Source organism: Salvia hispanica, chromosome 3 (genome assembly GCF_029641045.1).
Source record: "Salvia hispanica isolate PSC_SH4W2 chromosome 3, Shi_PSC_v1, whole genome shotgun sequence".
Taxonomy (NCBI): domain Eukaryota; kingdom Viridiplantae; phylum Streptophyta; class Magnoliopsida; order Lamiales; family Lamiaceae; genus Salvia; species Salvia hispanica.
In genome coordinates, this window is record NC_142694.1 from 40,213,399 (window position 1) to 40,329,769 (window position 116,371).

At 35.7% G+C, this 116,371-nt stretch overlaps 12 protein-coding genes, 1 long non-coding RNA gene, 1 other non-coding gene and 2 pseudogenes across 21 annotated transcripts; 9 read left to right on the top strand and 7 right to left on the bottom strand.

Moving 5' to 3' along the window:
• Window positions 1-2,967: 2,967 nt before the first annotated feature.
• Window positions 2,968-4,780, bottom strand: LOC125199955 (uncharacterized). Its single transcript, XM_089067758.1, has 7 exons — window positions 4,564-4,780; window positions 4,392-4,502; window positions 4,216-4,326; window positions 4,029-4,139; window positions 3,866-3,949; window positions 3,693-3,788; window positions 2,968-3,626 (listed from the first exon to the last, which is right to left on the bottom strand). Exons 1-7 carry the CDS (start codon window positions 4,573-4,575, stop codon window positions 3,072-3,074), a joined length of 1,080 nt encoding a protein of 359 aa, XP_088923884.1. The 5' UTR covers window positions 4,576-4,780; the 3' UTR covers window positions 2,968-3,071.
• A 3,626-nt stretch (window positions 4,781-8,406) lies between these two features.
• On the top strand, window positions 8,407-19,111 carry LOC125199957 (formin-like protein 20; annotated as a pseudogene). Its single transcript, XR_016136728.1, has 17 exons — window positions 8,407-9,017; window positions 9,916-10,622; window positions 10,733-10,954; window positions 11,032-15,230; window positions 15,643-15,763; window positions 15,951-16,022; window positions 16,213-16,311; window positions 16,404-16,445; window positions 16,602-16,682; window positions 16,777-16,827; window positions 16,909-16,990; window positions 17,053-17,147; window positions 17,263-17,334; window positions 17,420-17,536; window positions 17,621-17,689; window positions 17,778-17,844; window positions 18,156-19,111. The product of XR_016136728.1 is annotated as a formin-like protein 20 (transcript).
• Window positions 19,112-26,300: 7,189 nt separating this feature from the next.
• Window positions 26,301-27,756, top strand: LOC148930771 (uncharacterized). Its single transcript, XR_016136729.1, has 4 exons — window positions 26,301-26,402; window positions 26,492-26,560; window positions 26,640-26,705; window positions 27,151-27,756. It is a non-coding gene; the product is annotated as an uncharacterized LOC148930771 (long non-coding RNA).
• A 1,790-nt stretch (window positions 27,757-29,546) lies between these two features.
• Window positions 29,547-36,593, top strand: LOC148930772 (uncharacterized). The gene is made up of 14 exons (XM_089066612.1): window positions 29,547-30,976; window positions 31,549-31,651; window positions 32,446-32,517; window positions 32,769-32,867; window positions 32,960-33,001; window positions 33,275-33,355; window positions 33,664-33,714; window positions 33,789-33,870; window positions 33,988-34,082; window positions 34,537-34,608; window positions 35,027-35,143; window positions 35,221-35,289; window positions 35,371-35,437; window positions 36,067-36,593. The coding sequence occupies exons 1-14, from the start codon at window positions 29,547-29,549 to the stop codon at window positions 36,168-36,170; spliced, it is 2,484 nt and encodes an 827-aa protein (XP_088922738.1). The 3' UTR covers window positions 36,171-36,593.
• An 83-nt stretch (window positions 36,594-36,676) lies between these two features.
• Window positions 36,677-38,287, bottom strand: LOC125216705 (putative xyloglucan 6-xylosyltransferase 5 pseudogene; annotated as a pseudogene).
• A 2,666-nt stretch (window positions 38,288-40,953) lies between these two features.
• LOC125216117 (vesicle transport v-SNARE 13-like) lies at window positions 40,954-43,721 on the top strand. The gene is made up of 6 exons (XM_048117742.2): window positions 40,954-41,077; window positions 41,353-41,467; window positions 42,675-42,733; window positions 42,826-43,005; window positions 43,144-43,314; window positions 43,396-43,721. The coding sequence occupies exons 2-6, from the start codon at window positions 41,374-41,376 to the stop codon at window positions 43,558-43,560; spliced, it is 669 nt and encodes a 222-aa protein (XP_047973699.1). The 5' UTR covers window positions 40,954-41,077; window positions 41,353-41,373; the 3' UTR covers window positions 43,561-43,721.
• Window positions 43,722-43,829: 108 nt separating this feature from the next.
• LOC125217087 (two-component response regulator-like APRR1) lies at window positions 43,830-48,497 on the bottom strand. 2 transcript variants are annotated; one of them, XM_048118913.2, is made up of 7 exons: window positions 47,824-47,952; window positions 47,079-47,138; window positions 46,562-46,723; window positions 46,356-46,489; window positions 45,746-45,916; window positions 45,551-45,659; window positions 43,830-45,163 (listed from the first exon to the last, which is right to left on the bottom strand). In XM_048118913.2, coding segments are annotated over exons 2-7 (1,452 nt in total). In that variant the 5' UTR covers window positions 47,080-47,138; window positions 47,824-47,952; the 3' UTR covers window positions 43,830-44,288. The 2 variants fall into 2 exon arrangements, with proteins under 2 accessions (XP_047974870.1, XP_047974868.1); XM_048118911.2 differs by lacking the exon at window positions 47,079-47,138 and having other exon boundaries at window positions 47,824-48,497.
• A 1,180-nt stretch (window positions 48,498-49,677) lies between these two features.
• Window positions 49,678-49,751, top strand: TRNAI-AAU (transfer RNA isoleucine (anticodon AAU)). Its single transcript has one exon. It is a non-coding gene; the product is annotated as a tRNA-Ile (tRNA).
• Window positions 49,752-52,463: 2,712 nt separating this feature from the next.
• On the top strand, window positions 52,464-54,131 carry LOC125211146 (thioredoxin-like 1-2, chloroplastic). 2 transcript variants are annotated; one of them, XM_048110851.2, is made up of 4 exons: window positions 52,464-53,001; window positions 53,105-53,281; window positions 53,377-53,541; window positions 53,641-54,131. In XM_048110851.2, exons 1-4 carry the CDS (start codon window positions 52,798-52,800, stop codon window positions 53,851-53,853), a joined length of 759 nt encoding a protein of 252 aa, XP_047966808.1. In that variant the 5' UTR covers window positions 52,464-52,797; the 3' UTR covers window positions 53,854-54,131. The 2 variants fall into 2 exon arrangements, with proteins under 2 accessions (XP_047966808.1, XP_047966807.1); XM_048110850.2 differs by having other exon boundaries at window positions 52,466-53,001; window positions 53,099-53,281.
• A 6,519-nt stretch (window positions 54,132-60,650) lies between these two features.
• On the bottom strand, window positions 60,651-63,806 carry REME1 (Pentatricopeptide repeat (PPR) superfamily protein). 3 transcript variants are annotated; one of them, XM_048113103.2, is made up of 2 exons: window positions 63,448-63,806; window positions 60,651-63,204 (listed from the first exon to the last, which is right to left on the bottom strand). In XM_048113103.2, the coding sequence occupies exon 2, from the start codon at window positions 63,171-63,173 to the stop codon at window positions 61,242-61,244; it is 1,932 nt and encodes a 643-aa protein (XP_047969060.1). In that variant the 5' UTR covers window positions 63,174-63,204; window positions 63,448-63,806; the 3' UTR covers window positions 60,651-61,241. The 3 variants fall into 3 exon arrangements, with proteins under 3 accessions (XP_047969060.1, XP_047969059.1, XP_047969058.1); XM_048113102.2 differs by having other exon boundaries at window positions 60,651-63,220; XM_048113101.2 differs by having other exon boundaries at window positions 60,651-63,271.
• Window positions 63,807-64,347: 541 nt separating this feature from the next.
• On the bottom strand, window positions 64,348-65,099 carry LOC125212838 (putative calcium-binding protein CML46). Its single transcript, XM_048113109.2, has one exon. The coding sequence runs from the start codon at window positions 65,050-65,052 to the stop codon at window positions 64,573-64,575; it is 480 nt and encodes a 159-aa protein (XP_047969066.1). The 5' UTR covers window positions 65,053-65,099; the 3' UTR covers window positions 64,348-64,572.
• A 3,070-nt stretch (window positions 65,100-68,169) lies between these two features.
• On the top strand, window positions 68,170-71,438 carry LOC125212836 (uncharacterized). Its single transcript, XM_048113108.2, has 4 exons — window positions 68,170-68,673; window positions 70,801-70,839; window positions 71,010-71,094; window positions 71,271-71,438. Exons 1-4 carry the CDS (start codon window positions 68,293-68,295, stop codon window positions 71,351-71,353), a joined length of 588 nt encoding a protein of 195 aa, XP_047969065.1. The 5' UTR covers window positions 68,170-68,292; the 3' UTR covers window positions 71,354-71,438.
• A 3,533-nt stretch (window positions 71,439-74,971) lies between these two features.
• On the top strand, window positions 74,972-75,732 carry LOC148930773 (uncharacterized). Its single transcript, XM_089067041.1, has 3 exons — window positions 74,972-75,116; window positions 75,198-75,262; window positions 75,366-75,732. The coding sequence occupies exons 1-3, from the start codon at window positions 75,032-75,034 to the stop codon at window positions 75,471-75,473; spliced, it is 258 nt and encodes an 85-aa protein (XP_088923167.1). The 5' UTR covers window positions 74,972-75,031; the 3' UTR covers window positions 75,474-75,732.
• A 2,234-nt stretch (window positions 75,733-77,966) lies between these two features.
• Window positions 77,967-81,091, top strand: LOC125212835 (malate dehydrogenase, chloroplastic-like). 2 transcript variants are annotated; one of them, XM_048113106.1, is made up of 2 exons: window positions 77,967-78,123; window positions 79,581-81,091. In XM_048113106.1, exon 2 carries the CDS (start codon window positions 79,595-79,597, stop codon window positions 80,828-80,830), a length of 1,236 nt encoding a protein of 411 aa, XP_047969063.1. In that variant the 5' UTR covers window positions 77,967-78,123; window positions 79,581-79,594; the 3' UTR covers window positions 80,831-81,091. The 2 variants fall into 2 exon arrangements, with proteins under 2 accessions (XP_047969063.1, XP_047969064.1); XM_048113107.2 differs by having other exon boundaries at window positions 77,986-78,213.
• A 394-nt stretch (window positions 81,092-81,485) lies between these two features.
• On the bottom strand, window positions 81,486-86,283 carry LOC125209980 (Pentatricopeptide repeat (PPR) superfamily protein). Its single transcript, XM_048109556.2, has 2 exons — window positions 86,166-86,283; window positions 81,486-83,571 (listed from the first exon to the last, which is right to left on the bottom strand). Exon 2 carries the CDS (start codon window positions 83,520-83,522, stop codon window positions 81,801-81,803), a length of 1,722 nt encoding a protein of 573 aa, XP_047965513.1. The 5' UTR covers window positions 83,523-83,571; window positions 86,166-86,283; the 3' UTR covers window positions 81,486-81,800.
• LOC125212834 (Exostosin family protein) lies at window positions 86,284-89,296 on the bottom strand. Of its 2 annotated transcripts, XM_048113104.2 has the most exons (4): window positions 89,004-89,296; window positions 87,659-88,794; window positions 86,725-87,221; window positions 86,284-86,413 (listed from the first exon to the last, which is right to left on the bottom strand). In XM_048113104.2, exons 2-4 carry the CDS (start codon window positions 88,577-88,579, stop codon window positions 86,392-86,394), a joined length of 1,440 nt encoding a protein of 479 aa, XP_047969061.1. In that variant the 5' UTR covers window positions 88,580-88,794; window positions 89,004-89,296; the 3' UTR covers window positions 86,284-86,391. The 2 variants fall into 2 exon arrangements, with proteins under 2 accessions (XP_047969061.1, XP_088923166.1); XM_089067040.1 differs by lacking the exon at window positions 86,284-86,413 and having other exon boundaries at window positions 86,584-87,221.
• Between the last annotated feature and the right edge of the window lie 27,075 nt (window positions 89,297-116,371).

A 116,371-nucleotide genomic window follows, 5' to 3' on the forward strand; every position in this document is an offset into this window, starting at 1 on the left:
ATTGAATTACTATAAATTACGGACATTGGAATTTTTGCAATTATCTATCCAAAGAAATATGCGATAATGTGACAATTGATTTTAAAATTGTACTAGTAATTTTTTGGGATATTGGTCTCTAAGACCATCTTCAATAGTACTGCAAAATTTAAAATACAAATGCAGTAGAATAATCCCTCCAACAGTATTGTAAAACCAATCTTATTATAGATTTTTGAAGAAAAAATATCTAAAAGTACTTTTCATGATTTGAGTTTTCATAATTTGAGTTATTGCATAAAGTTCAAATCAATTCATATTTATCAAAATAGAAGAAGAGAAGGAAAAGAGATTAAAAGCTATGGACAAGAAAACTTACAGAAGAAAGCAGCGGCAGGCGCGTAGAAGATGTTGTCAAATACTATTAACCTAATTTGGTTTTATTTGGTTGTTTACTAATTAGTGGGCTAGCCCATAATTAGTATATACTGTACTATAAGTTAATAGTATTCAGCATAATTAGAAAAAGTTAATCTATTGTTTAAATAAAAAATACGATAACTTGTTTTATTTTGTTCCCAAATAGAGAATCCAGTTTTCCTTTGAATATAAATCTGTGGACGACAATTTACGTACATAATTCAACATTAAGAATTGTTTATTTTAAATTTTTTAAATCATGTAATTTTTTATTTATTAAAGTAATTGATTTCATATATAGTTATATTAATTAATAAATTTAACTATTATATTAGTATTTAATTTAAGAGTGAATTACATAAATGGTACCTGGTCTTTCACTTTCGCACATAAATGGTACCTAATCTTTATTTTATATCGTTTTTGGTACCCAGTGACAAAAATAACCCCATGTACCATATATGTGATTTTTTTTCTTGGAGGATATTTTTGGAAATTTCCATAAATAGTACCAAATATGTGATTATTTTTTCTTCCTTTCTTATTTCTCTTTTTCTTCATTTTCTTCTTTCTTTTTAGTATTTTTTATCTTCCTTTCTTTTATTTTTTTTCTCCTTAGTAAAATGTTTCTTCTTCCTTCTTTTTTCTTCTTTCTTTTTAGTGGTTTATAAATACATCTAATTGCATTCATAATATAAATAAAAAATAAAATACCTAATTAAATTAATTACTTAAAGTAATTAAATCAATTGAATATTTTTTATTAAATTATTTAATACTCATTTTAAGGTTGAAACACCTAACTAAAAATACAATTCACAATGTTATATTTTTATCAAGGCTATATTGATTAGTTACTAATTTAATGTAAAATAATAATAATTATTGTTACATAATATTATGTGATTCATAATTTATATAATTATACTATAATTATTTATTAATCACTATCAGTTTTTAGTATTATAACAATAATAATCTATATTGATTAGTTACTAATTTACTGTAAAATAATAATAATAATTATTATAATATTATGTGATTCATAATTTATATATATATACTACAATTATTTATTAATTACTATTATTTTTTAGTATTATAACCATAATAGTCTATATTGATTAGTTACTAATTTAATGTAAAATAATAATAATAATAATTATTACATAATATTATGTGATTCATAATTTATATAATTATACTACAATTATTTATTAATTACTATCAATTTTTAGTATTATAACAATAATAATTAAATATAATTATAACTATAGTTATATTTAAGTATATTTGAATGATATTAAAAATGAAAATTAATATTAATATTGATTAGTTATAATAGTATAAAGAATTAGGAGAATGAGAGAAGATATTATAATATCAATTTTGGTACTAATTTTATGTTTGTCCAAAATACCCTCTATGACATAAATGAGAAAATATATTTGTTTAAAGGGCATTTTGGGAAGAAAATTGCATCAGGTACAAAAAATGTGATTTATAAGTACCAAAAACGATATAAAATAAATATCAGGTACCATTTACGTGCGAAAGTGAAAGATCGGGTACCATTTATGTAATTCACTCTTAATTTAATTTAAGTTGTTGAAAATGTGTATGGGGTTAATGTATAATTTATATAAAATATATAGGTATGATTGTAAAGTATGAAAAGCAAGTGGGTGGGGAATATCCTTTTGGGTTTGAGTTTAGTGCAAATGGTCGGAGTAAAATCAATATTTAGTGTGACATTTACACTAAAATGGGTTTGAGTTTTGTGTAATGGCTGAAGATGCTCTAAAACCATGAACTTTGCCTAATAAACTTTAAAATTGGTCTATAATATCACAAGCTTTGCATTTTGTTTGGTATTTTCCAAACTCACTCAAATAAGGTATTTTCATCAAAATTTTATTTTACGTAGGCAACCGTAATACGTTTTATGATATTTTAAACCACTTTTAAGTTCATAACATGTAGGATAAAAAGTCACGTTGAAAACCACGTTAATTTAATTGTGTCAAGTTATGATAAAAAAAACCCTCGTAAGTTAGTTTAATATATATGCCATGGAAAACACCAACTAAAGTGCAAAATTTGTGATATTACTATATGCCAATTTTAAAATTCATGAAAAATACCAAATTTTAAGCAAAGTTTATGATTTTAAGGACCAATATCTCTAATTTTGTTGCATACCTAACTGAATAAATATCTAGCACGGTCCGTTTAGACCAAGCGTTACAAAACTAACCCATTACTCACATCAATTAAATAGGAATCATTATATTTAATTATTCTACAGTAATTTATTTAGATGTTTTTTTTTGCACAAGATTAGATTAATGGTGTTCACTGAATTAAGTAGGGAATTTTTTTGACTCTATTGGTTCCATTTTTTGCAATGGATTTTTTTTAGCAACAATTAGTCTTGCTTATCATTTTCCAAACCAACATTTTCTATGGCAATTATCATTCTCCTGTCTTTCCAAATAAAATAAGAGAGCTTCATTATTTAAAATAGTGATTTAAAAGCTATATAGATGATACTTAATCACAGAAAAACTAGGAAATTTAGTTGTTTAAAGTAGAAAAAACACAGTTGCTTTAGTCTGAAAATTTAACAAAGTCAAGATAGATAGATAGATGCATATATAGAGGTTGGATGTTCAAAGGAGTCTGCGGCGCTTGAGGTCTTGCTTAACGCCGTGTTGCCTGCCCTTGAGGTGCTGCTCGAACGCGTCTTGGTTCATGCAAGGAACTCTGCACACCTCACAGACTATAGGCGCTTTCGAGGATTTGTGCCCGCCCCTCTCCTTGCACAGCTGCAGCTCTTGCACCTTGGCCGTGTGCTTCTGCCCCTTGAAGTGCATCTGCAATGCACCAGCGTCGCTGCACCAGATTTCGCAGAGGTCACATCTAGTTTTCGAGACAGTGGTGGTGTTGGATTCCCTCTTCCTTTTCATGAAGCTAATCTTGGCCTTGTGCTTCCGCCCTCTCAAATGCTGCTGCATTACTAAGGCGCTCGAGCAGCTGGCCTTGCAGAGATCGCAGACCAAATTCTCCGCGGGCTTGCTCATCTTGCTGGGAGGAGGTGGTGGTGTGGCAGGCTTCTTGGGCGTTGTAGCTTTCCTCTTCAAGAATGAATGAGGCCCTGTTGAGACGATGGTCTTTGGGAGAAACGGATTGGGCCTCGAAGATGGATTTCCTCTTGAAAATGGCAGCTGAGAGATGGGGAAACAATAGGTCAAAAAATGAAACATGTATGGCTAAAAACAGATGTTTGTTACCTCGTTTGGTGGATTCAGATGCTCGTTGCGTGGTATTCCGGGTGGACCTTGCCACGCCTCCTGTGGCAACGAACGAGGCCTTTTTGGGATGATGGTCTTTGGGAGACAGGGGAAAGTTAGGTTAAAAAGAACCATATATGGGAAAAAAGAGGTTAAAAATAAATGCGTTATACCTCATTTGGTGGTTGATTCAGATGCTCGTCGCGTGAAATTCCCGGTGGACCTTGCAACGGAAGAGGCCTTTTTGGGACGATGTTCTTTGGGAGATGACGAAAAGTTGGGCTAAACTGAACCATATATGGGAAAAAATAGGTTACAAATCAAAATTTTTGTTACCTCATTTGGTGGAGGATGAGCTTGAGCTTTGTTGCACGGTGGATTCAGATGGTCGTAGCGTGATATTCCAGGTGGACCTTGCAACGGAAGAGGCCTTTTTGGGACGATGGTCTTTGAGATGAGGAAAAGTTAGGTTAAAAAGAATCATATATGGGAAAAAATAGGTTAAAAACAAATGTTTTGTTACCTCATTTGATGGAGGATGAGCTTGAGCTTTGTTGCACGGTAGATTCAGATGCTCATCGCGTGATAGTCCCGGTGGACCTTGCAACGGAAGAGGCCTTTTTGGGACGATGGCCTTTGAGATGAGGAAAAGTTAGGCTAAAATGAATCATGTATGGTTAAAAACAAATGTTTTGTTACCTCTTTTGATGGAGGAAGAGTTTGAAGTTTGTTCCTTGGTTCAGTCGAATCTCGGGCTGCTGGATTCAGATAGTCAGCGGGTGAGAATCCGGGCGGACCCTGCCAAGGCTCCTGTTGCATGAACCAGTGTAAGAAGAGGATTCGGGAAGAAAGTGATGAGAAAAATACTCACATCTTTGATCATAAGTGGTCCAGGTGGTGGTGTCTGAGTTTTAGACGATTGTCGAGGAACGCCCTCTTTAGAGGCTGCGCGTTCGACCAACCAAGCCTTGAAGCTTATTTTCCGGTTACACTCCAAAGATGCATCAGAAAGTATAGAAGGATACTAATGTAAAAAGATGCATCAGAAAAGTATAGGATTTGATTTTGAACTATTATTTTTAGCTACATTTTGTACTATGACTCTGTTGTATTCATACAGATTACTTGAATAAGTTAAGCACATTTTGAAGGTACGGAAAATGATGTTTGTAGCCACAAATAAAGCATGTAAAATGGAGTATTAATTAAATCTAAGCCGTTGAAAAAAATAAAGCCAAAAATAAGGTTAGAACCTGAAGTTTAAGAAGTGAGGGGTCTGGTTTTTGCTCATCTGTAGCCATATTTATCTATCATGAAAAAAATAAAAATTAACACTAAAAATGGATGAAAATTAGTACTATCTCACAACAGAGTGAATAAATGTTTTACTACTCATTACATAAATACTAATTAAAACTAATATTTGGTGTTAATCTGCATGAGTTCCAGTTAGTATCATTCTACTGGTAAATAATCATTCAATCATGAAATATTAATTTGAAAGAGAAAGTAAATGTGAGACAGAACAACATAAAAATCAAAACAGAACACATTAATAATATTTTTTCATGCAAGGAAAATAATACTTGCCTTAATGGAAGAAAGAAGGATTTGGAGGAATGAGCATTGCAAAAGTTTGAGTCTTTTTTATGCTCATCTATTTTTATATAGACTGAAATTTGTCAGAAATTAAAAAAATAAACAAAATAATAAAGTTCTGGGAAAGTTGTTTAGGATAGTGCAATATAGTACTCCAATAGGAAATGCATGCTTACTTTTCTGATTTAGCCTAAAAACTGATAGAAAGAAAAACCAGAAAAAGTCTAGAAATCAATTAGAAAATGTAACAGGAAATTAATTTGTTCTATTTCATTTGTATTGTGAAAAGCATTTTTTAAGTGGGCGTATTAATATATGGATTTTGGAAGACACGTCTATGCATCTATAAAAGACGAGTTTTGGCTTTGGTTTAGAGTATTTATAAGGTGTGAAATTATATATTGATAAGGTTTGGACTAATCTGAGTATTTTTCTTAATATGGCAGTTACCTAATCAATTGAACATACACTAATCAATAATTAATATGGCAGTTACCTAATAAATTGAGCACTACCTACACCATTTGTTTAGGTGAATTTGATATATAGACAATCAGGATTACGTTAATTTGTAGATAATAGTGTGGATATTTGATAGATTGATGCAGTAATAAATATATTCAGTTACGAATTGGATGTGTCATTGGATTAAATTTTGAGCACAATTACTTCAAACTGGACGTGCCATTAGAGAAAGATGATAATTTAGTAACTGCCATGGATTAATCTTTGAACCCATTAATTATTTCAAATATTAATTTTCCGCATTAATTTTTAAATTATAGAGTAATTGAATTTAGGCGTTTAGCAAACGTTGAACTCTTTCCAATTATTTTTATTTCAATATTATAAATATTTTAAAAAATAAAATAAAATAAATTTGAAAACAATTGAAGAAATAAGAAGGATCAATTGAATTGGGGGGTCTCTTTACTTTATTCTACATAATTACATATTAGTCTTTTCTTTATTTTATAATTAATCCTAATTAATATAGGAATAAGAAGAGACTTCTTAATTACAATATTAAACAGAACAAATCTCTATAAATACTCATTCACGATTCAATCACAATTCCAATAATAAAAAGTAAGAAAAAGGAAGGTTGGGAGCGTGTACTCAAATTTAACAAGGAATGCGAATCGCGGAATTTTGTTTTGAAATTAATGAGTATTTTTTTGGAATTTTATAGTCATGAACTTTGTGTATTGTGATTTTTCAATATTGACCTTCTTGCACAATTTTATATCATAAACTCTTGTGGTCCCCAAACAAATTACAATATAGGATATGTGATTGATTTTTGTTTGAAATTCCATAACTGGCTTGATGAGGAAGATGATTCTAATGCGAGATGAAAAAAGTGATGAGATGATTACCAGAAAATATGAAAGTTGCTGGAAATAGATGGAAGCGAATGTAAATGATTGAGGGAGAAGGTAAGATGGAAACATATTAGAGCAAAAGAGAAGTGGTGGTGGAAAACATATTTTAACTTTATTGAATTTATTGAATTTTTCATTTGCTTTCTAATCTACTATTTCTTGATTAATAGAGTTGAATTAATACTTTATTGTTAACTAATTTTCAATTAATGAAATTTATTAAATGGTGATTAGTTTAGCTTAGAAAGTCTAATCTACAATCACATATAATATCTATTAATTACCACTTTCAATAATATTGATGTCAATGGGGTAAATTTACGTCCCAATTGAAAGATTTAGATCATTCCGTTGTCAAGGTTATTGAAATATTGGATGTATAATAAAAATATATATTATGCGAAATTATTTTTTTCAGAATGTATTAAAGTGGGATTATCAACTTAAATAAATTGCATGATACAATATGAAATTTAACAAAATATTAATTATTATTGTTGTTGTTGTTATTTTTATAATAATATTAATAATAAAAAATGCATAATACATAAATTCTAAAATCACAAGCCAAATAATATGTTTAATGTATATTAATTTGCAACCGTGCAATTTATTGAATAAATTATATATTTAATAAGTACTATAATAATAAGAATTTTGTTCTGGTATTTACATTATATGAAATAATGATAAGCGATGTGGCCATGTGGGGTTAATGTGATTGAAAAAGTATAATTCAAAGAGGATGCCGAATATTCTTTTGTTTATCATTTCATAAATTTTATTTTACATAATGAAACAAGTATGAAAAAATTAAAATGAGTCGTGCATCGCACGGGCGTGACACTAGTAGTAATAATAATCAGATCACTACAACATATCACTAAAATCGCATTGCGAATAATTGTACTACCAACTTTCCAATAATTTCTAAAAAAATATTTTATAGCTTATGATATTGTATTGAATCATTAAATCATGGCACGAGATCATCCTGCCTGTATCAATGCAATATACAAAAAATATCAATGAGGTGTATTAATGTCAATTAACAAATTATAATTAATTTATAAAAAATATCTCAAAACTTTAAATAATTATAATCTCAATTTAAATTTTACACAACATATATCAAATTAAATGTAATTTTATAAGGATTCTAACAAGATCTCAATTGCATAGGTTCCAATGTTAAAATATTAAAAAAATTCTTGAATTTTCTTATTTTTTAAGAAGAAGTTTAATTTCAAAGTAGCTATCAAAATATGTAAATATAATACATATACAATGTCAATGCTAAACTATGTTGATATATTCAAGGAATCGCATTGATATTTTTTATACACTATATTAACAGTTTGTCCAAATTCCCAAATTTGATACTCCTTCTTCTTATCTTTTTAAATTAAATAATAAAACGAAATTACAACACGTGACAATTTATAGACTACTAGATCTCTGGAAATTATATATGCACGGACAAAATTCAATTTTTTTAAAAAAATTTGTATGTTAGTCACCAATGCCTGGAAAATATTGAACAATTATAAAATTAAGCTAAAGTATTTTGGTTTCAAATTATACATAATTAAGCTAAATTATTTATGCATAATTATAAATAATTGAGAAAAATATACTAAAAATTATGGAATAATAAAAAAAACGAAAACCATCTTCTTCTCTCTCCTCTGCATGCATCGTTGCATCTATTCCTGCATTAATCCATCTTCTTCCAATTTCATCTCCAATTTTACTTCCCCTTTGCCTCAAACCCTAAACTCAGAATTAATCGATTCTGAGAATTGGTCGCATGGTTTTTCTCTCTCAGCTGCATGATCTCTCTTCCCCTTTACATTATTTGTTTTAGAAAAAGTGAGGTTAACGAAATCCAATTTTAATCGGGGGATAATTGTTTTCCCTCTCAGAATTGATCAATTCTCTACTGTTCCAGTTGACCTGCAGAATTAATCAATTTTCCCTCTGTTAATCGAGCTCAATTTATCCCACATTGCAACAATACACTGGTTGATTGCGGGGGCCAAAACCTTAGCTGAAATTAGCAGGTTCCTGCTTACATATTGGTTGTGTGTGTGAATTGACCGAATTCAGCCCGCAGTATGGCGGTAGTGAAGATGTGATCGCATTTTGGTGCTAGTTAGTGAGTTATGGAGATGTTTTCGTTGATTGCGGTTGGAGAGAACGGAATCGAGGGATTGGATTGGGAGAAGGAGTTTTGGATCCAATCAGGGGTGAGAGAGCGCCGCTAGAATGGCGCTGTTCAGAAGGTTCTTCTACCGGAAGCCGCCGGATCAACTTCTGGAAATCACTGAGAGGGTGTATGGTATGCTTTGATTGCATTTTAATGGCCTTTTAGTTTTTGTTGTGTGGTTAATGTAGCTGGAGATAAATTGGAAGGATAAGTGCATCAGTGAACTATTTCATGGCTTCTGCCCCTAAATCATGTAGATTTTGAAGTCCTTTGATAACTTTGTAGTTCAAGACTGTTTTTGGTAGTGATAATTTTGAGCCTGGTGATTAGAGTTGATCCTTCATTTCCTGTGAGGATATAGGTATAAACTGTGTTGGAAATTTGTTGTTACTATTGAATGCTACCAAAGTTTTCCCCCGCTTGTGGTTTCTTGTTTCTTTTTTGTATTATTACTTGAGAATGAGGGATTGCATTTGAATGACATGGTTAAAGTGGATGATTGTATGAACTGTTCCTGCTTCATGATGTTTTGCAAACAGTAATGGGGTCGCACCTTTCCAATATTTGGTTATAGAGTATGGATTTTGAATGGTATTGTTATATGAAGATTGGAATTGTGATTTTGAAGTCCTTGGATAAATTTGTAGTTCAAAACTTTGTGGTAGTAATAATTTTGAGCCTGATGATTTGAGTTGATTCTTCATTTCCTGTGAGGTGTGATATTGTGCTGAGACGGAGTTATATGGTGCAACAAGTAGTTTAGGGTATTTTGGCATCTTGACAATGTTGTATTTGAGCTGGTTTTGGTATTACTATTTGAAAATGAGGGATTGCATTTGAATGACATGGTTAAAGTGGACGATCATATAAACTTTTCTTGCTTCATGACGTTCTGCAAGCTTTAATGGGGTCTCACCTTTGCAATACTTGGTTATAGAGTACAGAGTTTTGAATGGTACTATTGTATGAAAATTGGAATTGTAAATTACAACAAAATGATGATGCCATTTGTTTTTTGTTCTCAATGCAGTGTTTGATTGCTGCTTCTCCACTCATGTGCCTGACGAGGGTGAGTACAGGACATACATGAATAGGATTGTAGCTCAGCTGCATAATTACTTCCCTAATGGAACTTTCATGGTTTTGAATTTCAAAGACGGGGATGGTAGGAGCCTATTTTCTGATCTGTTAGCTCAAAATGGTATGACGGTCATGGATTACCCTCAGCAGTATGAAAGGTGTCCACTGTTACCTATGGAGATGATCAACCACTTCTTGCGATCGAGTGAGAACTGGTTGACGGTTGAGGGCCAGCATAATATTCTTTTATTGCTTTGTGAAAGGGGAGGATGGCCTCTGCTTGCATTTATGCTAGCTGGCCTTCTTCTTTACAGGAAACAATATACTGGTGAGGAGAAGACACTTGAGATGGTATACAAACAAGCGCCCAAGGACCTTCTTTCCCTTTTGACTCCTTTGAATCCACAACCGTCTCAACTCAGGTATCTTCAATACATCAGTAGAAGAAATTCTATGTTGGATTGGGTAACATCGGATGCACCTCTGGCCGTGGATTGCATAATACTCCAAGCCCTTCCTCGATATGACCAAGGACAAGGATGTCGACCAGTAGTACGAGTATATGGTCATGAATTTTCTTCCAGATTGTCCAGTATAAGCACAAAGCTTTTGTTTTCATCTTCTAAAGTGACTAAAGATATACCTTACTATCAAAAGGTAATGACATGATATTACATTTAAAAGTTAAATTTGAATTCGATACAATGGTTGTTTACTTTAATGATTTCTTGGTTTAACTAGGCTTTGATGATGATCTTTGACTGCAGGAAGAGTGTGATCTAGTAACAATAGATATCCATTGCCGTGTTCAAGGAGATGTTGTCCTTGAATGCATCCATTTGGAGGATGATCTAGTGAGTGAGAAAATTATTTTTAGAACCATGTTCCATACTGAATTTGTACGGGAAAATATTTTGATGCTGACCCACAGCGAAGTAGATGTTCTTTGGGATGTAAAGGACCTTATCTCGAGGGAATTCAAAGCAGAGGTACAATTTTGTATTGCTTGCATCAAGTGTCTCAGTTTCTGTTACCTTACTTGTTGAAACCTACCTCTCTTTATCAGGTTCACTTCTCAGATGAATCTTCTCTCCTGCCCATCATCACCACAGAAGTTGTGAACAAAGATGACGAAGACAGTGAAACAGAAGTTGCCACTCCTGAGGAATTCTTTGAGGCAGAGGAGATCTTTAGTAGTTTCATTGATGCGCAGGATGACATGGTGGCATCTGATGACTATCCAATTGAAGTTAGTGCCCAGGTTGATGTAGCTCAAGTTGATAAAACTCTGGTTGATGAAGGTCGTCACGACATTCCCTTGGAGGATGAACTGGAACAACAAGTGCTTCAAGAATGTACTACAGATGAGACCAGTATTCGTGGCAGCACGGTGGAAGAACAAGTGTTTCAAGAATGTACTATAGATGAGACCAGTAGTATTCGTGACAGCACGGTGGATCCTGTTAGCAACTCATTGCATAATGGGGAAGTCCAACCAGAGGCGTATGTATTTTCTGAGGTAGCCACCGACCCTGAAACCTTATATAAGGATGATGGTGCGAGCAGCAAGTTTGAAGAAGATGGCAACAAACAAAGTGAAAAGGAGGGTTCAAAACAGAAGTTAGGTGGTGATAATGATGAGCACAAGCTGGGTCTTCACGACATTGTTGATGAAACCAAAGTTGATAAAACTCTGGTTGATGAAGGTCGTCACGACATTCCCTTGGAGGATGAACCGGAACAACAAGTGCTTCAAGAATGTACAATAGATGAGACCAGTAGTATTTGTGGCAGCACGGTGGAACAACAAGTGTTTCAAGAATGTACTATAGATGAGACCAGTAGTATTCGTGGCAGCATGGTGGATCCTATTAGCAACTCATTGCATAATGGGGAAGTCCAACCAGAGGCGTATGTATTTTCTGAGGTAGCCACCGACTCTGAAACCTTATGTAAGGATGATGGTACGAGCAGCAAGTTTGAAGAAGATGGCAACAAACAAAGTGAAAAGGAGGGTTCAAAACAGAAGTTAGGTGGTGATAATGATGAGCACAAGGGTCTTCACGACATTGTTGATGAAACCAAAGTTGATAAAACTCTGGTTGATGAAGGTTGTCACAACATTCCCTTGGAGGATGAACCAGAACAACAAGTGCTTCAAGAATGTACTATAGATGAGACCAGTAGTATTCGTGGCAGCACGGTGGAACAACAAGTGTTTCTAGAATGCACTATAGATGAGACCAGTAGTATTTGTGGCAGCACGGTGGATCCTATTAGCAACTCATTGCATAATGGGGAAGTCCAACCAGAGGCGTATGTATTTTCTGAGGTAGCCACCGATGCTGAAACCTTATATAAGGATGATGGTACAAGCAGCAAGTTTGAAGAAGATGGCAACAAACAAAGTGAAAAGGAGGGTTCAAAACAGAAGTTAGGTGGTGATAATGATGAGCACAAGCTGGGTCTTCAAGACATTGTTGATGATGACATTGTTAATGAAACCCAAGTTGATAAAACTCTGGTTGATGAAGGTCGTCACGGCATTCCCATGGAGGATGAACCGGAACAACAGGTGTTTCAAGAATGTACTATACATGAGACCAGTAGTATTCGTTGCAGCACGCTGGATCCTATTAGCAACTCATTGCATAATGGGGAAGTCCAACCAGATGCGTATGTATTTTCTGAGGTAGCCACCGACGCTGAAACCTTATATAAGGCTGATGGTACGAGCAACAAGTTTGAAGAAGATGGCAACAAACAAAGTGAAAAGGAGGGTGCAAAACTGAAGTTAGGTGATGATAATAATGAGCACAAGGGTTTTTCAATAGCCCATATGAAACAGCCTGTGTACAGATCAAGATCCGATCTAGATGCAGTTTTTACAAGTAAGAAAAATAAGGAGCAAGATTCACCAGATGTTGTAGCGAGGTGGATACCTTCTAACAAAGGTTCTTACACGAATTCAATGCACATACATTATCCTTGGTCGAGACATAACAGTGCTCCAGCATTATTGGTTCTCGGCAAGGATTCTGTGTATAGGGTGAAAAGAAAGCCCCAATCTGCTCCTGCATCCCACTGTACTTCTCCATGGTTTCCGGACTCATCAGCAGTCGAAGCAGCTGCTGCCCCAACTTCTCCATCTAAATCGAAAGTCATAAAGCCTTGTGAACTTAGTCTAGTGGAGATACGTACCAAAAACACTTCTCCATCTCCCATCTCTCCTCCTCCATCAGAAGCACCTCCTCCTTCAGAATCATTATCAGAAATACATGCTTTACTTCCCACATCAATTCCTTGTGAAGAAGAACTGAGCTTGTCACTTCCGCCTCCACCACCACCTATTGCTATGCAGCTTCCGCCTCGACCTAGGAAGCTTCCACCTCCGGCTCAGCCCACTCCTACTCCCACTGTAACGCCTCTGCCTCCATCTCAGCCCATGAGCACTCCTACGCCTGTGTTTCCGCCTCTGCCTCTGTATCAGCCCACTACCACTTCTACGCCTGTGCATCCCCCTCCCCCTACATCTCAGCCTACAACCATTCTTACGCCTGTGCATCTGCCTCCGCCTCTACCTCCACCTCCATCTCAGCCCACAACCTCTCCTCCGCCTCCGCCTTCGCCTCCATCTCCATATACACTTGTGCCTCCTCCTCCGCCTCCATCTCCAGCCACACCTGCTCTATCTCAGTTCACAACCACTCCTACAGATGTGTCTCCGCTTTCTACTCCAACTTCATCTGAGCCCACCACTCCTTCGCCAGTGCCTTCACCATCATCTCAGTCCACGACCACTCCTACGGATGTGTCTCCGCTTTCTACTCCAACTTCATCTGCGCCCACCGCTCCTTTGCCTGTGCCTTCACCACCATCTCAGCCCACGACCACTCCTACGGATGTGCCTTCGCCTCCGTCTCCATCTCAGCCGACCCCCACTCCCACAACTCCATCTCACCCGACATCCATTCCCATGCCTCCATCTCTGCCTCCATCTCATCCCATGACTACAACTATGCCTACACCTCCGCCTCCATCTCAGCCAATGCCCATTCCCACGCCTCCGCCTATGCCTCCACCTCACCTTCTGCCTCAGCTGGCCTCCGCTCCCATGTCTCCACCTCAGTCTCCATCTCAGGTCACATCCATTCCCATGCCTCCACCTCCACCTCCATCTCAGCCAATGTCTATTCCCACGCCTCCGCCTCATCCTATGCATATGCCTCCACCTCACCCTCCACCTCCACCTAGGTCTCTATCTCAGGCCAAATCCATTCCCACGCCTTCACCTCCGCCTCCACCTCCAACTCCACCCTTTCCATCTACTCATACTACTACTTATTCACCGGCAGCCCCACCTGCACTGGCATCGTCTCCATCTCTCCAGGATTCGACTCCCCCATCATTGTCTGTAGATTCTAGCTTAGCCATAAATTTGCAAGGAAACCAAAATCATCCTCCAGTACCAATACCTCCTATCTCATCGATCATGGAGAATACTAGTACCATCACCCCACCACCTCCACCTCCACCTCCACCACCAATTTGGTGTAAAATGGTTTTAGTGTTATCAAACTCTTCAACTTCAGGTCCATTCCCATATACTTTTCACGCTGCTTATCCATCACTACCTCCTAATCAGGGAGTTTATTATCTTCCACAGTCTCTACCTCAAATGACTAGTGCTCCACAACCAACACCAATACCTCCTGGTTTTCCAGGATTTTCACAACCCCTTGCGTTGTTTGGAGCACCTACTCAACCTTTTCCATCTCTTGCGACTGGTGTTACACTAACTCAACCTTCACCCCCACCTTCTGCTTCAGGAACATTACCTCCCCCAACATCCTGGGCTTCCACCCCCTCTCAACCTAATAGAGGAGCCCCCCGCCCCCCTCCCCCTCCCCCTCCCCCTTTTGGTGGAGCACCTCCACCACCCCCTCTGCCTAGAAGAGGTGGACCACCTCCACCACACGCTTTGGCTAGAGGAGCCCCACGTCCACTACCCCCTCCTCGAGGTGCACCTGGCCCACCACCGCCACCAGGTCCACCGGGAGGAGGAGGTCCACCACCACCACCACCAGGTCCACAAAGAGGTCCACCACCCCCACCTGGAGTAGGTAGAGGGATTGGTGCTTTAAGGGGGCAGGCACGCCTTGCAGTAAAAAAATCTAAATTAAAGCCGCTTCACTGGAGCAAGGTGAGCCGGGCGCTAAAAGGAAGCTTGTGGGAAGAATTGCAGAAACAAGGAGCCCCTCAAGTGTACTACTCTTCCTCTCTTTGTTAAATTTCTTCAGTTAGACATGCTCCGCTTATTGTGTATCTTCATTATCTTCTATAATTTCTTTGGGCATTTTTCACCCTCCTTCCAAAATAATATCAAGATATTGTTTTGAAAATTAATTAACTAATTTTCAAATGTGCATTCATTTGAATGAATTAAATCTGTTCTTGATTTATTTAAGTTACCAAAATCCCGTCCTCTAATTCTAGTGAATAACATTATGCGTTGATCTATATGAACTATGCCCGTTGCTTTGTTTTTAATGCCTATACTGCATGAATTAAATATCATCCATGTTCATGGACTTAAGTTTTACATGAGTTTGTTGTTTATTTCCTTTTGTAGCTTCTGATTCCTTGAAGTTACTGATTTCTTGCCCTCTAATTCTAGTGCACCAGAATTTGATGCGTCAGAAATTGAGAGTCTTTTCTGTGCAACAGCCCCGGGAAAAGACAAAGGCAAAGATGGAGCCAAGAACGCTGCTGCAGCTAAGCCTACCAAAATCCAGCTGGTAAAGTAGTATTGGCAATCCAATAATTTTTTTTCTTCAATCGTTTCTTTTTGGGAGTAAACTATACAGCGGAGAAATACCAGGCTACCAGCTGATAATACTTTTCACATTGTGATCATTTACTTTGCCTTAGCTTGGATAAACAAGATATAGTATTTTTCTTATTCTATGGTTTGGCATCTTGTAGATTGACCTAAAGAGGGCCTATAACGTTGAAATCATGCTTACAAAAGTGAAAATGTCACTTCCTGACCTAATGGTAAGCTAAACTAGTGCATCTTTTCTGTCATTTGTTTGTGTTTACATTGGTTAATTACATAATGGATTTGTTCAAAACAAATTTGTTTTATGGCCAGGCCAGGAAATTGTGTGAAACTATTTAAAGCTTTATACTAGTTAGAAAATTGTCACAATTTTCTTTTAATATCATGCATGGTTTGCTTTCACAGACCGCGGTACTTTCACTGGATAACACAGTTCTGGATGCTGATCAAGTGGAAAGTCTTATTAAGTTTTGTCCAAAAAAAGAGGAGATGGAGCTTCTCAAGGTGAAATATTGAAAGACAATAACTGTGAATTTGTAACAACTGTGATCTAAGAAGCTGTCACTTTTATTGATTTTTAGCATTATTTCTTTTAGACATACACAGGTGATCCAGAGATGTTGGGAAAGTGTGAACAGGTCTGTGAACTGGACCCTAACTTACACCATTATGCTATTTTATTTTATTTTTTTCTTGGTGCTCTGGTTGATGAAATGAAGTTTTTTGTCCCTAATCAAATCACATAATTTTTCAGCAAAGCTTCATTTTTGTTTGTAACAGTTTTCATGTTTCAGTTTTTCCTAGAACTGATGAAGGCACCACGGATGGAAACTAAATTGAAGACTTTCCTTTTCAAGATTCAATTTAACTCTCAGGTCTGATTGATGCTAACAAACTTCGAGACTTAGTAAATTCTGCAAAATTTCCCATGTTTTTCTTCTAATTTAATTTTATTTATCATGCTCCCAGCTTTCTGATTTCAAAGAAAGCTTGGTTATCGTAAACTCCGCCTGTGAAGAGGTAAACAGATGGATTCTAGTGAGTTCATGGTTTGTAGTTTTAATCACTGGGAATGAATTTGACATCATCCTCATGCTTCAGGTCCGGAACTCCGATAAACTAAAAGAAATTTTACAGAAAATATTAGTTCTTGGAAATACATTGAATGAGGGAACTGCAAGAGGTATATCCGTATTTATGGAATTAGTAAATGCCGAAATTATGAAAACTTTCTCTGCAATGTAGGTGCCGCCGTCGGATACAAACTGGATAGTCTTTTGAAACTGACGGATACACGTTCAACCACTAGCAAAATGACACTTATGCATTTTCTTTGTAAGGTATCTGCATATTTTATTTTTAACTTATTCTTCATGTATGTTTAATATCTATATTGGACCAAAAACACATTATGAACAGAGGATCACATTTTGAAACTGTTTTTTTGTTTTATAGTCCCTTGCTGCTAAGAATCCAGATCTTCTAGACTTTTACAATGATCTTCCTAACCTGGAGGCTTCCACCAAGGTTCTTTCTCAGCTACACCACAAGATGATACTTAAATTTGATTTTGTAGATACCCTAGAATTGAAAACGACTTCCCTTTCCGCAGATTCAACTAAAGTCGTTGGCAGATGAAATGACATCTATCTCCAAGGGTTTAGAGAAGGTGAAGCAGGAATTGGATGCTTCGGAACATGATGGTCCTATCTCCGAAGTTTTTCACAGGGTACACATTAGAGCATCTTATACATGCTAACACAATTTTCCGAATCATGAAGTTGTTGAATTTTCATGTTGATGTGTTTGGCAGACTCTGAAGGAATTTATTGGTTCTGCTGAGAGTGAAGTGACCAATGTAATGAACACATATGCTGTTGCGGTAAAATTTGACCTATATTATCATGTGACAGCCTCAGAATTTATTTGCTTTGGTAATGTGGTTATTCATCATTTGAAGCGTTTGGCAGGGTAAAAATGCTGAAGCAGTGGCTATGTACTTTGGCGAAGATCCTAACCGAATCCCTCTCGAACAAGGTAACTTGGAAATAATCCATTCTTTTTTTCTGAAAAATATAGGAAAATGCAACGTTTTCCCCAAAAATGTGGTTGCGTTTAAACATAAGAATGTTGCGCAACCTTTGAGCAATATATCCATAAATTCACATCTGACTGGTTTTCCAATCTCGAAAAAATTCGACTCGGCATTTTTGTTTGGTGCCAAAATGTTGCAGTTATGACATTTGTGAGAACAGTGTTAAATATTTGTGCCCCCTTTTTCCCTTTTCTTTTTCTTGTGTGACATTCACATTTCAGCCTGCTGAGCCAGTGTGTTTTAATGTATCCAGTCACTGAAACCCTCTCGAACTTCGTGAAGCTGTTCCAGACAGCCTGCGAAGAAAACAGCAAGCAGGCTGAAGCAGACAGGAAGAAGGCTCAGAAGGAGGCTGAAGCCGCAGAGAACGCGTCGAAGGTGTAAATATTGTAAAACTAAAATATGAGAACAATTGTAGCACAGCCCCTGCTGGAACAACCAGATTTGCACTTCCGAAAAGGAACCTGGAGGAGGCTGTCGATCCTTTTGCATAACCAACTGGGGCTGTTACAAGAGTGCCAGCGGCTGCTTTGGATGATGCAGGCAGCCGATATGCTAGTCTCGGGGATGTACTTACCAGAGGAGGGATTCTTCACAAACCAAGTCATCAGAGGCAGAGCACTGAGCTGGAGGGGGCTCGAGCACCCCCAGTAGCTGAAAATATTCGATTCAGCTCCCTCAAAGCTATATTTCTGGCCGGGCCACTGATCAGAGGTATGTTCGGCCCTCTTATCTATCCCCGAGATAAATGTTGAATACGGGCTGGATTGATTGGGGCTGATTGAGCTCTCCCGTCCTAGTGGAAGCAGAGCCAGGCAAAATCCGACCTGTGTTCTGACGTCAGCTATATGAGGATATCATGGGAACTATAATGCAGATTGCTGATGCGAAAATGTTTCATGTATAAAGCAATAACATCCATACTGATTCTTTGTTGTAGCATAGAAAGAAGAGAACCTTCCAATATATTTTGTTGTACAGCAGTAAAGGTAAAGTGAAAGAGTGGATAAGAGAATAGGCTGTTAGTCAAATATAGAAAATATAGTCATTTTTTTTTGAGTAAGTTTTAGGTATTCCCATTGATTTTTTATTAGAATATATCATTCATTCATTCATCAAGGGAAAAAGCATTGGTTGGGTAGTAATTGGTTTTGTTATAAAGAGATGTTGGATTTTGATTGATTTTTTTTTTGGTTATAGTGTTATTGATTATAGCTCTAGCACTTTTGTTAATCCTTTCGAAACCAATTGTGTTTCCGGAAAAATTCTCAATATCATATTCGCCTTGAAGCAAAACATAAATTGCAGTTTTTCATTATGGTATTATAGAAAGACAATTACTTGATACTGTATATGGAATAGTATTACTCCATGTAGTGAAATGATAAATCTTGTACTACAAAAAAAAAATCTTGTAGTTTGTATCATGCACCCGAATTTACATGTTGAAATGATAAATCTTGTACTCCAAAAAAAGGTCACATAATTCATTATATCGGGTGTAGTCGCGAAAACAAGGAGAAAATGACCTACAAACCAAACAAGTGTTTATTCGAAGGGGTAATTTGATAGGATAGATAACTCATTTATTTTAGAGTTATATAATTAAAAATAATCTAAATGTATGCATACGTGTCTATGTTTTGGATTATTTTTCCAAATATTGCATTAATTGTAGATTACTTATGTCGAAATAGTCGTAGAGTAATTGGAGTAACAATGGAGGATTGGGTTGGAAGAATCCTATTTATCAGACACAAGATTCTCTATTATTGAAATAGTTCTTATTATGGAATGTTTACTTTGACCGAAGTCAAGATTTTCTATTTCAAATAAGGACGGTAGATTGACCTAGCATAGATTTGTTATTATTGAAATGGATTTTATCTGCTACTCCAATTAACAAGTAATTAAGAATTAATATGTTGCTAAAATAAACATTATCCTGTGGATTTGGACTTAATCTTCGATGGAGTGTCAAGTTATTTACTCTTTCTACTACATCGCCCTTACTATATCAATTTAAAAACTCTTTTCATTTACTTTAAATCCATTTTATTAAAACTTGTGCCACACTAATTTACAATTAATGAATTCTTACTTCTTAGGATTACTTCGCCCGACGGAATCCAACTTAGGCTTTCAACATAAAGCAGCACATGGTGCCATTTCAAGCATAAACACATCGCCCCTTTGGAAATAAAACACATTTGTACCTACAACAAGTAAAAAAACCATTTTTTCACTAAAATTATTTTTGAAAAACCAAACGACAAACAAACTATAGTGACATGGCAAAGACTTGTTTAAAAATGGAAAGTGAATTACTCTACCTCTTTGACCACATTACAATTAACATTATGTATCCACAATCACCAATAATATTTTAAAAAATTGTAGGAGATTTTATAATTCAAAAGAAGTATAGTAAATTGAATGTTTTGAGATATTTTCGATGATGAGATCGTTTCAATACTTAAACAATCGAACTACATTGTTAATATTATTTTCTAAGATATTCTTTGACATATTTATAAAATTTATTCATAAGAATACAATATCAGGATCACCATCCCACCACCACCACTTCCACCATCACCGGGTGACCATGGCTCTAGTGTTATCAAATTCTTCAACTTCGGGTTCGTTTCTATCTCCTTTTTGCGCTGCTTGTCCTCACTATCTTCTAATCGGGAAGTTTATAATCTCTCCCTTCTCTATGACGAATGACTAGTGATCTGCTACCAACATCAATATCCCTTGAATTATCTCATGATATTTTCACGACTCCTTGCTTTGCGAAACACCTACCAAATCCTTTTCATCTCCTTCAATGGGTACTACACTAACTAAACATTCACATCCACCACTCCCGCCAGTGGATGCACTTGGTCCGCCAAGTCATTCTTCAACCCAACCTTCTTCGGCTTTAGCTGAGGTTGGCCTTCCTCTGCCCCTTCCACCCGGAGGAGCCCCACATCCACCATCCCCTCCTATAGGTGTACTTGGTTCACCATCGACACCAAGGGTCCCTCATCCACCACCCCCTCTTATAGGTGCACTTGGTCCAGCACTGCAACTAGGTCTATCGGGAGGAGGAGGTCCACCACCATGTCCTTTGGGAGGAGGAGGCCCACCAAGTCAACTTTCACCCTCACCTTCTTCGCCTCCTCTGCTAGAGGGTGGCCCTCCTCCTTCCCCTCCATCCGGAGGATCCCCACATCCACCATCCACTCCTATAGGTGAACTTGGTCCACTAAGTCAACTTTCACCCCTCCTCCTTTGCCTCTACTTGAAGGTGACCCTCTTCCTCCCCTTCCATCCGGACGAGCCCCACATCTACCACCCCCTTCTATAGATGCACTTGATCCACTAGGTCCGCCAAATCAACTTTCAACCCCTCTTGTTTTGTTTCTACTTGGGGGTGGACCTTCTCTTCCCCTTCCATCTGGAGGGGCCTCACATCCACCACCCCTTCCTGTAGGTTCTCTTGGTCCACCATTGTCACTGGGAGGAGGAAGTCCACCATGTCAACTCTCACACCCACATACTTTGCCTCTACTTGAGGGTTGCTCTCCTTCTCCCCCTCCATCTGGAAGAGCCCCACATTCACCATCCTCTCCTATAGGTGCACTTGGTCCACCAAGTCAATCTTCACCCCCACCTCTTTTGCTTATACCTGAGGGTGGCCTTCCAACGCCCTCTCCACCCGAAGGAGCCCCACATCTACTACTCACTCCTGTAGGTGCACTTGGTCCACGACTGCTAGTAGGTCCACCACCACTAGGTGGGGGAGGTCCACCGCCACCAGGTCCACGAGGAGTTCCACCACCCCCACCACCACCAGGTCCACTAGGTGGGGGAGGTCCACCACCACCGCCACCAGGTCCACGAGGAGGTCCACTACCACCAAGTCCACGAGGAGGTCCACCACCACCGCCACCAGGTCCACGAGGAGGTCCACTACCACCACCACCAGTAGGTCCACGAGGAGGTCCACCACCCCCACCTAGAGCACTTGGTGAAGGGATCGGTGATGGTAGGTGGCAGTCACACCCTAATGTAAAAAAATCTAATTTAAAGCCGTTTTACTGGATCAAGGTGGGCCGAGCACAACAAGGAAGCGTGTGGGAACTATTGCAGAAACTAGGAAGTCCTCAAGTGTAATACTTTCCTCTCTTTATCAAATTTCTTAAGTTAGACACGCTGCACTTATTGTGCATGTATTTGTTATCTTCTACTTCCTCCGTCCTATTCTAAGTGACACATTTTTTCATTTCGGATATCTCACTTTAATATACTAACACATTTCTTAAAATGAAAACAACACTCTGTCTACTTTTTCTTTCTGTTACTTTATTTTTTCTACACTTAACTCACAAAACAATACAACATAACATTATGTGCCGAATAAAAAATGTTGCACTTAGAGTGGTACGGAGGGAGTATGATCTATTTGAGCATTTTACATCCTCTTGTTATACATTTCTATTTTGGACCCTCCCTCAAAATTAGTCTCTACGATAAGTTTATCTCTTTATTGAGATGAATCCCATTTTCCAATAAAATATTTCAAAATACTACTTCTTAGATTTGTTCTAATTTTTACACACAAGTAATTAAATAATCATCAAATGTGCATTCCTTTTAATAAATTTTTTATGTTCTTGATTTATTGAAGTTACTAATTTATGTCCATTTAATTCTAGTGCACCGGAATTTGATGCTTCAGAACTTGAGACTCTTTCTCGTGTAATAGCGGACAAAAATGGAGCCAAGAAGCTTGCAGCTAAGCCTACTAAAATCCAGCTGGTAAAATAGTAGTGTAAATCCAATATCTATTTTTGGGGTAAACTATATAATGATGAAATACTAGCTGATATATACACGCGTGTAACATTTAGATGTTAGGATACAAACCAAAAAGACCAAGTATACCGGACATATCGTATCGAAAAATATTAAATTTTTTGTATATCATGATTTTCGGTACGATGATAACTTACGGAAAAATTTGGTTATGTTAACATTATGAATTTTCTTATACTATGATATGCCAAAGCATGCCTAAGTTACAAATTTACAATATAATACCTCCATCCTTGATATATACTAGTATGAATTTTTTATGGATACAAGTTTAGTTGCACAATTGAAAAAGTAAGAGATAGAGAGCAGAAAAATTGATTGAAGTATTGTTAGTGTATAAACTTTTGATGGATACAAGTTTAGTTGCACTATTGATAAAGTAAGAGATACATTGAAGAAAAATTGATTGAAGTATTGTCAGTGTAGAAGGAGTTTTTTCTTATTAGAACGAAAATAATTTCTTAAATTAGAAAATTCATATTTTGAAGGGACAGACGAGAAAGAAAAAAAAATCATATATTTAAGGGATGGATGAAGTATTGTAATTCAAGGTATATCGTACTCCCTCCGTCCCAAGGAAGATGACCCCTTCTTTGGGCGGTACGGGTTTTTATGCAATTTTTATTTTATGTGTTAAGTGGAGAGAGTAAAGTAAGAGAGAGGGAATAAAGTAGAGATAAAAGAGTTTCCATTTTTAGTAATAAGTCATCTTGGTTGGGACAAATAAAAAAGGAAAGTGAGTCATCTTTAGTGAGATAGAGAGAGTATATATATCGATATTAATATATATTGTTTTTTCAATATATATTGTAATACTGATAAATTTTATATAACGGTATTGCGATACATCGTAGCGAAATTTGGTATATCGTAAAAACTATATAAAAAATAACGATAAGGTAAATATATGATTTTTACTCATTCTGAAGCTTCGATACAATATAAGATATGACAGTTTTGGTGTCGTATATCGTACTAGGCCACTCTTAATCTATATTGTTATCACTTTACTATGGAAGTATTATTTTTCTTATTCTATGGTTTCATGGCATCTTGTAGATTGATCTTAAGAGGGCCTATAATGTTGAAATCATGCTATCAAAAGTGAAAATGCCAATTCCTGATATGATGGTAAGGTAAACTAGCTAGTAGTCCATATATCTTGTCATTTGTTAATTATATAACTAAAATTGTTGAAAAACTCTATTGTTATTATACATCAACTTGGTAATGATCATGTCTCAGTTTATGATTGATCATTGTTTCACATGTGTAAATCCGATATTTATTCTGGTACACACGTGCGGGAGTGTGTTGAAAAACTCCACACTCTTATACATATCAACTTGGTAACGATTCTGTTTCATTTATATATTCTTGGATAGACCGCGATACTTTCATTGGATGACACAGATTTGAATGCTGATCAAGTAGAAAATCTTATAAAGTTTTGTCCAAATGAAGAGGATACGAATCTTCGCAAGGTAAAATATTGAAAGACAATAACTTGGAATTTGTAATAACTGTGGTGAGTGAAGCTCTTACACTTTCATTGATTTAGCATTATTTCTTTTAGGCATACACAAGTGATCCAGAGATGTTGGGAAAGTGTGAACAGGTTTGTCTTATTTCTTTTGGATTGTCACATTTTTTTTTTTTTGAAAATCCAATATTTAATCGTACTTACTTTTTTCTAACCTACTTAATGTGCCTACTATTTAATTGTACTATTCTAACTTAATTTACTAAATATTTATTCTTTAATAATGCATGTGCCCAAAAGAAATGTTTCAATACTAATAACAAAAAAGGAGTATTTTATTTAATTTTTTTCTTGGTGCATTGTTTGATGAAGTTTAATTTTTCCTAATTAAAACACTTATTTTTCTGTATTTCATGTTTTAGTATTTCCTAGAACTGATGAAGGTACCACGAGTGGAAGCTAAATTTCGCGTTTTCGTTTTCAAGACTCAATTCAACTCTTAGGTCTTCATTACTCCTCAACAAACTTACGAGAAATACTCCTTTCGTTCTCATTCAAAGTGATACATTAATGTTTCATTATTATTACTTTAGTTACATACAAAACTACATTACATAATTCTCGGTCGCATAAAAGAGATGGTTCACTTTGTCTGGGACGGAGGAAGTACTTAATATATGTGCAAAATTTCCCATGTTTTTCTTCTAATTTAATTTTATTTATCGTGCTCCCAGCTTTCTAATTTAAAACAAAACTTGGTTGTTATAAACTCCGCATGTGAAGAGGTAAACATATGGATTCTAGTGAGTTCAGGTGTGCATCGACGAACCCTCACAGCATCTTCTTCGTGCTTCTTCAGGTTCGCAACTCCAGCAAACTAAGAGAAATTTTGCAGAAAATATTAATTCTGGGAAATACGTTGAATGAGGGAACTGCAAGAGGTATATCCATGTTTATGGATTTAGTAAATTTTGCTTAAAATTTTACCTAAGCAGCGATTTAGGACAAGTTTTCTTGAAATTAATTAACGTCTTCATTTCAATTCCGGCGTACGTATAGGTGCCGCTGTTGGATTCAAACTGGACAGTCTTTTGAGACTGGCCGATACGCATTCGACCACTAGCTGGATGACACTTATGCATTATCTTTGTAAGGTATCTGCCTAGACTTTGGGACGACATGTCTTTTAACGTGCAACTTATAAAGTAAAAGAGAAAAAGTAGTGGAGGTTTTAGTGGATAATGTGATTCATATCATTAAATTATAATTAAATGGTTGATCATAATGGTATAAGTTGTAACTATGACTAATTTTAGTGGATGGAGTATCAGTATCGATGTTTTATAGTTAAATCTCCGACCATCCACGACTAATGTTTCTATTTTAATTTGGTCCATCCACTAAAATTACTTCTGTTTTTATTCATGGAAATTTCTCATTGTTGTTTTTTCATTCTCTCCCAGTTTATTCATTTTTCTCTTCCTCTCTCCCTCTTTACTAATTTCGTATTAAAATATGTGTCAACAAATGAGACTATTTCTCACATTTTTGTTTTACAGGCCCTTGCCGCTAAGAATCCAGATCTTCTAGACTTTTACAAGGATCTTCCTAATCTAGAAGCTTCTATCAAGGTTCTTATCTCAACCACACGTACTTAAATTGAGTTATGTTGATATCGTTGCTTGATGATTAAATTACAGGGTAATTATTTGAAGTTAATCGAGAGTTAATTGGTAGTTGCATTTACTAGTTATTGCAATGCTTATCTTTATTTTCTTAGTAGTATGCATTCACTCTTTGTGGTACAATGGAATAAAACGTGATTCTTACTTCTATTATATTCATTTATTTGGTACGATGAAATGAAAAAGGAATTGAAAGAAAATGCAAATGAAAATCTAATGAAATTGTCATTTAATTTCTATCTTCATTCCATTATTACCTTCATTTCGTTCCATCCCCATTCCATTCCATTTCCATCCGTATCATATGTAGATACCCTAGAATCGAAAATGACTTCCCATTCCGCAGATTGAACAAAAGTCGTTGGCGGAAGAAAAGAATTCTATCTCCAACGGTTTAAAGATGTTAGAGAAGGAATTGGATGCTTCGGAAGATGATGGTCCTGTCTCTGAAGTTTTTCACTGGGTACAAATTCTAGAGCATCTTGTTCTACATGCTAAAACAGTTTTCGGTCGTCCAATTTTCATGTTGTTATTGTTGTTGTTGTTTGGCAGACGTTGAAGGAATTTGTTGCTTCTGCTAAGAGTGAATTGGCCGATGTAACGAAGACATTTGATGACGCGGTAAAATTTCTCATACGCATTACGTATATGTTTCAGATTTTTCCCTCTCCGTTTCACTATAGTTGAGGCGCTTGGCAAGGTATTAATATGGATGCAATGATTAAGTACTTGGGTGAAGATCCTAAGCGAATCCCCCCCAAACAAGGTGACTTGAAAATCATCCCCTTTTTTTCTCAAATAAGTATACGAAAAATACCCAAACACGACTTTTTCTCTAAAAATATCCTTATATTTTGTAGAAAAATAAAATAAAGACACATGCAAATAAAATATAGACATATTATAGAAAAGTAATGGTCCATTATTATCACTTTACAAAGCTCCTATATAGTACTCCTACCGTCCCAACTAAGATGACACATTTCTTAGTCAGCACGAAATTTTAAGAGTGGTTGGTTAACGTGGTTAATTGGAAAGAGAAACTCAAAACCTAATCAGAAGTTGTACTAGAAAAAATCGATCAACGTTGGTAAAGTAGTTGTAGTGGAGGCAGGCAAATCGAGCATCGTTCGTGCCCTTTTTTCCTTTTCTTTTTCTTGTGCGACTTTCACATTTCAGGTTACTTAGCCAGTGTGTTTTGATGTATCCAGTCACTACAACCCTCTTGAACTTCGTGAAGCTATTCCAGACAGCCTGCGAAGAAAACATCCAGCAGGCCGAAGCTGAAAGGAAGAAAGCTCAAAAGAAGGTTTAAGTTGTAGAGAACGTGTCGAAGGTGTAAATAAAACGAAGAAAAGAAGAGAACAATTGGAGCACGACCATTGCTAGGTCAACTAGTAATGCGCCTCCATAAAATGGAGTAGGAGGGGCTCGAGCACCCCCTAGAATTTCATATTGTTCGTGGGGGAGGTCGAGCACCCCCTAGCTGGATTTTTTAAAACTTCAGCCTCCTCCAAGCGTATACTTCTGGCCCGGCCACTGATCAGAGGTATGTTCGGCCCTCTATTCGATCCCGGGATAAATGTTTAGGATTTTTGTAAATCCGACCCGTGTTGCTACTACAGCTACATGAGGATGTCATGGGAGTATAAGGTAGATTGCTGATATGAAAATGTTTCATGTACAAATCACTAACATTCACACTGATTCTTCGTTGTAACATAGAAAATGGTAAGGTTCCTCCTTCTAGAAGGAAGAGAACCTTCCAAGAAATTGCCGAAAAAAATTAGTCCCAATCATGGGTAGACCCAAAGTGAAAGGGGAAGGGGCTTAAGCCCTCAATGAAATAATTTTTATTTTTAATTTACTTTTTTCTATTAATTTTTTTAAAAAAGATTAGTCAAGTTTAGTGTAAGTTACTAAAAGCCTCTACAAATTATTTAAATTACTCAAAAATATATGTAAAAATAAAATTTAGAAATCTCAGTCTCTATCGACTGCGTCCGCCGCTGCACCTAGATTTGCATAATTTGCGTCCGCCCCTATCAAAGATGAATACGTCAAACAACATTCTTTTGAAATCGGAAAAAAGCTTCATTTGTTAAATTACTATTTTACCCTTTACAAAAGAAAAAATTTCACTTCTAGAATCCAACTTAAATTGAGATTGGAACATATGCAAGTGAGATCTCGTTAGAATCCTTATGAAATTATCTTTAACTTGATATATGTTGTGCGAAAAAATAATTTAAATCGAGAAAGTTATATGCGTTTTAAAGATATGAGATACTCCCTCCGTCCACGAATAAGAGTCCCGTTTTTCCATTTTTGTCCGTCCACGAATAAGAGTCCCGGTTCATAATTACCATAAATGGTAAAGAGACCCCACATTCCACTAACTCATTCCACTCACATATCATTTAAAATTAATATATACAAGTGAGACCCCTATTCCACTAACTTTCTTCCACCCACTTTTCTTAACATTTCTTAAAACCCGTGCCATTTAGAAATGGGACTTTTAATCGTGGACGGAGGGAGTATTTTTCAAAAGTTAATTACAACTAATTTGTTGTAAATTGACCTTAATACCCTTATTGGCATTTTTTTTATAGTATTGACATTTCGGGGCTAATGATCTAAGCCCTTAATTTAAATATCTAATGTCTATTATTTAGTTATAGTTAGCAATTAAGGATTGATTTAGCATTATAACACTCCCCGTGTACTTATCTATGTTTTGGATTATTTTTCCAAATGTTGCATTGGTTGTAGGTTACATGAGTTGAAAGAGTAGTAAAGTAATTGGAGTAATAATCGAGGATTGGGTTGGAAGACTCCTATTTCTCGGACTGCAAGATTCTCTATTTTTGAAATCTTTCTATTTATGGAATGTTTACTTTGACCAAACTCAGATTTTCTATTTCAAAAGAGTTAGTCATTTCTATATAAGGAAGGTATCGATTGACCTAGCATAGATTTGTTATTGTTGAAAATAAACTTTGGACCCCAACATTATTTTCCTTCCTCCATCACTGCCTTTAACAAGTAAAACACCCTTAAAAAAATTGAAAAACCAACGACAAACAAACTATAATGACATGGCAAAGACTTGTTCAAAAATGGTAAGTGAATTACTCTACCTCTTTGCGCATATTACAATTAATATTATGTATCCACAATCACCAATAATATTTTTAAATAATTGTAGGAGATTTTATAATTCAAATGAAGTATACTAAATTGAATGTTTTGAGATATTCCATGATGAGATTGTTTCAATACTTAAAAAAATCGAACTAGATTGTTAATATTGTTTTCTAAAATATTCTTTGACATATTTACAAAATTTATTCATATGAATACAATATCAGGATCACCATCCCACCACCACCACTTCCACCACCCCTTTGGTGACCATGGCTCTTGTGTTATCAAATTCTTCAACTTCGGATCCGTTCCTAATCGGGAAGTTTATAATCTCTCCCTTCTCTATGTCGAATGACTAGTGATCCGCGACCAACATCAATATCCCTCAAATTATCTCATGATATTTTCAGTACTCCTTGCTTTGGAAACACCTGCCAAATCCTTTTCATCTCCTTTAATGGGTACTACACTAACTAAACATTCACATCCACCACTCCCGCCAGTGGATGCACTTGGTCCGCCAAGTCATTCTTCAACCCAACCTTCTTCGGCTTTAGCTGAGGTTGGCCTTCCTCTGCCCCTTCCACCCGGAGGAGCCCCACATCCACCATCCCCTCCTATAGGTGTACTTGGTTCACCATCGACACCAAGGGTCCCTCATCCACCACCCCCTCTTATAGGTGCACTTGGTCCAACACTGCAACTAGGTCTATCGGGAGGAGGAGGTCCACCACCATGTCCTTTGGGAGGAGTAGGTCCACCAAGTCAACTTTCACCCTCACCTTCTTCGACTCCTCTGCTAGAGGGTGGCCCTCCTCCTTCCCCTCCATCCGGAGGATCCCCACATCCACCATCCACTCCTATAGGTGAACTTGGTCCACTAAGTCAACTTTCACCCCCTCCTCCTTTGCCTCTACTTGAAGGTGACCCTCTTCCTCCCCTTCCATCCGGACGAGCCCCGCATCTACCACCCCCTTCTATAGATGCACTTGGTTCACTAGGTTCGCCAAATCAACTTTCAACCCCTCTTGTTTTGTTTCTACTTGAGGGTGGACCCTCTCTTCCCCTTCCATCCGGAGGAGCCTCACATCCACCACCCCTTTCTATAGGTGCTCTTGGTCCACTATTGTCACTGGGAGGAGGAAGTCCACAATGTCAACTTTCATACCCACATCCTTTGCCTCTACCTGAGGGTTTCTCTCCTTCTCCCCCTCCATCCGAAAGAGCCCCACATTCACCATCCTCTCCTATAGGTGCACTTGGTCCTCCAAGTCAATCTTCACCCCCACCTCTTTTGCTTCTGCCTGAGGGTGGCCTTCCAACACGCCCTCCACCCGAAGGAGCCCCACATCTACCACTCACTCTTGTAGGTGCACTTGGTACACGATTGCCACTAGGTCTACCATCCACACCACCAGGTCCACGAGGAGGTCCACCACCACCACCACCACCAGGTCCACTAGGTGGGGGAGGTCCACCACCACCGCCACCAGGTCCACGAGGAGGTCCACCACCCCCACCACCACCAGGTCCACTAGGTGGAGGAGGTCCACCACCACTGCCACCAGGTCCACAAGGAGGTCCACTACCACCACCAGGCCTACGAGGAGGTCCACCACCCCCACCACCACCAGGTCCACGAGGAGGTCCACCACCCCCACCACCACCAGGTCCACCAGGAGGTCCACTACCACCACCACCACCCGGTCCACGAGGAGGTCCACCACCCCCACCTAGAGTACTAGGTAGAGGGATCGGTGGTGGTAGGTGGCAGGCACACCCTAATGTAAAAAAATCTAATTTAAAGCCGTTTTACTGGATCAAGGTTGGTCGAGCACAACAAGGAAGTGTGTGGGAAGAATTGCAGAACCTAGGAACTCCTCAAGTGTAATACTTTCCTCAATTTGTCAAATTTCTTAAGTTAGACATGCGCACTTATAGTGTATATGTTCATTATCTTCTACTTCTCCCGTCCTATTCTAAGTGTCACATTTTTTTTTGATGTCCGACTTTAATATGTGACACATTTGTTAAAATGGAGCAACACTCTTTCTACTTTTTACTTCAGTTACTCTATTTTCTCTACACTTAACTCACAAAACAATACTGCATAAAATCATGTACCGAATAAAATATATTGCACTTAGAGTGGGACGGAGGGAGTATAATCTATTTGAGCATTTTTCACCCTCCTTCCAAAACAATATTGCTCTTGTCCACAAAAAGTAGTTGTACATTTCTATTTTGGATCCTCCCCAAAATTAGTCTCTATGTTAAGTTTATATCTTTATTGAGATGAATCCCATTTTCCAATAAAATACTTCAAAATACTACTCATTAGGTTTGCTCTAATTTTTACACACAAATAATTAAATAATCATCAAATGTGCATTCCTTTTAATAAATTTATTATGTTCTTGATTTATTGAAGTTACTAATTTATGTCCCTTTAATTCTAGTGCACCAGAATTTGATGCTTCAGAACTTGAGACTCTTTTTCGTGTAATAGCGGAAAACAATGGAGCTAAGAAGTTTGCAGCTAAGCCTACTAAAATCCAGCTGGTAAAATAGTAGTGTAAATCCAATATCTATTTTTGGGGTAAACTATATAATGATGAAATACTAGCTGATATATACACGCATGTAACATTTAGATGTTAGGAAACATACCAAAATACCAGTATACCGGACATATCGTATCGAAAAATATCAATTTTTTTTACATCATGATTTTCGGTACGATAAGATAACAATTTGGTTATGTTAACATTATGAATTTTCTTATACTATGATATACCAAAGCATGCCTAAGTTACAATATAATACCTCCATCCTTGATATACACTAGTATGAACTTTTGATGGATGGATACAAGTTTAGTTGCACAATTGATAAAGTAAGAGATAGAAAGAAGAAAAATTGATTGAAGTATTGTTAGTGTAGAATGAGTCTTTTCTTATTAGAAAGAAATAATTTCTTAAATTAGAAAATTCATAATTTGAAGAGACAGACTAAAAAGAAAAAAAAATCATAGGTTTAAGGGATGGATGAAGATATTGTAATTTAAGGTATATTGTATATATATCAATATTAATATATATTGTTTTTTCAATATATATTGTGATACTGATTTTTTTGCGGTACATCGTATCAAAATTTGGTATATCATAAAAACTATATCAAAAATTACGGTAAGGTAAATGTATGATTTTTACTCATATTGAATCTTCGGTACAGTTTACGATATGACAGTTCTGGTGTGTAATATCGTACTAGCCCACCCTTAATCTATTTTGTTATCACTTTACTATGGAAGTATTATTTTTCTTATTCTATGGTTTCATGGCATCTTGTAGATTGATCTTAAGAGGGCCTATAATGTTGAAATCATGCTATCAAAAGTGAAAATGTCAATTCCTGATATGATGGTAAGGTAAACTAGTAGTCCATATATTTTGTCATTTCTTAATTATATAACTGAAATTGTTGAAAAACTCTATTCTTATTATACATCGACTTGGTAATGATCATGTCTCAGTCGATGATGGATCTCTGTTTCACATGTGTAAATCCGATATTTACTCCGGTCCACATGTGCGGGAGTGTGTTGAAAAACTCCCCATTCTTATATCATATCAACTTGGTGATGATTCTGTTTCGTTTATATATTCTTGGATAGGCCGCTGTACTTTCACTGGATGATACAGATCTGGATGCTGATCAAGTAGAAAATCTTATAAAGTTTTGTCCAAATGAGGAGGATGTGAAGCTTCTCAAGGTAAAATATTGAAAGACAATAACTTTGAATTTGTAATAACTGTGGTGAGTGAAGCCCTTACACTTTCATTGATTTAGCATTATTTCTTTTAGGCATACGCAGGTGATCTAGAGATGTTGGGAAAGTGTGAACAGGTTCGTCTTATTCTTTTTTGGGTTGTCTCACTGATGATTTATTTTTATTTTTTTTTCTAACTTAATTTACTATTTACCTATTTTATTCTAACTTAATTTACTAAATATTTATTCTTTAATTACATTTCCCTAAAAGAAATGCTTCAATGCTAATGAAAAAGGGGAATATTTTATTTAAAAATTTTCATGGTGCTTTGTTTGATGAAGTTTTATTTTTCCTAATTAAAACACATATTTTTCTGCATTTGTCTGTGACAGTTTTTCATGTTTTAGTTTTTCCTAGAACTGATGAAGGTACCACGAGTGGAAGCTAAATTTCGCGTTTTCGTTTTCAAGATTCAATTCAACTCTCAGGTCTTGATTACTACTCAACAAACTTACGAGAAGTACTCCTTTCGTTCTCATTCAAAGTGACACAATTTCTTTTTTAGAATGTTTCATTCAAAATTGACACATTTCTAAATATGAAAATATCAATTTCTCTACTTTATTATCTCTCATAATGTATTATTATTTCACTTAACATACAAGACAACACTACATAAAACTCGGTCGCAGGAAAAGAAATGGTTCACTTTGTCTGGGACGGAGGAAGTACTTAATATATGTGCAAATTTTCCCATGTTTTTCTTCTAATTTAATTTTATTTATCATGATCCCAGCTTTCTAATATCAGAAAAAACTTGGTTGTTGTAAACTCGGCATGTGAAGAGGTAAACATATGGATTCTAGTGAGTTCAGGTGTGCATCGACGAACCCTCACAGCATCTCACTCATGCTTCTTCAGATTCGCAACTCCAGCAAACTAAGAGAAATTTTGCAGAAAATATTAATTCTTGGAAATACATTGAATGAGGGAACTGCAAGAGGTATATCTATATTTATGGATTTAGTAAATTTTGCTTAAAATTTTTCCTAAGCATTATATTTAGAGTAAGTTTTTGCTGAAATTAATTAATGTCTTCAATTTCAATTCCGGCAAATAGGTGCCGCCGTCGGATTCAAACTGGATAGTCTTTTGAAACTGGCCGATACGCGTTCAACCACTAGCTGGATGACACTTATGCATTATCTTTGTAAGGTATCTGCGTAGACTTTGGGATGACACGTGTTTTAATTTGTAACTGATAAAGTAAGAAGAAAAAAAAATAGTGAAAATAGTGTTAGTGGATAATGAGATACATTATGGTTGACCATAATTGTTTAATTAAGTTGTAAATAGACTAATTTTAGTGGACGGATGGAGCATTATAACTATGAGCATCAATATAGATGTTAATTATGAGTATCAATATAGATGTTTTCTGTTAAATATCCTACCCTCCACTACTAATATTTTCATTTTGGTCCGTTTACCAAAATTACTTTTGTTTTATTCATGGAAAATTTCTCATAATTGTTTATTCATTCTCTCAGTTTTATTTATTTTTCTCTTCCTCTTTCCTTTACTAATTTCATATTAAAATCTATGTCTTCGACAAGTGAGACTATTTCTCATTCTCTTCCTTGAGCCCTACCAATATTTTTGTTTACAGGCCCTTGCCGCTAAGAATCCGGACCTTCTAGACTTTTACAAGGATCTTCCTAATCTAGAAGCTTCCACCAAGGTTCTTATCTCAACCACACGTACTTAAATTGAGTTATGTTGATATCATTGCTTGATGATTAAATGACAGGCTAGGGTAGTTATTTGAATAGTTACATTTAGTAGTTATTGCAATTGTTATCTTTATTTTCTTAGTAGTATATATACGCCCTTTGTGGTACGGTAGAATGAAATATGATTCTTACTTCTATTTAATTTCTAATTGTCATTTAATTTCTATCTCCATTCCATATTATCTTCATTTCGTTCCACCCTCATTCTGTTCCATCATAACAAGCATGACAGAGTAGTTTAAGGACCGTAATTTTATCGTCGGGCCTTGTTAACGGATAACATTATTCATTTTAGTTCATATTTCAATATTCTGTCATATGATCCACCCGCCTTTCGAAAATCGAATATGACCTCTCTTTCCGCAGATTGAACAAAAGCCGTCGGCGGAAGAAATGAAATCCATCTCCAAGGGTTTAGAGGAGGTGGAGAAGGAATTGGATGCTTCGGAAGATGATGGTCCTATCTCCGAAGTTTTTCACTGGGTACAAATTCTAGAGCATCTTGTACCACATGCTAAAATAGTTTCCGGTTGTCCAATTTTCATGTTGTTGTTTGGCAGACGTTGAAGGAATTTGTTGCTTCTGCTAAGAGTGAAGTGGCCGATGTAAAGAAGACATTTGATGACGCAGTAAAATTTTCACACAAACATTATATATATCAGTTACAGATTTTACTCTCTCTGTCTCACTGTAGTTGAGGCACTTGGCAGGGTATTAATATGGATGCAATGACTATGTACTTCGGTGAAGATCCTAAGCGAATCTCCCTCGAACAAGGTGACTGAAAATATCCCCCTTTTTTTCTCGAAAAAAGTATACGAAAAATACCCAAACACGACATTTTCCCTAAAAACATCCTTACATTTTGTAGAAAAATAAAATAAAGACACATGCAAAAAAAATATAGACATACTCCCTCCGTCCCACTTTAGGAGTCTCGGTTGGAATATTCCAATAAATGGAAATAGGCCCCACATTCCACTAACTTTTTACCCCTCGCATTTTATTATAAAACTAATATATAAAAGTATGACCTACATTTCACTATCTCTTTTCATTCACTTTTCTTCACATTTGTTAAAACTCGTGTTTAACTCAAATGAGACTTCTAAAGTAGGACGGAGGGAGTATTATAGAAAAGTAGTGGTCCATTATTATCACTCTACAAAGCTCCTATATAGTACTCCCTCCGTCCCGACTAAGGTGACACATTTCTTAGTCGGCACGGGATTTTAAGAGTTATTGATTAATGTGGTTAATTGGAGAGAGAAAGCAGAAACCTAATCAAAAGTTGTACTAGAAAAAATTGAGCGACGTTGGACAGTCGTGCCCTTTTTTCCCTTTTCTTTTTCTTGTGCGACCTCCACATTTCAGGCTACTGAGCCAGTGTGTTTTGATGCATCCAGTCACTACAACCCTCTCGAACTTTGTGAAGCAATTCCAGAAAGCCTGCGAAGAAAACATACAGCAGGCCGAAGTTGAAAGGAAGAAGGCTCAGAAGAAGGTTTAGGCTGTAGAGAACGTGTCGAAGGTGTAAATAAAACGAAGAAAAGAAGAGAACAGTTGGAGCACGGCCATTGCTAGATCAACTAGCAATGCGACTACAGCCTCCTCTAAACGTATACATCTGGCCCGACCACTAATCAGAGGTATGTTCGGCCCTCTAATCCAGCCCGTGTTGCGACTACAGCTACATGAGGATGTCATGAGACTATAATGTTTCAAGATTGTTGATACTAAAATGTTTCACGTACAAAGCACTAACATTCACACTGATTCTTTCATGTAGCATGAAGAGAACCTTCCAAGAAATTGCCAAAAAAATTAGTATGAATTTTGTAGAGTTGGCAGGAAATGTTACGATCGCCACCCAGATTTGCATAATTTATTTTCGAATATGTATACATCAAGCTACGTCTTTTTAAATTTAGAATTTTTTTTTTTTTATGAAATTACTATTTTTAAAAAAATCACTTCTAATCCACCTTAAATTTTCCACAAGTGGTGAAGTTTCCAACATAAACACACCCTCCATTTGGAAATAAAAATATACATTTGCACCACAAACTACAACAACAGATCCAATACTTGTTCGAAAATGGTAGGTAAATTAGTCAACCTCTTTTCCCACTCAAAGAATTTCTAATTCCAAATCTATCTACATTGTCCACTAATTGTGTAACACTCTCATTCCTAATCCTCTTTACATTAGGACTCACCAATCCCCGGTGCCTAAAACCAAGCTCATTCAACACTTGATTATCCGCGAAGTTAAAAGCCCTCTCCATGCTCCTCAAGCACCTCTCCCCCGAGTAATCCCCGTCCCCGCGCACGTCCGGCACCCGACGAAATGCGTCACCAACGGCCACCTCTCGTCCCCGAACCCCGGCCGGTACTTCTCCCCCATCTCCTCGTACCGGTCCACCAACCCCTCCCAAAACCCGCCGAGGAAGTACCAACTCTCGACCGACACCTTCTCCATCCACCGCTCCCTCTGCGAGACGAGCAGGTATATCAGGGCGGACTGGTCGTCCGCCTCGAAGTCCGGCCGCCCCTTGAGGAAACTCGTCAGGATCTTCCCTGCCTCCTCGCGGGGCGGCCCCCTGCCCCCCATCTGGGCCCAGGCGTCGAGCAAGTCCAGCGACCACTGGCAGTTTCTTAATAAGAAACTGCCAGTGTTTAGGGCTATCCACGACTTCTCGTTAAAGAGCATGTCTTGGTAGCCGTGTACCACGAGATTCGCGTTTCGGTACCGGTGGAAAGGGATCTCGAATACCATGTCCGTAAACAGGGCGTCGTTGTCCATCCACCAAATCCACTCGGCCTCGGGGTGCGCCACCATGAGGCGGCGGATGAGCGGCAGCTTCGCCCAGCCGCCGCCGCCGGACATTTCGCCGTCCAACTCCGCCGCGTTGTAGACGAGCTCGATGCCGTGGATCCGGCAGTAGTCGACCTTGTTTTTCAAAAACTTGAGGAGGTAGTGGTCGGCGGCGGCGCTCTCGCACGGGCGCGGCGGCGAGGCGGTGGCGAGGTAGGTTTTGGGGCGGCCGTCGACGGAGTAAGGGAATTTAGGGTTCCGGCGGCGCCAGAGCTTCTTATCCTCATCTCAATTCGTGATTTTAGGGCCTAATACGGGATCCGAGCTGGAATTGGGGGAAATTCGGGAGGCGTAGTCGTCGGAATCGGGTAAATCGTCGTCGGATCGGATGGCGGCGACGATTCGCTCGGTTTCTTCGATTAGGAATCGGCGCTCGGCGTCGGTGTCGGAGGAGGCGAGGTTGCTGAGGCCGATTGTGCCGCGGAGGACGAGGATGGTGACGAGGCCGCAGAGGATTGTGATTTTGAGGTTGTTGAATGCTCGATCGGCGCTCCGCCCCTTCGGAGGGAGGCGGTTCCGGGCGGCGGCGGCGGATTGGGGGAGAACGGTGGCGCTCCGTTTCTGAGCGGAATGCGCGGGATCTGCGCCCATTGTGAGAGGGAATGAATGGCGAATTCAGCTTCAACAATGGTGTGATTCTCTAATCTAGAAATGGCGATGCGGATTGTTGAAGAAGCTCGTGAATGATTGAGATATTGATTGTCGATATTTCTGTTGATTCATCGTCGTCTTCAATTTTAAAAAAAGAATGTTTATCTTCCTGTTTTGTTTCTATTTGTGGAAATATTAACGGTTTTACGAAATTCAAATTTGTATTTGACCTTCCAAATGCAGGTTTATTTATTAGTGCAAAATGAAATTGTAAACTCTTTACCTATCAAATTTTTATAGCAACATAAAATAACAATAAAACATGTTATATATACAAAAAGTGGAATCGTTGAAGTATAGATGAATTAATCAAATTGATATTTTTTTTATAATTTATGTAAATTTCAAATATTTTGTACTATTAATATAAAATAACAATGAAGTATTTTGTATGAATAATATTATTACTTCACTAAATTTATGATCTTTGAAATGTTATAACTAAATTGGTGACATTACATTTTACTTTCTCTGAAAATAAATAGACGAGCATAAAAGATATCATGTCATCAAATGTGAAGCTTTCATTTTTATCATAAAATTTTATATAGTGTTATATTGTGATTTTAGTTAAGAGTTGATAAATTCCGTAGTTGTATTTCTATTTTATAAAACGCGTTAGTATTTTGAATATAACGTCCTAAAAATTAGCTAAATAAGACTTTAGGAAATATTGGATTTTATAAAAAAAATTGAAAAATGAGTATATAATTGATCATTTTCAAATTAATGATAGTAGTTACACAAAACTTGTAGAGAAAAAAATTATTGAAATTAAATTCTTACATTAGATTAAATCATTTAACTTATACTACATCCGACGTGGAGTTAAGAGGGTATTTTCGTCTTTGCGTATTCTGACGTGGCGCCACGGCTTAGATTCAGTTGAGCTTCAATCTCCATTAGAGCATTCCCAATGGAGGTGGCGAATTCTCGGCGATAAATCGCCGGTTATCGCCGAATTATCGCCGGCCATTGTGGCGAAGTCGGCGATAATTCGGCGATAATGTTGCCGTTGCTTCGCCGAGTGGCGTTCTAACGCCGGATTATCGCCGAGCGATCGCCGGCCACTGTGGCGACGCTCGGCGATAATCGGCGATAATTAAAATTTTTTTTTTTTTTTTTTGAACCCAACGGCTATTTTACATTCCACCCCTATAAATATTTCCTCCACTTCCTCCATTCATCACCCACAATCTTCATTCTCTCCATTTTCAATCTCTTCTCCCAATCTTCAATTTTCATCAAAATTATGAGCTTTTGGAAGAAAAGTTCCCGATCGGGTAAGGATAAGGGTAAGGGGAAAGAGTCGAGTTCACAAATTCCCAACACGGATGAAGCAAACGAGCAGTGGATGCAGTCGTTGTTGGCGATGGGTTCTCCTCCCGGCCAACTTCCATACGGGGGTCCGTCTCCTTTGCAGACTCCTCCGGCGCGGAGACTTTCTCCGTACTTCAACTCTGCCGGCAGAATGCCCTTTCCAGCCGACGATGTGTATCGGCCCCAGTTCGACACCCCCGGATCAACCCCAGGCGACCAAGAATCTCAGGCCGCGACACTGAGCGCGGAGGACTTCGAGGTGGAAGAAACGCCCACCGAGCCGCCTTCTAGGAGCGGGAGGGGGAAGGCGCCGGCGTCGTCGGCTGCGACTGATACGGGTTCCGATGAGAGGCCGAAGCGGGTAAGGACTACTTACACTCTGCAAGAGTCCGAGCTGATAGCCGACTGCTGGGCGGACACGTCACAGGACGCGGAGCGCAGCAACTACCAGACTGAGATCATATTCTGGGAGCGGATTGCCGCGAAGTACAGGAGCCACAAGACTGCCTCAATGAAGGACCATGGCAGCGAGGCGATCCGTCGGCATTGGGAGCGCCTCATGAGGGACTGCGGGCACTTCAACGGTATTTATTCTAACTTGATGACTCACATGACGAGTGGCCAGAACGAGCACATGGTCCGAGATGAGGCCATCCGGATGTATAGTAGCCAGTACTTGTCGACGAAGGGCTTCAAGTATTGGAACATCTACGATAAGCTGAAGGATCTCCCCAAATTCCGGACGGGAATGCACGACGCGCTGCACGGGAAATCGGTGCGCTCGCGACTTAGCGTTTCGGAGAGCGAGGGGAGCGCGGCCCACATCGACTTGAGTGGGGATGGTCCGCACGAGCGCCCGGAGGGAGTGAAGAAGGCGAAGGGGAGGCGGAAGGGGAAGGGCGCAACGTCGGAAGTCGCGTCGGAATCCGTCATCGACTTAGAAAAAGCCACTTATTCGAGCAATGTCGCCAATCTGACCCAGATGTACACGCTGTACTTCACCGGCGGCGGGACCCCTGAAGAAAAGGCGGCCCTCTGGAAATGCATCCAACACCTGCAGAGTACGCTGGGGCTCGATCCCGACGCCCCTCCGGCCCCTCCGTCTTAGATTTTTTTTTTTTAAATCTTTGTTTATTTGCGTTTTTTATTTGTAGTTTTTTTTTTCTCGTTGTATTATATTTTCCAATGATTAATACAACGATGAATTGTTCATTATTAGTCTATTTATTAAATACATTTGTAGGGAAAATTAAATAATATAAAAAATAATGATGTAAAAATGAAATGTTGAGTTAGGGAGAAATAAGGGAGAAATAAGGGAGAAACCAATGTAGCACTTGGCTAAAAACTGGGGATAAATTTTGGTGCTGATGTGGCGCTGATGTGGCAGGAGTTAGGGAGAAATAAGGGAGTTTTTAGGGAACTCCATTGGGAGTGCTCTTATCGTTTTAAACAATTTTCCGAAGGCCATTAACCTTAACCGTTTCTAGACAAATTTTCACCGCATTCCGGAGTGCATTCTCCGATCATTGCCTGTTAATTTCCGGCGCCGATCCGAGCAATTGAAGGTAAAAATCGTATCGATTGATCAAAATTCAAGCGCTCCTCATTTCACAATTCACATTCTCGAATTTCATTGAATTCCGGTGATTAATAGCTTCTGTTTATCGAATCAGTGCTGAAATGTCTATTTAAATTGGTAGATGTTGGTGTTGACGGAATGAGTGTGGTGTATGATTTTGAGAAACTAGAATCAGCTGATGATTTAAAATTTGATCGGATATCCGTGGCGATGATTGATTTAATTAATTTTGGAATTGAGCATTGTTGTTGTGGATTGCAGGAATTGTTGAGGGGTTAAAGGATGAGTCAAGTATTTGAGGGTTATGAGCGGCAATACTGTGAGATATCTGCTAATCTTTCGAAAAAGGTTACTTCAGCTACTGTTCTCGATGGAGGTGAGGCGAAAATATTTCGTTCTGCTTTGAGTTTCTTATGAGATTTATACATTCAGTAGTGTCAGTTTGATTGTTATGTGATGATTATGATCTAATGTCTGTGTGTCTCTTTGAGGAAAGGAATTGTTGCTTCTTGGTGAATGTAGGATGACAGTTTGATAGAGTAATGTGCAGCTCATTGGAATCATTTATGAAATGTTAGAAAATGGATCGAAGCATTAAACGTGGTGGTACTCATAATTTGATGAACATATGTTGGCTGTGTATGTTTTGAATTTTTTGTGTGGATAGAAGTCTGTCCGATTTCATGTTTTAAACAGTATGTTATTTGAAATTTTTAGCATGGTGTCTTGTTAAATTTATGCATATTTGGATTTCCATCTAGCTGCACATTTGATGCATCTAACATGGACGATTTAACTATGCATCCCTACTACCTTCATCCTATAATATTCTCTTGGCAGAATGAGACTTAAACTTAAATTGCTGATTGATGCATGGTGTTTAAGATTGATTTTTCTGAGGTGTGTATGGTTATGACTTATGATGATTTGGTGTTTCTTGACTGTGTCTGGGGGGGATGGTATTGGGGAGGAGGATGAAAATTTGAATGCCTGTAAATTGTCTCTTTATAGTGTTCAATAGTAGACCAGAGGAAAGTTGAGAGGAGATCCATTTGCCTATTTTTCGATTTCGCTTAACATGTCAGTTGATGAAAATATGGAAATATCATATTTACAATTTTCTGAAGATTGCTCTTTTTCGAACAAGCTGGTCTATTTCCGCATCATAGCTGCAAAAAGATTCTAATATTTGTTAAAGTTCAAGTACCATTTACGTATTTCTGTATTTGTATCATAGTATTTGGGACAAAAATTGAATCCGCTTGTTGACAATAATCTCAAGCTACAAGGACTGAGTTACTCATGCCATAAATTGCAAGTGCACGTCTATAAAGTCTGGATAAAATCTCCCTCATAGTTTGGCAGATGTAGCGTTTTAAGTTGTTTGTATTTATTTTTCTTGATAGACAAATCTGCTTGCTAGGCCGTCTTTTAAGATCTTATATAACTTAGAAACTGTGACAGAAACAATCAGCCATCAATTTATGGATGATGAGTTCATATAGTTCCTTAATCCCTTAAAGCATGTAATTTATTTTTACTTCCATTTGCTGCTGATATTGGTGGAACTTTCCCATTGGCAGAACAAAAGAAACAGAAGGTATCCGAAGTTGCAGGAGGATTAGAAGATGCCGAGGCACTGGTAACTGGCTTACCGACACACACATGAATTACGGCTGATTCTTATGCCTTTAGACTCTATACTAACATCCAACTTGTACTTAAACATCCAAGATACGTAAAATGGATCTAGAAGCTAGGAGCTTGCCGCCAGGTGTGAAAGCTACACTTCTTGTCAAGTTGAGAGAGTACAAAACAGACTTGAACAATTTGAAATCAGAAGTGAAGAGGATCGCATCGGGTAATGCCAACCAAGCAGCTCGGGATGACTTGATGGAATCAAGTATGGCGACGGTACTGATTCTTCCATATCTCTTTTAGTATTGTGGCTTTATTTGTCCTAAAAATGAATCATGTTTCATACTTGTTTGGTTTCTTCCCCCCATAAATTATCTAATATACTGGTATTGAATTTGATGTTGAATTAAATAGGCATCAGCAGATCAACGAGCAAGGCTGCTGATGTCAACTGAAAAATTAGGTAAGTCGAGCGACAGGATCAGGGAAGGTCGTAAAACAATGCTTGAAACTGAAGAGCTTGGAGTCTCGATTCTTCATGATCTCCACCAGCAACGGCAATCCCTACTGCATGCACATAACAACGTACGCCTTGTGTTCTTGCCTTGCCAACCTCGTTCTGGTGAAACTGTTAGTGCATTACAATTTTACGACCCCTTTTTGCAGCTTCATGCGGTGGATGATAACATCGGCCGGAGCAAAAAAATTCTGACCAACATGTCGAGAAGGATGAGCAGGAACAAATGGATCATCGGCACTATCATCGCACTCTTGGTAATTGTCATAGTCGTTATTCTCTACTTCAAGCTGACCCGCCGCTCGTCTTCATAACTGGAATTTGATTCCGTTGTTTTGGATACAATCTCTATGCCACATGATTTGCATTTGTCATCCTTGAGTTGTTTGAATCTCAAATAAATCGATACGACTCATTTTGCAATTTTGATGTCGCTTATACTATAACGTTTCAATACGACTTCATTTTTTTGATTCGTAGCAGTTTTGAGGGATACTTTTTTTGGGAAAAATTGATGTTTCAAAGCTGGAAAATTGTTGATATCAAAATTGCCACACGTCAAGAGGTGGAGTAGTCGCAGAAATGTTTGAAAGAAGTGTGAAAATTGCAAAATGATTGATAGTTATCAATATTACAACAAGTATAAGTACCTCTCTACTCTAAGAATATCTTATTCCCTAACAACATCAAAACATATACAGCAAACAAATACAGCACAAATTTTGTTCGATTAGACACAAGTCATGTAAAAGAGAAGGCATAAATTGCCGTCGTAGAAATGGATCATGTCATGAGTAGTTGTCACAGATGGAAATCAATCTATATATCTAAATTTACCTTTTCCCTCTTTGGCCTAGTTAGAGAACTTGCTGAATTCCACGAATCGTCTCGTCTGCCTGGCCCCGATGAGAACCCCCATGAATAGCTCTACATACCTACCTTTGTATCCTGAGATATTATCTTTAATGATCACACCTAGCTGATCTCAAAGATGAATGCAGAATCATTTGGTAATGAATCACATGGACGCGCCATCTTCGTGTCAAATTTGCATATTGGCAGTTTGATCTTCCTCATCGTACTCTTCCTCTTCTCCCTCATCATCTTCGGTTAGAGCAGGTTGGCCATTAAGATCCACGTTAATGCCATTTACCTTCCTCACAAACTGGCCCCTTATACGAGGTCTACGTTCAGCTAGCTTTTTCCTGTTCACGTATCTGATCTTCTTGTCAAAGCATCTTTCCTTCCGTTTTTGCCTGAACTTCAACAGTGCTGCCTCTCTATGATCAACTTTACTTAACTTCACTTCACTGAACGTAGAATTCCCAAATGATGTCCATGGATGTGGACCAGGCATTTGACCTGGATGTGGGCATAAGCCAAACGGGTAGTACGGATAAGGTGCCATTCCCGGGATGTGAGGAGGACAGTGTGGAACATGACTGTACTGAGGAATCAAAGCAGAATTGGCATGGTTGCTTGTATCGGGGAGGTTCTTGGGATACATAGATGCTGATGACATCGGCACTTGATTCATCACCCCGGGCATGTAATAAGGATATGGGGTCTGGTTATAAGCAGCCGTCACATCATTAGGAGAATCATTTCCTAAATGCATATGCTCATTAGGAGGAGTGCTTGACCTGTCCATAACAGAAGATTCGGGAGCACTGTTACTGCTTGGTTGGTCATCTTGTGGTGAAGGGTTTTCTGGGGTCTCTCGAGTTTTTTCTCCTTGAATGCTCGAACCCACTTCACGGTTCAGTATGTGATTCTCCACGAAGCTCACATGTTGAGCTGTAATTTCAGGAACAGCGTGGTTGATGCTCTTGGATGTGCTGGATTTGACATAGGTGAAAAAGGCTGAAGATTCGCCTATCTTCAATTCGCTCTTCTTTAAAAAAGGTAAAATTTGTCCTGAAACAATTTAAAAGCACACTTAACAAAAGCTTGCTTAGATCAAGCCTTAATCTTTCAAATTTCAGTAGGAAATTCAAGAACTAACTGAGAAGAATCTAAAATACAGCACCTGGAAGAAATCAATGAATGATGACTCATATGCTAACTTTGCTGTGAAAACTATCAGAGAAACTCAAAATTACAATTCTCTAGCATGTAAATGCACTTCAGCTATTCGATTCATGCTTCGAGCTTTTAGTTAACAGTCACAGAAATCATGCGCAACTAAGCCAATAAAAAAAACAGTTTCAACTTCATTCTTCAAATATACACACATAGACAGACATGCACAAGATTAGCAGCTTTTAGTAGTAAAAAAATGATTAAATCTTGTGATTAATTTACCTATCCTCATTTCATATGTACGCCTGTCACTTATTCCTGGCACATCAGGCTGACACTCCCGACGAGTCTCATCTGCAGTAGCTATAGGAACAACTGTGGTGGTATTTATCTGAAAATATAGATGCAAAGACAAGTCAAATACAGGCACACTTTAGGGGTGCTTTCAGATTCTTCAGTACATTAAATTAACCTCACCTCATTTTCTTGGTGAGTTGAGACACACATCTCTGGGTTAGTACTCTTTCGAGAGTTGTCATCTGTGTCATCCGAAAATAAGGTAGTGCTATTGGTGTTAGCGTCATCACTGTGGTCTGACACCACCAGATCAAAATCATAACTTATGATGTTCTTCTCCACAAGTCCAAGCTGAAGATAGGAAAGTTAGACGGATGCAATTGCAACAATTGTATATATACTAAAACCTTAGGGAATATATGGCTAATGTACTCTGTCAAAGTAAACAAAATATATATACACGCAACACTCTGCATACAAAGTTTGACAATAGGACTACGACCCCTGGCTTAGAGGTAGCCTGGGTGCGAAAAGGAGGTATGGTTTGCATGATGTAATTTATACTCCGTAGTTAATAACCATTTATCTATCAGTTTATTCGGCTAGTCAGTTAAAGGTAACTGGTGTTTGCCAAGGGTGCAACTAAGAAGAAGTGGCTGTAGCCGGTGGAGACCCATCATGGGCCAAGAGGGTAACAACTTAGAATTTACGATTGATTTATTCAATATATGCCTTTTTGAAAATATTAAATTAAATGATAACCACGTCATGCAAAGTAGATAGTACGTACCATTCTCCTTCTTCTCCACATGTGAGTCCACAAGTTCAACAGCTCATTTGTACGTAATGGCTTCACTAGATAGTCGGCTGCTCCAAATTTGAGGCACTTGACAACGAGAGGGACCTCATCTTGAGCGGACATCACTAACAAAACGCATGCAGAAAAATAATTAAATTAAATTCAAATATTCATAATCAAATAAAGTGGATACTTACTTATCACAGGAATTCGTCGCAACTCTTTGTCCCTCGTAATGTACTTTAACATTTTCAGTCCTTTAGACATTGGAAGCTCTACCTCAGAAAGAATGATATCTATATCAGGCCCCTCTGCATTCAGTGCATCGATTACCTGTCTTGGCGACTTTACGGTAGTCACTGAAAAGAAAGATCCATTACATTCAGCACCAAAACTCCATAAATGGTTGAATGCATTAAAAGAATAAAACTCAAATCAACTTTCCAGAATCAATAACTAGATCCTTTTTTCTCAGTTCTCAAACCATCACCAAATCAAAAACGTATTTGTTAGTGTACGTACTACCCAAAATCACCAGCAGGAGTAGAAAGCGGACAGCATACAGATTCGGAACTTGAAAGAACATGAATCTAATTTAGACATCTGTTAGCGCGTGTGATGCGAACTTTATAGATGAGAAAAAAGAACAGAAACCCTTACGACATACTTATATGATTGAGAATATTTCCAAAATGTAGTACTAAAGCAACTTACTTTAGAGATGGACAGTACTGCATATATACAGAGTTGAATGAACTCCTATAGCTTCATCAACTGATTAAGTGACAAATGATGTAAAAGTTAATTAGAACAAGTTCTTAAGTAAACAACTCCAATATTTTTCATGTGAACTGCCATGACAAAGATAAAGTGATACAAGTGAGGAGGAGTTCTGCAAGGTTGAGATAGCCAACGGCTGGACTCATGTTTAAGTGGTGATCCAGATTCCAGCCGATCCTCAGGAAACCTTACTGAAGTACCGAAACTTAAGGAAGCCAGTTGACTTAATTCATTGAATTCTGTGATTAATTAAAATCTTTCGGATATGTAACTTAGAGCACGTCAGCTTAGAGCAACCTACATCTCGAATGAACATATATCATACATATCGGCAATTAAGCCTATTTTCTATAATAGAATAATTACCATGGTAAAGATCAACAGTAAACTCCAGCTTCCTTAATCTTTTCGATCCATGAAACATCAGTATCACAACTACAGATCACTAAAAACTTCACAACTATTTCATAAACAAATAGCATAAGTACATACATGACTAAAGCACACATATTGCAAACAAGAATCATCAATATAACAAATAACTAATCAAACATACACATATTTACAACAAGAATTCATCCACATAACAAATAACTAACTAACCATAAATAAAAGCAACTTCAATCAACACTCAAAATCAATGAATTCCAAATCAAGAAGAGGAATAGCAAATCAAAACCTTGATAAGAACATCTACACAAAAGTGTGAAAACCTCCTCAGAACTCCTCACATCATTATCACAAAGCAAAATCCTCACTTTACTCCGATCAATAAACCCGTCCCCGGCCTTCGCTATCTCACTCTTCTCCATCACTCTCCTCACTCCTCAGCCTCCAAAACTAATCTCAATCACTAACTAGGGTTCCAAATTGACCCCCAAAACCAATCAGCTCTACACAAACTCCATTCTCACACCTCAAAAACCTCCCCAAATCGATCAAAAACACTCCAATCCAATCCAATTCACCGCCAAAATACACCACAAACATCCATTCCTCCAGATCATCACCACACCACAAACCAAACCACAGAACTCAGCTCAATATCAATTAGGCAGCAGCTGCGCCAACAGCGTCAAATCAAATCATCAATCAGCCAATTGACAATCCCCGATTTCCATAAACGGCAATCAATCATCACAGGGAGCAGCTGAAATAGGAAACTCCGAATCCAACGGTTAATTACCCGAGCCGCCCCGGCGCACTTTAGCACACCACCTATCAAAACCTGTATCTATCTATTTCTATCCAGTGAATGAATTTCCTTCGCTTGTAGCAGAAAAGCTCAGAATAAAGTGCCGAAAAAGGGGAGAGAGAAAAAGATATTTTAATAGCGCTTTTTCTTCTCCAATTCTGTAGTGGTGGCTGCTAAAATGCGCGGATCGTTGATCGCGTGAAATGGAGGGCGGAGATCGAGCGCATTCGGCGCAGGTTAGGGAAATGGATGACGTGGAGGGCTAGGAGAGGCTGGATGAGGAAAAAGTGGAAAGGGAAGATATTATATCGATTAAAGAGATAGAAAAATGCCACGTCAGCGGAGAGATCTAACTAAAGGTGGATGAGCTGTGATTTTGAATCAAGATAGACTCGACAGAACATTTCGATTTTTCTTGGTGGGGTCCAAAGGCCCCTTTTGCAACTCTCATTGGCCATCTATATTTGTATCCACAAAAATTGTTTTTTTTTTTTTTTTTAAATAGAATGAATTATATTTATGTTGATTCAATCACGTTACTAGATATTCTTTTGGCTTTTCTTTTTTGGTGTATTTTCCACTTGGGTACAATTGGGTCGTCGTGACAATGAGGGGTGCATTTGGATGGTGGTGAGGGTGGATTTGGTAAATCGAACTCGTGGGTGAGTATTGTGAAAAAAGTTCATTGTAGAAGGCAGATGCGGTGATACAGTACAATTGACAATTGATAACGGGTGAAGGACGAAAGTTAACCACAAATAGTTGGGAAGGAGTTGTCGGACCATGGAATTAGCGTAAACTCTAATAGTCAAATTTAATGGAATTTTATGTTGGATTCTATGATATATAGCACATGAATCGAATGATGTTTAAATCATGAGAGCCAATGATACTTATTATAAAAATCAGTGAAAAATGTCTTTGTCTGCATTGAAGGCAGAGGTGGTGCGATGGATCTTACTGCCAGTTAATAGCACACGAAGAACAAAAGTTAACCAAAAATCCACTATCACAAATAATTGAAAAGTGGTTGTCAAGTCAAGAGATAGACGACAATTCCAAATAACAAATTTAATAGAGTTTTGGATTGATAAATGATACTCCATTTATCAATTATGGGAAATGATATGCCTTATCTTTTATCTTTATTGATAAAAAAAATATGCCTTTGTGGTTTTGGGTGTAAGTTATGGAGGAAATGGGGTTGACTTGTTAATTTAGTTTCATTTGTTAAAAGTGCATATATTGAATACATCCCCTTCAATAAGATGTGACGTTGATTTTTCAGTGTTTGTCATCACTAGTTTTATATAGTAATCTTTATAGTTTTGTACAAGGGGCCCATTAGCTCAGTTGGTTAGAGCGTGGTGCTAATAACGCCAAGGTCGCAGGTTCGAGACCTGCATGGGCCACTTTTTTATTTTTTATGTTGTAAATTCTACATTTATTTTGGGCTAAATTAAATGGGCTTTTAAAATCAAAGTTTGGTGCTTTTTGGGCTAAATGGGCTTACAAGGGCTACGGATTCCTTCTCGTTAATTTATTGGCCCTTTACACGGCCCACAACTCTTTCCCCATCGCCCATCACCTGTTCGACCAAATCATCCGCGGAATGCAGGTGATCGTGAAGGTTTTGAAGAGCGGATTTCGTTCTAGAGCAGTTTGATTGATTTTTATGTTAAGAATGGTGGGGTGAGATGGAGTTATTGAAGCGAAGAAGGTGTTCGATGAAATGGCAGAGTGGAATGGAATTCCTTGCTGCAAGAAGCTGATTCTTGTCGCATCGAACAACTCATTCATTCATATGTATGCAAGCTGTGGTGAAATTGGTTGAGAAGCAAATGGAATAAACAATAGAAAGATTGAAACAAAAGATTAAAACGGTATTTTAAAGTTAAAATTGGAATGATAAAGGTATTTTAAGTTTAATATAAATACTACAGTTAGTACTTCCTGTTGTATTTTAGCCAACTTTTAAGTAGCTGGTTGTTATAATTTATTGCTTAATTTTCTTCTCAATTTCATTCAAAATTTTGCTGGAATGAATTGTAGTCGAATTTAAAGTTAAATTTAATGTTTTTCACATTTAATGTTATTTTAATTGACTACTTAATTAGCATTTTATATTAACTCTATTAAAGTCAATTTACTATTAATTGCAATTTGGAAACTCCATTTAATAATGATGTATAAAGAACGATTAAAATTTACAACGGACCACAGAAATCATAACCAAAAATTTGATGATAATTTTATACATATTCCAAAGCTGCATAATTACACAAACCTGCAATTCTTATCCACTTTGTATTAATAACAAATCATCCGCAAATTAAATTTCTGATTTGATTAACAAATTATCCGAAAATTAAATTTCTAATAACAAATTTCTGGTTTGAATTAAAAAGAAAGTCCCATTAACTAACTACATTGCCGTTCTATTCTAAATGGAGATTAGATTATTACATTTTATAATTAGTAAAATTATTCCTTCTGGATAAATTTCCGGTGTTGGGTGATTAATTAATCAATTCTAAAGAATTTTCTACTAAAACAAAAGCAGATTGTTTTTAGAGCTAGCAAATTTTGACGTTGATTTGGAATGAGTCAAAACTTAGAAACGAGATTATATAAGATCAAATTTTCAAATAAGTTAGTAAAGAAATCAATTTTTGAAATTTGTATGTTTCGTAATGTTCTCATTCGTATATTTCCTAACAAAATTCACGATGACAAAAGTAACACCGTACCACTATTTCTAGTCAATCATTTATACACGTGGACGAATAATCAATTATTATGTGGTAATTATAAAAAATGCTCAAGGCTAAATTTTTCGGCCAGCAATATCCACCACGCTATACCATCAATTTTTTCTCGCCCAACAATATCCAATACGATAGATAGCGTTTATACTGTTGTTGTGTAGCGTTTATAATATTGCTGGATACGTAGTGTCACAATGTCACTTTAAAAGGGATTGTCATTTTAACACAAACCTTTAGACCACGTTTATCGGTGGGGTGGTTGACCGCCACCACACCCAATATTTAAAAAAGAAAAAGAAAAAATGGAATAAAATACCTCAATCCCAACCGACCGTGGTCTCTTCCAACCCAAACACCAACCATGCGGTCTCCCTTCCATCATCCAATGTGATTGTGCCAAATGGCATCATCTCATTGGTTAATATATATATTTTTTTAAAATTTATATATCTTTAATATATTATATTAAAATTATAAAAATTATATCAAAATTCATAATTTTTCTTCCTCTATAAATAGAGACCACATTTGCTATAGTTTTGCATAAAAAAAAATCATCTTTTCTCCCCCTATAATCCTCCTTGTTTGATACAATTTCATAATTTTTTTGTTTCGTTTGTTGTTAACTATGGAGTATGATGAGATATTCTCCGATTCCCTAAATTTCAATCCTTCCCAAAACATCAATAATAAATATTCATGTAATAATATTATTATTTAAAAATGATATAAAAATAAATGTATAATAGTGTGGTTGGGTGGTCATTGATAAATCATGAAAATAGGTGTAGTTGGTTGGACGAATATTGATGATGTGAAAGATGATGGGGAGGAAATAGAAATGAATCAAATATTAAAAAAGTGAATGGTTGGATTGGGTTGAATGGTTACCGATAAATGTGGTCTTGCTGCCATTCATAATAACATTTCAACTGCGGCGTAATCATTGTGTATTTCACCAAAATGACACGAACAAGAAAATTGCAAAAATTACTAATTGTGTGGAGTAATTGATAATTCAGATTTTGAAGTGTGAACGAACTGCAAATATTACAAACCTTGTTATTTATAATTCAATTTTGAAAAAAAGGTAAAACGAACTAAAATTTGACAATTAATCCACCATAATTCAAATAATCCGTTTAGAATGCATATTGGCTATTTACCCGAATTCAATTAATCCATTTAAAATACTATAGTTTAATCCAATCAACAATAATCATAACGAAATTAAAAATAGTTTTATCCGATTATTAAATTACAGGAAATTATTCTTAAGTTAAAAAAATATTATAGACTAAAAAGGGAACATTTTAATTTTGGATAAACATTTTTTTTTCATTTTATCCATTCTCTCTCTCTCTGTGTCTTCACTATTTGTAGCTCAATTCCTTCAATTCACGCTTCTGTATTTCCCAAGCTTCAAAATCTCAAACCCCTTTCAATTAATCCCAACCCTTCTCTCTCTAACAAGAGAAACAATCACAAGAAGAAAACCATAAATCGAATTCCTCCTATTCCTTGAAGCGCCTCTTTGAGCGCAAGTTCTTATATGATTTATTCTTGATTGTAAACAAGAAAATTGAGGGTTCTTCATCCACAAAAAAAGATTTATTTTTGTGGGTTTTCTGTTTCGTTTCATGGTATTTGTTTTTCTAGTTTCGATTTCGTTAAAAATCGGTGAAAAATCATGTCGTGTCTACCAGCTGCCTTCTCTGTTTCTGGCTCAAGCAGCCTGATCGTGGGCAATCGAGAGAAAGGGTCCTCGATTGGGGGTTTCCAGCTGAGGAACCCTAATTCGAAGGAAATTTGGGGGAACACTCTCGATTTCCCAGATCAGAGAGGCTTCGTCGCCAATTGGAGCAACAAAGCCCCAAATTTGGACCCTGTTTATGTGAGTATCTGTTTTCAAGCTTTGATTTGGGATGATTTAGAAACCCCCAAATTTGGGATTTCATGTTTTTGATAGTGATGTGTTGTTAAATGTGAAGGCACAGGGAGCAATTTCATTTCCGAAAACTCAAAAATGGTGGGAGAAATCTCTGCAGCCTAATGTGATTGAGATTGAATCAGCTCAAGAATTGGTGGAGGGTTTGAGGAATGCTGGTGATAGATTGGTTGTTCTGAATTTCTTCTCTCCTGGCTGTGGAGGGTGTAAAGCTTTGCATCCAAAGGTGAGAATTTGGGGGGTTTTTTAAAATCAAGATTGGATTTTTACTTCAATAGTTGTTTCTTGATTTTGATTTGTTGTGTATGTATGTGTGGGCAGATCTGTCAGCTTGCTGAATCAAACCCTAACACCATTTTCCTCACTGTGAATTATGAAGAGCACAAGCCCATGTGCTATGCCCTCCATGTTCATGTCTTGCCTTTCTTCAGATTCTACAGAGGTGCAGATGGGAAAGTGTGTAGCTTCAGCTGCACCAATGCAACCGTAAGCGATTTATCCGATTGAATTGGATCGAGAATTGCATCGTTTGTGATTGTTTGTTGTGGATTTTGACTCGCGGTTGTGATTGTTTGTTGTGTGTAGATCAAGAAATTCAAGGATGCGTTGGCGAAGTATGGAAAGGAACGATGCTCCCTCGCCCCGGCTAAGGGTTTGGAGGAGAAGGAGCTCGTGGCATTGGCATCGATGGATCTAATATCTAAGGATTTGGAGGTGCGAGCGATGGATGGAGCTGCGAAATCGACCTCTTTTAGCAAGGTTGAGCTCAAGGAAGGCAATGCCATGGTTGCTGCATAGGGTTTTGTCAAGATTTGGGAATGATATTTATGTGTGTTTTTTAATATAGTTTTGTCATGTTTTGTTTGGAGGTGTAAATATGTTTTTCATATGTAATATTCCTATGATTTCAGGGCTGTTTGTTTTAGATATAAGCCCTGAAAAAGTATTTGGAGAATGGTTCCAAAATGGAGCACCTTTTTTTTGGTGGTGGTGTTAGATTTCTCATTTGTATGTTGAAGAATGAAGATGCAATGAAATGAAATGGATTTAGAGCATGAGAAATTGTTTTTTTTAAAGAGGATCGATAGTGGTTTCTTTTCTTATCTATGGTTACTAGAATCTTCGATCTTCGACATGTTAGGCGGAGTATATGTGTTTTGGATTTAGTTTTTGCTAAAAGAATAAACATGTTTATAAGTTCCAAAAGATCAAAATTACTAATATGAATTCGATTAACTTTGAAACATCTCGAAAAAGTACTTCAGAACATCTCGAAAGAATATTCTTGCTAAGAGAATAGTGTAGTAGTAAACATGCTGATAATTATGAATCGATATAACTTTGAACATCCAAAAAAAATGACTTCAGAATATCTCGAAAGATAAATATGAATCGATTTAACTTGGAACTTGGAAGGGAAGAAGATAATTGGGAAAAGTAGCAAGTAGGAGTATTGTCTTTTTAATAGCAGTAGAAGAAAGTAGTAGTATTGTCACATGATTAAAAAGAAGTGACTAATTTCTTTTTGTTACAATGTGTATAAAGTTTTGCACTCAACCAAATTAAATAACCAACCACCAGAGATTATTTGTCTTTTTTCCAAATAAAAAAAGTTTTGATATTATGGTTTAGGTTATGATATGGATTATATAAGAGGTGGGGTCCTACAAACTGGAAAGTGAAACTTTTTTATTTTAATAAATGCATTTTTCCCTTTTTTTCATATTATCTCCGCCTACCAAAATTTGTCCCACTTTGATCCGGCACGAGTTTTAAGAAATGTAATAGAAGGTGAATTAAAAAAGTTAGTGGATTGTGAGTCCTACTTTTATATATTAGTTTTATAATAAAATATGAGTAGAAATGAGTTAGTGGAATATGGGTCCACTATAAAAAATGGTAAAAGTGAAATGGGACAAATTTTGGGGACGGACGAAAATAAAAAAATGGGACAAATTTTGGTGGACGAGGTAGTAAATTTTATTTTCTATGTTATTTATTATTTCCATAAGAAAATGAGTAAACAATTATGTAATAATTTGTTTCTACTCATAAAAATTACTGGTTTGAAATGAAGCAGGTGGTTGAACAAAATTTATTTTCCAACTACAAAATATCGATGTCCTTTCCCCACTTTATTTTTGTCGATTTCACTGTTTAATGGAATCAAATGCAGAAAGCAAATCGAAACGTGTGATTTTGTAGCTCACCATTTTTTCTTGGATGAGACAATAGACATTACACTATAACGTGACACTTGGTTTTATGAGAGGGCGTTGTCAAATTTATTACATTTTCAGCTGTCAAAACCCACTAACAAAGTTCGAAAATGAAATTATTTTTAATGAAAAACTACACTTCAAAAATGTATTTTAATGCATCATATATGAGTAAAATATTTATAATTTGAATAATTGAATCGAATCAGATCATATTTCGATTTGGATATTTCAATTTTTAAGATAGAATCAGACTTCTTTTCCTTCAAAATCAAAATATGGGTTTTGGTGTTCGAATTGTATTTTAAAACAAAAAAAAAAACATGTTTTTTTTAATAGTACTAATTTTTTAACAATGAAGAGTATTTTGCAGTCCTATTATTGATATTATTTATTAGTTTCGTATATTTCTAAATTCTTATATAACGATGATGATGAATAGTATTTCACTATTTCTATTTGAAAGTATAACAGTCATTATTATTTGATTTTTCTTCGTAATGTCAATACAAAATTATCGTACTAATTGATTCTATACAAATATAAGAAGATTATGTTGGTCCCACAATCAATAATAGAAATTGACAAAATATAAAAAATCACCACTAAATTTAAAATCAAAATCAAGTGAGACATGTACCATGGCAATTGGAAAAAACAATCCATAAATAAAAAGCTATATCTATATTCAATCAAAACCATACGAATTTTCGAGGCCTTCATTGTGCCAAACTTTGTCACGTATTTTCACCAGTGGATATTAAAGTATTTAATGTAGTCACGCAATAATTTTCTGTAAAAAGTAATTTATTGCTTTTGAATTATTAACACCTAATGTTTAAAGTGATAAAATTTGGACCGTATATATTGCGACTTACAAACTAATTCTATCGGAATGATTTTTTTACCACACATAATAGTTATGGTAAATCCATAATAATTAAATTTTGATTATTTTAGTTCTAAAGAAATATATTCATTAATTAGCAATCCTCTTAGTCCAGCTAAACGTGACATACATTAAATTTTTCTAAGTGAATGCGCCCCATATATCATACAAATTCATTAAGGCCATGTTTGCTTGGCGGAAAAGTAAAATTGGCAAGGAAAATGATTCCTGGGAAAATGAATCCCAGGAATATGATTTCTAGTAAGTTTACTTTCCTGTGTTTGGAAAATATCAAGATTTTAAATTTATATTTAATTTAAACATCAAACTAAAAATATACTTATTATTTTTTTATTTATAAAAAAGAAAATATTGCAAAATTTTAAATAAATTATTAATTACAAATAATAATAATTACATAATTATATTTATTATTACGATGGATAGTTTAAATATGGATTATCCATCGTAATATATAATAATATAATTATAATTATAATTATAATTATAGTTATATGGAGTATTATAATACTCATTTATTATAATAATAAATATAATAATTATTATATTATAATTATAATAATTATGAATATTATAATTGAATAAATTTTATAAATTAAAATTGCACTATGACTTTATTGATTAATTATTAATTTATAAAATATACTAATAGTTATTATTTATTATAAGATTTATATTATAATTATATTTTAATTATTTAATAAATTATTTTTACTATTATGAATTATTATAAAATATAAATATAATTATGATAATTTTAATTATAGTATTTATTATAGTGAAATTAAGTATGATTTATAATTTTAAATTATTTTTTAAACATTGTAATTGTTATTATTATTATTATTATTTATCATTATATTATTATTATTATTATTATTATTATTAAAACTATACTATATTGCTTAAATATGTAAGAATCCTAAAACTGAGAAAAATAATACCTAAGAAAAGTTAGGATTCAGAATCCTAGAAAGTTGTACTAACTTTCTTTGTTCTCGGATTCTGATTACTTTCCCAGTTTGATTAAAAATTGTAATAAACGCATAAATTTAAAATTAAAGGAATCAGATTATTTTTCTAGACAGAATCATAATACATTCATTTATATATTTTATACGCCAAAATAACGGTATCTGAATGTGATTATATTAGTGATTTGGCTGACAAGATCACACACAAATTCAGTTTTGCTGCAATAAAGAAATCCGAAATATTTCAAGTTAGAAATTTTTTTAATTAGATTAATAAAAAAATATTGCAGTCAAATTATCCAAACAACACAGTAACGCCAAATAAAAAATAAAAAAATCTTGATTTAAACTAAAATTTTGTCTTGATTTATTACAGTGGAAATTTGAAAATGATTTCTAGCTTCAAACTGTCCACTTTTAACCAATATAATCCCAGTCGAGTCGTCGACAACTAATATATGGCTGTGATATTGTATATTAATATTTGGGTAAAGACTGATTGGGGAGTTTTGAGGGTATTTATAGAATTACCGTTCAAGCTTAAATATATAATTTAGATACTATAATCTAGACATTTAAGAATAAAAACTATAGTATAGACTATAGACGTTGCCTTCCGTTGAACAATTCTTTTATTTTCATAAACATACATGGTAATAAATTATGGCGGTTACAATTATAATATATTATTATAATTATATACATTATGGCGTTTCCAAATCATCATTTGGATAATTGTATTAGTTTCATATATAACGACAGCAGTTACACTTCTCTATTAATTTAAAATTATTTATTCAATTCAGCCGTTTTTAATTATAACAATAAATATGAAAATAAAGAGTTGAGAATTAGAAACAAAGAGTCTTTTAATTAAATTAATTCATAACACCACCCAATCATATATAAATATACTCATTCTTCATTCTATGTACCAAAATTCCTGACGATTTGATAGTGAATATTCTATAAAGCGTCGCTGGAGAACAAAGAATATGGACGCTACTCCGAAGAAGATGGAGTGCTTACCAGAAATTTCAGAAGATAAAGCATGAAGAGGATGGAGGCGCCCCCGACAACATCCAAATAGCTAACTACTAACCGAAAAATCTCCATTGAAAATCAACAACGAAAAAAGCGCGCGATTGTATGGTGAGAAGCAACGGTAATCTTCCATGAATGAGTGAAGAGGGCCGTGTAAAAGGGGAGTGAAGACCACAGATACGAGATAAGAATAATAATCAGCGCATTATGGTAAATATTAGTAACACTATGTTTATTTAAACTTTACTAGATTAAAGTGGGCCTTTAAAATGAGTCACCTTGATAATTACGATTTACGGTACACATTTTTACCATATTTTTCTTCCTTTTTAATATGTATATTTTTATGTATTTATTTAAAAACACAATACTTTAAATGGAATAGAATAGTTCGAAACCGTAATATGAAATCGTTGTAAGTCGTAATATTTAATTTTTTTATGTATTTATTTAGAAACACAATACTTAAAATGGAATATAATAGTTGTAAATCGTAATATGAAATTATAATACTCAAGTCTATTGTTTTTAATGAGATTATACTTATTTTAACTCAAAAATGGAATATAAATTTAGAATACTTTTTTCTTTTATCTATCCTTAAGAGAATCTATTACTATATAATTAAAAACTATCTATAAACTTGAATGTGTTTACAAGTTCAAGAATGATCGGAAAAAATCTAAAAATAATAAAACGTTATACAATGACGTATATTAAATAAACAATCTTTGAAATAATATTTCACTCAAATAAAAATAAACTAGCGGGTAACGATAAATTTTAGTTATAAAAAGCAATAATTTTGGAACACTTATTAAAAATCTTGGTTGAGTTTTTAACAACACAATATTGTTTTTGTATTTTTATTTGTTCATGAATTAATTAAAACTAAATCATTTTTTTTAGTATTGACTTGTGATGACTAAATGTTTTCTTCAAAATATCATTATTTCATACTCCAATTTTTAAAATACTTTCTATTGTTTTTTTAATAAATATACACTATAAGATGAAAAAAAGAAAAGAAAAAAAACGCAAGTCAAAACAATGCAGTTTTATAACTTTCGTCCATAATTGCATCGAATAATTAAAAGTGTATTTCTTTAATAAATGGACATTAGAAAAATATAATCTAGATGATGCTTACTTTATAACATTATGAATTCTTTAATAAAAATTGAAAAAAATAAAATGGTTTTAAAGGAAAATAACATAAATGATTTTGGCATGTCAAATCTTAAACATTAAAATTGATGATTGTCAATTTATTTAAGACAATTCTAACATAAATATAGCAAGAATATGAAGGGAGAATTTTATTGATAATTTGTTGGTCATGATGAATATATTTTAAAGTTAAGGGTTTAGGATTTAGATTTCAGGGTTTGGGTTTTTGGCGTATAGGGTCACTATATTGCAATGAAATGAAGCTCGACTAGGAAGTACCTCATCAGTGCAATCTTAGATTATAGTTTATGTATGTCTGCCAGTTTTGTGTTTATATTTAAAAGATTTAAATTAATATTTATGGATTATTAATAATATATGAATTTTCATTTCATATTTATGATGCATAATAATTTGATATTATATACAATTTGGAAGAAAATATATTGAGCTGTGCATCGCACGTGGATGACACTAGTTAATATGAAAACAAACATAGGATAAAACAATTAATAGGACGTGTGGAGCTGAGGATGATTTCAAACACATGTCCCAACCTCAATTATGTGGCAAGTACTCCCATAAAATTAGACTTCAATACTAAAATTGAAATTGTATATTGTAAGTTTATTTCAAAATAATACTACTAGTACTAATATTAGTACTTCCTCCGTCGAACAGATGACATACTTGGGAATTGACATGAGATTTTAGGTGATATTGTTTTCTAACAAAGAAAATGTGATATATTTTTTGCGACAAACTAAAAAGGAAAGTATAACATTTGTTATTGATAGAAAGATTATCATTTTGTGAGCAAATACATGTTGCTTAAAAATCTTGGTTGTATAAATCTGAGTTTAGCAGGAGTTCCGTCCAAAAAAATAGAACAAAGTGTATATGACACAAGTTTTAATGTAGAATTGGTAAAGTAAAAGAGAAGAGAAAAAATGTAAAAGAGAAGTAGTGTTAGTGGAATGTGGGGTAAGAGAGAAGGAGAAAAAATGTAAGAGAGAAGGAGAAAAAGTAAGAAAGAATTTTTCCATAAATGATTATGCTCTATTTTTGTGGACGGCCAAAAATGATAACTATCCTCTATTTTTTTTGGACGAATGGAGTAGTAAATTTGACAAGGTGCTTTATTGTGCAGAGAGTATTTGTCCCAGCTTAAGTGAGCAGTTTCATTTGATACAAATAATTAAAAAGAAATTAGATGGATTATAGAAGAGAAAATAAAGTACTATAAGATAAAAGAAAAATAAAATAGGAGATAGAAGAGAATAAAATTTAATTTTTATAAAAAAAAAATACTAGTCATTTAACATGGGTTGGCCCGAAAAGAAAGAGTACAAATCAATCAACGTGGGACGGATGGAGCTAGAGGAAATATTTTGATTACATTATATAATTAAAATAAGTACCATAAGAAAATGGCATCCCTTGACTGCAAATAGTGTGTGTTACACAAACAACTCAATCACATGCAATTGCTTGCTATTTCATAATGTTAACTTGAGTGATTGCTTCTCCAATCGATCGACCTACAATAATATACGACTTCTGCCAATTCAACCAGATCGCCATGAGTCGGACCCCGTCCATAACATAATCGACCGATCCAAGACGCACTCCTACAATTTAAACGGGTTCGAATGGTTACTAGTTGTGCTCAAAACGTTATGAATCAATTACAAGTCCAATCCCAGTGTCTCGATTTCGAGTGGCAAATCATCACGTGCCCCCATATAACGACCTTTCCAGCATCATATCAAAATACCAGTCTATTTGATGTACAACAATGTGTTGCACTACTTCAACAAATCTACGCGTGAGATATCCGACATTTAACGCTCGTGTTTTCGTTTCCCACTACCAGTAATCACCGCACGAGCAAGCCCCGTCGTGAAAATGATGGTAACGAACCGGATCCCTAACGATAATGCTTCTACCCTCCACTTTCGACAAAAGCTTTGCGAAAACATGGCAGTCGCCGCATATCCTCAGATTCTTTCGAATTCTAACCGTCTTCCCGTTCGGCAATCTCATGATCCCGAAAACAATAGCCAGTTTCTCGCTGTGGTAGACGAGCGAGTTCTCCATCTGCTCTCCTTCAACATCTTGATACACGAAGCTCGTGTCCGGAACATAGCCCTCTTCCTTCAATCTCCGAACGACACGCCCCAGCTCTTGATGAATCTCCGGATGAGCATTGTCGCCCAACGTGAAAGCATGGACTTGCTTATCTACCTCGATCCAACTGCATCCTGGTTCTTTCTTGATCCCTCGGTCCCTCATGAGTCCCCTCAGTTTCGCAACCTCATCCCACCGTTGGCTGTTGGCGTATAAATTAGACAGAAGCGTGTACGTCCCTGCGTCGCAAGGATCCAGGCTCAAGACCTTCTTCGCTGCATACTCGGCTAAATCCATGTCACGGTGGACCCTACACGCACCGAGCAAAGCTCTCCACGTCACAGCATCCGGTTCGCATTTCATTTCATGAATCAGTTTCTTAGCTTCGTCAAGCTTCCCTGCTCTTCCGAGGAGATCAATCATGCAGCCGTAATGCTCCCTTCCCGGATCAACTCCAAAGTCCGTCTTCATCGACTCAAAGTAACACCGTCCCTCCTCCACTAGCCCGGCATGGCTGCAAGCAAACAGAACCCCCAAAACTGTGATGTGATTCGGTGTCATTCCCGATGCCCTCATTGCCTCGAATAAATCTATCGCTTTCCGGCTGTAACCGTTTTGGGCAAAGCCTATTATCATGGTGCTCCAAGAGATCACATCTTTCACAACCATTCGAGTGAAGACGAAATCAGCGTCTTTCAAACTACCGCACTTGCAATACATGTCTAAAAGGGCGTTGTTCAAGACCAAGTCTCGATTAAACTTGATGACGTGAACGTGAACCTGTCTTCCCAGCTCCAACAACGCCAAACTAGTGCAGCCACGCAGAACACTCGTTAAAGTCGACTGGTCAGCCCAGAAACCCGATCTCTTCATCCGGATAAACAGATTGAGCGCTTCCTCTCCATCGCTGTTCTGAGAAAAGCCCCCAATGATGGAGTTCCACACCACAATATCCGAAGTTCCCATCTCGTCGAACATCAAAAGCGCTGATCTCGGCTCACCCCATTTGCAGTAAACATCGATCAAAGCACTCCTGACGAAAACATCCAACTCCAAGCCCACCTTGATTATGCAACAGTGAAGCTGTTTAAGGGTCGAAATCTCCTCCGAGGCTCTCAGAACCGAAGAATACGTGTACATATTCGGCTGAACACCATCTCTAAGCATCATAACCAGCATTCGCAAGGCCTTATGCTTACACTCCGAATTAGAGTACGCAGCGATCATGGTCGTCCACGACACCACATTCCTCCCGACCATCCGGTCAAACAAGAATTCCGCGTCATCCAGCAAATTAAACTTCACATACATGTTCAGAAGTGAGTTGATAAGGAAAGTCTTCGGCTCATAGCCATCAGAGAAGACGTGACGGTGGATTAGCTTCCCTTGTTTAACGGCTCCACAGGCTATGCAGCACTTAATGAGCTCGGAGTAAGTGATCGAATCCGCCCATAGCTTATGTTTCTGCATAGAATCCAATGCTTTCATTGCATTGGGAAGATCCTTTTGATAGCAATACATGGTGAACTCATCGACTATATTCCGGTGATCACTCGTAAACCCAACGGGTCTCGTCCTACCTTCAAATACCCGAACAGAATCGAATCTTCGGAGCTGAATAGCTACGTTTAATACTGCTATAGGGCATTTGAATCTTGACATAATTTTCATAGCTAAAGACTGAACACCACTGAAATCATAACTGCAACATTTTCAATCTGTGAAAAAGCATTCATTTTTAACCAATTCGATAAATTCCTAGAAGCATTCTGCAAAAAATAAGCACCAGTTTCATCTATAGCATCCACAAAATACAGTAAAACAGGACAAGCGATCATAAATACCAAATTGGAGTTATATCTTACACAATTCTCAATCCAAATCCTAAAATTATCGCTAATCTGTATAATCACAAGTATCGCAGCTTAGTTTTCTCGAATTGTACCTCAAAGTGTGAGAATTTGATCTTCATCTGCCCGCCGCTTCATTTCACCGCCGCAAAATCACAGCTCGACCCTTCCGCTTGCGCCGCCGGTTGGTTATATAAATTATCCAACGCCGCTGTATTCAGCTACCGTGTTCCGAGGCGAGGATGGTTTCTTTCTCTATTAAATAACAAGAACAGGGTGAGGATGCTTTTGCTTAGGCAGGCAATGTGTTTGTTGAAATTACTGAATGAGTGTTCGGAGCTGTTTTTTCGTAAAACTTGTGTATTAGGCGAAGGAGTAATTATGTTCGATTAATTTATGGCAAAGAACCAAAATTTGAGAGAAAAAACAGCAGATTATTGAAGAAATATGAAAAATAAAAGGTGGAAGAAAGATATGTGGAAATTTTAAAAAATAAGTACATATATAAACAAAATAAATGAAAATTGGTTTGGGTAGTTTAGGCTAAGGTCCATCAGTATTTTATTTTCAAGGCCCATTTGTTGTACACATGGACTATAGTGGTAATTTTAAAATTAATTAAAATAATAATGAAGTTTAATTAATTTGCAATTATTCCATGACGAAATATTCAAGTCACTTGTTGATGTAACATATATGTGTCTCAGAATCATAAAGTTTAACATTGTCCCATTTATCATACGAAAAATTCTAAATATTTTTTTTATCCTAATAGTTTTCCTTCAATTTACATACTTGTTTTAATTATTATATTCAAATATTATATTTACTCAAATAATATTCTATTTTAACATCTAACCTTGTATCCATAATAATTAAAAAAATTTATTTTTGGTTTTCAAATTTTCATCGGATTAGGATTTTTGAAAATTTAAGATTCACACGTGCACTTCAATATTTAGACAAGGAGTCCAAGAAAAATAAAACCACACACAAAAAAAAAACCTTCAATATATACACAATTGTTATTAAGAACGAACCAAAACCACAAAGACTTACAAGTTACAACCAACAACTGAACTAGCAACAAAAACTTTGACTGAGATGTCGTTGTACTTTTATGTTTTCGGGTTTTGCGGCTTGGCATCAGGCCGCTTGTCTTGAACCTTTGCTTGCTGTTTGCCAACTCGAGCCTTTTTGTTTTATAAAAAAAAAAAAAACTAGCAACAAAAACTTTCTTCAATGAGCTTCACAAACTCCCCAAAACTAATCCTCCCATCACCATCATCATCAAACACCATTATCATCCTCTCACACTCTTGTTGAGACAACCCCACCAGCCCTAGTGAGCTCATCACCTTCTCCAACTCCTCCGCATCCACGAACCCGTCATCGTTCTCGTCGAACATCCGGAACGCCTCCCTCACCTCCTCTAGCCCCGGCTCCGTCCCCTCGAAGATGCCTTCGATGTTCTCGACAGAGTCCTGCGAGAACGGCTCGTGATGAGGTAGACGTAGCCGCCTCATCACGACCCCAACCTCGCTGCCAGTGATTCTGGTAGCGACGCTCTTGGTGGGCCCACGGCCCGACTTCTGGTGGCAGAAGTCGGGCCGTGGAGGATGAAACAAATGGCATAAGATGAGAGATATGATTGTGATCATATTTTTTAAAGAGGCGATGATAAGTGAAATTGACGACATTTTTGAATGTGTGAGGGAATTGAATTACATTTTTTTGTGGCATTTGTTAGTTGATAATCTTGTAAATTTTATAGACATGGTTGGTGGAATAAAATAATTTCTAGGAAGTTTCTTTGAAATTTTGTGTAAGCTTTGTTGAAAGTGATAGTATAGTAAAAGAGTGTGGATGGACTTTCCGAGTAAGTTGTGGAATAGGGATTTTTATGTGAATTAATTCATTGTTTAATTAGTGGTCAAATTTAAATAATAATTTGACTGCTTAGTGATAAACGTTAATGTGGAACTCTTACATAACTTTGGAGCTATTTAAATACTCTCCAGGTCCCACAATAGATTATACAACTTAATGATACGAGATTTTAAAAAGTTTTATTTTTTATGTTTATTGGAGAGATGAATATAATTTTTATATTATATGAAAGGGAGCTTTTAAAAAAAAATAAGAATATGATATTGTTAGTTTAATTTAAGTGAGACATATTTTATGGGAAGAGTAAATATTAATAAGAGGGAGACCTAGTGAAAATGAAAGTCAAGATTTCAATGATAAATGATTGATAGGTTGTTTCCTTCCTATGAAGCATGACTAATGACCAAAATAAAGAAAAAAATATACTGTTTGCATGTGATTTGAAACGTACAGTTAAAAACAAGAATAACAAAATAACTATACAAAATTATTTCAGAATAAATATATATACGTAATTTCCCGATTAGTTTGATTTTTTTCACTTAATATGGTGTAATTTTTCATTTTATCATAAAACATAGTAACATTTATTTTAATAACAAATTGATTTACAATATCAATTTTTAATTACACTTAATATCGTAGATTTGTAGTGCAGGCCTCTCTAGATAGTAGACCAGAAAATTATTGATTTTGAAGTGTAAACACACTTTTGCCCATTTCGTTAAACTTTCAACACATGTGATTTTAATTGTCAGGAAAATTGAAAAGAAAAAACAAAATCAGTCATTGACTTGTAAACTTCAACGATATACGACCAATATTTGTTCGATTATGTGGATTCGGCTCGTTAACTAGTCTTTTTCGTATAATGTTTAGTATATAAGTCTTGGCCTTCTCTTATAATAAAATTAAATCTCATAACAATTAAGTAATTGTCTGGGATTCGCATTAATTTCAAGTAATAAAAAACTCCAAACATTTGGAATTTCTTAACATTATTCTTGGTTGACTTGTAAACTCAATAATAAAAGACCAATATTTGTTCGATTAAGTGAATTCAGCTCGATAAGTAGTTATTTTCAGATAGTATCACGTAAAGAAGTCTTGGCCTTCTCATGAGTAATAAAATTAAATCTCGTACCAATGTAGACATTTAGTAATAGCTCGAGTAGCATTGATCTCAAGTAATCAACACTCCAACATGTTGAATTTATTAACAAGAGTATTGATTGGTTTAATAGTCTCGAAATTGGAAAATTAAAGTGACTTCACTCAAGTAAGTGGTAATGGCTTGTCCCTTGGTTCGAAACGTGATAAGAAATATATATAAAAAATGACTTGACTTAGTTATGAGGTTAGACGAAGACTTTGTTGTGTCAAAGAAAGCAATATTAAATTCATCGACAAAATTCACAGCAAGCAATTGCTTCGTTCTAAGCTTTTGTCACTTTCATCGACTCATTTCTTTTTTATAAAAAAACCAAACGACGGCATAGAAAAAAAGTAGTAGTGCTACTACTATTATTATATAGACAAAATTTAGTATTTAATTTAAAATTATTATAAAAGAAAAATAACATCAAATCCAACAAAATTAATAAATAAGTATATATAATTCATCTTGAAATTATTCGTGAATCTGATCATACACTAAAGAGATCGGATATTCACAAACGACAAGAAACCATAGCTGTGAACTGTGCCAATTGCTGATTTTCGATAACTGTACAAAAATATTATCAGACTTAGTTAATTAATCATACTTTTTTGTTTGGAACTACTATCGCATTAACCAATCGTTATTCTATCCCCATCTTGTAAGTATATATTTAATCACCAATAATAATGGCAATGTTCCCTAAGTCATGCACGTCTTAGTATATTGTTTAGAACGGTTCAAGCTAGGCAAGTTAGTTTAAGAGAAATTTCATAGATGACTTTTGTTCATTAGAAGCTTAAAATTATTCTTTATGACTTTAAAATTGACAAATAAGGATGGATATTTCGAAATATTAATCATCAAGGATTTAAGATACACACAAGGTATTTTAATCTACTAATTGTATTTTTAATTGGGACTTATAATTCGGTTTATTGGTTATCAATTAATTATTATTTAAACCAAAATACTACTTCCGTTTTTTAAAAATAGCAACTATTTACCGTTCCTTAAAAATAGAAACTTTAGAATCGTTCTATTTTAGGACATAGACTCCACAATCCACTAATGCTACTTTCACTACTTTTTCTCTCAATCTCTCTTATTTTATTCATTTTTTTTATCTCTCTTACTTTATCAATTCATCTCACTTACTTTATCAATCATGCATTAAAATACGTGCCATTTCAAATGTTTATATTTTTCGAATACGGAGGTAGTAGGTCTCAATTGTTATTAGCATCCATAATAAGGAACGTCAAAACGGACTAGCCACAGGCTAGCGGGAAGGGCATGGCTGACGTCTGCTATTGCGTCAGGCTAACACGATGAACGAACGGACGATGGATGAGAGGTTGGGCGCGGACTACCCGGTTAACCAATCGCTAGCCGCCTAATGCGTGGTGATCGATAGACTAACTAAATTTTTTTTTATTTATACTCTATATTTACAGCTCCACTTCATTTTTTTAATATTTGATAAACATCATCAATTAAAATGAATTAATTGTATTTATCAATTTATTTGCTAGGCTAGGGCGTTGACTAACTTATTGCTAGGTTGTTGTTTGATTAGTCTATTGCTTAACTGTGAAAAGTCTATAATGACGTGGCAGTGAAATTTTTGGTTTGCTTATAGTAGTTTATGACTAGTTTGTGCGTGGATGCTCTTACACTAATGCAATCAATTAAACCAAAATTTTAATTTAATAGTGCTAATACTGATAAATTTCATACTAATACAGTAATACTAAATTTAAACACTATAAAGTATAAACCACGAAAAATGGCAAAAAGAAAATTGACTTGTTTTAATTTTATTTATCAAATTTAAGTAATTGATTAATTTTATCTTGTTTTATTTGTTCACATTTCATCATCCCAAAAAATGAACCCAAATTCCGCCACCGCCGGAAATCGCCGCCGGGCCAAGAAATCCACTCCCTTCCCCTCCACGCGGCGGTTCCGGTCCACCAGCCCAACCCGGCGAGTCTCCCCTCCACCGTCCGCAGCTCCAATCGCCGACGGCGGCCTCTTAATCGAAGAGCTCTCGCAATTTGAGGCTCTTCGAATTTCGCCGGAGAGTCCGAACCCTAGGAGCTTCCCGCACTATGTGAAGCAGCAATGCTGGGAGAAGGCGGAGAAAATCAAGGGCCGCCATCCGGATAGGTGGCGGCGCGACTCCTTGGGCAACATTGTGTTCCGGAAACTCGCTGGCTGCCCAGGCTGCCTCTGCCATGATTACGATCACATTGTTCCTTATTCTAAGGTAGTCTTTCAGTGGAAATTGGTGGTGAAATTAGTTAAATTGATTGATTTGAGGTTGGTTGCGATGCGTTGGAGATTTGTTGTAGAATTGAGGTTGTTTATAATGTTATGATTTAGAAATTTTGCCCGTTGAGTTTTTTTATGATGATTTATTATGGAGTGTGTAGTGTGTGTAAGTGTGTGCAGTGTGTAAGTAGTATGTGTATAAGTGTGTGTAAGTGTGTGCAATGTGTGTGTAGTGTGAGTTCAGTGTGTGTAAGTGTGTGTGCAATGAGTGTGTAGTGTGTGTAAGTGTGTGCAGTGTGTGTGTAAGTGTGTGCAATGTGTGTGTAGTATGTGTATAAGTGCGTGCAATGAGTGTGTAGTGTGTGTGTAAGTGTGTGCAATGTGTGTGTAGTATGTGTATAAGTGTGTGCAATGAGTGTGTAGTGTGTGTGTGTAAGTGTGTGCAATGTGTGTGTAGTATGTGTGTAAGTGTGTGCAATGAGTGTGTAGTGTGTGTGTAAGTGTGTGCAATGTGTGTGTAGTGTGTGTGTAAGTGTGTGCAATGTGTGTGTAGTGTGTGTAGTGTGAGTGCAGAGTGTGTAGTGTGTGTGTAAGTGTGTGCAATGTGTGTAAGTGTGTGCAATGAGTGTGTAAGTGTGTGCAATGTGTGTGTAGTGTGAGTGCAGTGTGTAAGTGTGTGCAATGCGTGTGTAGTATGTGTGTAAGTGTGTGCAATGAGTGTGTAGTGTGTGTGCAAGTGTGTGTAAGTGTGTGCAGATGCCAAATTTTATAGCTATTTTGAAATTCAATCATCTACTTTTGATATGGAATTCAAATTGTGAAATAGGAATTGAATTCAAATCCAAATATTTTATGGTACCAAACCTTGAATTTGGAATTTAAGGCTCCAATTTCAATCTCAATTCCAATTCCAATTCCAATCCAAATATTTTGCTCTTTTGTTCATTTGGAAAAGATTTCCAGAAAAAAAAGTTGAGAAAGGTTTCCTAAATAACCGAATATATGCTTTGTTTGTTGCATGAGAGTATTTGATTTATGGCGGGAATTTTTTTTCAAAGACGACTCTGTTTTAGTACATATAGTGGTGCTCGGTTCGTTAGAACTTAGATACGATAGGACCTGTTCAGTTCTCACTATTGCTCATGAATAGAGGCCATATTTATTCTCATCTCTCGTTGGGTTGCCATTTTTCTCAAAAACCTGGCCCACGAGGCCACGACCCTGCATGCCAACCCGTTTCCATAGTGTCAAGGTTACATTGTGTCTCACGATTATCTCTCCCACGGTCCCACACCACCCCCGTGACTAATTTAATCCTAGATAAAGTATATTTTCGCCCCAATGGCTTGAGAAACTATCACTTACCAAGGCCGGGATTAATATGTAGTGTGGAACATAATACTATGTCTTATGACGTGAATGTGGCTAACGACCATGAACCACCTTGTTTTCATCTTCAGCCAAATTGGTCATTAGAAATGAATTAACATTTGTGAAACGATCCCAATGAGTAGACATCGGTTTAACCGTTTAAGTTGTTTTCAGTTTGTTTTAGACCTGATGTAACCATATGGCTTAACTTTACTGTCAAAGTTGAGATCTTGCTTGTTCACTTCATCTCGGATAAATCTGAACTCGGAGGCTCAGATTGCTGGTTCTAAAGATCCTTACGTATTCCAATTTGTTGATTCTTTCTGGGCTCGGAATCTCAAGTAGGTGTCGGGCAGTAGCATAGATTCCGTCATAATGCGAAACTGTGCAACATTTTCTAATTTCGTACAACAGTAAAGTATGTTTGCATAAAGATCGATGGTTGCCTTTCTGTTCCTGACGTTCTTGAATTTCTTGGTTTTTTGACATTTTTATGACAAAATGTGCATTCCACCTCGCCTTTTTTAGGACGATTAGGACCAGATCGAGGCAGTAGTCGTACTAGTATGTCATTTTTTTTTTCATTTCTTGTCTTGTGTATTCGTATTTCGTACGACAGTACAGTAGGTTTTCATGGAAAGATCGATGGTTTTTGTCTGTATCGTGTTCGTAACTTACCAAAGCCTTTTGTTTCTCAAAGCTTTTTACTCGATTTTGATGCTGCTTATGAAATCCAAGATTTGCTATGCAGGGTGGGAAAAGCACCTTAGAAAATTGTCAAGTTTTGCAGGTAAATTCCTCCTAATAACTCCAAACATTGCTTATCTTGAAATGAACACATTGTTACCAATCAGTTAGTTACTCCCCTCCGTCCCATTAATAACGTCTGAAAAGGCTTCGGGCACGGAGATAAAAATCCTGTTTTTTTTGTCTAACCCACCGTTTTTGTTGGTGTCACAGGCAACTGTCAACCGATCAAAAGGAAACCGGACTGAGATCTCCAAAAACGAGCTTATTCAGAGGAGTGCCACTTGCCGGGTCTCAGGTATATTCGACTTCTACTTTTGGCTCTGAAACTCTTGAGAGTGATTTGAATACAAACATGTCACTTCAATGAAACGTTAGAATACGTTCGAGCAACCAAGATTAGTGAATCGGTGAATGAAATAGGAGCCAATGTGATGGATTCTTTTAGTGAGAATGTTGTTTTAACGGGTGCAGGTCGCGAAATGGACTTTCTTGAGCTGTCGTCCTATGGCAATGTTCGTCGTGGCCAAGATTCCGGGGGATGTAAGATTCAATGATAAGATTAGGATGTGATCCAAGTTATATAATCTGTGTACCAAATAGTTATTCGAACTGTATATTAATCCTATTTTTACTGCTAAATATTTTAATTAGATTATAGAGTTGAGGTATACTATCACATGTTCACTCGGAAGGAAATTTGTTTTTTAATTTTAAAATTCTATATATGCAATACCATATTGGAGACTATATTCCTCCATCAATATAATAGGAAGGATGACATAACAAAAATGTAATAAAAATAATTGAAATGTAACGCTTAATTTGTAAAAAGAAATAAAAGTAACAAATATTCTAATTCAAAGGCCCATCTAAATTCGATATCATGTACTCACAAAGTAGTATAGTATAGGCCTATTAAAACTAGCTTAGCCAATGATCATGTGACACATGGCTTCTCAATTAATTCTCAAATTTGAAAATAATTATTTATTGATTTTTTTATATGTAACTTTTAGTTGTATAATGGAAATAATACCTTTTATTTTATTCAAAACTCATAATTTTAATATATGTAAAGAAAAATAATAATAAATGTAAATAGTAAGTGTTCAAGAAATTAAGTAATGATTTTAATTTAATTTTATCCTTGAACTATTTTCGAATCTTTTGATTCTATACTTACACTGTTTACACGTGAGAATTTGTGGGACTCCATTAATATTTACAAGGTGGAGAAAGCTTTATGATTAATAATAATAATAATGTTCAAAGGTTAACTAATCTCATAGTGTGAAAAATAGTAGACATTTTTATCATTTTATGTCACGCTTCACAGCTTGCATATAGAAAGTCAATGACTAAATCTATTAAAATCTACCATTTACTTGATTAATTTGGTATATAAAGTCAAAAGGTTCAACGTAAAGAAGATGATTACTTCTGTTCACATGCTAAAAATTATGTAGTGGTGACAAAGTTGCATGTCTTAACTATTTATGATTAATTTCTTCACAAAAAAGTAAAACTGTACATAAATAAAACTTACTAATATATGATTCATTTTGATAGAGAATTTGGATTTTATACTTCTAACATGTGTTTAAATTGTACTGATATATCGGTCTATTTTGCTCTTGACTTTTACTTTTTTGAAAGTTACTCTCGACTTATGATAGAACATATGAATAGATACTGGAGTATTTTTTATTGTGAGTAATTTTCTACTCCCCCAGTTTTATAGTAATAGAGTCATTTTATCATTTTGGTACGTTCCATAGTAGTGAAGTCATTTCCTTTTTCAGTAAAAGTCGTCAACATTACTTTACTCTCTTTTACTTTATTCTCTCTTCATCTCTTTACTTTTTTCATTTCCTACTTTATTCTTTCTTTCCTTAATTCATCTAACACATTTTTTCTTAAATCTCGTGCCGAAAAGAAACGCCTCCACTATTATGGAACAGTGGGAGTATATAAAAATCGAGAGTACAATTTAATTATTAAGTTAATTTATTGGTAATTGGAGGGTTTAAGCACCTCTCAAAATATTTTTTTATCCATTTCGCATCATTAAATTTTTGATATTTTTCAGTGAATATGAGAAAATTGCTAGAAAACTATGAAACTATGGTCAAATTTTGATTCGCCTCGTAATAATGAAAATTAACAAGAAAAAACATGAAATTTGAATTCGTATTTAATTATTCTTTGAATACATTTTTAGTGAAATTGACAATTGAAAAATCATAAAGGGATGTCATCGTAGATAAATTAACCAATGTTGTCTTTTTATAAGAAAAACAATATCTTTTGATTGAATAATATAAACAAATATTACACGTAGAATGCCATAATTTTTCATTATTGAATAATTGGAATTAAATCGAAGTTTCATTTTTATGATTGATTCTTTATATTATAGGATAAATTAGAATTTGACTAGACTTTCATAATTTTTTTTAATAATTTATCTTAAAAACTCATATAATTACAACAAAACATAGAAAATTTAATATCTCCACATTCCAGATAAAAAATAATAAAATATATAATCCTTTCCCGAACAAATTTCTAAGTCTATCCCTACTTAGAATGAAATTAACTATAATGCATTTTTCATTTTTATTTTTTTGGAAAAAGGTTCGAGTCTATCCCAACTTAGAATAAAAATAATGCAATTTTCATTTTTATTTTTTGGAAAAAGGTTCGAAACAACTGCTGTCAAGGTGTTAACACTATTCAAGCCTAACAAAATAACATAGAAAAATTAATATCTTTCTCCACATTCCAAATAATAAAATATATAATCCCTTCCCGAACAAATTTCCATGTCTATCCCAACTTAGTATGAAATTAATGCATTTTTCATTTTTATTTTTTTGGAAAAAGGTTCAAGTCTATCCCAACTTAAATTGAAGCTTAACAAAATAACATAGAAAATAAAATACCTCCACACTCCAAATAATAAAATGTATAATCTCTTCCCAAACAAATTTCTAAGTCTATCCCTACTTCGACTGAAATTAATGCATTTTTCATTTTAATTTTTGGGAAAAAGGTTCAAGTCTATCCCAACTTAGAATGAACAATTAATGCAATTTTCTTTTTTATTTTTTTGGAAAAGGTTCGAAGCAACTGCTGTCAAGATGTTAATTGAACCTTAACAAAATAACACGTCACACGATTATATATACGATGCGTTAGGCCTCAATTCACTACAAAAAGTCCACTATAAAAATTACAAAATAATACTATATATTATCATTTTTTTTAAAAAAAATTCAGAATTAATTATCTAGTAACACAATTTTTTTATCAAAAGAATTAATCAAATTGGAAATTAATCCACAGAATTCCGTAATCATGATGTGAACCTATATATTAAATACATCACTATAGCTTTGTAGGAATTGTCACATTCCACTAGCAATTGCCGAACCATATTTTTGTTCCAAATTTGACTTAAACAATTCTCATCATATCTTCCACTTCTTTACTAATCAAAAAGTCCAACATTTATAAAATATCATCATATCAAAACCTTCATGCAAACTTCACATTGTTGACTTACTTTTAAAAAGATTATAAACAGACATATACAGTATATGTCAAGCTAGATTTCATATCAGCTGGAACTTTAAATCTATTATAATGAATAATTGGTCCTTCAACTTTACATTATAATATTATAATTGAGTTTTTTTTTGTTTGATTTGCTTGTAAAGCATCTTTTCATTATGGGTTAATTAATTTATCATGTATTTTCACTAAAATAATTATATTTTTAATTGTGACTAATTAATTTTTTATAATAACAAAAGGGATAAATTCAAATCAAAATAAATTCAATGACTAAATTAGGAAATAATCCAAAATTCCAAAATCCAGATTTGACAAAACTAAAATTGGAGACTCAATTATTGTACAAAAACGTGGCAACATCAAAGGACCCATTAATTATTTTTATCATTAATTCTATGTTATACATAATTATCATAGTGTAACAACTTTCCTAATACATGCCAATATATTGCAATCAAAACACCTTTTTGACTTTTGTGATAGTAAACCATGCACCATACAAAGTGCACTACTGCCCACTTCCCACATTACCAACAATCCATCCTTTTCAATTTGCCTTTTGGAAACTATATATACATTAATCCACTTCTCACATTTCACACATACACATAGGGGAGAGAGAGAGAGAGAGAGATAATTGGTGTGTTGCATCAATGGCTAGCACTTGCATTAGGGTAATGGTGGTGATATTATGCTTGTATTTGCACATGAGCATGAATGGAGCCATCCCATTTACAAGTAAGTAGTAAAAATTCAATCATGAATTATACATAGTGAAATTGATAGTACTAATTTTTGTTACATCTCTCTTTTTTGCAGGAAGTTCTAATCTTGTCAAGAAAATCAAGAGTGATCAATATCAAGTTGAAGAAGGAGCCCTTTTGGTACTAATTAACCAAATCTTGATCTTTTTGTAGAAAATTATTAACAAACATTATGTTATAGTAAAATTTGAAGGCATCTTATAATTGGAGTGTAAATTTGCAGGAAAACCCTAATTTGGTGGTGAGAAGAATGGAGATAGAGGTGAATGACTATCCGGGATCCGGGGCGAACAATCGACACACACCAAGGCCTCAAATGAATAGAAATTGAATCATTTGGTAATAGTTGATTCAATATTTTCTATAATAGTAGATGTTGTCTAGTTTTCACAATGAGAAAATGTAGGCATAGTTTTGATTTTAGTAGGAAAACAGTCATGAGATGTAATTTAAGTTATGGGATCTGAATATCTAGGTTATTTAAGGAGATAGTGGATGAATAAGTAGTGTTCTAAGTATTTTTCTTAATTTCTTTTGTAAGATCAAAGTTTATGGCATGAAGAATGATAAGTACTAATATGTTTGTCTCTTTTGTTTTTGTTTCATGATTTTATGCATCTCTATACATTTGATTTCCCTCCATGAAAATGAAAGAAAAAAATGTAGCTTGATGATTTCTTCATAATTAAATTTTGAAATCAGTTAAGCTATCAAGAAAATGCTACTATATGGTCATTATTCATCTATTCATTTAGTTTTAAAGCAAAGATCGAATTAATAGTGTATTTTATTAGATTAGGATAAAAGAATTGAGATCTATTGTGGTTGTTAAGATATGCCATAAATTAATATATCATGCAGCTTTTTTTAAGTTAAAAGTTTGAAAGTGAGAGGTTTTTAGGTAAATCACCTTATTTTAGGGGTGCCACAAAGATCTCCACCAACTAGGAAATTTGGTCAATTGTTTATTGGGATATCAAACAAGTGCTTTTTGAGGTGGTGCACCATCAACCTATGGTGCAATTTTGATTGAGCAACAAACTCAAAATGCCCTTGAAAAGTCATGCTTATTATGGAGCTTCACATGTTAATTTTGCGCACTGAGATATCTATCACGGGTCGAATCATGCAAATCGAATATCCGATTAAGTTGAATTATTTTGTATGTTTACCGTATCACTCAAATCAATCACTTCCATAGAGGAAATGTGTCACTTGCGATTTATGAGCACACTTCACATCAACAATTTGTTTTTCTTTCTTTTTTCATTTTGACATTAAAGAACTACAAAAAATAAAGGATTTAATTTGATGCAATTTACAAACTTAATGATGTGTATAGTATTAATGTAATGGTGAACAACATATATATTCATTCTCACGAATGTTGCTCATATAAAATATATATAAAATATGTAGCATAACATTTTCATATGCATTAGATCTATTACTAATATAAAATTATACTATAAATGTTGAATTAATATTAATTAAATTTTGCATACAATACATTTATACAAAACCTATTTAATACATTATGAAGATCTAGGATTTAATTGAATGTAAAGGGCTAATCCCCCTTTTTATTAACAAAGAGATCTACGATTTAATTTCCACCAACCTCTTTCTCCAATTATTAAAATATGCCTCGGATGATATTATCAAATCCGACCACGCTGAAGGGCGTCTCAGTTTATAAGACGCTTCCCCCGTCGATAGATTGAGAGTTCATTTCACTCAAGTATTTGCTAGGAGGTCAGTTTTAAGTTTTAACTGAAAAACTGATACTATTATCAATCCTAATTCCTACACCTAATTATACTATTCCATAAATATGTCCTTTTGGTTTTGGATTGAACACAAAAATACTACTCCAATAAACACACTAACAAACAGCAGATATATTTTTTACTAATGGGCCGATAAGAAATTTGGGCCCATTTTAAGATCCTGTACACTTAAAAAAATATGGCAGGTCGATGTTGAGGTGGCCCGGCCCGTTTTATATCAACAAAGTGTACTTTTTTTGTTATAAATAAAAAAAGAATTATGTTTCTTTCTTAGTGATGCAAATTTCATTCTAAGAACAACTTGAGTCCAAACCTAAATTTTAAAAATCCCAAATATATATAAACAAAAAGTAAGAGTCCAATTGATTTCATTGTTGGCTCTTAGCATGCTTGATAAGTAAGTAACCTTTTGGAAATTTGTTTGGACACTTTTCCAATGCCCAAATATATAAGCTTTTTTTGATAATTGATTTTTCTTTTAGTAATGACTCAATAGCCACAAGGTTGCCAAAATAAATTTACTTGTATCTAATGAATGAACCAGGGGTAAACATTGATTTTGATTGAATTAATTTAAATTATTCCGAAAATTAGAATTTTGAGGGACCAAAATTATGAAAATCTAAATTCAAAATTTTCAATTTTTTAAAGCTAGATCCGACCGAATTAAAAAATTCAAAAAATCCAAGAGAAATTTTGGTTTTGTTATGCATTAGGTATAGAAATATTTAAATAAACAAATACAAATTTAATATATAGAATTTAACTAATTTTAAAAGCCCATCCAAAATACTAAAAGATAGACTATTTTTTATGAACGTACGTATATACTAAATATATAACTTAAAATATTTGATCTTGGACTTATATAAAAAACTAATTCGAACAGAAAATCAGAAAAATTTGAACCGAATTCAATTTTTCGATTCGGTTCGGTTGACGGTCGTTATTATTGAGATATTCCATAAAATAGAAAAAACAAAAAGAATAAGAGTTGGTGAAATTGGAAATATATGTGAGAGATTAAACCGAGGGGTATTTGGCGGAGAAATTAAGACGCCTCAACCACACACACTCCAGCGGGTTTGTGCGTGTTTTGTAATCCCACCTTTTTATTCTCCAAAATCACCAAACCTCCTAAAAAAATCAAATCTGCATTTCTGTCGAAATCAACGTCCACGCTTGCAAAAGGTTCCCATTGTCTTCCCTTTTCCTCCCTTTTTCTCTTTACCTAACTCCATTTCTGCTCAATTTTCGCTCTTCATTGATTCCTAAATCGCCGTATGTTTCGATTCCTCATGCGTAGATCTGTTTGCGTATTCATTTGTTGGAAGTGCTGATTCGATGTATAGTGTGTTTAATAGATTCGTTTTTTGTTGATTTTTTTATTGTGTTGTGTTGCTTCTTATTGATTTCGAGCTGGTTTACTGTGTGTGAGCTGTGATTGAATAGATCTAGAGTTTTTATTTTGCTTGTGGTTTTTGAAGCTGGTGTGCTTAATTTCTGTTGCGATGCTTAATTTATTTTGAATTTCTGTGTTTATTCAGTTGTTTTTTTTTTCATTATAAGTTGTTATGTTCTATAAAAGGAAGGAAAAAATGCAGATTTTTTAGCTGGTTTACTGTGTGTGAACTGTGAGTTGCTCATTGGTGTGTGCTGTGATGAATTAGATCTAAAAATTTTCTTCAATTTAAGCTGATATTGTTTGAAATTTACTTATTTATTGAGATTTCTGTATGCAAGCCAGCAAGTTTTATTGGATGAAAACTGCCAGATTTCAGTTGTTCCTTTTTATTTGTTATGTTATGTTGTTTCTTATTGATCTCCTGAGTGTCGTTGGGATTAGGTAAAATGAGAAAAGGAAAAAAGGCAGTTTTTTAGCTGGTTTGCTGTGTGTAGGGTGCTTATTGATGTGTTCTGTGATACAATAGATCTAAAGTTTTTCTTCAATTTGTGGTTTTTTAAGCTGATATTGGTTGAAATTGACTTATTCCTTGATATTTCTGTATGCAAGTTTTCTTTGATGAAAATTGCCAGATGTTTTTGGATGCTTAATTTATTTTTGAATTTTTATGTATATTCAGTTCCTTTTCTTTTTCATCGGAGAGTAGGTATGAGGCTGCTAAACTATAGTCATGAAGTGTTTGGTTTGGAACCGGTTTCTGAAATAAAAAATATTAGGAAGTGAAATTATGTTAGTTGGTGTCAAGCTAAGGTCCAAGCATTGGAGGCTTAGAGTCTGATGAGATCTGATTCTCAACCAATTGGTTGGATATGCCTACTTGCATAGTCAAAATCCTGTGATGAAGAATAAATACACCATGAAAAGGATTTCGTATGAATCTTGATGTTCTATCACAATCTTATTAGGAACAATAGATCGTTTTCCTTTGAATCCAGTGGAAAGTTTGTTATTTTCATGCTGAAACATAGGGTTTCTATCTGAGAGACTGATGCATGCTGAAAATTGAGATTTAATAAGCTTTTGTTGTGTTTTGTCTGGTTGTATTTCTTTACTCGTATTTATCATGAAAAACTTGCATAAATTGTGCACTTTATGGATTCGCTACATTGTTTAATGATGTTCTGTATAATGTGTATTGTAATTGTTATCTGAGAAAGTTAAAAGTTTAATCCGATCCGTGCAGGTTGCAACTCTAAGATGGCCGCAACATCTGCAACCGGTTTTTCTGTTGGATCAACTGCATCTGCCGGCCCCAGAGTTGGCTCCACGCAGTTGAAGGCTTCCAGCGTGAAGTTGAACCCAAAGAAGTACCTCACGAGCTTCAGTGGCCTCAAGGCAGCAAACTCTGTGAGTTGTGAGTCACAATCGTCGTTCTTGGGCGATGAAAGCACTCTAGTTCTTAAGCAGGGCTATAATTCGAAGGCCCGGAAATGCAGCAACAGATCTTACAGTCGTGTTCAGCCTCAGGCTTCGTATAAAGTGGCTATTCTCGGAGCTTCTGGTGGTATAGGCCAACCACTAGCCCTTTTGGTCAAGATGTCGCCACTGGTTTCCAAGTTGAACCTTTACGATATAGCAAACGTGAAGGGAGTTGCTGCCGATCTCAGCCACTGCAACACCCCGTCCAAGGTGTCGGATTTCACAGGAGAGTCTGAGTTGGCTGCTTGTTTGAGAGACGTGGATGTTGTGGTCATCCCAGCTGGTGTTCCGAGGAAGCCAGGCATGACTCGTGATGACCTCTTCAACATCAACGCCAACATCGTGAAGACCTTGGTCGGGGCCGTCGCTGACAACTGCCCCGATGCCTTCATTCACATCATCAGCAACCCAGTCAACTCCACAGTTCCGATCGCTGCTGAGGTCTTGAAACAGAAAGGAGTTTACGATCCGAAGAAGCTCTTCGGCGTCACCACTCTCGACGTCGTCAGAGCAAACACGTTCGTCGCCCAGAAGAAGAACCTGAAGCTGATCGATGTCGACGTCCCAGTCGTTGGTGGACACGCAGGGATCACCATTTTGCCGCTACTGTCGAAGGCAAAGCCGTCCGTCACTTTCACTGACGAGGAAGTGCAAGAACTGACCGTGAGGATTCAGAATGCCGGGACTGAGGTCGTCGAGGCAAAAGCAGGAGCCGGGTCCGCCACCCTTTCCATGGCGTATGCCGCGGCGCGATTCGTCGAGTCTTCCCTCCGAGCGCTCGACGGGGACACGGATGTCTATGAGTGCTCGTTCATCCAGTCCGAGCTGACCGAGCTTCCGTTCTTCGCATCAAGGATCAAGCTCGGGAAGGACGGGGTGGAGGCGGTGATCTCGTCCGAGCTTCAAGGGCTGACCGAGTACGAGCAGAAGGCGTTGGAGGAGCTGAAGGCGGAGCTGAAGGCGAGCATCGAGAAAGGAGTCGCGTTTGTTCAGAAGCAGGCGGTCGCTGCGTGAAGAATGTAAGTCTTGGTAGAGCTCGAGCGGCAGTATCTATTTGGAGGGTAATAATAATGAAAGTAGTGCGGCGATTGGGGCATCTTGTTTCAGTTTTGTAGGCATCTTACTAAAAAACCCATCGTCACTTTCTTTTACATAGAAATTAAGTTATGTAGTGTTTTTACAAGTTGTGGGATTCTGTGTTTTATTTATATTTGGTAATAACATTGCAGAGACAGTGTTGCTACGCTGTTCAAACTGCTGTATTGTGTTTTCTCATTTGGCACTGCTCTCTCTCTCTCTCACACACACAGACACACAGAGTGGTTATTTAGATGAAATTTTGATTTATCACGGTTTTCGTAGAGTAGAAAGGACTCGAGAACTCAGGTTGTTTGATTTGATGGATTAGATAAAATTGAATCTTATTAATATATTGTTGTATAGTTTGTTAAATATTGTTCGATTGAGTAGATATGACCTAGTACTTAATCTCGGCACACTCTTTCCCTCCGACAATAGGATCCCTCTTTTGGATTTCTGTTCATCCGTCAAATAGAAGTTCCATTTCAACTAGTATTTCTTTACATTTTTTTAAATTCATACCGAAAAAGGAGACTCATAATCGAGGAATGAATACTTCATAAAAATGAATTATCAAAGAGAGAAGTGCTTAACTAATTTTTGTAACTCCAAGTAAGAACTTTTTCCATGTTTGATTGTGTATGATTCTACATCTCTCAATTCCAAATACATAAGAAACAAGAAGTTGATAAACAGAGTGAGCTGAAGTACTGGACCATATTCAGTTGCTAGTAGATCTTTAATGGCAACTATCAAAATCCACCCGAAAATCGGCTAGCATTGTCGTGACAGCTCAAGGCGCTCCGGCCTTCTCTCCACCCAGGCGTGCTTAACTTTGTGAGCCTCACTGATGAACCTCGCCCGCATTCCGTTATCGTCCCGTCTCAACCTCAGACGCCGCCCATTACCAGTAGTCGTTGCAAGAGCAAACCCCGTCCCTAAAGTGATGAAAACGAGCGCGATCCCTGATCACCACTCTCCGGTTGTACACCGCAGACAGAATCTTGAAAAAATTATGACAATCCACACATATCCTCAGGTCTTTCGCAATCCTCAACGTAGTCCCGGGGGGCGTAGAGAGAATCCCGAAAGCAGCCGCGAGTTTCTCACTATGGTAGGACAAGACATACACCTCGCTCCCAGATTCAGCCCTTTGCATCCCCGAGGATATCTCAGCCACGTAGCCACCAATCCTCAGCTGCTGGATGATCTCTCCGAGCATCTCGTAGATCTCCCTCTTCCGCGGATGCAAAATATCGTCCGCGAAGAACTCGTGCACCTTCCCCTTCAACTCGATCGTGCTAGAAGCGGGCGTCGTGTGAATCCCCTTATCCTTCATAGCTTTCCTAACTTCCATCACCTTGTCCGAATCCCCACACGACGAATATATGTTGAGAAGGAGCACGTAGTCCCCGGCTTCTTGAGCCTTGAGTTCAACGAGATGCTCGATTACTCGCTCCCCGAGGCCAACATTGCCATGGATCCTGCAGGCTCCGAGCAACGTCCTCCACATTGTTGCGTCCGGCTTGATTTTCATCGAACGGACGAGGCCGTAGGCCTCGTCCAGCAGCCCTGCGCGGCCGAGGAGATCCACCATACACCCGTAGTGGTGGACATTAGGCGTGACGCCAAAATCGGGCGTCATCGATTGGAAATACATCCGGCCTTCGCCCACAAGCCCTGAGTGGCTGCACGCGGATAACAGAGCCGTGAACGTCTGCTCACCTGGCGAGACCCCTTCGCGCAGCATCCGTTCAAACGCCTCAACAGCGTCCCTGCCATAGCCGTTGCTCGCTAGTCCCGAGATCATCGCGGTCCACGAAACGACGTCCCCCTGATCAGCCGAGCGGCGAAACACCTCGAACGCTTTCTCGACGCAGCCGCAGCAGGAGTACATCGTTATGAGGGCGTTGGAGACTCTTCTCGAACCGATCAAGCCGTGTTCTATGATAAAGGTGTGAACTTTCTCGCCCCATTCCAACGAATTCAAGCTGCCGCAAGCTTGAAGCATCAGCAAGCAAGTGACGTCATCGGGGATACATGAATCCGACCTTCTCATCTCATCAAACAAAGCCAAGGCATCGCGGGTTCGCCCGTTGCGAGTGTAGCAAGAGATCAAGACGTTCCAAGCGACAACGTCTGGCTCAGGCATTTCGTCGAACACTTTGCAGGCGTCGTCACCTTCCTCCAGAGATGAGTAGAAATCCATCAATGTTGTCTGCAAAAGCGAATCGGATAGGCACCCGTCTCTCCAAATCCTTCCGTGGACCTGCGTCCCGCTTCTCAAGGACTCCATCTTCGCGCAACACTTGACGGCGGCGGTTGCTGACAACGCGTTTGGTGAAATGCCGGAGCGAAGTAATTCATGGTAGAATTGGAAACCTCTGCGGGAGGAATCGCGGCGGAAGGAATGGGCCCTGATTAGGATGTTGTAGAGGGAGATGTTGGGGTCTGGGAAGGCGGAGAAGAGTCTGCCGGAGTAGGATAAATCGAGCAGCGAGAGGCGGGAGAGGAAGGCGAGGAAAACGGTGGGGTTTGAGAAATGGGAGGAGCGGAGAAGGAAGGAGTGGAGTTGGAGAAGATGCGGTTTGTGTTTGATTGATTTTATGAGAGAGATGATCTTCATATCTTGACGATTCGCGCTTACCGGAGGAATTTGCCGGCGAATTTTCTCTCTGCAAATGCAAATCCATCTCAATTATATTTATTTATTTAATAACTGCTGAATAAATTAATACTACTCCGTAATAATATTTGAAAGGAAAAAATAGTTGATACAAACGAAATATACTATTGAATTTTAAATTGTTAATAAAGTAAGTGTATGATTTTCTTCCTTTAAGAGTTTCTCTATTTGTTTGTGTGTGTTTTGATAATATTCTAGTATAAAAAAAAAGAATGAGAATATAAAATCCAGTTGAATTATAAGATCATTTGGGGACTGGGATCCATTTTTAAGATCCCTTTACATCAAATTTACTGATTTGATCTATTATATTATCACCAATAAAAAGTCCGAAGATAAATTCCTATGTAAATAGTACGAGTATTTTTTTTAATGTTGAGAGACACAGAAATTCAATTAAATCCAGCTTTTCATACAATACATAAATTTACTTTTGAAGAAAAAACTTTAAATAAAATCGGTTTAAAATAACAAGGAAAAAAAAAATACTAGTACTATACAACAAAACTAGCGAATGGATTCATTGACACAATCCATATTTAAAAGAGAGCAAAAACAAAATTCGATACAACAACATATTAAACCCAAATACGCATGGCCTTTAGGAATTCTTCAAGCTTCAGGTCGTTTGTACAATTCCATTTTCTAGATTTGTCACTGTCTACTGCTACAAATCAAATTTTTAGTACAGTAGTACTACCTCCGTTCCATAGTAATAGAGTCATTTTGCTAATTTAGTACGTTCCATAGTAATAAAGTCATTTTCCTTTTTAGTAAATGTCAAGATATTTTTCCACACCTACTTTACTCTCTTCTTCTCTCTACCTTTTTCATTTTTCACTTTATTCTCCTTTTACTTAACTTACCTAACACAATTTTTCTTAATCTTCGTGCCGAAAAGAAACGTCTTCATTACTATGGAACAGAGGGAGTACTTGTTTTCGGATGTGACATTTTCTTCAATAAAGAGAGTGTTTAACCATGATAAAAATTTAAAGAAAGGAAAAGAAAGTCTTGCATTGATTAGTGAAAATTCTATCTTTTCTCCATCCCAAAAAATAAAAAGAACAGGAAAAAAATATAAGTGTAGTACTCCCTCGGTCCTGCTTTGAGTCCCGGTTGAGTCGGACACATGTTTTAAGAAAGTGTCTGAGTGTATAATAAATAAATACTTTAGTGGATGTTGGGACCCACTTTTAACACTTTTTTACTTACTCTGAAAGCATTTTTTATTAGTTTATCCCAACTGGAACTCTTAGGACTTCTAAAGCAGGACGGGGGAGTACTTTATTTGAAGGACTATTACAAGTTTGAATGAAGGGAGATTTATATTAGTGTTGAACACAATCTAAAGAATGAAGTAAAGAAAAGCATAAAGGAAATCCATTAAGCACAAGTAACCAAGACTCTCTCTCAATGCAAGAGTTTTGCAAAAAAAAATGAGCAAAATAATGCTTTGTAATTTTGTGTGGGTGATTTTTATGTGTACTATACTACTATTATCAACATGTCCTAAGTAATTTTCCACTTTATCTAGCTTTTTTGCAGCTCACTATTCTCAACTTTAGTAAGCAAGCCACTATTTTTGAAAGTGATGTGGAACACAACATTTTTTAGTGACTTGGTATAATTTTTCAGTGTGATTCCAACAAACCAAGAATAGCTATTCACTTGTCCCATTAAAGGTTCTCATATGCTACATTGGATGAAAAATATAACTACAAAGTTCTTGTATTCTTAAATGCAAAAATTTGTGCACACCTTAATCTACGGTGCATCTGCCCTAATTAAATCCAATCAGGATTTTATTTGGACGAATCTACTAGTGTTAGAAGTATGGAGCCCGAAAGGAAGTGAATAAGTAAAGACCCAATACATGTTTTTTACTTTAGGCCCATTTCATTTCCTAATGTTACTAGGATTAAGTCTCGATATAGAGTTGGTGTCTCTCATGGTAACTTGTATCCGAAAATATACCGTAAAATCTCTAGCTTAACATCACCCCTAGACGTAGATACAAATTGTATTGAAGTAGGTAAACAATTCTTGTGTTTGTCTTGTTATATTTGTGATTACTGTGTTTATTTCTATTAGGCACGACGAGCCTAGATTCACCAGTCTAGACATTGTCTTAAGCCGATGACCTACGTTCTTTAATAGTCTCGAAAAACCTAAGTTTACGACATTGAATTGATCGTCGTGCACTAGTGTGGCTCACTCACTCCACCGCTAGGCTAACTTCCTGGGTTTTGGCAGTTTTTTTTGAGTGATGGTCTAAAGAGGAAGGAAAGGAATAGGGAGTTTGGGAACCAATGCTACAAAGATCCTTGGCTTCTCAAGGTTGATGCTTTTTCCAACCAACTTTTTGTTCAAACCTGTCAAAATCTTCTAAAACAGCCTTATCATTGCTTATGATTGGGGTGAATTTAGCTTCTCTAGATGTTTTGGGACCCTTTTATCTACTTTGTGCTTTAATCCAACATTAGATTTCAAGTACAAATAAGGCATTAAGTAAACAGACAAGCACCCTCATTTTCAGACAAAGAATCTATCTCACTCTCAAAGATGTGCCGCTCAACTTACCGGATCACCCTTCTCGTATTCTTCTGTGTCGGGCTGCTCTCGATAACTGTTCCCACGACAAGAGGCGTCGGTCTTGCTCTAAGACGAGGAGGAGGAGGAGGAGGAGGAGGGAGGCTTCTCGTTGCCTTAGAGGAAGTGGACGTGCCATTTGAAACTGCGCCTTCACCTGCAATGACTTCTGATTCGAACCAATCGGAAAAGAGAACGGTCCGAGGAGGATCGGACCCTATTCACAACCGATCCTGACCCTGCAAACGACGAGGTTACAAATTTTCGCTGCCTACGATTGTTTCATTTGTTTAGATGTTGTATCTTCTTCGTATACACAGCTCGCTCGAAGAAGCAAACATGTGTTAAGATTCTATACATTGATCACATATGTATTATGCTCATTTTCACATAGGAATATATAGTTCACTTTCTATTTGAAACAAGATTTATATATAATTGCAAAAAAACAGAGTTTTCATATTCTACACAGCAAAATTGGGGATAACAAAAACATTCAACTATGAATCCCTAGAATTCAAGATTTTATAAACATTATTGAAATTGTGACCTGCGGTAGCGAGTCCTCCGATGCACATCGAGCTTCGTGTGCATTTTCTTGCGGTAAACAGTCTGCCAGATCATGTCGACAGCGTCATTAGGCCGTGACGGGTGCTGGTACTCGAACTGTCCGGCAATTGCCTTCAACTTCTCCCACATTTTGGTCCACTCCTCTTGCTTGATGCCTCTGAGAAGATTCAGGAGGTAGCCGTTGTTTCTCACGGCATCCGATGCACGGACGAATATGCAGAACTCCGAGTAGTCGAGAACATCCTCGTACGGTAGCTCAATCTCATCGCTGATGATCACGGGGACGCAGTGGCTTGCGATGGCATCGAACAGGCGATTGGACGAGGGGGTGTCTCCAGCGATGTTTAGGCAAAACTTGGACGAGGCCATTCCCTTGCTCGCCTTGCTGATCCCGTGCGCTTGGACGCTCCCGAATGTGAAGTGCACGTCGGTCTCGTCTTTAAGAAGGTAGAATAGCTCTTGACGAATAGCTCCACCCTGAAAAACCGAACAAATGGTATATCCATACCATAGATAAAAACAATAGGTTAAATGGTCGATTTTTTTTCCCGTCATTTTTTTGAATAAAATGCCCCCGCAAACGATTTCCAATGATCGGGATATCGTTGTGGCAGCCAAAAATACACACCCCTTGTCTACATGACAATTGTGTATTACGTTTGCCACAACGATATATCCCGAGATCATTATTTATTACAACTACATAAGTCTATTCGAGATCTAATATAGCCTAACATCAAAGTCTTATAGATAAAAATCTGAAAAGGTAGCTCAAGTAAACAAAAGAAACTAGACATGTTCGTATTCTTTGAACTCTATGACTGAACGAGCTCCACACGAAGCGGAATAAGCATTAAAGACAAATACTTTATCGAACGGGTATATATGTAGATAGGTAGAGAGATAGTACTTACATCCTTCCGATAAATTGCTCCTTGAAAATAGGCCAATATTGGCCTCTCACTGAAAGGGGCAGAATCAGCAGCCGGAATCGTTCTCACCATATGCTTGTACGGGGCAATCACATCCTTCTCGACATTCGCTATTTCAGGCGGATATCTCCCAAAATCAGCGAGCACAAACATAGCCGACCCCAGCTTGTCCCTAGCAAGCAGCATGCTATTCGGGTGATGAGCCAAAATCAGATGATTTCTCCCACCAAATCGCTTCCACTCGCTCCGGCCTTTCAGAAACAAAACGAGCCGTTCCTGCAGCATCCTGTCGAGGCTAACGTTCTGCTTTCCCTGTCGCTTTGAGTGCCGGTTGTAGCTCAAAGACGAGAAAAAGGGCACGAAAATTACATCAGCTTCTCTCGAGTTGTTGACTCTGATCGCACTACACGGCCTGGCCACATTCGCGCCATTCGATGCAAGAAGGTCGAGAGTGAGCCAATACTCCGCGCTATGCTGCAGATTCAAACCACCGGGGTAAGACGGGATCACACTCCCTCCATCAACGCTAGGCCAAATTTGATGATCCCCGGTCCCCCTCCAGCCTAACAACCCAAAATGAAATTCGAGAGGCAAGTCATACATATACACCCTAAGAAGAGCCCGCTCTACGTCACAAGACGAGCCCTGTGAGTCGAGCTCACTAACTAAATTCGCTCTATCAAGAACACGACTCCCCTGTTTACCGCCTTCTCTACTCAAGTTCGAGCCAGCCGGTGATGCATTGCTCAAGCTTGTAAACGGAAAAACCGGGCTAGGCGCTGAAGAACGACGGAACTCGATAATGGACAGTGTTGATGAGATGAAAAGAAACACTGAGATTGCTATGAGACAAGAGAGATGCCTTGATGGCATAACCTTCTTCTCTAAAACTGATGAAGACATTTACACAACAAATCTCCTCCAAAAACTTCTAATTTTATTCCCAAATTCATATAAATGGAAATTATATGGAATCAATTGAATCCCAATCCTACTATATTACACATGTTTAAGCAATTTCCCTATAAAAAAATTTGAAAATTGAAGAATAAACCCTAGAAATCATATTTTTTCCCTTGATCATTTCATCACTCAATAAATATGCCCCAAAATCCAACCTGCAAAAGTGAAACACACACACACACACAGAAAAGCATATGACATCGATAAATTCAAGAAACAGAAATCACAGCATAATTACAAGCTCAAAACATTGTCAAGATTCAATTTTTATATTCTGGGCAATCAAGAATTTATACAATTTATTCAAATTTCATCACCATAAACAAATTACCAAAGCAGAAAAAGATGGGCAAGACAGAGATACCTGTTTTCAGCTGAACATCAGCTCTCTTCACCAATTTCTTGAAATTCCCACTAAATCTTGATCATCACTACAAAAGAAAAACCATTTTTTTTCTACACTCAATTTGAATTTTAAAATAATTACACTGATTCAATAGAAAATGCTTGCAGGGTTTGAGAATTTTGAAATAGAGATTTTGCAGGCTGCTGTATAATTTATTATTATTTCCTCGATTTTTGTTGTGATTTTGAGTCTTGACAGATGTTGAATACCAAGAACGGATTTTTGTCTGTCAAGTTTTTGACAGATGTTGATTTCTTTTCACAAGTCAAGTTTTTGGTATGAATATATGAAAATAATTACGCCCTTTTTGGTGATTATCTGTCACTTTAGTTTGGGTTTAAAAATATACTATAAAAGAAATATAATTTTTTTTTAAAATGTGGATTCTATTTTATAATTTTATAATAAAAATATTACATTTTGGAGATGTTTATCAAAATAAGTAAAAAATAAATGAAACATGCATTCGTGAAAAGGAAATGGGAGACAGTAATTAGGATGAAGGGAGTATTTAATTTGTATGATTTTAGGTAAAATTTCATAATCAACTATTGTGCAATTCATTAATTTTCAGTAAATATTACATAGATTTGATAGAAATAATATATGGAGATTGAAGTAAATGAGTGGGGGTGGGATATGGAATGTTTGGTGACAACTACTGTTTATTAGAATATTAATAACGTTTCATAGATTCATCGATTTAGAAAGAATCGTGACATGAATTTATAAGAAATGAAGCCCATTTATAGCAAAGTCTATAAAACGAAACGAGGTTTTGAGTGGGGCTGTGTGTGCAACTGCAATGTTGTAGTAGTAAACATACGACGTCGTTTTGTCCTTATTACTATGTAAATGAAACGATTTTATGATAGTATTTTGAAATATTAAATTTTGACAAATAATATTTTTTTAAAATAATTTGTGACAAATAATATGGCCTTACACAAAATAATAAAATAATAAAATATTGGGCCTCATCTTATACCTACATAGCCTCCAATTTTCTAAAGATGTTGACAAACTTTCTAGAGGCCTTTTTGTACATGGTCGATGAAGTAATAACAAATGTTGATGGGTTTTATATTTACCTTCATAAAAATAATTAAAGTATCTAACCATAATAATAGTACGTTAGTTTCCTTCACGAAATCTACATACGAGTATCAAAATTTCTAAAAGAATTGCTAAATTTTACTTGTTATACCCTGGGCTTTCAAGAGATTTCTTACATTTAAGAAATAGGAGTACTCCCTCCATTCAGTTTCTTTTCTTACATTTAAGAGATTTCTTACTTGTTATAGTTACGTTTCTTTTTGACATAGAAATTAAGAAAAAATAATTAAATCCAGAGGTACAACTAAAAAAAACAATTAATCACAAGATCAATTATTTAATCACCCCAAAACATAATTATCAAATAAACCCAAAAAAAAAATAAAACATCAATCCCAACAATTTAGTAAAGTAAAAGTGGATTCCTTGTTTAGGCTCCCAGCAAAAAAATAAAAAGGCCAACAATTTTGGCCCATAACAAAGAGGAGCCCAACATAAAAAAGGAGGCCCAAAAGTGTGGGCAGAAAGAGGCCCAAAAATATGCGCATGTATGGCTGCCGAGCTCTGCAGCAGTGGCTGCCCGGCAGAGGCTGTCACGGTGCTGTTCACGATCACGAGTGTAATCGAGGCAGCAGCTGCTGGAGCAGCCATCTCCGTTAAAAGGTAAGTCACTTAGTATACTTGATTCTTATGATTTTTTTGCACGTCTACTAAATTTGCAAGGCTTGCTCTCAAGCTAAGTCTTTCATGACCATGGTTCAAATCCCTTGGATAATTTGATAACATTTGTTTGACGTTCAAATCTAATGGTTCAAAGCTTGATTCACGAAGGAAATACATTGTCCAAAGGTTATGGACTTCTGCCAAAACGTGGCAAGTTGGCAAATCAATCATTCAATATACCAAAAATGCCAAGAATCTTACATCTCGTCATTCAAAATGATGGCTAGCAAGTACGGCCATCGTTTGGGAAATGTGCTTGATGTGATGCGATTTCGTCAAACGTCACGTCTCGATTTGATGTTAAAAAGTGTATTTAAGATGTGTTCTATTCTTTCATGTAGGAAGCGGGAGCACAAGACATGATTACTGAGCAAGATCTGGAGGGCGTGAAAAGGGCTGCTCGGGACAACCATGCGCGTCGTGACACGGTCCTCATGATGTTAGAAGTTATGTTGCTATTTTTGTTCTAGTATTGAACTCGATGTAAAACGTCTATGAACTTTCATTTGTAACTCGGACTTCACAAACAAGACTATAAGAATATTAAATACTGCAATGAAACTATTTTCGTTCACCACTCGAAACGTACTTTATACATAATGCTCGATCACAACGTGAGGTAAAAGAAACTAGGCGCGAAACTAATACACTAATAAGTCGGTTTTTCCTAAAGAATTGGGAAATAAAAAGGGCGGGCGTTACACATATCTCGACATAAAGATTCAACATAAAGATTCAAGCCAACATATTAACCTTATCTGTTCCATTTAGTGGATGATTATGTATATAAATACATATGCATCCTTGTGTGTCAGTGTGTGTATATTCAGTTCTTCACTTACAAACTGTTCTATCATTTTTATACTACTTTGTAACTTAATTTTGTAGGAAAAATTAAGCAATGGCGAGACAGATAATTGTGTGCTCAGACATGAAGTTGCCCCGGGGAATGAAGATGGAGTCGTCTACATGGAGTGCATGAAAAACCATGCCGTTCATCTCGGACTCTACGCGGTCGATGGCTGCGGAGAGTTAATGGCCTCCGCTCGAAGCCCAGAAAGTCCGGACGCGGAGCTGCACTGTGACGCCTGCGGCTGCCACCGTGATTATCTCAGGATGATAGTAGTTGAAGATTACTAAGTCTTCAACATATTTCACGGTTTTATTTTATTTGGAAATTCAAATAATCCAATGCATTTATATGAGTTGGAATTGTTCAATTCATTTTCAGCTTGGATCTTTTGTTTCATTTTGTTTTATGGATGTATTAAAATATCAAAATGTGGTTCTGATATATGTATTTGACATAATTGTTAGAAATAAAGGGATAAAATTCCCAAGCCGTTACAGGCGGTACTCTAACTATTACAATCGAAGGAAGATAATAACAATAAATGGAATGAAAATTACAACGGAAATAATAAAACAAACCGAACTATAAGTTGAGTCGAGGGAAGCCCTCTTTCCGCAAGACAAATTACGCCCCGGCTAGTGCTCACGGAGTGGCGTATTGTCCCCAAAGATAAAACGACTTCCTCCTAGCGTGTAGAAGCACCTCAAACCTGCTAGGCACCGGCGAACTTGATGGAGTTCCGAGAATCGAGCTATGCAATGCTTCTATGAATGCACACTATGATGTAGAGAGCTAGAGAAAGTAGAGAGTGTAAGTTGTTGTTGTAGTCTATTTATAGGCTAGAGAAAGCACTTGAAAGGCCTTGCAATAAAGATTATCTCTTAATGCATTTGGGGGTTACCTAAGATGAAAGGCCATAGGTCTTGGCCACCTCAAAGGTCTCCCACATTTTTCACATGTTTTTTCCACAAGACGTGTATGCATGCATGCAAACTCTTGCTCAAATCTCGAGAAACAATATTGCATTTGGAATAGTAGCTTTGGGGCTTTGAACTTTCAATAGTCAACACTATCGGGCATACCGGCGGCCTGGTGGACGTGATGCCTTGAACCATTCCTCCTTGGTGTATACCGAGACAATAATATTGACACAATACTATTTACAAACTCATCAGTTCTCACGTTTGTGTCCTTTACTGGCCATGGAACACCACTTTGGATTCATAAGTGATTCACATATTGAAGCGGCCCACACTTCTTCACTTACATAAGTGATTCTTTTCCAGGTATCCTGCAATACCCACCTCCTCGAGGTTTCTAAGAATCATTAAAAGTTAAAACTTAGCCTCTTACCACATGCAGGTTACAACACTCAATGCTTTTCTAAAGAATGGGCGAAGATAAAAAAAATCTTCCGAGTGTTACAGCTAGAGTCATATAGCTTCGTTTTCCCATTGAACCAAGCCCATGGGATCTCCAATCGTATGGTTGGGTTACCACTATAATCATCTTTTAAGATGTGGTTTTCAGTCCCATTCCTTTTAGCAATTTATGCATTTGATCACGGCTTAAACTTTTAGTTAACAGATCCGCTAAGTTATCCACTGACCTTACATAGTCAACTGCGATAACACCACTTGTGATCAACTGCCTCACGGTATTGTGTCGCCGACGAATATGTCGAGACTTACCATTGTATAAGCCACTATGTGCTCTCCTTATAGCCGCTTGGCTATCACAGTGTATCACTACTGCCGACACTGGCTTCTTCCAACATGGAATATCTTCTAGGAAGTTTCTAAGCCACGCAGCTTCTTCCCCTACTTTGTCTAAAGCGATAAACTCAGATTCGATGGTGGATCGAGCTATACACGTCTGCTTCGTTGACTTCCACGAAATAGCTCCACCCCCACAGTGAACACATACCCACTCGTCGAAAACGAGTCTTTTGAATCAGAGATCCAATTTGCATCACAGTACCCTTCAAGTACTTGGGGATAGTTTGTGTACTGCAGCTCAAAGTTAAGAGTATACTTCAAGTATCTCAAAACACTACGCAGAGCCTTGCTTGGGTTGCTCGTAAATCGGCTCAGCTTATTCACCGTACACGCAAGATCTGGTCGGGTGCAGTTTGTGATAAACATCAAACTCCCTATGATCCTTGCATATTCTTCTTGAGCTACAGGCTCACCCGTGTGCTTACTCAAATGCACGTTGGGTTCCAATGGAGTCTTAGCTTGCTCACAGTTAAAGGAGTGAAACTTTTTAAACACTTTCTCAATGTAATGAAATTTTGTCAAAGCTATTCCCTCAGGATTCCTTTTAATCTTGATTCCGAGAATCACATCAGCTAGACCCATATCTTTCATGTCGAAATTTCTATTCAACATATTTTTGGTTTCATTGATAATGGCACTATTGCTGCCCATAATCAACATATCATCCACATAAAGACACACAATAACGAAGCCATTATTTGTGTTCTTAATGTAAACACACTTATCACACTCGTTGATAGTGAACCAATTTGACAACATCACATTGTCAAACTTCAAGTGCCATTGCAAATGCGTTTGTTTTAATCCATATAGAGACCTCACTAGTTTGCATACCTTCGTTTCTTGGCCAGGTTGCTCCACATAATTTTCTTCCTCCAATTCACCATTCAGAAATGCAGTTTTCACACCCATTTGGTAAATTTCAAGATTGTGCAAAGAAGCAATCGCAAGAAGCACCCGAATGGAAGTGATTCTCGTAACAGGTGAATACGTGTCGAAGAAGTCATATCCTTCTTGCTGCTTAAAGCCTTTTACAACTAGGCGAGCTTTGTACTTTTCAATAGTACCATCAGTTTTATATTTCCTTCTCAGGATCCACTTGCACCCTAAGGTCTTACAACCTTCTGGCAAGTCTACTAACACTCATGTGTTATTTCTCATAATTGATCAATTTCACTATTGATTGCTTCTTGCCAGAATGGCGCATCTAAGCCAGACAGCGCTTCCGCCAACGACTTTGGTTCATCATCCAACATAAAGGTTATGAAGTCGGGACCAAAAGTCTTAGCAATTTTAACTCTTTCACCACGTCTTGGTTCTACATCCTCAGGACTTAACCTCGTCCTTTTTGGAGGATTAGAACTAGTGGATTCATCCATCATTCTTTCACTAGAAAGATCCTCCTGCCTCTTGCAAGGGTTTTATATTTTCTCAAAGAATATAGCATTCCTTGACTCTATCGTTGATCCTTCAGCTACGCCAGGCACAACTGACTTATGGACTAGGAAACGATATGCACTACTATTAAGTGCATGACCAATAAAGATGCAATCGACTGTTTTAGGGCCAATAGCAACTTGTTTCGGAGGCGGCACTTCTACCTTTGCTAAACACCCCCACACTTTGAGGTATGAATACGAAGGTTTCTTGCCTTTCCACAACTCATAGGGAGTCACATCCCTACTTTTTAGTGGAATCTTATTCAGGATATAATTTGCCGTTAACACAGCCTCCCCCCCACATGTTCTGGGGTAAACCTGAATTAATCAACAGAGCATTCATCATCTCTTTCAGTGTTCGATTTTTGCGTTCAGCAACACCATTCGATTGAGGAGAATATGGAGCCGTGGTTTGGTGAATTATACCACTTGCATGACAAAACTCTGCAAACGGCGCTACATACTCGCCACCTCTATCACTTCGAACACACTTAATTTGACAATTAAGTTGATTTTCGGCTTCATTTTTGAAGTCTTTAAACGCTTCAATTGCCTCATCTTTACTTCTTAATAAGTAAATGTAACAATACCTTGTGCAATCATCTATAAATGTGATGGAATACTTTTTACCACCTCTTGTTTGCACAAATTTCAAATCACATATGTCTGTATGGATTAACTCAAGAGGTTTTGTGCTTCGCTCTACCGAATGGAACGGAAGCTTAGCCATTTTGGCTTCAATACACACTTCACATTTTTCTTGTGAGTTAAACTTATCAACTTTTAGTAAATTAAGATTTACTAATCTTTTTATAGCATTTAGATTTACATGTCCCAATCTATTATGCCATAAATCAGAGCTCTCAAGCAAATAAGAGGATGTGTCATCTTCTTTATTGCATATTCCTTTTCCACGGTGAATGACCGTAACATTCAGCTCAAAAAGCCCATTCACTAGGTGGCCTTCACCTATGAATTTTCCATTCTTGGTCAATATGACCTTTTCACACTCAAATTTTAGTGAAAATCCATGATTTACTAGAAGTGAGCCTGACACCAAATTATTTCGGATGTCTGGGACATGCAGCACATCCTTAAGGGTAAGAACCTTTCCAGATCCTAGTTTTAGGAACACATTACCCACACCAACTACCTCAGAAGAGGCTTGGTTTCCCATGCGTACTTTTCTACCTCCAACAGATTTGTAAGTAGAAAAAACGCTTCTCTCGGAGCACACATGACATGTGGCATCCGTATCAACAAACCATTCATTTTGATTATTACCATGGTCCACGTCGGCGACCATTGCGACCACCTCGTGATCTTTGTTGTTTATAACAACACATTCAAATAATTTGCACAATATTGTCTCCAACAATAAGTATACAATTATATTGAACCATATGTGTATTGGTATATTCAACACCACATGCATCCCAATTATTACTACCAAGTCTAAATTGGTCTTGCTTGTCAAATGACAAACGATAAAACACAATTCTCAAGAGAATAGATCTCAAGGAATTAATCACTTCATTGCGCATCGACATTGTGACTGTTCGTTTCTTCATTCCAGTTTGGAGCTCATGTTTCCTCCAACTTCGATTGGTATAATCCTATCTTAGAAGAGTACACTAATTTATCTTGCGATTGTTAGAAATAAAGGGATAAAATTTCCAAACCGTTACAGGCGGTACTCTAACTATTACAATCGAAGGAAGATAATAACATTAAATGGAATGAAAATTACAACGGAAATAATAAAACAAACCGAACTATAAGTTGAGTCGAGGGAAGCCCTCTTTCCGCAAGACAAATTATGCCCCGGCTAGTGCTCACGGAATGATGTATTGTCTCCATAGATAAAACGACTTCCTCCTAGCGTGTAGAAGCACCTCAAACCTGCTAGGCACTGGCGATTTATATCCCAACATTGATATTTTAGTTAAGGGATAAGTTATTTAAATCATGAATTGGTCCCGTAAGATTTATAAACAAAATATCTAATTATGATATTTTATTTTATTTAATGGTTTCATTCACACACAAAACGACATATTTTTGTGGTATTACACACATGTTATTTTCATTAAAAGTATACAGACGTGCCCGTAATCTTCGGGATGCCTGTGGTGCTTCTTGACACGACTGATTCAATAAAAGTATAATTAAAATTTCACCTATATTAATGTACCGTTAAATATAAATCAAAACATATTGTTTATGACGAAAAGCTAATTACAAGTTTGATGTTTCATACCAAAATATATTTTGAGCAAATGACCAATTTTGGATTGTAGTGGATGATTATGTATATAAATGCGTATGCATACTTGTGTGTCAGTGTGTGTATATTCAGTTCTTCTTCACGATTCAAATGTCATTTTATACTTTGTAACTTAATTTTGTAGGAAAAATTAAGCAATGGCGAGACAGATAATTGTGCTCAGACATGAAGTTGCCTCGAGGAATGAAGATGGAGTCGTGTACATGGAGTCATGAAGAACCATGGTGCTTCTCGACACAACTGATTCCAGAAAAGTAACGGTCTTTCGCATTTTGATCTTATTGATGAGTTAAATATGGACAAAAACATACTTAAAGTGTGTAGAATTAAATGGAGTATGTACCAGACCATTTTAAAAGTAGTTGACCGCTAATTTTTTTACAGAACCGTTAAATATAAACCAAAAGATATTGTTTATCACGAAAAGCTAATTACACATATAATGTATTGGACCAAAATATATTTTGCGCAAATGACCATTTTGGAGACCATTTTAGTTGATAGTCATGTATATAATACATATGGCATCATGCTTGAGTCTGTGTGTATGTTTAGTTCTTCTTCCCGATAGAAACTGTTCAATCAGTTCCATCAAGTTTTCGAAGTCAATTATTGAATATTGTAATAGAAAAACATAAAAATATAATTACTACTAACACTACACACATTTTGAAGCTTATGGTGCTTCTCGATACAACTGATTCCAAACAAAACACACATTGCGCACACACAAACACTGCACGCACGCACACAAATACAATGCACACATGTATGTGCGCGCGCGCACACACAAGCATGCACGCACACATGTTGCTTGCATATGCGTCCAAAAGCTAACATGCTTAAAATGTGCAAGGTCAAAATATTTTGGTCCGATACATTATATGTGTAATTAGCTTCAATTTTCAATTTTCAATAATTGACTTCGAATACTCGATGGAAATGATTGAATAGTTTCTATCGGGAAGAAGAACTAAACATAAACACAGACACAGACACATGACATACATGATGCATCTGTATGTATATACATGATTACCAACTAAAATCATAAATGGTCATTTGCTCAAAATATATTTTGGTCCGATACATTATATGTGTAATTAGCTTTTCGTGATAAACAATATGTTTTGGTTTATATTTAATGGTTATGTAAAAAATTAACGGTAAACTAAAATATCAATGTTGGGATATATGTTCATTTCCTTGTAATCTTCAGATGTAAGTACATGTTATCAATACACATACAGAATCTGATAAATTTACATGATACATTTGTTAAATAAAATCAGTAGTATTGGGAAGCACCGCAAGGCGCAAGCATCCTGAAGATCACGGGAACATCCATACACTTTTACTGAAAACAATATGCCTTTAACATCATCAAAATCTGCCGTTTTATAAGCAAAAAACCATTAAGATAACTTAAAACATCTTAATTTTATATATTTAGTTTACAAATCTGACGGAACCGAACATAATATTATCTGACGGAACCGAACATAATATAATCTGACATCATTATATGAATGACATACCCCTTAATAAAACTCAAATTTCATTATAATCTCTTGGGCTCTTTCCGCCATATTTTTTTCTTGAAAGAAAAATAATTAAGGAGATGGCTCCATGAATTTGGATCCGGGGGTACGATAAATAATTATACCGACTTCAAGCTTTAAAATCGATCTTTAAAATCGATCATTTATCTTCTCTTTAATATGTTATCATTTTTCCGTTAAGAAACTTCATTATATATAAAAAAGATTATTTTCTAGTACTACTACTGAATGACTTTTGTATATAAAAATGAATTACTTTAAATAACTTTTGTAGGAGTATATAAAAATGAATTACTAAGTGCGTACTTTATAGTGTTTTTACTTGAATAACTTCGACTTTCTAAAATGGAAGTTATTAGATTTATATATTAAGGATAATTTATATATGTTTGCACAATATTTTACTTTTAATGATGAATCATCTTTTCGATTATTTAAGAAAAAATATGGTTGTTTTGAAAAAATTAATATATTCATTAGAAACACACAAGATAGAAATACCAAATGCACTAGAAGAGAACTAAAATACTTTACAAAATTATTGAGATGTGATAAAAATAAATAAAAAACAAAAAAAATGGAGTACTTTACAAGAAAACTTGAATGCATTAGAAATTATAATTAATTAAAAAAATTAACATATTTTATAAAAGAATCAGAGAAAAGAGAGAAAACATTTTAAATATATAAGGAAGAAAATGAAATGTTTTATAAGAAAACATTGAAGGGATTATGTTTTTGAAATGTATAACTAATAGATTCATAAAATAAAGATTAGTGGTATTAAAGAGAACAGAAAATTATAACCTTAAAATACAATTGTACCATTAAAGAGGAAATAATATTGCAAAGGTATTAAAAGTGTATTTAAGGGAGCATAAAATATAAAGTAAAAAATGCTCTCCGTGGGTGTTGAACCCATAATATTATTATTTCAGTATTTTTTCATACCAGATCTATATTTTGATATTTCAATACATCCATAAAACAAAATGAAACAAAAGATCCAAATTGACACTGAATTGAACAATTCCAACCCATATAAATGCATTGGATTATTTGAATTTTCAAATAAAATAAAATCGTAAAATACATTGAAGACCTAGTAATTTCCAACTACTACCATCCTGTGATAATCACGGTGGCAGCCACAGGCGTCGCAGTGCAGCTCCGCGTCCGGCCTTTCTGGGCTTGGCGGAGAGGCCATGAACTCCCTGCAGCCATCGACTGCGTGCAGTCCGAGATGAGCAGCATGGTTCTTCATGCACTCCCTGTAAACGACTCTATCTTCGTGTCTACGCACAATTATCTGTCTTGCCATTGCTGAATTTTCCCTACAAAATTAAGATACAAAGTATAAAATGAGAGAACAGTTTGTATCGTGAAGAAGAACTGAATGTACACACACTGGCACACAAGTATGCATATGTATTTATATACATAATCATCCACTAAAATCCAAAATTGATAATTTGCTCAAAATGTATTTTGGTATGATACATTAAATGTGTAATTAGCTTTCGTCATAAACAATATGTTTTGGTTTATATTTAACAGTTCCGTGATAAATTAATGGTCAACTACTTTTAAAGTGATCCGATACATATTTGATCCTACACATTTTAGTTACGTTTTGGTCCATATTTAACGCATCAATAAGGTCAAAATGCGAATGGTTGTTACTTTTGACAGAACCGTTAAATATGAATCAAAACATATTGTTTAGGACCAGAAGCTAACGCACTTAATATATAGAACTAAATTTTTTTTTTTTTTTTGACATATATAAGAGACTAATTTTGAACTTTAGTAGTAATAATTATATAAAGGTAAATGGAACGGATAAGGTTAAGTTATTGGCTTTAATCTTTATATCGTGATATGTGCTAACTTAGTTGAAAGTGAAAAGATCAACTTTTTTAGTGCTAACATTATAATAATTTGGTTTGCTTTAAGTTAAAACCAGAAATCTTAGAATTTATCAATTTTTATGTTATATGTGAAATGATATCACAAAAGTTTATTGTATCTTTCTATTTCAATTGTCGATAGTTGACTTCGAAAACTCTTGCACGGCAAATTAGTAATTCTTCCTTTCCATTAAATTTTAAGCGTTTGTTTTTCAATGCATGATTTTATGTAGTATTGTTTTGTGAGTTGTGTGAAAAGATAATAGAATAGAGATGATGTTATTTTTATTATACTATATCACTTTAAATGAGACCATCAAAATCACAGAAGTTGATGGGACCTTAGTTGGGATTTATTCAACTCATGAAACCTAAGCATCTTTTTCTTCAATTTTTCCACTTTTAATTGAGGGAAATAGATTTAATTGCGGCAAATAGCTTTGGAGAGATGCGTTTATAATTGAGGCAGATAGTTTTGAATTGATTTAAAATTGTGGAAATAGATTGAAAGATCAGATATAGTTCTTTTTCAATTATTTCATTAATTTGAATTTTGAAAAATTATATGTGATTATGAAGCCAAAATACTAAATAATAGTGTTATTTGATCATAATGATTATAAATTCTCTTCTTTCATAATGATGTACAAATTTAAATTTTATATACTACTTACAAGGTTTAATTAATGTATCCGCGATCTTCGGAATATAATACTTACAAGGTCAAACTTACAAGGTCAAATTAATGTACTCGTGATCGTCGGGTGATAGTACTTACAAGGTCCTAATTAATGTACCCGCAATCTTCGGGATACTTGCACCACTTTGTTATTTGATCATTATTATGGATGGCCATAAGTATTCCCCTTTCATAAAAATGTACAAATTTTAATTATATATAGTATTTACAAGGTCTAATCAATGTACATGCAATCTTCGGGATGCTTGCGGCACTTTTCGATACGAATGGCCATAAGTATTCTCCTTTCATAAAACTGTAGAAACTTAAATTTTATATAGTACTTACAAGGTCTAGTTAATGTATCCGCAATCTTCGGCACGCGGACGACCAAAACATATTGTCTAAGACCAGAAGCCAATAATTTTTTTTAGATAAAATAGGACTAATTTTGTATTTTAGTAATAATTATATAAAAGTAAAAATAGAATAGATAAGGTCAACTTGTTTGTTTTTTTATGCTGAGTTAAGTGGTAACAGCTAACAATTTTTTAAAAATGAAATGGGAGTAATTTTATACTTTAGTAATGATTATATAAAAGTAAAAATGAAATAGATAAGGTCAACTTGTTTGTTTTTTATGTCGAGATATGTGCAACAAAATAGTTTATTTGAAAATTATAAAGTCAACTTTTTTAATGCTAACAATATAATTTGATTTGCTTTAATTTAAAACGAGAAATCTTATAATTTAAAAATTTTATGTAAATACGTGTGATAAGAAATCTTAGAATTTTTAAATTTTTATGTAATATGTGCAATGATACCACACAAGTTTTTTGTGTTTTTCTATTTCAATTGTCAATAGGTGACTTCGAAAATTATTTAACGACAAGCAATTCCTTCTTTCCATTAAATATTAAGAATTATTTGGGAAAGATTTCAAAATCAAATTAGTCGATGGGACCTTATATAGTTGGGATTTATTCAATTGATAAAACCTCAAGCAACTTTTTCTTTCATTTTTTTCACTTTTAATTGCGGCAAATATATTTGAAAAGACACGTTTGTAATTGAGACAAATAGATTTGAAGATATACATGTTTATAATTGAGGCAAATAGATTTAAAGATCAGATATAGATCTTTTTCAATTATTTCATAATTTGAATCATGAAACTATGTGTGATTTTGAAGCCAAAATACTATAATAGTATTATTTGATCATGATTATGGATGGCCATATGTATCCTTCATTCATAAAAATGTACAAATTTAAATTTTTTTATAGTACTTACAAGGTCTAATTAATGAACCTGCAATCTTCGGGATGCTCGTGGCGCTTTTCGATATAACTGATCGATAAAAATTCACCCTAACTTTTTCACCTATAATAATACAAGATCTAATTAATGTACTACGTTACATTTACTTAAATCAATTCTCTCAAAAGGGTCTAATAAAGTCTTGACATGAATATCTATTTATTTTTGTTATAAACATAAAATAAAACCATCTGGAATCTTTTAATCAATATAGATTTAAAATTCAACAGGATAAACTGATTAATTCAAGAAGTAAATAAAACAAATGAAAATATATTAATTATGCAAGTGCTCTAGGACTTTTCACCTCGAGTAATAGTAAGTGATAGGTAAACATATTTTTTCTCTAATTCAAATCAATCAAATAACTAAAAAAATAATTACGAATGTACATTATAAATTGTACTCCCTCCGTTCCACAGTAATAGAGACATTTCATTTTCTGCATTCAGTTTTGAAAAAATGTTACTATTAAATAGTTAAAGTGGAAGAGAGTAAAACAAGAGAGAGAATATTGTAGATAAGACTCTTTTCTACAATATTTTCTCTCTTACCTTATTTTTTCTCAACTTTAACTATTTATAATTATTTTTTCAAAGTGAGTGCGCAAAATAAAATGTCTCCAATACTGTGGAATGGAGGGATTAGAATGTACATAATACTATTAATTTTAGCTTTTACTAAAGTATATTATGAATTAATTTTATTATTTGTAAATTATATGTACAATACGTTTCTATTGTGGTTACCCATTGTTACAAAACCAAGGATTATTAATTATCTTTGGTATTGCGATTTAATTTTAATTGTTTCAGAAAATAAATTTGAAACGAATTGAATATCTAAGTTATGAAATAATGAAATTTGATCCAGCGAGAAAATGAAATTTGATTTAGTTCGATTCAATTAATTTTTTGCTCACCAACCCCTCTAGTGACCATTAATGATTCCCAAAGCAATAATAAATTTGAATTTATTATTTTATTCTTTGTATAATTTTTAAATAATCAATATATTTCTATTGTAGTCAATCATAGTTACAAAATAAGGAAGCATTAATTGACTTCGGCATTGCAATTTTAACAATTCCTGAAAATCCATTCGAACCAAATCGAAAATCCAAGTTATGAGAAAAATGAAATTCGATTCGATCGAAATGTCCGAAATATTTAAACTAAATTCAATATTTCAGTTCGATTTGTTTCGGTTCATTTATTACTCAGCCACCCTCCGGTGACCATTATGATTCCCAAATCTCAAAAAGTTAAACCCTAATTCTCATTTCTCTAGAATGTACACCAGACGATGCACAATGTACAACTACTTTATGATCCACGTAAAGAAGAGAGCTTATTTTATGAGAACATTAAACTTACACTTCTTTTTTCCAACATTTCAAAGAGCCTAAATTAAAACCTTAAAATAACAATATTATAAGTAACATTAAAACCTTAATTAAAAACTGCTAAGTTGTTTTGAAGAAATAATTATTCTTTTTCTTCAAAACAAATCAGCAGTTTCCCTCAAGGCCATCTCCACGAAATCCCCATCCTATCCAGCAATCCGAAGGGCATTTGCGTCTCTCCACAATCCGCATGTCCGAATTCGAGCAAGCGAAGGTCGCTGAGCCCGAGCGAGGGGTTCTGATCTCCGCTGTTGTTGAAGATAAAGCAGCTCATACGACTGCATGAGGAGAAATGGAGTGATGAGCTGGAGTCTAGTCACCTACACCTCATCTCTTAGTCATAGCCACGTAGGATGACAGCTAGACTCTAGTGTGAATGGGAAAATGAGTTAGTTAGAAGATATTTTGCTCTAAATAGCTTGCTCCTTTGTATTTCCGTTTTGTATCTTGTAACTCTTCATTTTGAGAGTAAATAAAATCTTCTCTCCCTTTTATGGAGTTTCTATCATAAATTTCTACATCGCTCGATCCCGCTGCCTCCTCGGCTTTCGGCGCCCCTTTCATCCAATTTTGCAGCAACCGAGAAATGTTCTCAGCGCTTGCTGCATAGACAGACGACGACGACGACGCTCGATTTGTCTAGCGAGAGGGCCTCGCATAAGGCCTGTTTGGCTGTGTGGATATCCGTTTGGAGACGCCTCTCCCATTTGCCCTTGGAAAGGCGGCGCCGTTTTCGATGCGGTCGGGATCGTGGCCTTGGTTCTTCCCTAGCTTCTTTCTTAGATGCGTGTTCCAGTAGTTCTTGATGTCGTTGAGTTCTTCTCTCATTTGCAATAAAATGAAATTAGAGACAATCAAAACATATACGAATAACGAGGCCTCGAAACTCGCATTTCTGTGAGTCTCAGACAATAATTATATATCCAATTTGACCTATGAACGAATATGCCAGCATTGATTGATCATAGAATACAGATTATGATTTGTTCGGATCATAGAATACAAATTACCGATCGATCATAGAATACAAATTATGATTTGTTCGGATTAAGCTTCCTTCCTACTTATTTGTTTAGAAGTTTTTCTTATACATGACTTTATAAAATATAGCGGAGTAGTACTTCTGTATTAATAGATTCATCGAATTAGAATGAATCGTGACATTAATTTGTAAGAAATGTAGCCCATTATAGCAAAGTCTATAAAAAGAAATGAGGTTTTGAGTGGGGATGTGTGTGTGCAATGTTGTAGTAGACATACGACGTCGTTTTGTTAGACTTAAACTGGGTTATAGTTGTTTGTTTTTATTACTTTGTAAATGAAACGATTTTATGATACTTTGAAATATTAAATTGTGACAAATAATATGGACTTACACAAAATAATAAAATATTGGGCCTCATCTTATACCTACATAGCCTCCAATTTTCTAAAGATGTTGACAAACTTTCTAGAGGCCTTTTTGTACGTGGGCCGATGAAGTATTAACAAATGTTTTGATGAGTTTTATGTTTACCTTCATAAAAATAATTAAAGCATATAACCGTAGTAGTAGTATGTTAGTTTCGTTCACAAAATTTCTTAAAGAATTGCTAAATTTTACTTGTTATACTCTGGGCTTTCACTTGATTTCTTACATTTAAGAAATAGGGTTACTCCCTCCATTCCGCTATAGTTAAGACGTTTCTTTCTGACATTAAGATTAAAACAAAAAATTAAATCTAGAAGTTCAACTAAAAAGAAAATCAATTAATCACAAGATCAATTATTTAATCACCCCAAAACATAATCAACAAACAAACCAAAAAATAAAAATAAAAATATATCAATCCCAGCAATTAAGTAACGTAAAAGTTGATTCCTTATTTAGGCCCCAAGAATTTTGGCCCATAACAAAGATGAGCCCAACATAAGAAATGAGGCCCAAAAGTGTGGGTAGAAAGAGGCCCAAAAAAATGCGCATGTATGGCTGCCGAGCTCTGCAGCTGTGGCTGCCCGGCAGAGGCCGTCGCGGTGCTGTTCACGATCACGAGTGTAATCGAGGCAGCGGCGGCCGGAGCAGCCATCTCCGCTAAAAGATAAATCACTTACTATCCTTGATTCTTATGATTTTTTTGCACGTCTTCTAAATTTGCAAGGCTTGCTCAAGCTAAGTCTTCCATGAACATTGTTCAAATCCCTTGGATAATTGATAACATGGTTTGACGTTCAAATCTAATGGTTCAAAGCTTGATTCATGAAGGAAATAAATTGTCCAAAGGTTATGGACTTCTGCGAAAATGTGGCAAGTTGGCAAATCAATCATTCAATATACCAAAAATGGCAAGAATCTTACATCTCGTCATTCAAAATGATGGCTAGCAAGTACGGCCATCGTTTGGGAAACGTGCTTGATGTGATGCGATTTCGTCAAACGTCTCGTCTCGATTTGATGTTAAAAAGTGTATTTAACATGTGTTCTATTATTTCATTTAGGAAGCGGGAGCGCAAGATATAATTGCCGAGTAAGATCTGGAGGGCATGAAACGGGCTGCCTGGGACAACCATGCGAGTCTTGGCACGGTCCTCATAATGTTAGAAGTTATGTTGCTATTTTTGTTATAGTATTGAACTCGATGCAAAACGTTTATGAACTTTCATTTGTAACTCGGACTTCACAAACAAACTATAAGAAAATTAAATATTGCAATAGAACTATTTTCGTTCACCACTCGAAACGTACTTCATACATAATGCTCGATCACAACGTGAGGTCATAGAAACTAGGCACGAAACTAATACACTAATAAGTCGTTTTTTCCTAAAGAATTGGGAAATAAAAGGGCAGGCGTTACACATATCTCGACATAAAGATTAAAGCCAACATATTAACCTTATCTGTTCCATTTAGTGGATGATTATGTATATAAATACATATGCATCCTTGTGTGTCAGTGAGTGTATATTCAGTTCTTCACTTACAAACTGTTATATCATTTTTATACTACTTTGTAACTTAATTTTGTAGGATAAATTAAGCAATGGCGAGACAAATAAATGTGTGCTCAGATATGAAGTTGCCCCAGGGAATGAAGATGGAGTCATGTACATGGAGTGCATGAAGAACCATGCCGCTCATCTCAGAGTTTACGCGGTCGATGGCTGCGGGGATTACAAAGATGAGCCCAACATAATAAAGGAGGCCCAAAAGTGTGGGTAGAAAGAGGCCCAAAAAAATGCGCATGTATGGCTGCCGAGCTCTGCAGCGGTGGCTGCCCGACAGAGGCCGTCGCGGCGCTGTTCACGATCACGAGTGTAATCGAGGCAGCGGCGGCCGGAGCAGCCATCTCCGCTAAAAGATAAATCACTTACTATCCTTGATTCTTATGATTTTTTTTCACGTATATTAAATTTGCAAGGCTTGCTCAAGCTAAGTCTTTCATGAACATGGTTCAAATCCCTTGGATAATTTGATAACATTTGTTTGACGTTCAAATCTAATGGTTCAAAGCTTGATTCATGAAGGAAATGCATTGTCCAAAGGTTATGGACTTCTTGCCAAATGATACAAGTTGACAAATCAATCATTCAATATACCAAAAATGGCAAGAATCTTACATCTCGTCACTTAAAATGATAGCTAGCAAGTAAGGCCGTCGTCTGGGTAACGTGTGCGGTCATTTGGTAAACGTGCTTGATGTGATGCGTTTTTGTCAAACGTCTCGTCTCGATTTGATGTTAAAAGGTGTATTTAACATGTGTTCTATTCTTTCATGTAGGAAGCGGAAGCGCAAGACATGATTATCGAGCAAGATCCCAAGGGCGTGAAACGTGCTGCCCGTGACAACCATGCGCGTCGTGGCACGGTCCTCATGATGTTAGAAGTTGTGTTGCTATTTTTGTTCTAGTATTGAACTCGATGTAAAACGTCTATGAACTTTCATTTGTAACTCGGACTTCACAAATGGAATATAAGAATATTAAGTATTGCAATAGAACTATTTTCATTCAGCACTCGAGACGTACTTCATACATAACGCTCGATCACAATGTGAGGTAAAAGAAACTAGGCGCGAAACTAATAAGTCGGTTTTTGCTAAAGACTTAGGAAATAAAAAGGGCGGGCGTTACACATATATCGACATAGAGATTATAGCCAACATATTAACCTTATATGTTCCATTAACATTTATATAATTATTAGTACTAAAGTCCAAAATTAGTCTCTTATATTTGTCAAAAAAAACTTTCCAGTTCTATATATTAAGTGTGTTACCTTTGGTACTAAACAATATGTTATTTTTCATATTTAACGGTTCTACAAAAAGTAACACTCATTCGCGTTTTGACCTTATTGATGAGTTAAATATGGACAAAACATAATTAAAATGGGTAGGTACAAATATGTACTGGATCACTTAAAAAGTAGTTGACCATTAATTTAACACAGAACCGTTAAATATAAACCAAAACAAATTGTTTATGACGAAAAGATAATTACACATTTGATGTATCATACCGAAATATATTTTGAGCAAATGACCAATTTTGGATTTTAGTTGATGATTATGTATATAAATATATATGCATTCTTGTGTGCCAGTGTGTGCATATTATGTTCTTTTTCACGATACAAACTGTTCTTTCATTTTATACATTGTAACTTAATTTTGTAGGAAAAATTAAGCAATGGCGAGACAGATAATTGTGCTCAGACATGAAGTTGCCGCGGGTAATAAAGATGGATTCGTCTACATGGAGTGCATGAAGAACCATGTAGCTCATCTCGGACTCTACGCGGTCGATGGCTGTGGTGTTACACACATGTTATTTTCATTAAAAGTATACGGACGTATACACACATGTCATACCAAAATATATTTTGAGCAAATGACCAATTTTGGATTTTAGTGGATGATTATGTATATAAATACATATGCATCCTTGTGTGTCAGTGTGTGCATATTTAGTTCTTCTTCACGATACAAACTGTTCTCTCATTTTATACTTTGTAACTTAATTTTGTAGGAAAAATTAAGCAATGGCGAGACAAGATAACTGTGCTCAGACAAGAAGTTGCCCCGGGGAATGAAGATGGAGTCGTCTACATGGAGTGCATGAAGAACCATGCAGCTCATCTCGGACTTTACACGGTCGATGGCTGTGGTGTTACACTTATGTTATTTTCATTTAAAAGTATACAGACGTATACAAACATATCATACAAAAATATATTTTGAGCAAATGACCAATTTTTTATGTTAGTGGATGATTATGTATTTAAATACATATGCATCCTTGTGTGTCAGTGTGTGCATATTTAGTTCTTCTTCACGATACAAACTGTTCTCTCATTTTATACTTTTTAACTTAATTTTGTAGGAAAAAATAAGCAATGGCGAGACAGATAACTGTGCTCAGACATGAAGTTGCCCCGGGGAATGAAGATGTAGTCGTCTACATGGAGTGCATGAAGAACCATGCAGCTCATCTCGGACTCTACGCGGTCGATGGCTGTGGTGTTACACATGTTATTTTCATTTAAAAGTATACAGACGTATACATACATATCATACCAAATTATATTTTGAGCAAATGACCAATTTTTTATTTTAGTGGATGATTATGTATTTAAATACATATGCATCCTTGTGTGTCATTGTGTGCATATTTAGTTCTTCTTCACGATACAAACTGTTCTCTCCTTTTATACTTTGTAACTTAATTTTGTAGGAAAAATTAAGCAATGGCGAGACAAGATAATTGTGCTCAGACAAGAAGTTGCCCCGGGGAATGAAGATGGAGTCGTCTACATGGAGTGCATGAAGAACCATGCAGCTCATCTCGGACTCTACGCGGTCGATGGCTGTGGTGTTACACACATGTTATTTTCATTTAAAAGTATACAGACGTATACAGACATATCATACCAAAATATATTTTGAGCAAATGACTAATTTTTTATTTTAGTGGATGATTATGTATTTAAATACATATGCATCCTTGTGTGTCAGTGTGTGCATATTTAGTTCTTCTTCACGATACAAACTGTTCTCTCATTTTATACTTTGTAACTTAATTTTGTAGGAAAAATTAAGCAATGGCGAGACAGATAACTGTGCTCAGACATGAAGTTGCCCCGGGGAATAAAGATGTAGTCGTCTACATGGAGTGCATGAAGAACCATGCAGCTCATCTCGGACTCTACGCGGTCGATGGCTGTGGTGTTACACATGTTATTTTCATTTAAAAGTATACAGACGTATACATACATATCATACCAAATTATATTTTGAGCAAATGACCAATTTTTTATTTTAGTGGATGATTATGTATTTAAATACATATGCATCCTTGTGTGTCATTGTGTGCATATTTAGTTCTTCTTCACGATACAAACTGTTCTCTCATTTTATACTTTGTAACTTAATCTTGTAGGAAAAATTAAGCAATGGCGAGACAGATAATTGTGCTCAGACATGAAGTTGCCCCAGGGAAATGAAGATGGAGTCGTCTACACGGAGTGCATAAAGAACCATGCAGCTCATCTCGGACTCTACGCGGTCGATGGCTGTGGTGTTACACACATGTTATTTTCATTAAAAGTATGCAGACGTATACAGACGTGCCCGCAATCTTCAGTGTGCCTTTTGTGCTTCCCAACACGACTGATTTGATAAAAGTATATTTAAATTTTCACCTATATTAATACAAGGCCTAAATAATGTACCGACAATCTTCGGGGATGCTTGTGGTGCTTCTCGACACAACTGATTCAAGAAAAGTAACCGTCATTCGCATTTTGATCTTATTGATGAGTTAAATATGGACAAAAACATACTTAAAATTTGTAGAATCAAATGGAGTATGTACCAGACCATTTTAAAGTAGTTGACCGTCAATTTTTTTTTACGGAATCGTTAAATATAAACCAAAAGATATTGTTTATCATGGAAAGCTAATTACACATATAATGTGTCGGACCAAAATATATTTTGAGCAAATGACCATTTTGGATTTTAGTTGATAATCATGTATATAAATATACATGTGCATCATGCGTGTTATGTGTCTATGTGTATGTTTAGTTCTTTTTCTTAGTAGAAACTGTTCAATCATTTCCATCGATTTTTCAAAGTCAATTAATGAAAATTGAAATAGAAAAACACAAAAATATAATTATTGCTATCATTACACACATTTTGAAGCTTGTGGTGCTTCTCGACACAACTAATTCTAGAAAAGTAACGGTCTTTCGCATTTTGATCGTATTGCTCAAAAAATATTTAGGTCTGATACATCAAATGTGTCAACAATATGCTTTGGTTTATATTCAATGGTTCCATTAGAATTTAACCGTCAACCACTTATAAAGTTATCCATTGCATTTGCACAAAAATATTTTTGACCCTACATATTTTAAGCATGTTAGCTTTCGGGTGAATATGCAAGCAATGTACATGTGTGCGTGCATGTTGTGTGCGTGGTGTGTGTGTGTGCGCGTGCAGTGTGTGTGTGCGCAATGTGTGTAGTGTTTGGATTTTTTTTCAATTATTAAAATTTCAAAATTTTACATTATTATAAAATCTAAAAATTATAAAACTGAGTTGATAATTCCAAAAAGAACGATGATTTCTAAGATAAAAATATATTGAATAAAGAAATAAAATGGAAATTGTAATACATATGTAGGACCAAAAATAATAGACAAATGTACGAGACTAATTTTGGATTTTAGAACTAAAAATCTTAGAATTTATATTTTTGTGTTATTTTATTTCAATTTTCAATAATTGACTTTGAAAACTCGATGGAAATGATTGAACAGTTTCTATCGAGAAGGACTAAACATAAACACACTGACACATGTCATACATGATGCATCTGTATTTATATACATGATTATCAACTAAAATCATAAATGGTCATTTGCTCAAAATATATTTTATTCCGATACATTATATGTGTAATTAGCTTTTAGTGATAAAAAATATATTTTGGTTTATATTTAACGGTTCTGTAAAAAATTAACGATCGAACTACTTTTAAAGTGGTCTGATACATATTTGATTCTACACATTTTAAGTATGTTTTGTCCATATTTAACTTATCAATGAGATTAAAATGCGAATGACTGTTACTTTTCTCGAATCAGTTGTATCGCGAAGCACCACAAGCATCCCCGAAGATTGTGGGTACATTAATATAGAAAATTTAATTATACTTTTATCAAATCAGTCGTGTCGGGAAGCACCACAGGTATCCCAAAGATTGTGGGCACGTCTGTATACTTTTAATGAAAATAACATGTGTGTAACACCACAAAAATATGTCATTTTGTGTGTAAATGAAACCATTTAATAAAATAAAACATCATAATTAGTTATTTTATTTATAAATCTTATGGGACCAATTCATGATTTAAATTACTTATACCTTAACTAAAATATCAATGTTGGGATATAAGTTCATTTCCTTATAATCTTCAGGTATGCATGATATCAATACACATACCGAATCTGATAATTTAACATGATACATTTGTTAAATAAAATCAATCGTATCGCGAAGCAGCACAAGCATCCCGAAGATCACGGGAACATCCCATACACTTTTACTGAAAACAATATGTCTTTAACATCACCAAAATCTATCGTTTTATATGCAAACAAAACCATTAAGATAACTTAAAACACTTAATTTTGTATATTTAGTTTACAAATCTTAAGGAACCGAACATATTGTAATCTGACATCATTATATAAATGACTTACCCCTTAATAAAAACTCAAATGTTGGGATATAAATTGGTACTTAAATTTCATTATAATCTCTTGGGCTCTTTCATTAACAGATAGAAATATCAGCCAATCCGCCATATTTTTTTCTTGAAAGAAAAAATAAGGAGATGGCTCTATGTGCTCATAGCAGATCCACATTTTGATATTTCAATACATCCATAAAACGGAAAGAAACAAAACATCCAAATTGAAAATAAATTGAACAATTCCAACCCATATAAATGCATTGGATTATTTGAATTTCCAAATAAAATAAAACCGTAAAATACAATGAAGACCTAGTAATCTCCAACTACTACCATCCTGTGATAATCACGGTGGCAGCCGCAGGCGTCGCAGTGCAGCTCCGCGTCCGGCCTTTCTGGGCTTGGCGGAGAGGCCATGAACTCCCTACAGCCATCGACTGCGTGAAGTCCGAGATGAGCAGCATGGTTCTTCATGCACTCCATGTAGACGACTCGATCTCCATTCCCCGGTCTAAGCACAATTATCTATCTCGCCATTGCTTATTTCCTACAAAATTATAAGTTACAAAGTATAAAATGAAAGAATAGTTTGTATCGTGAAGAAGAACTGAATATACACACACTGACACACAAGGATGCATATGTATTTATATACATAATCATCCTTTAAAATCCAAAATTGGTTATTTTCTCAAAACATATTTTGGTATGATACAATAAATGTGTAATTAGCTTTTCGTCATAAACAATATGTTTTGGTTTATATTTAACGGTTCCGTGATAAATTAATGGTCAACTACTTTTAAAGTGATCCGGTACATATTAGATCCTACACATTTTAGTTACGTTTTGGTCCATATTTAACTCATCAATAAGGTCAAAACGCGAATGGTTGTTACTTTTGACAGAACCGTTAAATATGAATCAAAATATATTATTTAGGACCAGAAGCTAACGCACTTAATATATAGAACTGAAAAGTTTTTTTGACAAATATAAGAGACTAATTTTGAACTTTAGTAGTAATAATTATAAAAAGATAAATGGAACAGATAAGGTTAAGTTGTTGGCTTTAATCTTTATGTCGAGATATGTGCTAACATAGTTGAAACTGAAAAGGTCATCTTTCTATTTCAATTGTCGATAGTTGACTTCGAAAATTCTTGCATGATAAATTAGTAATTCTTCCTTTCCATTAAATTTAAAGCATTTATTTTTCAATGCATGATTTTATGTAGTTGTTTGTTTTGTGAGTTGAGTGGAAAGATAATAGAGTAGAAATGATGTTATTTTTATTATACTATCATTTTAAATGAGATAATAAAAAAAGAAAAATGTTTCATATTTAATGAGATAAAGTATATTTTTTTGAGGGAAGATTCCAAAATCATAGAAGTTGATGGGACCTTAGTTGGGATTTATTCAACTCATGAAACGTAAAGCGTCTTTTTCTTCAATTTTTTCCACTTTTAATTGAGGCAAATAGATTTAATTGCGGCAAATAGCTTTGAAGAGACGCGTTTATAATTGTGACAAATAGCTTTGAATTGACGAATTTAAAATTGAGAAAGTAGATTGAATGATCAGATATAGTTCTTTTTCAATTATTTCATTAATTTGAATTTTGTAAGTTTATGTGTGATTATGAAGCCAAAATACTAAATAATAGTGTTATTTGATAATTATTTTGGATAGTCATAAATACTCTTCTTTCGTAAAGATGTACAAATTTAAATTTTATATAGTATTTACAAGGTCTAATTAATGTACCCGCGATCTTTGGAATGTAGTACTTACAAGGTCTAATAATGTACCCGCGATCTTCGAGATTCAGTACTTACAAGGTCTAATTAATGTACCCGCAATCTTCGGGATACTTGCGCCGCTTTGTTATTTGATCATTATTATGGATGGCCATAAGTTTTCTCCTTTTGTAAAAATGTACAAATTTAAATTTTATACAATACTTACAAGGTCTAATCAATGTGCGTGCACTCTTCGGGATGGTTGCGGCACTTTTCGATACGGATGGCATTCTCTTTTCATAAAAAAGTACAAACTTAAATTTTATATAGTACTTACAAGGTCTAATTAATCTATCCGCAATCTTAGACACGGATGACCAAAACATATTATCTAAGATCAGAAGTTAATAATTTTTTTTAGATAAAATAGGACTAATTTTGTACTTTAATGATAATTATATAAAAGTAAAATTAGAATAGATAAGGTCAACTTGTTTGTCTTTTATGTCGAGATATGTGGTGACAGCTAACAATTTTTTAAAAATGAAATGGAACTAATTTTATACTTTATTTATATAAAAGTAAAAATGGAATAGATAAGGTCAACTTGTTTGTTTTTTATGTCGAGTTATGTGCTAAAAGTATAGTTTATTTGAAAATGATAAAGTCAATTTTTTTTAATGCTAACAATATAATTTGATTATCTTTAATTTAAAACGAGAAATCTTAGAATTTAAATTTTTTATGTAATACGTGTGATAAGAAATCTTAGAATTTATAAATATTTATGTAATATGTGCAATGATATCACACAAGTTTTGTGTGTTTTTCAATTGTCAATAGGTGACTTCGAACACTATTGAACGATAAGTAATTCCTCCTTTCCATTAAATGTTAAGAATTTTTTGGGAAAGATTTCAAAATCATTTAAGTTGATGGGACCTTAGTTGGGATTTATTCAATTCATATAACCTTAAGCAACTTTCTTTCATTTTTTCCCCTTTTAATGTGGCAAATATATTTGAAAAGACACGTTTATAATTGGACAAATAGATTTGAAGATATACTCATATGTTTTTGTTAAAATGACGATCCTTCTTAAAATGACATCGTGACACCAGTTATACAACAATATTATAAACGTTACACAATAATATTACAAACACTACACAGCAATCTATAGATTGTTGTATAGTGTGTCGGATATTGCTGGACAAGAAATATTGCTGTATAAAGACCAGCAAATTGCAGACCGTCTTTTTCAGTTTTTTTTTTTTTGCCACGTGAAAGCTTATTATTCGTCCACGTGTACAAATGATTGGCTAGGAATGGTGGTATAGTGTTATTTTAAGGGGTGGTGGATACCTAAAATGCCCCTATACTCATATACATGTTTATAATTGAGGCAAATAGATTTAAAGATCAGATATAGATCTTTTTCAATTATTTCATAATTTGAATTATGAAAAATTATGTGTGATTTTGAAGCCAAACTACTATAATAGTATTATTTGATCATTATTATGGATGGCCATAAGTATTCTTCATTCATAAAAATATATAAATTTAAATTTTATACAGTACTTCCAAGGTCTAATTAATATACCTTTAATCTTCGGGATGCTTGTGGCGCTTTTCGATATGACTTATTCAATAAAAATTCACCCTAAATTTTTCGCCTATAATAATACAAGATCTAATTAATGTACTACGTTACATTTACTTAAATCTATTTTCTCAAAGGGTCAAATAAAGTCTTGACATGAATATATATTTAATTATGTTATAAACATAAAATAAAACGTTTTGAAATCTTTTA

Coding starts and splice junctions, on each gene's coding strand:
- LOC125199955 (XM_089067758.1), bottom strand. Junction 4,327..4,391: donor CTCTTCCTCCATCAAAAGAG/GTAACAAAACAT, acceptor CTCATCTCAAAG/GCCATCGTCCCAAAAAGGCC. Junction 3,789..3,865: donor TGAATCAACCACCAAATGAG/GTATAACGCATT, acceptor TGTCTCCCAAAG/ACCATCATCCCAAAAAGGCC.
- LOC148930772 (XM_089066612.1), top strand. CDS start 29,547: ATGGGTACTACACTAACTAAACATTCACATCCACCACTCCCGCCAGTG. Junction 30,977..31,548: donor AACCTAGGAACTCCTCAAGT/GTAATACTTTCC, acceptor CTTTAATTCTAG/TGCACCAGAATTTGATGCTT. Junction 33,002..33,274: donor TGTTGGGAAAGTGTGAACAG/GTTCGTCTTATT, acceptor TTCATGTTTTAG/TTTTTCCTAGAACTGATGAA.
- LOC125216117 (XM_048117742.2), top strand. CDS start 41,374: ATGAGTCAAGTATTTGAGGGTTATGAGCGGCAATACTGTGAGATATCT. Junction 41,468..42,674: donor AGCTACTGTTCTCGATGGAG/GTGAGGCGAAAA, acceptor TCCCATTGGCAG/AACAAAAGAAACAGAAGGTA. Junction 42,734..42,825: donor TAGAAGATGCCGAGGCACTG/GTAACTGGCTTA, acceptor TAAACATCCAAG/ATACGTAAAATGGATCTAGA.
- LOC125217087 (XM_048118911.2), bottom strand. CDS start 47,956: ATGGAGAAGAGTGAGATAGCGAAGGCCGGGGACGGGTTTATTGATCGG. Junction 46,724..47,823: donor GTGTAGATGTTCTTATCAAG/GTTTTGATTTGC, acceptor CTTTCTTTTCAG/TGACTACCGTAAAGTCGCCA. Junction 45,164..45,550: donor TACATATGAAATGAGGATAG/GTAAATTAATCA, acceptor AAATTGTTTCAG/GACAAATTTTACCTTTTTTA.
- LOC125211146 (XM_048110850.2), top strand. CDS start 52,798: ATGTCGTGTCTACCAGCTGCCTTCTCTGTTTCTGGCTCAAGCAGCCTG. Junction 53,002..53,098: donor CAAATTTGGACCCTGTTTAT/GTGAGTATCTGT, acceptor TTAAATGTGAAG/GCACAGGGAGCAATTTCATT. Junction 53,542..53,640: donor TCAGCTGCACCAATGCAACC/GTAAGCGATTTA, acceptor TGTTGTGTGTAG/ATCAAGAAATTCAAGGATGC.
- REME1 (XM_048113103.2), bottom strand. CDS start 63,173: ATGAAAATTATGTCAAGATTCAAATGCCCTATAGCAGTATTAAACGTA.
- LOC125212838 (XM_048113109.2), bottom strand. CDS start 65,052: ATGTCGTCAATTTCACTTATCATCGCCTCTTTAAAAAATATGATCACA.
- LOC125212836 (XM_048113108.2), top strand. CDS start 68,293: ATGAACCCAAATTCCGCCACCGCCGGAAATCGCCGCCGGGCCAAGAAA. Junction 68,674..70,800: donor ACATTGTTCCTTATTCTAAG/GTAGTCTTTCAG, acceptor TTTGCTATGCAG/GGTGGGAAAAGCACCTTAGA. Junction 71,095..71,270: donor TGCCACTTGCCGGGTCTCAG/GTATATTCGACT, acceptor TAACGGGTGCAG/GTCGCGAAATGGACTTTCTT.
- LOC148930773 (XM_089067041.1), top strand. CDS start 75,032: ATGGCTAGCACTTGCATTAGGGTAATGGTGGTGATATTATGCTTGTAT. Junction 75,117..75,197: donor TGGAGCCATCCCATTTACAA/GTAAGTAGTAAA, acceptor TCTTTTTTGCAG/GAAGTTCTAATCTTGTCAAG. Junction 75,263..75,365: donor TTGAAGAAGGAGCCCTTTTG/GTACTAATTAAC, acceptor GTAAATTTGCAG/GAAAACCCTAATTTGGTGGT.
- LOC125212835 (XM_048113106.1), top strand. CDS start 79,595: ATGGCCGCAACATCTGCAACCGGTTTTTCTGTTGGATCAACTGCATCT.
- LOC125209980 (XM_048109556.2), bottom strand. CDS start 83,522: ATGAAGATCATCTCTCTCATAAAATCAATCAAACACAAACCGCATCTT.
- LOC125212834 (XM_048113104.2), bottom strand. CDS start 88,579: ATGTCTTCATCAGTTTTAGAGAAGAAGGTTATGCCATCAAGGCATCTC. Junction 87,222..87,658: donor GAGCAATTTATCGGAAGGAT/GTAAGTACTATC, acceptor TCGGTTTTTCAG/GGTGGAGCTATTCGTCAAGA. Junction 86,414..86,724: donor CGGAGGACTCGCTACCGCAG/GTCACAATTTCA, acceptor CGTCGTTTGCAG/GGTCAGGATCGGTTGTGAAT.